The 141,429-nt window shown below is 43.6% G+C and overlaps 1 protein-coding gene across 2 annotated transcripts; it reads right to left on the bottom strand.

The window, feature by feature from the left end:
- Positions 1-63,283: 63,283 nt before the first annotated feature.
- tbc1d30 (TBC1 domain family, member 30) lies at positions 63,284-139,479 on the bottom strand. 2 transcript variants are annotated; one of them, XM_078416643.1, is made up of 14 exons: positions 138,938-139,479; positions 132,858-133,022; positions 113,798-113,859; positions 111,355-111,420; positions 102,978-103,103; positions 96,596-96,781; positions 93,381-93,549; positions 90,877-91,045; positions 87,648-87,753; positions 78,046-78,158; positions 77,295-77,431; positions 74,057-74,266; positions 70,328-70,399; positions 63,284-64,325 (listed from the first exon to the last, which is right to left on the bottom strand). In XM_078416643.1, exons 1-14 carry the CDS (start codon positions 139,446-139,448, stop codon positions 63,562-63,564), a joined length of 2,856 nt encoding a protein of 951 aa, XP_078272769.1. In that variant the 5' UTR covers positions 139,449-139,479; the 3' UTR covers positions 63,284-63,561. The 2 variants fall into 2 exon arrangements, with proteins under 2 accessions (XP_078272769.1, XP_078272768.1); XM_078416642.1 differs by lacking the exons at positions 132,858-133,022; positions 138,938-139,479 and adding an exon at positions 116,091-116,524.
- Positions 139,480-141,429: the final 1,950 nt, after the last annotated feature.

The raw sequence follows: 141,429 nt of genomic DNA, 5'->3' as shown, positions 1-141,429 counted from the left end.
AGGAAATGCACAGAGTGCATTGAGGAAAACCAGGAGGAAGCCTGGAAATGCTCTCTCCCAACTCGTAAAAGCATCCTAACATTGGGGCACCGCAGGTCCAGGGATAATTGCAGTGATTCTTGCAAACTGGAACTGTAGGACTCGAGACCTGTGTGAAAAATACTTTGCCAACACTTCCCTTTAAATATACCAGAAAATTTAAATGAAGGCTTTCAAAAATATTCAATAGAGAAGCAAATTGTTAATTGAGTTTTTTTTTTTTTTAAACCATCTGTTAATTGACAATTACTAAGAGGAAGATACACTAATCATTTTCAGGATACATTGTGAGGCAGTTATCTCAACTTTTTGAGACAATAATCATCTATTTTTGATACAACTTCTACCATTGGAATTTTCATTACATTGCCATCTAGCGTTTGCTTGGAGATGAATGATATTTTAATACTGCAAATTAAGACATCAAATATAAAATGGCTCTCCAGGAAGCAGGGGTGAGATGCATGATTTTTTTACTTGTATGTAGTGAGTATTACATTTATTTTCTGAAACAATTTGGCCGCATAGGATATATATATTTTTTGTCAGAATAATCCAAAGGGACTGTATTTAAATACTCGGATACTTGGAGTTTCCTTACAAATACCAGCCACTTGAGGCACCGATATTATTTATTCACTGACAACACCAGCATTTATTATTCAACCCTCGTTGTACCTGAAGTGAAGGCGCAGCGAGGAATCGACAAAACTCCTGCTTATACGGTTCTGATGTTAGTCTCAAGTTGACAAACACTGCCGGCATAACCTCTTGAACAGCTCCTGAATATGTGTTTATCCTTCTCTTTGTCAACTGAAACATTTTACGAACTGTGTTCCACGAAAAGGCAAACTGCTAATTTTCAAGCTCAATTGTCCTAAAAAAAAAAACCAAAAAAAACCTCTCAGGATGGAGAAAGGAAGAATTGGCAAATGAACAGCAGAGGGACACTGGTCAGATGGTGATCACACATGGCAGAATAGGGAAAGGGTGGAACAAAATAGAGAGGGAGTGATCTCACAGGAGGCACAGAATCAAGAAACAAATAGAAAAAAAAGTTTGCAGACTGAACACAAATAGAACATACAGTAGGAATCCTGCTCCCTGAATATAGATCCAACTGCAGAAAATTAAGTTGGATGGTGATAACTGATAAGTAACAGTGTCACATTGAAAAGCTAAGATAAACAGAGTGGGAGGAAGATCGAGCCACAGATCACCGGAGCTATGTGCACATTTAAAGAAACGCGGAATAGGGAGGAATTGAGGAGTGTAAAGACAAAGTCATGAATGAGTTAGTCAGGGATGAGCAATGATGTTGGACATATAGAATAATATCTTGCATCAGTGATTATTTTGAGAGCATTGTAACCTATATTATAATCTGTATGAAATAATGTTCATGTTATTTTCACATTGTAAAATTTTTAATTGGCTCATCGAATTTTAATTGGTTCACTTGAACTCCCCCTCCCATTCCCACACTGACATTTCTGTCCTGAGTTGCCTCCATTATCAGAGTGAGGCCCAACGCAAGTTGGAGGAACAACACCTCATATTTTGCTTGGGCAGCTTACACCCTAGCGGTATGAATATTGACTTCTCTAACTTCAAGTAACCTTTGCTTTCTCTCTTGCTCCTTCCTCCCCACATCTAGTTCTCCGACCAGTCTGGCTGTCTTCCTGATTAAATTTTATCTTTGTATGCTTCGTTGCCACCTTCTCCTAGCTAACAATGATCTATTCTATATTATCCTTGACCCCATCCCCTTTGATGTCTCGTTTTCACACCTTCCCCTTCCATTTCTCTGTCTCCTGTCTCCTTCACCCATGACTCAGTCTGAAGAAGGGTCTCAACCTGAAACAACACCCATTCCTTCGAGCCAAAGATGCTGCCCGTCCCGCTGAGTTACTCCAGCATTTTGTGACTGCCTTATCGCCCATGTGGATTTATTAACACTTCCCTCACATTTTGGATTCAAAATGTTTATCAGTAAAAAAAATCTGGAGATTAAAGTTTTAGTTTAATTGATCCTTGTATAAAAGGAGTTCTTTATCAGTGACAATTTGTTTTACTTTCTATAGAACAGCATGGGATAGGGCCCTTCAACCCACAATGTTTGTGCTGAACATGATACCCCGTTAAGTTGTTTTCCTCTGCCTGCACAACACCACATAATCAGTCTGAAGAAGGGTCTCGACCCGAAACGTCACCCATTCCTTCTCTCCCGAGATGCTGCCTGACCCGCTGAGTTACTCCAGCATTTTGTATATACCTTCGATTTAAACCAGCATCTGCAGTTTTCTTTTTCCCTACAGAATCTACGATTGCAATGCAAGAGGCTGCAGTCTGTTTTTTGCTCAAGATCCCAGCAACATAGGTGCCACTTGACCCACTGAGTTTGGGATTGCCTCCAGCAATTTGTTTTTGGTGCCACATAATCTAAATTCTTGGCCACTTTAAGCTATAAAAGATGTAATTTTAAAAAAAAACTATAGATGAACAGAAAGACCCTGATGACTACATAATCATATCTTTTAATGATGTCTGAACATTTTTGATCAGATTATTAAAAACATTAAATGCATTATTCCATCCATTGGTGTATTTGTGGAGCACGTCCACTCGTGGAGCCAAGGGGCTCGGGCCCCGAGTCTCCTGTCACCTGTTATTTAATTCTCTGTCCTGCTCTATTCTGATGCAGAACATGGATCAGTACAGCTCAGGAATGGGCCCTTCGGCCCACAATGTTTGTGCCGAATGTGATGTTTTGTGAAACTGATGTCATCTGCCTGGACATGATCAATATCCCTCCATTTCTTGCACTTCCATGTGCCGACTAAAAGTCTCCCGAATGCATCAATCGTACCTGCCTCCACCACCGCCCCTGGCAATGTGTTCCAGGCCCCCATCACTCTCGGTGTAAAAACAACTTGTCCCGCACATCTCCATTAAACGTTTCCCCTCTCACCTAACAGCTGTGTCCTCCAGTCTTCGGTATTTCCACGCTGGGAGAAAGGCTTTGACTGTCTACCCTATCTGTGCCTCTCATAGTTTTGTATACTTCTATCTGGTCTCCCATCAATCTCCGACATTCCAGATCCAGGTCTATCCACCCTTTCCCTGTAGCTGAAACCCTCTAATCCAGGCAGCTTTCTAGTAAACCTCCTCTGCATCCTCTCCCAAGCCTCCACGTCTTTGCTGTAATGGGGCGATCAGATCTGCACACATTAATCCAAATGTGGACTAACCAAAGTCCTGTAGAGCGACATCATGTTTTCCTGACTCTTATATTCAATGCCCCTAGGCATTCTTGCCTTCTTTACCATCCTATCTATTTGTGCTGCCACCTTCAGTGAGCTTGGAACTTGGGCTCCAAGATCCCTCTGCACATCAATGCTGTTCAACTTCTTGCCATTAACTGTATACTCTCTCCTTCCATTCAACCTCCCAAAGTGCAACATCTCACATTTGCTCAGGTTCAACTCCATCTGCCCAATTATCCCAATTTTTTAATGTAATTTGAAAGGTCATTAATTATTTTGGTCCATTTTTCGAATAGGACGTCTCTATATTCTGCAATGTTTGCATAACTTTCCAGAATCTTGGTGCCATCTACAAAATGCAAGAGGTAATTATAAGATTGTGGTGTATTATGATAAGAATCGACGAGTGAGACGGGTTAGCATACAACATATGGCCGCTTTACTTCAACACCACCAGAGAGGTAATACAGGTATCCCACAATGCTTTATACCCGGAACTACGGCAAGGCTCAGCTGCCAAAACACAAAAACTCAAATGGTAAATACACCACATTACCCCCTTTTTAAAATGAAGGTAATCATAAATAACTGAAATTAGCAAGTGCCTTATTACTGACAATAACCATTCTCAAAGTTACTATTATGCAAAGTTACTTGTTATCACTAGAGACCCTCTTGTAGTTTTAACATGTCTCAGTCCATCTGTGTGTTCATATTAATGAAAACAACTTAAACAACTAAACAGTCCTTCATGCCGAACATTTCCTTTTTTTTAAAATGAAGCTTAAGGGACATAGCGGTCTGGAGGCTTCCTGACCCTTGATGATCGGCGTGGACTCAGCGACGCAGCAGCTGCAGCTGTACTGTCCACAGTCCCTGGCTCGCTGCATGATGACATGTCCTCCGGCTGTGCGGGTTGGCTCGGTGCAGAAGTGTCAGTGGTTGAGTTTTCAGTGTCCTGATCCAGTCCATCTCCCATGACTCTGAATCTCAGCTGATCTCCATGTCTCCTGTAGGTGATGTCGGTGTCTCCTCCTTGTACTTAGTAAGACACCGGTCCTGTTTGATCCACTATGACTCCAGGAATCCATTTGCGTCCTCCCCCAGCCGTATTGTATAAATACACTGGGTCAGCCACTGAGAAACACCTGTCTGCTGCACGGAGGTCATGGTGAAACTTCTGCTTGTACTGTTTTTTTCGAACACCGGACGGATGAAATCCAGACGGGTGCGCACGTGTCTGTTCAGAAACAGGTCAGCGGGTGACTGACCAGTAGTGCAGTTTGGTGTGGTGCGATACTGCATCAAAAAGAGGGAGACCCTGTCCTCCACATCCATTGCGGTGTGTGTCAGCTTTTTCATTCCACCCTTGAATGACTGAACATACCGTTCTGCCAGGCCATTCGAGGCAGGGTGACCAGGAACACTTGTAGAATGAAGGATTCCATTCTGCTGCATGAAGTTTTTAAACTCCTCTGACGTGAACTGCGTTCCATTATCCGTGACAATGTGCTCCGGCAATCTATAAGCTGCGAACAGTCTTCTCAGTCGTGTGATAGTGGCTTGTGATGTGATGCTAGACATTTTAAATACCTCCAACCACTTGGAGTAAGCATCCACCACCAACATGAAAGTGTGTCCCAAAAATGGACCAGCAAGGTCTATGTGTAGTCTTTTCCAGCTCTGGCCAGGAAATTCCCATGGATGCAAAGGCACCTGACGAGGCATCCTCTGCTCCAATTGACATGACTCACATGCTCTGCAAACTTGCTCCACCTCTGCATCAACCATACGTACTTGCGTGTTAGTGCTTTCATTTTCACAATTCCTGGATGGCCAGAATGCAGCTCCTTTAGCACAGTTTTTCTCAATTTTTCAGGACTCACCACTCTAGTGCCCCACAGGACACATCCTCGCTCTACTGAAAGTTCACATCTATGCATGTTGAAAGCTTTCAGAGTCTCATCCACTTCAACAGGCCAGCCGTCCATGACAAATTTCAGCACCTTTGACAACACGTTGTCTGTGCGTGTTGCACGTGCCACTTGGTCTGCGTTCAGTGGAGCCTGCTCAAGATGTTCAGTTAACAGTGTGTATACGCTGTCAGTGACGGCTGTGGTCCCTGCGTCGTTTGTGTCAGGCAGCGGAACTCTTGAGAGGCCATCTGCATTACCATGTTTCTCTGAAGCACAGTACTCAATGTGATAATCATAGGCAGAGAGAATCATTGCCCATCTTTGGATTCGAGCTGCAGCCATGGTGGGCAGGCTTTTGTGTTCTCCAAACAGTGTTAGCAGGAGTTTGTGATCAGTCACAAGTTTGAATTTCCTCCCCCACAGGTACTGGTGAAACTTCTTTACACCAAAAATGACGCCAGTCCCTCTTTCTCAATCTGAGAATATTTCTTCTCAGCAGGGGATAATGTGCGTGATGAGAAGGCGATGGGGCGCTCCTCCCCTGTAGGCATTTTGTGTTGTATGACAGCTCCAATGCCATACGCTGAGGAGTCACAGGCCAGAGTGAGAGGAAGCTTTTGGTCATAGTGCACCAGGATCTTGTCACTTGTGAGCAGCGATTTGCACTTGTCAAAAGCTTTCTGCTCTCGACTTTTCCACTCCCACGACACCTGGTCTTTCAGCAACCTGTACAGGGAAGCAAGCACGGTGCTTTGGTTGGGCATGAACCGTCCATAATAATTCACTAGTCCCAAGAAAACTCTCAGCTCTTTCACACAGGTGGGGGCTGGTGCATCCTTTATTGCTCTGACTTTCTCCGGTGACGGCTGGATGCCCTGGCTGTTTAACACATGACCCAAGTATTCGATTTGTTTCTTTCCAAACTCACACTTTGACTCCCTGACTCTCAGTCCGCTCTCCTGCAGTCTCTGTAGCACTTTATGCAGGTTTTGCAGATGCTCTTGTTCAGTTTTTCCTGTGATGAGGAGATCATCCAGATACACCACTACATCCAGATCTTTCATGAGGTTCTCCATGATTCTTTGGAAGATGGAGGATGCTGCGCTCACACCAAAAGCCAGTCTGTTATAGACAAATAAGCCTCGGTGTGTGTTAATGGTCCACAGTTTTTTTGATTCATCCTCCAGAAGTACCTGCTGGTACGCTGAGGCGAGGTTGATCTTTGAAAACACTGTTCCTCCACTGAGGGTTGCCATCAGCTCCTCGATCCGTGGCAAGGGATAAGTCTCTGTGGTGGCAGCTTAGTTTACAGTGAGTTTGTAATCTCCACACAGACGAATGGTATGGTCCTTTTTTTCAACAGGAACAACGGGTGCTGCCCATTCACTATGTTTGACTGGAGTAATTATGTTGGCCTTTTCCAGTCGGTCCAATTCAGCCTCCACCCGTGCTTTCATGGCAAATGGCAGTGGGCGGCTTTTGCAAAACTTTGGGCGGGCCCCTGGTTCCACCAGAATTGTTGCTTTGACATCACGCAGAGTGCCAAGTTCATCTTTAAACACTTCAGAGTGTAACTCCAGTACATCCTGTATTGATGTCAGGTGAGGCATTTCCTTAATATGCTTTTTGTCTTCCTGATGAGACTTGTCACTGGCATGTTTAATTTCTTTCCAGTTTAAGGTGAGCTTTTTTAACCAGTTCCTTCCACACAAAGCTGGTCCTGCTCCCTTTACCACAATCATTGGTAGCTGCTCACTCTGACTCTCATAGCTGACAGTGGCTTCAAACTGTCCCAACACAGGAATAACCTCCCCTGTGTATGTCTTCAGTGTGACTTCAGCAAGCCCAAGTGGTTGCTTTAAAAAGGTGGTCTGAAACAGCTCCTCTGAGATGATGCTCACGGCAGCTCCGGTGTCAATTTCTAGTTGGACTTCTTTGCCATTAACCACAAAACATGCCCTGTGTGCTTGTTTACAGTTGTTGCCATTTACTAATGAAAACATGGGCAACACTATTTCTTCTGCCTCCACATACTTTGTGTTTTTATCAGTCTGTCGTTTATCTCTGCTCTGTGTCGGTGCCGCCGCCACTTTTCCTCTGCATGCTCTTTTAATATGCCCGGTTTTACCACAGTTGTAACACTTTGCGTCTTTAAAGCGACACACCTGTGGGCTGTGATTTCTGCCGTTACATCTATGGCAGTTCCTCCCCGTTTGCTTAGCCGTGTGCGCATCCACTTTATGCACTTGGTTCGGACGTACCTCATGTCCCCGCAGCTGCTGCGTGTCTCTCTCCGCAGTCTCCATGCTGAGGGCGACTTCAAATGCCCGTGCAAAAGTCAGGTTGGACTCCGACAACAGCCGGCGCTGGCTTGCCTCGTTACAAATCCCACTGACAAAACGGTCCCGAAGCGTCTCGTTCAATGTCGCTCCAAACTCACAGTTAACTGCACACTGTTTCAGCTCCGCAACGTAACTGGTCACAGACTCGTCCGCCCGCTGGTTGCATCGGTTAAAGCGGAATCTCTCCGCAATAAGCAATGGCTTGGGTTCAAAATGAGTCTTTAAAATGTTCACAATGTCGCCGTAGGACTTATCTTTTGGCTTCAGCGGCTGCACCAGGTTCCTTAACAGACCATATGTAGATGCTCCCATCACACTTAACAGAGTAGCCACTTGCTTCTCCTCTGCAATGTCGTTAGCCTCAAAAAACTGCTCTAAACGTTCCACATACGCCGACCAAGACTCCGTCTTCAGGGCGAACTCCCCCATGGAACCTATCATAGGCATTTTCTGCTTGTTTTATCCTCGTCGCCAACTTTAACTGTGGTGTATTATGATAAGAATCGACGAGTGAGACGGGTTAGCATACAACATATGGCCGCTTTACTTCAACACCACCAGAGAGCTAATACAGGTATCCCACAATGCTTTATAACCGGAACTACGGCAAGGCTCAGCTGCCAAAACACAAAAACTCAAATGGTAAATACACCACAAAGATCATAAGACTTAGGTGCAGAATTAGGCTATTCAGCCAATCTAGTCTGTATTGGTCAGTCTGAAGAAGGGTCTCGACCCGAAATGTCACCCATTCCTTCTCTCCAGAGATGCTGCCTGTCCAACTGAGTTACTCCAGCTTTTTGTGTCTAACTTCTGTTTTGATCATGGCTGATTTATTTTTCCCTCTGAATCTCCATTCTCCTGCCTTCTCCCTGTAACCTTTGACACCCTTGCTCATCAAGAACCTATTAATCTCTGCTTTGAGAAACCCAGTGACTTGGGTAATAGGTATGAAAGCATTAGGGAGCAGGTTCACCTAAACTGTACAGAGTTGTATCTGGCTTATGTGTGCTAGAGTGTAGAGAAGGGTTTGAGGTGATTGAACAGAGGTACTTGTGATTACTTAAGATTAAAGTTAGGTCATTTGCACTGAAATCAGGAAGCAATCTTTCCATTGTAAAAAATGTAATTCACTTCCTCAAAGCTTTTGACTGCTGGCTTAATGGAAATATTTAAGAATAAGATTGATAGATTTGTGTTACTTGAGGATAACAAGGGATAAGGAGCAAAGTTAGGTAACTGGTGTGGAGATACTAATCACCCATTATCTGATGGAAAGGCAGACCAGTTCCAGATGTATATTCATTCCTATGTTCTTGCAAATGCGAATTTGAGTCAAGAGTCTGATTAAAATGTTCAATACATCAAAACAGCCGTAACAACATTCAACAGGATTGATGGAGGTAGGTCAAAGCCATTTGTTTGATAATTCCTTCAACCACCCACCTTAATAGACAATAGACAATAGGTGCAGGAGGAGGCCATTCGGCCCTTCGAGCCAGCACCGCCATTCAATGTGATCATGGCTGATCATTCTCAATCAGTACTCCGTTCCTGCCTTCTCCCCATACCCCCTGACTCCGCTAACCTTAAGAGTACTAACCCTTCCACCACTGCCGTAAAGATGGGCCCTATCTGACCAGCTGTAGTTTGCACTACAACAACCTGTCAAAACTTCTCAATCCCACAAACTCCTCACAGAGCAAGGGCAACGGATGCATGGGAATAATGTGGGACAAGGAAATTGGGATAATGAAAAGGGGTTCAAATTGGCAGGGGATGGCTAGTGGTGTCCCGCTGAGATCTGTATTGTGGGCGGCACAGTGGCAGAGCTGCTATCTCACAGCACCAAAGACCCAGGTTCGATCCTGACCTTGGCTGCTGTCTGTGTGGAGTTTCCACGTTCTTCCTGTGACTGCGTGTATTTCCTATGGGTGCTCCGGTTTCCTCCCACATAGGCCTCTGTAAATTGCTTCCAGTGGGTTTGGAGTGGATGAGAAAATGGGTGACACAGAACTAGTGTTGACGGGTGATTGATGATCGCTGGGCCTAGGTGGGCCAGAGGGCTGTATCCATGCTGTATCTTTCAATTAATCAATTTGATCAACAATTTAGATGGCTGAGTGGAAAGCCATGGACACAAGCTTACATAGATTATGTGGATGAAAACACATAATGAATGGAAAGGCCACAGACTAATGAATATCTGTGTAGAGAAGGAAGCCATATGCTTTGGGTTGAAAAAGAAAATGGGTCAGAGATCTTTGTAAACGGTGAAAAGCCGGAAGCAATGTGTGCTCAAAGACATTAAGGTCAGTAAGTGGCATGGACAAAACATAAAAACATAGAAACATAGAAAATAGGTGCAGGAGTAGGTCATTCGGCCCTTCGAGCCAGCATCACCATTCAACATGATCGTGGCTGAACATCCAAAATCAATACCCTGTTCCAGCTTTTTCCCCATATCCCTTGATTCCCTTAGCCCTAAGAGCTAAATCTGACTCTCTCTTGAAAACATCCAGTGAATCGGCCTCACTGCCTTCTGTGGCAGAGAATTCCACAGATTCACAACTCTCTGGGTGATTTTTTCCCCCTCATCTCAGTCCTAAATGGTCTACCCCTTATTCTTAAACTGTGACCCCTAGTTCTGGACTCCCCCAACATCGGGAACATTTTTCCTGCATCTAGCCTGCCCAATCCTCTAAGAATTTTATATGTTTCTAAGTTTCTAACTTTGATTAACGTTGTACTAATTTTATAGGTACAACGTTGATCAAAGTCTAGCGGAATGCTGGCCATTATGGGACTGGTGGATAGGGAGGTTGAACTCATTTTACCATTAGTCAAAGTTCCATAGGACTTGTTCAATCACTTCTGGGCACTTTTGAAAGGTTTGTATTGACCAACGATAGGAGGTGGCTAACGGAAATTTGAAATAAAATTTGTAAATGCCGGCCATGAAAATCAAAGATACAAACTGGAGATGCTGCAAATTGGAAATGAAAACAGAAAATATTGGAAGCATTCAGTGGGGCAGCCAGCAGCTGAGAAAAGAGAAAGAGTTAATGTTTTAGCTTCAAGACCCTCCCTCAGAACTGGGAAAGAAATAACATCAGTTTTAAAGCAGAGCTGATGGGAGAGGGATGGATAAAAGAAAGGGAATATCTCTGATAAGGTGAGTTGAGGTTGTCATGGGTAATAACTATTGATGATTGTTGGGTTAAGGGGGGGGGGGGTGGGGGGGGACAGAGGACATGAATAAAAGAACTAGTATGCAATGAAATGAATGCCGTTACAGAGATGGAACATCAAAAAATGAATGTAAAACAGAGCTGTAGATAGTGGGGAACAGCTTGGGTCTTGTTAACAGAGCATCCATATTGCAGATGGACCTACTGGAGAACTGGTCGCTTCTGACAGAATTGGAGAAAGAAAGTTGCCTGAAATTATTGAATGTTGCAACCTGTTCTTGCCCTACTTAAATTATTCCTTCCAATCTTGTTCTGCATTCTTTCTCTCCTCTTCAAAAAGGCTGTAATGTGGCCAGACGTATAATGAGGTGCTATTCCTCAAGTTAACATTTAGCCTTGCTATGAAACTCTCATCACAACAGCAGATAGCACAGACTGGGAGAATGGGTCTGTCACATGGATGGTAGCATGGGAGGAAGGTTCGCTGTGGGAGTCCTGCCTTGGGTTTTTAATGGATGCTATCTCCTAAGGTAGATCAGAGAGATCCAGAAAGGGAAGGAAAATGCCAGAGTTGGACCATTTGAAGGTGAGAGAACAGGGTGGAAATTGACAGCAAAGGAATGGAATTTTGGATTACAGAAAGCAACAGCTCCAACACAGTTGTTGATGTACTGGCAAAAGAGTTGGGGGACGTGACTGGTTTAGGACTGAAGTCTTCGTGTTTCTTGTATCCTACAAAAAGATGAGTGAGAGTTCTGATAGTTACAGCATTGATCTGGAGAAAGTCATTGGAGGCGATAGAGAAGTTGTTGAATGAGTTTGTTAGTGGATGGGAAGTGATTGGGGCTCCCTGTTTGAGGAAGAAGTGCAGATCTGTCCTGGTGGGTGATGGAGGTTAAGAGGGATAGTAAAGATGAGCTAGTTGGGACCAGGAAATTGGAAACTGTCAAAGTGACAGAGGCTATCAGAAGTGTCAGAAATCAAAATGGAAAGGGCGTGAACTACGAGAGAAAGCATGGAACCAAGATTGTAAGAAATAAGACACAAAATGCTGGAGTAACTCAGCAGGACATGCAGCATCTCTGGATAGAAGGAATGGGTGACGTTTCGGGTCGAGAGCCTACTTCAGACTTAGTGTCAGGGGAGAGGGAGACACAGAGATAAGGAAGTGTTAGGTGTGAAAATGAGACATCAAAGGGGACAAAGGTCAAGGAAAATGTAGAATAGTTCATTGTTAGCTCGGAGACGGTCACAACGAAGCATACAAAGGTAAAATTAAATCAAGGGGACAGTCTGACTGGTTGGGGAACTAGGAAGGGGGAGGGATGGAGAGAGAGGGAAAGCAAGGATTACTTGAAGTTGGAGAAGTCAATATTCATACCGCTGGGGTGTAAGCGGCCCAAGTGAAATATGAGGTGCTGTTCCTCCAATTTGCGCTGGGCCTCACTCTGACAGTGGAGGAGGTCCAGGACAGAAAGGTCAGTGCGGTAATGGGAAGAGAAGAGAAGGGAAGAGAAGTTAAAGTATTGAGCAACCGGGAGATCAGGTAGGTTGAGGCAGACTGAGCGGAGGTGTTCAGTGGATGCTATCTCCTAAGGTAGATCAGAGAGCCTGCGTTTGGTCTCACCGATATATAGGAGACTGGGAGATCAGGTAGGTTTAGGCAGACTGAGCGGAGGTGTTTGGAAAAGTAGTGTCAGTGGGGCATGAGCAGGTTGAGAAATGAACGTACCCTGTCTGTTTTGCTTGTGAACCGGGGGGGACAAGATAAAAATGGACTTTACAAATTTGAGAGCATAAAAGTCTGGGAGCTCTGGAAAAACATATGTCAAAGAAATGAGCTCCACGACTGAGTTGAGAGCTGATATTTGGTCATTGCAAGATAGGGGTTCTGCTTGCCAGACGATGTGCGTGAGTTTGATGAGGATCGCGGATGAGATTGCTGGGGTTGTCATCTTTGAGGAAGGCTGTCAATGTATTCAGCGGGATACAGATCAGCTACAGAAATGGGCAGAGAAATGGCAGATGGAGTTTAATCCAAGCAAGGGTGAGGTGTTGCACTTTGGGAGGTCGAATGTAAGGGGAAAATATACAATTAATGGCAAGACCCTTGGAAACATTGATATTCAGAGTGATCTTGGTGTCCAAGTCCATTACTCCCTGAAAGTGCCTACACAAGGAGATAAAGTGGTAAAGAAGGCATATGGTATGCTTGCCTTCATAAGCCATGGCAGCTAGCATAAGTCAGGAGTCATGATACAGCTTTTTAGGTCTTTGGTTAGGCAGCAATTGGAATATTACATGCAGTTCTGATCACCTCATTCCAGGAAGGCTGTGGATGCTTTGGAAAGGGTGTGCAAGAGGTTTACCAGAGCGATGTCTGAATTAGAGGTGCAGGAAAATAACTGCAGATGCTGGTTCAAATCGAAGGTAGGCAAAAAATGCTGGAGTAACTCAACGGGTCAGGCAGCATCTCAGGAGAGAAGGAATGGGTGATGTTTCGGGTCGAGACCCTTCTTCAGACTGATGTCAGGGGAGTGAGCGGTACAAAGATAGGATGTTGTAGGAGACAGGAAGAGAGTGGGAGAACTGGGAAGGGGAGGGGAAAGAGAGGGACAGAGGATTTATCTGAAGTTAGAGGAGTCAATGTTCATACCGCTGGCGTGTAAACTGCCCGAGCGAAATATGAGGTGATGTTCCTCCAATTTGAGTTGGGCCTCACTATGACAATAGAGGAGGCCCATGACAGAAAGGTCAGACTGGGAGTGGGAGGGGGAGTTGAAGTGCTGAGCCACCGGGAGATCAGGTTGGTTAAGGCGGACTGAGCGAAGGTGTTGAGCGAAACGATCGCCGAGCCTGCGCTTGGTCTCGCCGATGTAGAGAAGTTGACATCTGGAACAGCGGATACAACAGATGAGGTTGGAGGAGGTGCAGGTGAACCTTATTAGCTACAGCGACAGTTTGGACAGACTTGGAATGATGAAGATTGCGGGGAGGCCTGACTGAAGTCTATACAATGATGAGAGGCAGTGATAGGATAGACAGTCAGAACCTTTATCGCAGGGTGGGGGTGGTAGTTGAGGCAGATACAATAGTGGTTTTTAAGAGACTTTTGGATTGGCACATGGATATGCAGGGAATGGAGGTAAATGGATTGTGTGCAGGTAGATAAGAGTTGGTCTTGGCATTGTGTTCGTCAGGGACATTGTGACCCGAAGGGGCTATTCTTGTGCTGTACAATTCTGTCTTTGATATCAGGGTTGGCACTAAGTGAATGGAGTGCCGTGGGTCCAAAAAGGGGGGTAGGTGAGAGGGAATAAGGGGAGTGGACAAATCAAGAAGGTCAATGTCATGTCAGCATTTAGCGATGAATAGATCTAGTGAAGGTAAGAGGCCGGGGGAGAGGAGGTGAAATGAAAGCAGAGGTGGCAGGAGAAGAGTTCAACGCCAGGTCAGGCTTGGAAATCATTGAGATGTGGATACAAGGAGCAAGTGAAAGCTCGGGCCACTCTCTGAGGAATGATTGTTTGGGATCAGAGCATGCTAGATCAGACGTGATACTGAAAATACAGCAGGGGTTGGAACTGTGGAGAGAAATCCCGAGCAGTATTGGAATTCAAAGGCCTGTTGAAGTTTGTGATCTTTGACATCAAAGAGGACGGGCATTAATCATCCGTTGCAGCACCAAATGCAGCAAAGGGGGGGAAAAAAATGAAACTATGGATCATGGGGCTTTGATATCTGAAATACTCAGCTGGCTGGGCAACATCTGGGGAGAGAGATTCAAAGTCCTTTCATTAGAAATGGGAAATGTTGAAAATAAATAGGCTTATTGTGGAGAGGAGGAGCGAATGAAAGGAAGGACCGATAATAGGATGCAAGGTTAAGGAGATTCAATGACAAAAATCGTTGAGAGTGCAAGGCAAAAGAGGGGGTTAATAGGAAAATATAATGAAGCGTAAGATGAGTCTGGGGGAGATATACTGTAACTGGAAGGAGGATTGTTACCTGTATACACTGAAGGAAAGTAAAGGGCCCGTTCCACTTAGACAATTTTTTAGGCGACTGCCGGCGACCGTTATAGTCGTAGCAGGTCATCAAAAAACCGGCGACTGGACCTCCCCCCTATGACAATGTCTACGACAAGCTACAACAACCTACCACTTAGTCTACGTCAAGCCACGGCAAGCTACCGACAACCGGCGACCCAATCGTCGCGAGTAGGACGTCCACCTACGACCGCACCTACGACCGCACCTATGACCACGCAGGCGAAAACCTACGACAACAGAAATCAACCTACATCCACCTGCGACAAGCTCCGACAAGCTACGACCCCGTCGGCGACAACTGAAAACAATTCACTTCATTTTCGGCTCCGGTTGCCGGTTGACATAGGTTGATGTAGTTAGTCGCCAATGGAATTCACTGAAGTCAGCACCGGCGACAACCTACGTCACCTGGTGACAACCTACGACAGCACCTACGTCAGGAGACGTCAAGCTACGCTCATTGGCGTCAAACCCACTGTCGCTGAAAATTTTCAACATTTTGAAAATCCAGCAGCGACCAGAAAGACGCTACGACTCTTTGGAGACGACTCACGACCGTACAGGTGACATCCCGGCGACCGTGTGGCCACAGCCTAGTCGCCTGTAGTCGCCTAAAAAATCGCCTAAGTGGGACAGGCCCTTAATTTTTTTTTTAGATTTAGAGATACAGCGCGGAAACAGGCCCTTCGGCCCACCGTGTCCGCGCTGCCCAGCGATCCCCGCACATTAACACTATCTTACACACACTAGGGACAATTTTTACATTTGCCCAGTCAATTAACCTACAAACGTGTACGTCTTTGGAGTGTGGGAGGAAACTGAAGATCTCGGAGAAAACCCCCGCAGGTCACGGGGAGAACGTACAAACTCCATAAAGACGGCGCCCGTAGTCAGGATCGAACCTGAGTCTCCGGCGCTGCATTCGCTGTAAGGCAGTAACTCTACCGCTGCGCCACCGTGCCGCCCCTCTGCTGGTCTCAGAGGTTACAATAAGATTTATTGGAATGATTCAGTGGTCTCTTGATGGAGAGGTCAGAATGTGGTGGAGAATTAAAGCAATTTTGTTATTGTTTATGCTTGCTTTGGGTGCGAAAGACCACTGCCAAGAAGTGGTTGTTCAGGGATGAGAGGGGAAGGGCAGAAGAGATAACAAAGATCTTGCAGGTGAGATTGGGAGGAAAGATGAAGGCAGAGTAGGGTGTTTAATGAATATCTGGGGCACAAGTCAATCGATATCTCATCGAATGGCAAGATGAGCTTAAACTCTACTCTTGTTCCCTTTGGGGGAGAAATTTGTTTGTTATTACTAAGTTATGTCTTTTTCACAAAATGGGAGATTGAATTTATAATCCCTAAATTCCTAAAGAGCAGGGAACTGGAAGAAACTTTTTTTAAAGTTGGGCTTTTTTGTTGACTGGATAGCACGCAATGAATAAGCGTTTCACTGTACATTGCGTACATGTGACAAATGGTAAACAGAAACAAAAAAAAGGAAGCACCATTCTTTATTTCATGATACCCTGGAATGAACAACTTATTTGTTCATTGAAACAAAAACTGTAAACATTTACCAAGAGATAGTGAATTGCATCACTCAATTGCATCACATTATTAAATACAGTATTATCGTGCAGCCAACTTCATCTTGATCTAGATACCATTTAGATAGTAGATACCATAACAAACATAAAACTGATTTAGTAACGTTAAACAATTTTAGGCAGAAAGACATCATCGGAAACAAAACAAAAAAGGATCCAATGAAATGATACACCTAAACAGCAGTGATACCAGAAGGTTTGTGCGTATGTGCGTGTGTGTGAGTTTGTATGAGTGTGTTTAAGTGTGTGTATGTCAATGTACGAATGGTCATATGAGTTTGTGTATATATTATGTGTGTGCGTGTGTATGAGTTTGCGTTTATGAGTGTTTATATGTGCGCATGTCTGTGTGCAAGCGCACACACAAGTTTGTGTATTTATGGTTGTGCATGTGTGCGTGTGTGCTTTTGTGTGTGTCTGCATCCATGTCTGTCTGTGTGGACGCACACGTTTGTGTGTGTGTGTGTGTGTGTGTGTGTGTGTGTGTGTGTGTGTGTCTTGTTTGCGTGTGTGTCTTGTTTGCGTCTTGTTTGCTTTTATGGGTTGAGGAGTTTGGATCAGTTTTGCATAGTTCACTTTTATTTTGTAACCAGGCAGCTTCTATGATCCAAATAATTGCACAGCATCAAAAGAAAATATATGAATCTCACCTTGTAACAAACATGGAGATTCTTAAAAAAACATCTGGTCCATTACAAGTTGTTAATGGAGTACAGATGTACAGCACAAAGAGTTAAATCTGAGGCCCATAATTGATCACCTAAACTTTCAATGTGATTTATTTATGTTGCTCGCCCTAAATTTTAATAATTTCTTAAATACTTTTTATCATTTTATTGCCCCATTTATTTCATTCCGTTTTCTTCTTCCCCAGGAAACACATTTCCTGTCGTTTAATGGCCAGGTCGTGTGGCCTGCTCCCAGGCAGGTCCTTTCTCATTCCTCGTTAGGTGCCAGGAAACCTGTGAAAGCAGTCTAGCAAACAGTTCCCTCTTCTCGTTCCAGCCCACCCATTTATAGGGTGCTACCTTGCCACTGCTTGACAAGTCCTTGCATTTATGGCAATGGCTCAGAATTCATCTGAGCAGAAAATGAAGTCTTTGTCCCAGGGATCTGCCACACAGCGACCAAGATCCTTACTGCCATCTACAATAAGCAATGCAGGGTCAACTAATTTAAAATAAGAAAGCAATCTACAAAGACATTTTAATAAAGAGAACGGACCCAGCCAGCTGCCAGAAGCAATTGAAAAGTTAGAAATGTCATAATCTGTTTGCTTTTCTGTTTGGCTGCACACAAGCCAAGAGCGAACAACATCAACATGAAACCCAATGTATTAACCGTACGCATGAAGCTGCTTCTCAGCTTTTTGCAATTTTTAACGGACTTCCCAAAATCTTCAAGTGGTGAGACGGGACAATTCTTGGACTTTGATACTAATTTGTTTGCAGAACATAGATCATCTATCACATTAAATATATCGAGTGCAGAGCGAAGCAACAGCCAAAAAGTTGCTTGGAAAATGTCAGCAGTATCCTGAAGGTCTGTCTCAGGGATTGTCTATTGTTTTGTTGGAAAAGATGAATTGCACCACCATGCACATACAATTCCCGAAGCCACTGTTCTGTCGCTCAGTGACCTTATTTCTAATACGATATTATCATCAACAGATTGGAATATTTTTTCACGATCGTGATCTGGTTTGAATAGAATAACTCGTAATTTATCGTGCATTTATTTGTTGTAGCTGTTGTTTCTAATGAGCCTGTAAAGCCACAGCAAGCCAGACTTTCATTGTTCTGATTTACATCCGGTGCATATGACAACTAAATAAACCCATTTAAATGCTTTAACAATATTAAGGTGACAATGTTAGCATTTTATTCCAACTTTACTGCTGGCACTTGCTGCTGGCCTGTTTTCTCCTCTGGCAGACTTGATCCACAATTCACTTACGTATTTGTGAAATATGATGTAACCATCTTATCTTACTAACTAAAATGCAGCCTAGTCTTAAATAAATGTGTCCATTAACTAGTGGTTTTTACGTGGGATTACTTTAAGTCATTTAAAATTACTTTTTAGTAGTATAGGTTAAATTAAAATGCGATAAAACATGGACCACTTTGCACTAATTGTAAATAATAATACTTTGTATTTACTTGTTGTTCAGCCGTGAAAGTAGTGCAATTTGAAAAAGACGACTCTCTCTCCTTGCTACATGCTGTAGTTAGATTTTTGCTTCTCGACGATGCAAGGAAAATTCTATGATAGATGGAATGGAATAAAATTTTACCATCACTTAAAAATTGTGGGTAATTATTTGATGAAGCAGTTTTATGGTCTATTCCAAAATGTTTTGTGATTATTGTGCTGTTGGAAAATTTAGATTAAAAATTGGGAAGGTTCCAAAACATCGGGTAATCTGGTCAACGAAATTGCTGACCAGAGAACGAAGACAAACCTACGCTCAGGTGAAAGTTTTTAGGTGAAAGTTTACATTGTCGCAGCACAAGAAAACAGCGGAATGATTTCCAATAGTTAGTTCCCAGTCCCAATACTTGTACCAAGGGAGAGTGTTGAGTGAAGGACAAAAGACAGAATGAGAGGACATCTAGTGTTATGCAACATCTCGTGGTTGCTTGAACAATCTACACTGACCATTAATAGATTTGGCAAAAAACTGCCTTGTTTGTGTCTTTGGACAATTTTATGTGGTCAAAAGACATCTAACGAAAAGCAAGCAAATAACTTAAAAGTGGGAATAAAACAAACCGGCAGGCTCTGCAATCTGTCAACAGCCAAAATCTTCTTAAAATAAATACTTTTTCCCAATGGACTCACTTTTCCAGTTCATAAATTTTGAAGACAGCATTAACGCCTTTCAAAGTAAAGCACTTCAAACTATGATTTCAATGCGAATCAGACACTTTGACAGTTATGCCAAAAGAAGATTTTTTTTTCGATAACTGCAAAAGAAATGTCTATTCCGTGTCTATTGTACATTGGACAAATGTGACAACTTCAGCAGGATGAAAAGTCAGGCTTTTGAAAAAGAGATCCAATAACATCAGGCGTCATTACAATGTTTACTTAAACAGTACTGCCTGCGAACTTATTGCTATTGCAAGCTTGACCCGCCTATCTGTTAATAAAAGAATGTGAAGACAAATAATCACAATCTGGATGTGGGTAGCAATCTTGCAATTCAGCCTGAAAAGGCAGGCTGTTTAATTAAACTCCCCCACACAAGTGCTCTCTTTACTTGGTGAAATCATCAGACGTACACTGTTTATTATGATAATATTGGAGATGAAAAGCATATTACTGCCATGTTGTTCAGCTTTACTCAGAGAAGTGATGGAAGTCAATAGTGTGGTTGAGCAAACCCGATGCTAACGCACAATCATGTGCCTGTCAGAGTTGAAGTTTCTACACTCTTCGTTGCACAGTTCAAACCATCTGAAAAAGATTGAGGTGAGGATAGGCAGTGTTTGAAGCATGTTGGCAAGATTACAGAGAACTTGAGAGGGCAAGTGGCTTCCATTATACTTCCCAGCCAGTTTTAGGGAAAAGAAACAAAACTATTTCAAAAAGTTGTGGTCGCTAACTGCTGATTCAGCTCTGTGTAAAAGTTTGGACTTTACAAAACCAATGTTTACTATAGCACATTTGCATTAGATAAATATCATTTAAGTATTATAACCCACATGTACTTGTTAATTTAAAACTTCTCGTATGGATACTTGAGAACGATATCATACTGCGATTATGAAATTAGTCATATCGTAGCGCTGTGTATATTTGCACAAACCAGCACAAACCAGCCACTCTGATGAATGGACCACCTGTGTCCAGGAAAGTCCTGATTTAATCAAAAATGACTTTGAAGGCCCAGAACTAAGCAGCGGATAAAAATCTGGCTTAGTTCCTGCCACCGTTCGCTTGGCAGTGACCTTTGCTAAAAGGTATGCAGGTGAGGACAGAACAAACCTTGCTGTGATGCAGTTAGGAACCAGCTCAAACAGTGGCCATGAGCTAGGGTTTGGTGCTCCACCATAACCCAGCATGACGATGTTGCATTCGGAAGGAATGGACATTCAAAAAGAAAAACCTGAAAGCTTCACAAAACATTAGGGCTTTTATGCTCCTAAATTTCCATATCGCCAACATCAGCTCCCAACCCCCAACCAGTATCAAACCCAATATTAACTTGCTAGCATCGCCATGGACAGTGAACTGACTGAGATACTTTTCTAGCAGTCTGAAGAAGGGTCTTGTCCCGAAACGTCACCCATTCTTTTTCTCCAAAGATGCTGCCGGTCCCGCTGAGTTACTCCAGCATTTTGTGTCTATCTTCGGGATATTTTTCTGGAGTATTTTTCGCTTCTGGCCTTAGCAAATCTCATCAGCTTAAATTGGTTTTGCCAATAACTGTTAAAACATTGTAGTTTTGCAAGTTGTTCGTGAGGCCATACTTGGAGTATTGCATTCAGTTTTGGCCACTCTGCTGTAGGATGGATGCCATTGAACTGAAAGGTGTGCAGAGAAGATTTATGAGAATGTTGCAAGTGCTCTAGGGACTGAGTTACAGCAAGTGGTTGGGCAGGCTTGGATTTTATTCCTTGGAGCTCAGAAGAATTAGGGATGATTTTTCAGAGGTATATAAAATCATGGGGGGGGGGGGCATAGATAAAGTGTATGCACACAGTTACTACCTCAGGGTTGGGGAATTAAGAAATAGAGGGCATAGGTTTAAGTTGAGATGTAAAAGATATAAACAAACCTGAGGGGTATCTTGTTTACTCAGAGGGTGTTGGGTATATGGAACATGCTGGCAAAGGAAGTGGTTGACACAGGTACAATAACAACATTTAAAGACATTTGAATAGGTACATGGATAGGAAAAAAAAGAGAGATATGGTCAAATGAGGGTAAAAAGGACAAGTTTAGATGAGCATTCCTGGTCAGCATGGATGAGTTGGGCCGAAGACTCTTGATTCTATGACTCTATGACATTGAATCACCTATATCAGGAACGCATGTTAAATTGGAGATGAGGACAGATCATATTTCTACTGAAGATAATTTAAGAAAACTAAATCATAATTTGATTTTTATTACATTCATTCTCTAGTTCCTTTATAAATACATAATAATTGTAAGTAACACCTCTTTGGTGTTTCACCATGAAACGTATACTGGTCACCAGCAAGTACTCCAAATGTGAATCCAATAACCTGTTTACCCAGCAAACCTTCTTTGTTGTGATAATTGATTACAACATGATATCTTTATCTGACTCTGAACTATTTCCTTTTAAGTATTAGGGAGTTTGAACTGCCCGAATGTTTGAAGATGCTGGAACCACTTCAAACAATGAGAGATTAAAGAACTTTGCTGAAAGATCTAGCTGTGAGTGACATTTTGGGACTGTGTGGTTAAGATGACAAACAATGTTTAAAATGACAGGTTCTCAATTTACTCAACATTAACGAATATTGTTGAGACGAGTAAAAACTGTGAAATAAATTAGGTGCTTATCATTATATTAATACTAGTTTGCTTTGGCTGTGGTCTGCATTAGGCTAACTTCTTAGTACAAATAGTTTTACTGTTTAGCTAATCAAACAGTTCTTTAAAAAACTAATCTTGCAAGTGATTAATGTTAGTAAGGCTATATTCGGAATACGCACAGCTTCAAAGAAAAGGAGGTGGGATGGCAAATCAAGAAATAACTTAATTAAATATTTTTTGTACTGGATGGACATATTTTATAATAGAAAAGTGGTATTCATAATTCCAAACTCCATTGAGCTTAATGGCACCCAGCAATTCCATATACAGGCATATGTGGGATCCTAGATCAGCCTACGTACACACTCTTTCAATCAGATTACATTTTATAGGAATCAGGATAAGAAAATCCAGTTGATTGTTTATCCTACCCATCTTGAGGGAAGTATAAATTTTTATTCCTGTCTAACTACAAAAAGCATTCTTAATATTGAACAGGGATATTACCTCAGATCTCCCTGGTTAATCTGGCATTACTTCTATTGTATGTGAAGTCATGGATATGTTTTTCTTTAGCAAGGCTGCTCTCACCAGTTTTGTATTATTATATTGTAAAGGTATTTCAACACATGGATCCTGTGCATTAAAAGTGTGCCTTGGCCAGGCCCTTGTTTGAGCGCAGGTCACACACTGTGGCAGGAGCTCTTAAAGTGGTGGTTCCCACTTTAAGGTGGCATGGTGTCATGGTGGCATAATGGTCGAGCTACTGCCTCACGGCGCCAGAGTCCTGGGTTCGATCCTGACTACGGGTGCTTGTCTGGACAGAGTTTGTACGTTCTCCCCGTGACCGTTTCGGTTTTCTCCCAGAATTTCAGATTCCTCCCACACTCCGAAGACGTACAGGTTTGTAGGTTAATTGGCTTCGTATAAGTTGTCCTTAGTGTGTGTAGGATAGTGTTAGTGTGCGGGGGTCGCTGGTCGGCGCGGACTCGGTGGGCCGAAGAGCCTGTTTCCATGCTGTATTTCTAAACTAATCTAAACTAAACTAGTGCATCTGCTGGAGTAGATTAGCACTCGACTGGCAGGGCTAGGGTGGCAGATGAACAGCACAGACCATCTGAATGAACATTCTGGGGCAGGATGGTGGTGGTCAGGAATCAACATGTAAAAAGCTAACAGATATACCTCAAAGATGGACAACCTCAGAACCATTCTAGAGGGACAGACATGTAGTGGCTCTCATGTAAGGACTGGCTCCTTTAAGAAAAACAGGTGCAGACTTCTACCCTTTGGATAAGCTCTGACCCTGCAATCTTGTGATATTTGGGAACCATTTATTCTAGTTATAAAAGAGCAAGAGTGAAGGTAATGTCTTCCAAGAGGTTCTGCATGCTACAATTTACAGAAGCATTTGATGTTCAATTATATTCAGCACTTGTATTTAGTTCTTCCTCTCTGTTATTTCTCCAGTCTAACCTTTCTAGTGGTCTACTCTCAATATTCTGTACAGCCTGCTTCTGGCATTCATCATTGAGGTGATGCAGGACAACCTGATTAGGAGACAACCTATTGTAGGATCCTTCTCAGACATAAAGCACGGTTGCCTCAAGGCCCGTGATTTCCTGGCAGTTGGGTCTCTCATTCTCTTCAGGCTCCAGCTTATTTGCCATTTGCAAGTGGAGCCAGATGCTCATTCCTCATCAGGTCCTCCTTTCCATCGACATTCCATACATTGTAACATACTTTGATAATGTTACTGCTAGGGTATTGACTTTACACTTTGGAGATACAGCATGGAAATAGACACTTCGGACCACTGAGTCCATGCCGACCGGTGATCACCCCACACCAGTACCATTCTACATACTAGGGACAATTTAGACATTTATTTACCAAAGCCAATTAACCTACAAATCTGGACGTATTTGGAATGTGGAAGGAAACTGGAGATCCCGGAGAAAAACCACACCGCCACAGGGAGAACATGCAAACTCCATACAGACAGTATCCATAGTCAGGATCAAACCCGGGTCTCTGGCGCTGAAAGGCAGCAACTCCACTGCTGTGCCACCTTGCTGTCCCAAATACTGGGCCATGTTATGTTGACAGGAACCAGCCATTTCCCTGGGTCTCCCTATGCACTGTACTTACTGGGTCTGTATGCCAGGATCAACCTGTTGGCCTGAAATGTCTTTGACATTTGGACAGCAGACCCCAAACAAGGCTTGGTCACTTAACAATATGTTGGTTGTCAAAGGTGCTGGAGTCTTTAAAACCTTAAAAACTATGAAAACAATATTTAAAAAATAAGAATGATAAAACATAATGATAAAAAAACTAAAAGTGTTTAAACAGTTGTAAATAATTCAAGACATGAAGCAAGATAATCCCGCTCTCTTTGTTTCCTTCTCCTTTGTCCCACAGTCTCTCTGGGAATCATTCACTCTCTGAGTCCAAGATGGACACAAAATGCTGGAGTAACTCAGCGGGTCAGGCAGCATCTCAGGAGAGAAGGGTGACGTTTTGGGTCGAGACCCTTCTTCAGACTCTACGAATCCAGGTTCTGAGCTCCCAATGGAAATGCTCTGGACTCTCACTAGGATTTGTTTGGAAGGGGCAATCAGATCTTTATTCTGTATCCAATTAGAAAAGTAACACTAAAGCACATTAGACAACACCTTTCACAACCATAGGATGTACCAGGGTGCTTCTTCTTACCCAATAAATTACTTTCTCCTGGGCAATTCCTGAGCTATCACGTTGGCTTTTAAATAGAGAGTTCCCAAACAGGAAATGTATTCAACCCCTGCACTGAAGATGCCTTTAATTGAGTCTAGAATGGTCAATGTGGAAAGTATTGGACATAAAATATATGCAGTGGTTGTGAATTTGTCCGGTTAAGCTCTTCCTTGCTGGCCGCCTTGTAAATTGTTCACTTCAGGGATCTGGTGGAGCAGGAGTGAGCTGACGCTGGTCACAGCTCCGGCTCCAGGACTGGGTGAAGGGAGGCAGCAGCTGCCCTGCCCGAGGTCAGAAAGGTACCGTTGCAAAGCGAGCCGTGCCCCTCCTCGCAGGCAAGTGCCCAGCTGGAATCCCAGCCCTCTCTGCCACGGCATTTTTAAAGGCGAAGTAATATCCACTAATTGGCTTCGAAAAGCGACTCCGAAATGAAATGAAATGTGGGAAATTAAGAACAGGTGGCCGTGAGTGGCGATCAGCAAGGCAGCTGTGGGGACATTAAGCCCCACAGCTGTGGGTCGGATATAATTGTACGGTGGGATGCTGGCTAACTTTCTGCTGCAGTTCACCCCACTCCAAAGCGTTCGGCACCACTTCAGGCAGGTGCCCTTCCACATCATCTGCGTGGAGCTTAAGGGCTTTTAGCATTCTGACCGTTTCTGAATGTTATCCGTCTTGATGGGCAAGATGAAAGCAGGCGAGGAGATTTTGAAGGAATGGGCTAAGTTCCACACTAATGTGCATCGATTTCAAACCGCTTGTCCTTATGTCATCGCATGGTCTGTCAAACATCTTTTCTCTGAAAAAGTATGTACGATTTCTTTTGCTCCCGGAGTCAGTATTTTTGTGGAGCCATGTATCAAAACTGTCAGAGGATTAACAAACTGAAATTGGTTTACAAGGTCCAAGAGCCTGGTCGATCAAAAGGAAAATGGGGAAAATATGTCTCAGGGGGTAATCAATTCAGTAACACTTCTCTGGGGCTTTTCCCCAATGATCAGATTATCTCTCTAACCCTGTCTCTGTGTACATTCCCTGTACATAATGTACAGCAGCATTACATTTTGCATCTGCCCTCATATTTCTCATATTTCTTCAGTGCACAGGAGGCTATTAATCTCCTGAACTACAAACGACGTCTCAGAAAACACCCATTAGTTCCATTCCCCCAGATTTCACAGCCGCCTGTTCTCCTTTGCATACCCATCAAGTGGGTATTAAATATTCGGACAGGTGAATGGAGAGGACAGGTTTAGAGGGATATGGGCCAAGCGCAGGCAGGTGGGACTAGTGTAGATGGGACATGTTGGCCGGTGTGGGCAAGTTGGGCCGATGGGCCGGTTTTCACGCTGTATAACTCTGTCCCTAAGTGCTCCCCACCGCCCTCCACACCTAATTCTCCTGCCACCAACCTTCCCTCAGGTAATTCACTGTTGATTAATATGTTTGGGAAGTGGGAGGAAACAAGAGCACTCTTGGGAAACTCCTGCCACATTGGGGAGAATGTGAAAACTCCACGCTGACAGCACAGCCAAGCTCGAGATGGTGTTGAGCCGCGAGACAGATCGCCGGAGCTGTGAGGCACACCTCTGCAAGCACGTTCTCATTCTCCCTTCTATGAGAACACAGCAGAAAAACACATTGCACTCTTCCATTTCTTTGATTCCACTCACATAGATGAGAAGCGCAGGATACAGAGTTCTCTCCAGAATGGAAGAGATGTGGGATATGCTTGCAGATGTGATTGACTGCATTGGTGTTGATTAGTTAACTGTGATCTTCGTAGCAGGCAGCATGATGTTGGATTTTATCCGCATTTATGGAAGTGTAATATTGGACGGCTTCTCTGCTTACTAAAGAGTGATAAAATAAATCAAACACATGGCAATTCATATTGAAGAATAAGACATTGTGATTTCTTTCCACATCTGCAGTTTCTTTTGGTGGAACAGCCAGTTCTATGATTTAAAGTTGTGATTTATCGACCAGAAGATAACAAAGTGGTTCAATGATCAAAAGCCTGCAAATCGGGGAGAAAAGTACTTGGAATGCTTTGTTGTCAGTTGGATCGTTCAGATATTAATAATACATCAGTCCTCCACCAACCTCAAGGGAAGGCTGAAATGTTGATGGTGCTGTAATGAAAGTATGAAGTGAGCGTAAGACCAAAGAGATGAAGGGTTGAAAAACCCATTAACTTTTAACCAAGTAAAAAGAAAAGTGTGGAGGCAACGTCATTTATTCGTCAAAGAAAAGAAAACATTGTCTGCAATTGACGTCACTTTACAGCAATTTCAATTAACGAGAGGCAATATAATTTAGTAATAAGACATGCAAAATAGGTGCAAGTTATACTTCGAAACAGTTTGAAGAAGTATGTCAACCCGAAACATCACTTACCCAGGTTCTCCAGAGATGCTGCCTGTCCTGCTGAGTTACTCCAGCACCTTGTGTCTTTCTATAAAACAAGTTATACTTGTTATTTTCTAGCAGGTTTACCACATTCTAATAAAAGAAAGCTTCCAGTCAAAAGACAGTCTAGTATTTGTAGAAACAAAGAAACTGCAGGTGCTAGTTTACAAAAGAAGACATGGAGTGCTGGAGTAACTCAGCACGTCAGGCAGCATCTCTGGAGAACATGGATAGGTGACTTTTCAGGTTAGGACCCTTCAAAAACTTCTTCAAAGTCTTTGTAAAAAGGGCCCCAACCCGAAATGTCACCTGTCCATGTTCTCCAGAGAAGCTGCCTGCCCCGCTGAGTTACTCCAGCACTTTGTGCCAGTCTAGTTTTTAACTGTTTAGACTCCAGGCCCATCTGCAAAAATACATTATCTGATTTCATACAACTTTTCTAATGAACAGTTTATGTTCTACTATGTGAAGAAATGAAAATGAAAAGAAATAAAATAACTTGATGTTTATGATCATGACAGCGAACAAATTTAATTTCAAATGTAAATCACTGCATATAGAGCCATCAGGAGGAAAGAAATTGGCTACTGTAATCAGATGGGCATGAGGGGGTGAAAGCACAGGCTGGTGATCTAATATGAGCAACTGAGCAAGCTTCACCCATAGCCACCTTAAGCATGGAAATGAGAAAAAGGACGAGTCACATCCTGGCCACTCCCTCTTCTCCCCTCTCCCATCAGGCAAAAAGTACAGAAGCAGGAAAACACACACCACCAGATTCGGGGACAGTTTCTTCCCAGCTGTTATCAGGCAACTGAATTATCCTACCACAACCAGAGAGCAGTGCCGAACTACTATCTACCTCTTTGATGACCCTCGGACTATCCTTGATTGGACCTTGATGGCTTTACTTTGCACTAACCTTATTCCCTTATCATGTATCTATACACTGTAAATGTATAGTGTATGATTGTAGTCATGTATTGTCTTTCTGCTGTCTCGTTTGCACGCAACAAAAAGCTTTTTACTTGCAATTGACGTCACTTTACGGCAATTTCAATTAACGAGAGGCAATATAATTTTGTAATAAGACATGCAAAATAGGCGCAAGTTATACTTAGAAACAGTTTGAGGAAGCATGTCAACCCGAAACATCACCGATCCACCTACACAGCTAAGCACTGTACTTTAGTACTCGTGACCATGAACTAAACTGAAACTGATATATGAGTAAAGTCCTGGAGACAACAGGGGTGACATTTGGCAGACACAAAAAGCTGGAGTATTTCAGCGGGTCAGACAGCATCTCTGGAGAAAAGGAATAGGTGATGTTTCGGATCGAGACCCTTCTTCAGACCAGATGATAACAAAGTGCAGTGGCGAAATTGGCCTTGTTTGTTAGTTAAAAACAAGCAAAACAGCCTGCATGTATATTATTGCCAAGTTCCATCCCCACATTTGGAAGGTTTTGCTTAGACTATGATCTAATAGGAAAAGAGATAAACAGTCTGATATAATGGGTTGAGGGCCCTCCTTCCTCACCATAAATTTCTCTGATCTGTTAATATTATTCAAAAATCCTTGAGTGACTGGTAACGTGCATTATCTCTTGTGGCTAAACCGCATCAAGCAACGTTTAGAATCATTGCCATGGTGTAAATATAACTTATAATTGAGAAATAAATAACATGCAGCCAAGAATGGGCCAGGCACTAATCAAAGTGTTGCAGATGCTTCTGAGCCCTGTCCCACAATTTTAATTAAAGGAATAGTACTCTTAAATTAACAAGGCAAAATAGGAATAACTTTGGAATGCACTTTTTAAAATAAATGGAATTATTCCAATATATATATATAAAAAGTTCGATTGTACCTATCAAAATCATGCATTCTGGACAAAATCAGACATAAGTGATCCAAAAATTGTAGGCTCAAAGCATACGTAATGGATATCAATGCTGATAATAAACTTTATTTCCCAATAAGCCTGAATGTGTTTGGACATCAAAGAGCTAGAGCATACTGCCAGTTGGCCTCTACACCAGAGGTGCGTGCCAGCACGAATGTAATCATAGCAGAATAAACCTGCTGTACGAAGCTGAAGACTTGCATTTATATAACTTCTTTCATGGTCTCAAATGGTTTACATGCAAGTCAGTGTTTTTCCTTTAAAGTCCAGTCATTATAATCATCGAAGAGGAGTGGCGGACAATTAGTGCACCAGTATGGCCATGACCAGCAATGCGATAAGGACGAGATTAAATGGGGATGATGATTGTGTTTGCCACCCAAATAGACCCATCATACCCGCTCAGCCCCGCGCTGAAGTGTGTGCCTGAATGTTAGAGTTCAGACGGTGGAGCAATTTCAAACCTGAGTGCCTTTTGGGAAGATGAACCTTATGTAAGTGTGAGATTTTAACTCTTTGCCTACATTTACATTCTCTTCAAAAATTTCAAGAGAATTGAGAAACGATTGAGAAGCATTCATGTTCTCCAGGTCTCTCAAATGAACCCATTCCCTTTCCTTGAGTATCCTCATGTACTTCCCACAAGCTGTAAAGCTGATTTAGCCTTGATGACTAAACAGTGACTCCCCCCAACAGGCCCCTGTTAATGAAGCCATGGGAAGCCACTTGATGCTATAGCGATCTGATCATCTTTAATGAATGAGGCTCCCATTTGCATCTGTCAAATCAACAGCATAATTATTAGAAATTAGCTGGAAATGTAACGAAACAAGTTCAGCTGTTTGCCTCTTCCCTTCCGGCCCATCAGCAAGAATTAAAACATCCTCCAGTATTTATTGCAAAGAGAAACTGCCAATGAATTGCATTAAGGCTGCAATCCACATCTAAATTCAAATGGACAAAACATCCTTGGTTCCTGAGATCCTCCAAGCCCTGACCTGTACCATGGAGTCGTACAGTGTGGAAACAGGTTAATTGGCCCGTAGAGACTGTGTTCATCATCAAGCATTAATTTGCACTAATCCTGCACTGATCTCATTTTATTCTCCCCACATTACCATCAATTCCCCCCAGATACTACCACTCATCTACACATTAGCGACCATTTACAATGGACAATTAAGCTGCATGTGTTTGGTATCTTGGAAGAATCTAAGGCACCTGGAAAAAATCTACTTGTTCATAGAGAAAATGACTTAACTATGCAGTGGGACCTGGAGACCGAGATTGAACCCATGATGCAGCAACTCTACCAGCTGCCTTGTGGTTACTTCAATGGCCAATGGTTTCTTTAGTGTCATTAACTTTGTTATTAGCATTCTGGTATCCAGCTGATATGGAAATTACCTATCATTTGATGATTCCACCATGAAACAGTTATTTGAAAATCATTTTTAGCCAAGAAACATCAAAGGGATCGTTATATGTAGGAAGGAACTGCAGATGCTGGTTTAAACCGAAGATAGTCAAGCTATCTGGAAAGACTCAGCGGGTCAGGCAGCATCTCTGGAGAGAAAGAACGGGTGACGTTTCGAGTCAAGACCCTGCTTCAGACCCGACCCGAAACATCATCTATCCATGATCTCCAGAGATCTTACCTGACCCGTTGAGTAACTCCAGCACTTTGTGTCCTTGTGTGTACCAGCACCTGCTGTGCCTTGTTACTATTGTACCAAATCTATGTTCTATTTTCTTTAAGTAGTTCCCATATCCCCAGCAATCTAATCCCAAGCAAAGATGCCCCAAAGCTGAGCCCTCTTTATATATCTATGTTATTAATTCATGATTGTGGGACATCCAGCATCCCAGGTTAAGAATACCATTTCTGATATAAAATAAGATTCCCTCTACTCCGTCCAGTCTGGTTCCATGGACACTGCTCTATTTTGCTCACTAATCCTTCTATGTTCTGTCTGGGTGATATCACTAATTGGTGCAATTAGTACATTATATGCTGGGGTACGATTTCAAACTGGGATTTTACAGAGATTGTTTGGATTGAATTTAGAAGGATGGCTGCTGTCAGAAGTGAAAACCTGTACTAATTAAACCCATTTTCAATGCTAAGCTGAAGCAGTTACAACGGAATTAGTACAGTCGATATTTCCAGCAACATTATAACACCCACAGCATAATCAGTTCATAGGTTAGAGATCACTTTCTTGACACTTGGCACATTGTCCTTTAAACTCTGCACAGCAACAAAGCCGCGGAACCTAATTATATCTTCATGTTGTTATTGTAAAGTGATTAAAGATTTCTCTCTGATAGCTGAGTTTGATAAATATGCTGTCTGGGTTGTTTGTGAACATTGACTCAGGGGCATTTGGGGTCCAATTTTGATGTGTAAGAGTTAACTGCTTTCAGCTGGGGTCACAGCAGGGGCCCTGCAATTGACCACAGTTTAGAAGGGGTGGGGGCGGGGGGGCGGGGGGGCAGGGGGCGGGGCGTAAGGGACGAGCCCAAAAATAAATCAACCCGCATTCTCACTCCCTCTGTGTGTGAGGGGTGCTGGACTCAGCTGCAAAAGCACTTATGGCCACAATGGAATAACTCGCTAAACGTGATTGTGGAGACCAGTGGTTGCACGACTTTCACAAGCGTGAGGGATCATTCGTGGTTGCCATCCACGCTGCTGCACTCCAGCATGCCCTCGCTGCTGCACTCCAGCATGCCCTCGCTGCTGCACTCCAGCATGCCCTCGCTGCTGCACTCCAGCATGCCCACGCTGCTGCACTCCAGCATGCCCACGCTGCTGCACTCCAGCATGCCCTCGCTGCTGCACGCCAGCATGCCCACGCTGCTGCACTCCAGCATGCCCACGCTGCTGCACTCCAGCATGCCCTCGCTGCAAGAGAAAGGAAGGAAAATATGAAACCTGATCACAGAAACCGTCGCCTTAAGTATGGCCATCACATGCCCACCTTGTTCAAATACACTTCAAAAATATATTAAAATAAAATGATATTTATATGTTTTGACAAGCCATACCTTTTCAGTATTTAAAACAGAAACTGCCACATTTCTGGTTTTGATTATCAAATTTACTTGTAATTGTTCGAGCATTTCAGAGACACAGATTTTAGATCAAAATAAAAATGTCACTGATGTGTCTTGAATGGGTTCCGCAAGGAATTCTCTTCAAATAACACAGCTGCTCGCTGCTGTTCACCTTCAATATTTGATACAAAAACTGTATACTTCAATCTAAGTGATGCGCAATTAATGCTTTGTTTAATCCATGAATACAAAGCTTATCAAAGCAGCTGAATCTTTAGAATGGAGATTCCCCCCTCATATTGTTCAGGGCTGTTATTCGATGCACCTTTTTCTTTCAGCTTTTCCATCAGTTGCTTTCAGTGTCAAGAAGACAAAACTGTTCATCCATTAAGTTGATTGAAGGATGTGTTTACAAGCACTCTCGGAAGAACTCGAGTGACTTTGGAGAGGTTTCAATCAGCAGGTGAGGGTCATTTCCTGAGGAAACTAAAGAATTTAAACTTGCCTCGGACTAGTCAAAGCAGCAGTTTCAACAAAAAGGGTGATTCCTTTACTTTTGAAAAGCGCAACGCGATGTCAAACATTTCCAGTCAGTGACAAATTTTTGCAATGTCTTTGTTAAGAAATCTGCTAGCAAGAGTTTCCACATAGCAGGTGACTAAAGCCACCTGCCCCTACCTCCGTCTACTGTATAAACAAGTAAGAAGATCTGAGGGGAAAATTTCACAAAGATCAAAGCTCAGGATAATCCATCTGGAATTTCTCAAAGCTTTCTAAAACTCTGCTGGAATTTTAAAAGGAATTTGAGGTCTCTTCTCTTCCAGCTGAGATAGATTCTGGTGGAGGTTTTTTTTACGCACGGTTGGTACGTTTATTGAGTGTGAGCTTATCGCTCAGGAGGAGAACTTCAAACACTAACGCAGGGCTAGGCAATGAAAGGAGGACTCGACAGATTTATTTCCCTTCTGTGTGGCATGCTTCTGCAAAGCAAAGAAACAGAATTCATAACTTTAACTTTAGCACCTTCACCTCTCCACTTCCCTCACTAAAACTACGTAATCTTACCTCTCACATGGTTATGTTTAAAACGATTAAAATATAACCCTGACAACATTTACAGAATTGTTAGACCAAGAGACAGTTTGTTTCTCTGGGTGTTGTGAAGAATATATGCGTCTGACGGTAAATTGCAAGGTTAAAGTGTCATTGCCATTGGTATTAAATGCATCAATTAGGAGCAGACCTTTCAATTCCTTCAACCGTTCTACCTTTTGAAAAGGTCATGGGTGACCTGATTGTAACCTCATCTCCACATTCCCACCTTCCCCCAATAACCTTTCACCCTCTATTATTCAGGTTGCCCTAACAATCCCAAAGTAAGCTCTAGGACAAAAAGCATTGCTACCTGGAAATACGTTACAACGTTTCAATCTCATTGCTTGAAAGGTGGAACCAAAAAGACAGCCATCTTATGTTAGATTTCTGTTCTGTGCATCGAGCTCCCTGAATGAATTACGTCGAACACCTTTCTTGGGTTTAAAGACTCGAGGATAAGGGCCGCTTCCTTCCATGCCAGTCCGCGGGGTCTAAGGTGCCTGACGAGTACCCTGTGGGATGTGTAGGAAGGAACTACAGATGCTGGTTTAAACCGAAGATCGACACAAAGTGCTGGAGCAACTCAGCGGGTCAGGCAGCATCTCTGGAATGAAGGAATGGGTGATGTCACCCATTCCAGAGAAGCTGCCTGTCCCGCTGAGTTACTCCAGCACTTTGTGTCTACCCTGTAGGATCTGGGCTAGGGAGGTGCGTGATGGGCCAGGTGGGTTGGTAGTTTGCCCTGGCGTGTCCTCCTTCCACTGTTTACCCCGAGCCTCGTCATTGCTTCCTGCTGTGGAGAGTTGAGGAGAAAAGTGCTCATTGTAATTCAAAGAGTTTAATGCACAAAAAGAACCCCAATTTGATGCTGCTCCCTTCATTTTTCTTGGATCCGTTGCATGGCGAGGATCATTTCCATTCTTAATAGACAGTGTATTTATTGTGACTGTGGGAGGATCTATGCACATTGGAAGGAGAGGGAGAGGGAGAGGGTTGCAAAATATTCCTTGCATTGACTACCCTGCGGCCAGCAGCAAAGAAACCACTCTGTAAATACTGTAATTGGAGCTGTCTCCTGTGGTGAGGATGGTCACAATTATGCCGTCTCTGGGATCCCCTGGCATGCTCGCCTCTTCCCAGATGAGGGAGAAAAGGTCAAGAGTTTCCATCGGAACTGTTTCTTTGTCACGTTTTAACAATAAAATAAATTGGACACCGTCACTCCGTAACACATTTTATATTATTGTGGTGGTGGGGGGGGGGGGGGGGGGAGGGGATTGGTAATAAGAGAAACAGGAAGCTCCAGGAGAAGAAAGCTATTTAATGAAAGTTATTTTTTCTTAATATGAAACGCCTTCCTCGCAACCCCAGTTCCACGACTTACCACAAGGCTCCCTCACCAAGCTGCAGTTAGATTGTGGGAGCCCTTTGTAACCTGAAATCCAGTGGTTTATTAAGACAAACACATGGCAATTTGAACAAGTAAATACTTCCGCCTCACACACAGCGGGAGGGAAATGATCTCAGTGGGGGAGGCACTGAATGCTGAGCTCCCCATCTGTAACGCGCATTCCCATACTTCCTGAGCTTCTCACCACAACGACCCTTTTAACGCATGCTCTGCGAGGCAGGTCGTCGGGAGAGCGGGAGTAATGAGCACAGCGTGGAAAGTGAGTGGCGGCGGCGTTCAATCCGCTGCCGTCTGGTGATGGGGGGAGAGCCAAAGGCGTGGATTGCATTAAAGCAGAATTCCTCCCGCATGAACTGAGAGCTTCGTGCGTAAGGCAGACCCAGGCCTTGGCAAACGAACAAGAGGCATCAAAGGGGAGAGCGTGCTGAACATCATAGATAGAAGCAGGGGAAGAGAGCAAAAAAAAACACCAAGAGACTTTGTGGGCACCGAGGGGAAGAGAGAAGCGCCATGGAAACATACAACTTCAGAGAGCAGAAATACTTCAGAAGGAGAAAGGGAAGGAGGAATCAGAAACAGAAGGGCATGGCGGGAAACAAAGCTACAGATTAGATAAGCTCAGAAGAAAGACAAACTCTTTGCAATGATAATGCACCCCAATCAATAATTCAAGCATGCTCTACATTAAACCTTGAGCAATAATTATTCGAATATAAGAATGTACCAGAACTCTGAATATTTAGTCTCAAAATTGCCCCGCACTTGGCACTTGTTATTTGGCAAAAACACATAGAAAATTTAAATACTTTCCGCAGATATAAGGGGGAATGTGCTGCTGGAAGAAGGCTGGCTGGTGAATACAAGGCACTGTGAACTGAAAGGAAGTCACGTGCAAGGGAAGGCATTGGGTTAGGGGAATATTATTTACCCCTGACCTCTGGCATTGTTAATTCTGCTTCAGGAGTCACTCTGGTGTATGTCACTCACACTCTCACACTCCTACCCTCCCCTTCCCTTGCCATGTGTTGCAGGAGGGGTCTAATGAGTTGGGAAAATAACATTCCAGATGACGAGTAAGGGAACAGCGATGGCAGAAAATTAAAAAGAAAACTGGTTGATGAAATTACCCCCACCCTCTATGGTTCCACGAAACTACCGTGCAGCACATAAACATGTAAACAGTGAAAAGCATTTGCCTTTCAGAACTCCATTTCTTATCGCTTATTGTTTATTGTTTAGAGATACAGCGCGCAAACAGGCCCTTCGGCCCACCGAGTCCGCACCGACCAGTAATCCCCGCACACTAACACTATACTACACATTCTAGGGATCATTTTTTAATCATTTATACCAAGCCAATTAACCTACTAACCTGTACACCTTTGGAGTGTGGGAGGAAACCGAAGATCTCGGAGAAAACCCACGCAGGTCACGGGGAGAGCGTACAAACTCCGTACAGATGGATCCTGTAGTCAGGATTGAACCTGGGTCTCTGGCCCTGTGAGGCAGTAGCTCGACCGCTACGCCACCATTATTACTCAAGGGTCGTATATTTTACTCAACTTTCTCCCCTTGACAAATGTTCTCTGTTACGGGCCACATACAGTACACAGTGTCAGGTATCAGTTATGAGAGGGGTGGCATAATGGCATCATTCAGCAATAATCTGGGATTCGATTAAGGCACTGTGGCGCAGCGTTAGAACCGCTGCCTCACACCGCCTTGGATGGTTGTCTCAGTATTTAATGATCTGACTCAGGGTCTCACCATTAATATTAGGTCTCTGGCTAGCCTTGGGTTTTCCACCCAAGGCCATAACTGTGAGGCCATACAATGTTTTGCTCCATTTGTCCCAATGTACATCACGAGCCACTGAATCATTGGCCGTGTGCTCGTTGATACATATTGACACATAATTTCTTGCTGACAGTGAGTTGCCTATTCTTGCTATTTGCTCACATGACTCCACTATTTTCCACTGGCAATCCCAAACCTGATCCTTAATACCACAGCCCCCACATGCAGCAATGCCCTAACACAGCATATTGAACAGTCCCTTTAGTGGACTAGCGCATTTGGCCCTGGCTCTGACTCTCTGAGTTACTCCAGCTGTTTGTGTCTACCGTCAGCCCAATGTCTGTGCCGAACATGGTGCCAAGACCATATCTTACCTGTTTGCACCTAATCCATATCCCTCCATTCCCTGCATATCCATATGACTCTCCAAAAGTCTCTTAAATGCCACTATCGTATCTGTCTCAACCATTAGCCACAGCAGCAGATGAAGGCACTCGCCACGCCACCCTCTGTATAAAAATGTTGCCCTGCACATCTCCGTGAAACGTTGCCCCTCTCACCTCCAAGCTTTGCCCTCTGGTGTATGATTTTTCCATCCTGGGAAGAAGGTTGTGTCGATGCTACCCCTGCCTCTCAAAATGTTACATTCTTTCTATCAGGTCTTCCCACAACCTCCGGCATTCCAGAGAGACCAATCCAAGTCTGTCTAACCTCTCCCTGGAGCTAATACCCCCTCATCCAGTCATCATTCTGCTAAACCTCCTCTGCTTGCTTTCCCAAGCCTCCACATCTTTCCAGAACTGCACGCAAGACTCCAAATGCTGCCAAACCAAAGTCCGATAAAGCTGCATCATGACTTCCTGACTCTTACATTCAAAGCCCTGACCTGTGAAGACAAACTATCTCTGTTGCCTTCTTTACCGCTCTATCGACTTGTGTTGCCACTTTCAGACAGTTATGGACTTGGACACCAAGACCCCTCTGTGATCAATGCTGTTAGGGTCATCCCATTAATTGTATATTTTCCCCTTATATTTCACCTCCCAAAGTACAACACTTCACACGTGCTCAGATTAAACTGCATCTGCCAAATCTCCATCTATTTTTGTAGGTGATCTATATCCCACTATATACTTTGACAGCTTTCCTCACAGTCCGCGACCCTAGTAAGCTTGGTGTCTGTTGTTCCGACCGTATAATAACAGAAGCCTTACACCTGGATAATGATCCAAAGACTTTATTAACTACATAGCAAGCACGACCTCACACCTGCACGTTCCACTTACAATAACTCGAATCTCGCAAGCAGTGGTCACTCAAAAGCTAAAGGGGGGTAACTACAAAAGCATGACACATAACATGAGTGACACCATTACACTAATCTACAGTGTCATCTGCAAATTTACTAACCAACCCGTCTATGGTTACGCCCATCATTTATATATGTATATATATATCATAAACAGCAGAGGTCCCACCACAGATCTCTGCAGAACTTCACTGGACACAGACCTCCAGATTGAATATTATCCTTCCTCCAGGGCACTCTTTCTTCTAATCTGTGAGCCAGTTATGAATCCATATGACCAAAATCAGTTAATCCCATCTTAATCTGCCTCTTAATCTGGCTGGGCCCACTGTGAGGGACTCTATCAAATGCCTTCCTAAAATCCATGTAGATAACTTCATTGCTCCACCCTCATTGTTCACCTTTGTCACCTCCTCAAAAGACTCGATCAATTTAGTAAGACACGACTGCCATGTACAAAGCTATGCTGACTGTCTGTAATAAACCCCTTCTCTTTCAAATCGGAGTAAATCCTATCCTGAAGAATCCTCTCCAATAGCTTCCCTATCACGATTGAGAGGATCACCCATCTACAATTGCCTAGATTCTCTCTACTTCCATTAAGGAACAATGTTAGTTAATCTCCAGTCCCCCAAGACCTCGCCTCTGGCTAGAGAAGACACAAAGATCTCCGTCTAGGCTCCTACAGTCTCCTCTGTTGTCTTGCTCAATAACCTGGGATAAATGCCATCAGGTCCTAGGGGATCTATTCACCTTGGTGCTCTTCAACAGCTCAACACCTCCTCCATCTTGATCTCAAACTGCCCTTGCATTATAATATTCTCCACATTGACCTCTTTGTCCTTCTCCTTGGTGAAAACAGGTATAAAGTACTTGTTTTGTAGGAAAATAACTGCAGATGCTGGTACCAATCGAAGGTATCACAAAAGGCTGGAGTAACTCAGCAGGTCAGGCAGCATCTCTGGAGAGAAGGAAGAGAAGGAAATCGGTGATGTTTCGGGTCAAGACCTTCAGACTGGGGGGGGGGGGGCGGGACAAAGAAAGGATGTAGTCGGAGACAGGAAGACAGTGAGAGAACTGGGAAGGGGGAGGGGAAGAGAGGGACAGAGGAGCTATCAAAAGTTAGAGAAGTCAATGTTCATATTGCTGGGCTGCAAGCTGCCCAAGCGAAATATGAGGTGCTGTTCTTCCAATTTGCGGTGGGCCTCACTATGGCACTGGAGGAGGCCCATGACCGAAAAGTCAGACTGGGAGTGGGAGGGGGAGTTGAAGTGCTGAGCCACTGGGACATCCAAGACTCAAGCACAAATTCCTTCTTTTAACCTTGAATGGTCCTACCTTCTCGATACGATATGATACGATACGATACGATACGATACAATACGATAGAACTTTATTTCTCCCAGGAGGGATATTGCTCTCCCCTCTCCTTGGTCACCCTCTTGTTTTTTATGCAGGCATAAAACACTCTGGATTTTCTTCAATCCGACTCGCCAAAGCCATTTTGTGGCCTTGAGTGAGATAATATCATTGTGGTCAGGAGAGGGGCAGGACTGGGCGGCACGGTGGCGCAGCGGTAGAGTTGCTGCCTTACAGCGAATGCAGCGCCTGAGACTCAGGTTTGATCCTGACTACGGGCGCCGTCTGTAAGGAGTTTGTACGCTCTCCCCGTGACCTGCGTGGGTTTTCTCCGAGATCTACGGTTTCCTCCCACACTCCAAAGATGTACAGGTATGTAGGTTAATTGAATGGGTAAAATGTAAAAATTGTCCCTAGTGTGTGTAGGATAGTGTTAATGTGCGGGGATCGCTGGGCGGCGCGGACTTGGTGGGCCAAGGGGCCTGTTTCTCTAAATCTTAATCTAAAGGACAAGTTTCTGGCATTCAGAGACATTCAAAAGATTTTCAAAACAAACAATTAATAAGTATTGAAAAATGCAAATTTTAAAAAAAGAAACCAAACATTTTAAAATGTCTTAGAGCTCTTTTAAACACATAAAAAGATGTAATAAAGCTACCTCAATATGTTAGTTATGCAATGCCCACCTTGATTATCTGCCAGTGTTGCTCACTATTAAATGAATGGAGATGCTGTTCCAGCATCAGATCTACTGGGCACAGATTCAGCAGACTAATTCCCCAGCATAGCAAATGGGAAGTACAACAACTTCTTCATTCCCTGCTGGACTCCATTAAGTGTCCAGCATTGCAATATAGAATGGACAAGGGCAACAGGTGGCCAGACCAATATTGCTATTGAGGGAGTGCAACGTAGGTTCACCAGGTTAATTCCCGGGATGGCGGGACTGACATATGATGAAAGAATGGGCCGACTGGGCTTGTATTCACTGGAATTCAGAAGGATGAGAGGGGATCTGATAGAAACATATAAAATTCTTAAAGGATTGGACAGGCGAGATGCAGGAAAAATGTTCCCGATGTTGGGGGAGTCCTGAACCAGGGGTCACAGTTTAAGAATTAGGGGCAGGCCATTTAAGACTGAGGTGAGGAAAAACTTTTTCACACAGAGAGTTGTGAATCTGTGGTATTCTCTGCCACAGAAGGCAGTGGAGGCCAATTCACTGGATGGTTTCAAGAGAGAGTTAGATTTAGCTCTTCGGGCTAAAGGAATCAAGGGATATGGGGGAAAAGCAGGAATGGGGTACTGACTTTAGATGATCGGCCATGATCATATTGAATGGCGGTTCTGGCTCAAAGGCACCAATTTTTCTATTTTTCTATGCCTGTATTTCGATGACTTGGAACTTCTGTATGTGTACGGGAATCGTGAATGAGACAGTACTTAATCAGGGAGCTGCTGACATGTCCCCACAAAATTAGTTCTATTGTCCCTGGTCTATTGGTGCCGCAAGTCAACAATTTCCAAGTTGTGTTGCTATCTCTTCCAATCCTTTCCCTTCTATAACCATCTTCATGACGTTTACCCTTTACCTATTGTCCACTCCCAGTGCATTATTTAGATAGCTCTGCCTTCAATTGCCTTGGCCCTTAGTTCTGGAATTCTATTCTTAACCTTCTTCAATGTTTTTTCCCCCTCTTTTATTCAAGAGAGATACGATAGAGCACTTAGGGCTAACGGAATCAAGGGATATGAGGAGAAAGCAGAAACGTCACCCATTCCTTCTCTCCCGAGATGCTGCCTGACCTGCTGAGTTACTCCAGCATTTTGTGATAGAAACGCTGGCGTACTGACTTTGGATGATCAGACATGATCATATTGAATGGTGGTGCTGACCTGAAGGGCCGAATGGCCTATTCCTGTACCTATTTTCTGTTTTCTATGTTTTACTTCTTAAAATCCAGCTCCTTTCCAAACGTTCCGACCATTTATTTCCAAGAAACTTTTTTTTGGTTTAGTGCTCATTGATCCCTTATATATTTCCTATCCCAGAATGTTTTTGTATTTTACAGGCAATGGCAAATGGTTGTTGTTATCAATGCAAACTTTCTCGAAAGCTCCTTCTTTGGACAGTCAATCTCCATTTGTTACCAAACTGAGTCCGTCCTCACCTTCTCCATCATGGTCTGGTTTGGCTCAGCCACCAAGCACGACATCTGGAGGCTGCAACGGATCGTTCGCACAGCTGAGAAGGTTGTTGGCCATAACCTCCCCCCCCCCATTGACAAACTCTACACTGCAGGGGCCAGGAAGCGAGCGGGCAAGATCATCTCTGACCCCTCTCATCCTGGCCACAAAATCTTTGAAGCACTTCCCTCTGGAAGGCGACTCCGGACTGTCAAAGCTGCCACAGCCAGACATAAAAACAGCTTTTTTTCCACGAGTGATAGTTCTACTCAATAACCAAAGTCTGCAGTCTCTTTTTTGCTCTGGTTTATTTTCACCCACATGTTTAGACTGTAATGTTGTATCCTTATTGTTTTGATGTGGTTATGCTTTATTCTTAATTGTTAACTGTATGTTTGTGTTGTCATTTGTGAGCAGAGCACCAAGGCACATTCCTTGTATATGCACATACTTGGCCAATAAACGTATTCTTTCATTCATTCATCCTTTCACTTCCCTTTCCCAATCAGTTCACTCAGCATTCGCCAAATTCTGCGTGTTACCAAGCGACACAACCATTGTTTTCTTACAGTGAAATAGTTGAAGCATTGCTGTTCACTTTCTTAAAAGTCTTATTCTGAACTCCTCGATGTCGGATTAGAAGGCTGCACCTTAAGTTCTCTGAGTTGGCTGTCTTCAGCTTTCTGCCGTTGTTTACCTCTAGAGCCTGCATGCAGCAGTAAACAGTAACGATTCTTCTCATTACCGAATGCTTGGCTTTTTCTAATTAAATGGATGGAGTTAAAATTTCAACTCAAAATTGATTTGTGTCCCATTAAAAAAGAACAATTTTTGTCGGACCAGTCTGATGTTCAATCCTATTAAAGAGTATAATTTTTCATATTAGTACAATGAATATCATGAAGCAACATTAAACACTGCCAGAGGAATATGTGCAGGACAAAATTATAGGTTTAAAACTTGTTGATTGATATTTACCTGATTTCCCCCAAACAATTTGCATTACTAAGGGATAGTGCTATGGCAAGTAAGATTCATATTTGTCCATTTTATACTTCTTCATCATCAATTCATCTGACATTTTGTATTCAAAACATGTTGAGAAATAATGTGGAATTATTGTGCATATTGTGAAATGATATGCACTTGGCTATGTGAATCTTTTAAAATGTACCAGGAATTCCATTTTGTGTGTGTGAATTGGGGACATGGGCCCCAGTCACATTTTCTGTTCAAAACCAAACAATTAGTCTGAAAAGAAACAGCATCTGGACATTCTTATCCTTTTTGTTGCTTTGTATCCAGCTGTCCATTGTGTAACAGAGCTGATTCGTAGTCATGCCTTCATCTGCTTGCAGTCAAAATGTTTTTGAAGTGTGCTGGAGGACAGGAGTACCCTGGCAAACCTTCAGTAACACTGCAGAGGAGGTATTTTCCTTACAAGAAACTATATACATGAACCATATTTCTATCGCAGACAGTGAGGAAAAAAAACAGTTAGTGGTGGCAATTAAAGGAAATGGAAAATAATATGGTTAGGATCAGGGTTCTAGATTATCAACACAAATGTACACAAAAACATCAAAGGGTTTAACTTGAAAGTGTAGGAAAGAACTGCAGATGCTGGTTTCAAATAGAAGGAAGAAGAAGATGCAAAATGCTGGAGTAACTCAGCAGGACAGGCAGCATCTCTGCAGAGAAGGAATGGGTGACGTTTCGGGTCGAGACCCTTCTTCGGACTGATGTCAGGGGAGTGGGCGGGACAGAGATAGGATGTAGTCGGAGACAGTGAGACTGGTGGGAGAACTGGGAAGGGGAGGGGATGGAGAGAGGGGGAAAGCAAGGGCTATTTTCAATATCAGGCTATTGAACAACAAACTTCAACTAAACTTTGAACTACAAACTGTCTTTTTGCACTTCGGGCTTTATTTTGTATTGTATTGACATTGGGTTTTTTTATTTAGTAAATTTTTTTTGTTAATTATGTTAGATATTGACTATTGTGTTTATAGACCTGTTAGGATGCTGCATGTAAGAATTTAATTGTTCCGTTTTAGTACATCTGACAATTAAGCATGCTTGACTCTTGGGATTATTCCTGTACTACTGACACCATGGGAATAGCAGCATTGGAAGGCAATTGCCCTGGTTAGAATAACGTAGATCCTGAAATCTTCTGCGTGTTCATTTCTTAATTGTTGAGAAATATTGGAAGTTTTATCAGTTTTTCCTTCCTTTCTTAAATAGGTTGGGTAAGTAATGTGTTCAAATTTATGCCCATCCAAATTAAGCTTCACTCCATCAAGTGAATGTATTCTGTTTGACACAAAATGTTGGAGTAACTCAGCGGGACAGGCAGCACCTCTGGAGAGATTCCTTCTCTCCAGAGATGCTGCCTGCCCCGCTGAGTTACTCCAGCATTTTGTGTCTATCTTCGATTTAAAGCAGCATCTGCAGTTCCTTCCTACACATAATGTCTTTTGTTATTTTAATGCATTTTTTGTTTTAAGGAAAAGTTGATTCAAACTTTGCCAACATAAGAAATTAATTAATGTATTTGATAGATATTGAAGCAGTCGGGCAACTGTGGTGGTATTTACTTTGGTGCATTAATTGAAAGATGCGAATCACAATGTTCTTGCGACACAAGGATATTGTGATTAGACCCTTGAACCCTTGGGATCCTTTGCTTCGTTGGCATCCACGCTTTCTCCTTGTCGAAATGTAACATGTTCAAATGAATATCACCATTCTGTTTGCATGTTCAAATCCATGGCCGTTTTACGAATGGATTCAGTACCAAGTTCGGATGGATGAAACTCGCAAAACTTTACACCAGCTGCCCTTCAACATATTCCAGAGATTATCCAAAATTATTGCTGGTGATTCAGGGGGAAATTGGTCTCAGGGCAGAAGCTGATCACAAGTTGGAAGCACCCTGGAGGATATGCTTGAATGAGAGGTGTTTCCAGAGTCATTGTCACCATCTCAGTGTCCTTGCAATGATTGCTATCCTGTATGGATTTAGCCCAAAGTGTTCTCCAGAGAAATCATGCCATAATCTTGAATCATGCTCAAATGGATGATCTCAGTCAGTTCATGAAATGGAAAAAGAATTTCATCTATTCCCTGGGTAATTGAGAGAAAAACGATCATAAGCTTCTAAACTGTGCTAGATTACCTTGACCATATTCCAAATATATAATCATATCAGATGGGAACAATTTTCATCTCCCCTTGAACAACAGATAGATTGGTGGCATTTTAATGAATCACTTACCAATTTTGCCTTTGGCAGGTAGTTATACTTACCCGAGCGTACAGCAGACCACAGTTCACGGTATCCAATTTAAAATACTGATTGAAAACTCATGGTTGTTCTCCAAAACGTAGCCTATATTCTCTCGGTGGGATGCGCATTTAAACTGGAAGATTAAATCTGCAAGTGCAATGAATCTAGAGTGAATTACCTGTTCATTTTTGCAAAGTGGGACATCTGAATCTCAAAGCTTAGCAGATGAAACAAATCAGATTCTGCACAATCAAATGATTTCCCCGAGACTTTATCTGCACCACGACCGCAGTGGCAGCACAGAGATGTTCAACGTCACAATAAAATGTGGTGGTCTAAGTCCCTAATCTCCGTTTGATCTGACTTTAAACTTTGTATGAAATGATACCAATGAAAGAGCAAAAAGAAGCATAATCCTGAATTCATCAGTTTGCCCATTCCTGAAATCTTACCTTTCATTGACAGCCCCACAATTCTCAAAGTTACATTTGATGGAAACTCTACAGGTAACACCTGAGGACATTCGGAAACCAATGCCTTGAAAGCTAAGAGTTTTTGAAAATTTAGTGTTCATATCTTCCTCTTTCCTCTCAAGAGGAGAAATATTTCCTAGTCCCCCAAGTCAGGAAATTGGACACACTTCCCCCCTGCCCCCTCCCCTCATTACCATGGAGACTAAACCATGGTCTCCAGAGACGCTGCCTGACCCGCTGAGTTGCTCCAGCGTTTTGTGTCTCCCATTGGGCTCCTGATTGGCAGGGGCACTAGGTGCTGGGCCCAGGTCCTTCAGACCTCTGCACTAATCCATCCTTCTTTAGGAGCCAACGTGAAGGCATATGGATGCTCATTCTACACGTGGAGCCGGCCGCCTACAGTATTGGTGAGAGTTCCTGCACCACCTTCCTGGGTTGCATTCATGAAACAGATATTCAACGTTTTGCCCAAGAAAATAATGTCACAACAGTTGTTTGACGTTGCCTTGGCAAAACTGGTTTGCAATTTATCAGAACATATGTGGTTTAGTTTTAGTTTAGAGATACAACCCTTTGGCCCACCAAGTCCGCACCGACCAGCAATCCCTGCACATTAACACTACCCTACACACACTAGGGACAATTTACACTTATACCAAGCCACGATGCCTCAGAAAAGCCACCAGCATCCACAAAGACTCTTCACACCCCTGCAACAGTCTGTTCGAACTCCTTCCATCGGGCAGACGATACAAGGCCTTCTACGCCCGCACCTCCAGACTCAGGAACAGCTTCATCCCCAGGGCCATAGCTGCTATGAACCGGTCCTGCTGAGCCGGACGGTCACATCGCACAGTGATCCGGCACAGATCTACTTGCACTTTATTCTGTCTTAAAACTGTTTCAATTTGTTTCGTTGGGTTGTTGTTGTTTAAATTAATTAAATTATTGCATCGTATGGGAGGCGCATTCCCAATCTCGTTGTACACCTGTACAATGACAATAAAGATATATCGTATCGTATCGTATCGTATCGTATCGTATCGTATCGTATTGTATTTCTGCTCCAAGGAGAAAAGCCTCCGTTTCTCCAGCCTAACCCTCTCGGGAAAGGAACTGCAGACGCTGGTTTACACCGAAGATAGACACAAAGATGCTGGAGTAACTCAGCGGGTCAGACAGCATCTCTGGAGGAAAGGAATAGGTGACGTTTCGGGTTGAGATCCTTTTTACAACTTCAGTCTGAAGACGGGTCTCATCTCAAAACATCACCTATTGCATTTCTCCAGGGGAGGACTGGTGCTCCCCCTGCTGGCCATGTCATGATCGCTGAATTAAATCATGTAGTCAGAGCAAGGCTTTACAGCACTTCAGTTCCCTCAATCATGCAGTTTTGCTGCAAAGTAGAATTAAACACAACTTATGATTGAGTAGTTCTGTTTCGCTGGGTTACATCAGCACAACATGTGTCAGTAATTTTGTCTCGTGGTGGTTGAACCTAACAGAGCAAGGCCATCGTAACGGTAGCGCAGCGGTAGAGTTGCTGCTTTACAGCGAATGCAGCGCCGGAGACTCAGGTTCGATCCTGACTACGGGTGCTGCACTGTAAGGAGTTTGTACGTTCTCCCCGTGACCTGCGTGGGTTTTCTCCGAGATCTTCGGTTTCCTCCCACACTCCAAAGACGTACAGGTATGTAGGTTAATTGGCTGGGTAAATGTAAAAATTGTCCCTAGTGGGTGTAGGATAGTGTTAATGTACGGGGATCGCTGGGCGGCACGGACTTGGAGGGCCGAAAAGGCCTGTTTCCGGCTGTATATATATGATATGATGATGATATGATGATAGTATTGTGACACAGAATGCTGGCGTAACTCAGGCAACATCTCTGGAGAGGAGGAATGGGTGACGTTTCGGGTCGAGACCCTTCTGAAGAAGTTCTGCTGTCCTCCACTAAGGTGCCTTCTTTGTTTTCATTAATTGTCCCAACCTCTATTCTCCTCTCACTACCTATATTAAACACAAGTGCTGGAGTAACTCAGCGAGACAGGCAGCATGTCTGGAGATAAGCAATAGGTGACGTTACGGGTCGAGACCTCAGTCTGAAGAAGGGTCTCGACTTGAAACGTCACCCATCCCTTCTCTCCAGAGATGCTGCCTGTCCTGCTGAGTTACTCCAGCATTTTGTGTCTATCTTCGATTTAAACCAGCATCTGCAGTTCCTTCCTACACAGAATATTGTGAGTTCAGTTAAGTTCAATTCAGCTTTGTTTATTGTCACGTGTACCGAGATACAGTGAAAAGCTTTTGTTGCGTGCTAACCAGTCAGCAGAAAAACAAAACATGATTACAATCGAGCCATTTACAGTGTATAGACGATAGTTAAAGTAAGAAATGTTGCTGCAAGAATAGAGATGAAAGAGTGTGGAGCGATTGTAATATGTGTTTGTAGATCTGCTTCTGTGGCTACGGTCACCTGGTTTGGGCGCCATGCAATAATTGCAGAAAGAGTATGTTAAATGCATTAACTACAGTTAGAGTTGATTACCTACACCTAGAAAACTGTAAGACTACATTATCCACAGTAACTTTACAGTAAGATGCATTAAAATTGATTACATCTTTTAAGCTCATTTATACAGCAGTACAGTGTGCAGGAGGTTACTGGTGTAATGCAAATATATATCTGCAAGCACTTGTGAATTGAAATGTGTGGATTTGACCATGGAACAGACAGTTGGAGAGCTTGAGAAAGCAAGGAAAAAAATATAAAGTAAGCTCAGTGCAACTCGCCTAATGCCTTTGAATGTGCTTTGTATGATCTAGGTTTTTGTGCAAGGTGTTCTCCTCCATTACCCTGTGTGATCGAGAGTCGATGGCACTCTGCCGCTTACAGTGGGGCTGCTTTGGAAAATACAAAATATCACAATCGCTTGGCATTCATCTGAAAGAAAGTCGAGTGGTAAATGTTGAGAAGAAGTCTGTCAGTCAGTAGGTACTGGTGGCCCATCACGCAGTTTGAATGACTAGATTTAATTCCCCATGGACTGACTGAATGAAACAAGACAATTAGGCAGCACGGTGGTGCAAGGGTAGAGTTGTTGCCTCACAGTGCCAGAGACCGGGTTCGTTGCTGACTACGGGTGCTGTCTCAATCGAGTTTGTACGTTCTCCAAGAGACCATGTGGGTTTCCTCCGGGTGCTCCAGGTTCCTCCTGCACTCCAAAGATGTGCAGGTTTGTAGATTTAATTGGCTTCTGTAAATTGCTCCTAGTGTGTAGGGTAGAACAAATGTTTGGATGATTGCTAGTCGGCACGGACTTGGTGGGCTGAAGGGCCTGTTTCCACACTGTATCTCTAAACTAAACTAATAAGAGAGCTCCAGAATTCACCTGCATTGCCCAAGGATCAACTTGTTATTCACTGCACCCACAGTGCTTGAAGTAATTATGATGATCAGTCCACGATCTGTTTGATTGTTGAAAGTTCTTCCTGCCTGTTGGCACAATGTAGGTTGGTCGGTTTTATCATGTGACACTGGCTCATACTATAACAAGTGTCCTATCATGAGCACAGGGCCTTACTTAAATTGACTAATCATGATTTTAAATAGTTCTGACGTGTGGCCTGGATATACAATTCAATATGAGGCTTTGTACTGAAATAGCAAGTATTGCTTGCGGAAACCAAATTAGAAGCCCCAGCACATTCCTTTTCACCTGGGAAATTAATTTTTAACTGGTGATCTTCCAATGATCATTGCTGAGAGATTTTAAATAACAGGAAAATCGTGGGTCCAGAATCCAAAGAAATTTCCTGAAGATAAACTGACACAATCAGTTGTTTTCTGAGGTTTAAATAGGATTCAGATCGGACATGGTGCATTCAGATCGGACATCGTTGGAAGGAAAGGTTAATGTGCACGCCAGATTCTGTGTCCTTGCCTTATCTTGACCTCTGATCGCAGAATATAATTACAAAATTGACCACGAGTGAAACAAAGACTTAAAGGTTTTTATTTCTGCTTTTGATAATACACAGAAAAAAATTCTTGTACATTGATTAGCATTGAGTTGTATGCCTGCCATGGGTTTAGTGTGGTTTTGTTTACAGATACAGCATGGAAACAGGCCCATTGGCCCACCGAATGCACCGTGATCATTGATCACCTGTTCACACTAGTTCCATGCTATCCCACTTTCTCAATCACTCTCTACACATTAGGGGTAATTTTACGGAGACCAATGAACCTCCAAACCCGCAAGTCTTTGGGATACGGGAGGAAACTGGAGCACCTGGAAGAAACCCATGCATCCACAGGGAGAACCGTGTGAACTCCACACACAGCACCCGAGGTCAGGATCAAAGCCGGGTCTCTGGTGGTGTGAGGCAGCCCAGCCATTTTAAAGGCACTAAAAATGTTGGAAATACTCAGCAGTTAAGGCATAACCGACAAGAGAAACAAAATTAATTACTGCCTTTCTACTTCTTTCCTCACTGAGCCGAGAATTTCTAACATTTTGTTATCACAGATTTCCAGCATCACAATATCATCCTTTTAAAGTACAGATACAGATTGTACAGGAGGAGCCAGCGCTACCGTTGCAGCTGCGGCTTGCCTGCAGTCCGTCTGTCTTTTGTGTTTTTTGTTGTTTTTGTCTGAATTGTAGTTTTAATATGGTGTAGGGTTTGTATGTTATGTTTGGGGGGGGGGGGGTGGGAACGGGAACTGTAAAATTCTCTCTCCCGAACGGAGACGCGACCTTTGTTTCTGTGTCATGTCTCCGTTCCCGCTGCGGCCTACCACCGGCCATGCACCTGGGACCACCTGGGGCTCTGGTTCGCAGAGCCCACGGCCCGGACTCACCACCTGCGGCGCTGGCTGCCTGCGGATGCTGCGGGAGCGGCTGCGACTCGTCTCCGGAGGCTCCGGTGCGGGCCGCTTGGACGTCGGAAGCCCGCAGGCCCCTGGGTGGGGGCCAACATCGGGAGCTCCGGCAGCGGCAGCGTGTTCGCCCGCCCCGAATCGCGGGGCTTGGGTCGGCCCGCCGCGGACCTTTCACCGTCCAGCGCGGCCTGGAATAGGCCGCGGGATTTTCACCGCCCAGCGGGAGCTTCAATGTCGGGAGCCCCGACCGCCCCGACGTGGCAACTCCAACAGCCTGACCTCGGGAGAAGACGGCAGGGGAAGAGAGAAAGACATTCTGGCCTTCCATCACAGTGAGGAGGTGACTGGAGGAGACTCACTGTGATGGATGTTTCTTTTTGTTTGGTGTTAGTTTGTGATTGTATGTGTTATTGCATTTTTATTGATTATTCTTATTGGTCTTATTGTTCAACTGCGGGTAATGTTTCATTTCACTACACATTTATGTGTATGTGACAAATAAACGACTATTGACTATTGTCAAATGGCAAATGCCAATGCATCGGAATTATGGTTCAACAGGTAGCGATAGCCTTAAAAAGTTAGAGACGGTTCACCGGATGCAAAGTCACTCATTTGCATGTAGCTTGAGGCTGGCAGGTGTACAGTGCATGAAGTACACCAAGGTAGGTTTCTGTAACATTACCTTCATACTGGCTCACTCCTGCTGAGGGACAGAAGTGTTTTTTTTAAACAGCCTTGGTGATCCAGCAGCAAGAAGTAGCGAAAACAATGGAGAATTCTCCGGTGCCATCCAGCACCACCCAAAACACCAGAGGACACAGATCAATGGCAAGGTGTTGCTCCACCCACAAGAGGAACGTGCTTACGTCAAGGGATTCCCAAGGTATGTGCCACTCCTTGTTATTATGTTTAGTTTTATAATAATGTATTGGACTGCACCCTAATGGGCAGCTGAGCTGAAGCATTGATGAACACTCTGGTTGATGAACACCTTTTCAAGGGCACAAACATTCCTGCAACAAAAAAACAACCTGCTGGAAGAACTCAATGGATCAGGCCTTGCCAAGAACTGTTAATGCAATGCACCTGCTTGGTACAAATCCAGTGACCCAGTGGTTCCAATGTCCTGGGCTCTATCCTGACCTTTGGTGTTGTCTGTATGGAGTTAGCATATCTCTCTGTGACCATGTATTTTCTTCAGTTTCTCCAATTTCCTCCCACATCCCACAGATGTGCCGGTCGGTTAATTAACCGGCCACCCAATGATGGTGGGTGGCAGGAGATTCAGGTAGAATCGTGTGTCAGGGAGACACAAGAGGCTGCAGGTAAAGGAATCTTGAAGCAACTGGCAGGTACTGGAAGCAAACTGCTGGAGGAACTCAGCAGGTCAAGCAGTATCTGAGCAAGGAAATGGAGTCGAGGCTTTGGATTGAGACTGTTCCTCTGGTCACAGGGAAATACATGGAGGAATGGGATTGGTGGGATTGCATGGACTCAATGGGCCAAAAGGCTTCTTTTACCTTCATGGATATATAAAATAACACATTAAACATATTTTTTAATAGTTACACAGACTGAAGAAGGATCCTGGCCTGAAACGTCGTTTGTCCTTTTCCCTTCACAGATGCTGCCTGGCCTGTTGAGTTCATCTAGCAGTTTGTTTTTCATTTAAGATGATGGCATCTGCAATCTCGTCTTCTTTTTGCATTTCTTGTCCTATCTTCTTACTGACATATTCATTCACTCCTTCACCTGCAGGTACGCATGGCAATTTGGATCTCACCACCTCACCGTGTTATTGAACGACTCACAATTAATAACAGAAAGTGCCATGAAACTCAGTTTTCGTTTGTTGGCAAGTTTAGAGATTCCTTTACTGCGATATTCTGTATGACAACTGTATGATCTGTCAGATCTACGTGAATATACAGCTAAAACAGCGCCATCTACAGGCAGAAATAACTGACCCAACCACGCATCCTCACAGCGTTATTTACACAATATTCCACGTCCTCTCACCCCTTTCCTCAGCTTAACCATAAAATGGTATATTTTCTACAACCTCAAAAGATGCCACGGGTTAATGGAAAAATATCAAAGTAAAATTCCATTGTCAAATATTTTACAAAACACCATTTAAAAAAAAAATTATAACACTAAATTGGCTCACACCCCCAGGTTGAGAACAACTATACTCATACAGTAATGGACTCATACAGGCCAGAAACAAGGCATTGGGCCCACCATGCTGATTATCAAGTAAGTATCCATACAAATCCTATTTATCACCATTTTGCCTCTGGTCTTTTGCGCCTTGACGATTCAAGTGCTAATCTAGACGTTTATAAATTGTCAAGGTTTCTGCCAACCTTTTCTGCTCCAAGTATCTAATGCCACCTGCCACACCGCCACTGTGCTTCAGATTCCATCCATCCTCTTCCACAGATCCCTTGTAAAACCATTCCCCCTTACCTGGTACAGATGCTATCTAGTTTTAGATATCTGTGCTATGGGGAAAGCCTTCCTACTATCTACCTTATCTATGCCCCTCATAATTTTGTAAGCCTCTGTCACGTACCCCTGCCCACAAACTCCACTGCTCCGAGGAAAACAAACTCAGCCGACCCAGTTTCTCCTTGTAAGTGAAATTCTCCATCCCAAGCATCCTGATGAATCTCCCCTGTTTTTTCTATAGAACATGCTTTCTACAGAATGGTCACCAGCACTGTGCATGGTACCCCTGCTGTGATCTAACCAATGTTTTATAAAGTTTGTCACATATCCTCCCTGCTCTAATATTCTATGGGCAGCAGTAGAATTGCTGCCTTACAGCGTTTACAGCGCCGGTGACCCTGGTTCGATCCCGACTACGGGTTCTGTCTGTACGGAGTTTGTACATTCTCCCCATGACATGCGTGGGTTTCTTCTGACATCTTCGATTTCCTCCCTCACTCCAAAGACGTACAGGTTTGTAGGTTGTGTAAGAAGGAACTGCAGATGCTGGTTTAAACCAAAGATGGACACAAAAAGCTGGAGTAACTCAGTGGGACAGGCAGCATCTCTGGAGAGAAGGAATGGGTGACGTTTCGGGTTGGTCTGAAGAAGGGTCTCGACCCAAAACGTCACCCATTCCTCTCCAGAGATGCTGCCTGTCCTGCTGAATTACTCCAGCTTTTTGTGTCTATCTCAGGTTTGTAGGTTAATTGGCTTGGTGTAAATCGTCCCCAGTGTGTGTACGATAGTGCTAATGTGCTGGGATCACTGGTTAGTGCGGACTCGGTGGGCCGAAGGGCCTGTTTCCGCACTGACTCTCTAAATCTAAAACTAAATCTAAAACTATTCTGTATAATTAAGGCAAGTGTCCCACATACCTTCTCCACCACTTTATTTACCTGCGCTGCCACCTTCAGGGATCCTTGGACTTGTGCACACAGTTCTCTCTGTTCTTTGATATTCTCTAAGACCCTACCATTTACCTTATTGGTCCTCCCAAAGGCCACATCCTTCTCAATATCCACAAAACTGCAATACTGATTTTTATGTCACATCGTCCTTCCATCGGGCAGACGATACAAGGCCTTCTACGCCCGCACCTCCAGACTCAGGAACAGCTTCATCCCCAGGGCCATAGCTGCTATGAACCGGTCCTGCTGAGCCGGATGGTCACATCGCACAGTGATCCGGCACATATCTACTTGCACTTTATTCTGTCTTAAACTGTTACAATTTGTTTCGTTGGGTTGTTGTTGTTTAAATTAATATTGACTAGCTAATTAAATTATTGCATCGTATGGGAGGCGCATTCCCAATCTCGTTGTACCCCTGTACAATGACAATAAAGATATATTGTATTGTATTGTATTGTATTGTTAATCATACCTCCCACCTTCATATCTAACAAACAGAAAGGGTCCCAGCATACCAATTGATCACAGGCTTTGAATCACAGTGATTCTTGCATTTGTTGTCATCCCTTTAAGATTTCATGGTTGCAACTGAAATGAGTGCAGTGGGAAACTACAAGTGGACTAATGCTCGCCGGCATGGAAAGGAACACCATCTCCTCAGGTTGCAGCTTATCAGATGTGTGAACATTAGATGAAAGCAGCACTGGGCTCCGCTTTTACTTGCTTGCTTGCATCCCCAACAGGCCAGGCACACGGGAAAGGGTATAAAAACACTGGCCACGTGTGTAACTAATTGCTACATTAAGAAGGCGCACAAAAACTGGAAATAAGTGTACAAATGCACCCTTAGAATGAGTCATCATGAAGAGAGGAGAGACAAACAAACTACGGATAGGACTTGGAAGAAAATTCCTTAAAAGCCGGAGATAGACACAAAATGCTGGAGTGACTCAATGGGTCAAGCAGCATCTCTGGAGAGAAGGAATGGGCGACATTTTGGGTCGAGACCCTTCTTCAGACTGAGAGTACATTCATTTTGATGCAGTCGGCATCATCCAACCTGCAGGTGGCGCTGTGCTACAATATTGAGGTTCACATTCAGAAAGAGGACATTGAAAGCATTGTAATCCCTCGCCTAGGCTGGTGGACTGGTTAAGAAAAAGGCCGGCCCAATCCTAACTCGCGGTATAACAATAAAAAGAGAAAATGCTGGAAATGGAAGGTCATTAACCGTATCATCCGTTGTGTTTCCCTCTCTGTGAATCCTGCTCAACTGAGAATTTTCCCAGAACCTTCTTCTTGTACATCTGGGTCAATAATTGAAAACCAACTCACTGGCAAAAGACGGGCTGATCTTTAAAACTGACTGCACTTTTTCTCTTCACCACTCTATATACTAGCAATAATAAATCAATAATTGTCATAAGGCAATTAAGTTACTGATTGTGGATGATCATCCATGATCACAATGAATGGTGGTGCTGGCTCGAAGGGCCAAATGGCCTCCTCCTGCACCTATTTTCTATGTTTCTATGTTTCTAAGAGTCATAGAGTCATATAGTGATACAGTGTGGAAACAGGCCCTTCGACCCAACTCGCCCACATCGACCAACAATGTCCCAGCTACACTAGTCCCACTTGCCTGCGCTTGGTCCATAAGCCTCCGAACCTGTCCTATCCATGTACCTGTCTAACTGTTTCTTAAATGATGGGATAGTCCCAGCCTCAACTACCTCCTCTGGCAGCTCGTTCCATACACCCTTTGAAAAGGTTACCCCTTGGATTCCTATTAAATATTTTCCCCTTCACCTTGAACCTATGTCTTCTGGTCCTCAATTCCCCTACTCTGGGCAAAAGACTGTGCATCTACCCGATCTATTCCTCTCATGATTTTGTACACCTCTATAAGATCTTCCCTCATCCTCCTGCACTCCATGGAATAGAGACCCAGACTACTCAACCTCCCCCTATAGCTCACACCCTCTAGTCCTGGCAACATCCTTGTAAATCTTTTCTGAACCCTTTCAAGCTTGACAATACCTTTCCTATAACACGGTGCCCAGAACTGAACACAATATTCTAAATGCGGTCTCACCAATGTCTTACACAACTGCAACATGACCTCCCAACTTCTATACTCAATACTCTGACTGATGAAGGCCAAAGTACCAAAGGCCTTTTGACCACCTTATCTACCTGCGACTCGACCTTCAAGGAACCATGCACCTGTACTCCTAGATCCCTCTGCTCTACAACACTACCCAGAGGCCTACCATTTACTGTGTAGGTCCTGCCCTTGTTCAACGTCCCAAATTGCAACACCTCACACTTCTCTGCATTAAATTCCATCAACCATTCCTCAGCCCACCTGGCCAATCGATCCAGATTCTGCTGCAATCTTTCACAACCATCTTCATGAAACAATTGTGCTGAATAATCATTAGTAAATCAAAATCAAAAAAGCTGCAAAGGGACATTTGAAACAGAAAATGTTGGAAACAGTCTGCGTTATTACGACATTTATATGTAAAGATGGCCACAAAACTACTATGATTGTTGGAAAGATAATATGATTCACTCATAAATAAGCCCTCAGGAGAGTAAATGAGCTATTGTTACCTGGTCTACCTTATACTTGACTTCACACCTACTGATGTAGATGAATCTTAATGTGTTGCAGGGAACTGCAGATGCTGGTTTACACCGAAGATAGACACAAAATGCTGGAGTAACTCAGCGTCTCTGGATAGAAGGAATGGGCAACATTTCGAGTCGAGACCCTTCTTCAGTCTGAGAGTCAGGGGAGAGGGAGACACAGAGATATGGAAGGCTAAGGTGTGAAAATGAAAGTTCAAAGGGGATGGGGATCAAGAAAAAATATAGAATAGATCATTTTTAGCTAGATGAATCGTAGATGAATCTTACTCTTAATCCGACTTAGTCAATAGGATTAACACTGGACATTTGATTTACAACTCACAACCACAATTCATAACGTCTCTGGCAACAGATCTGCACTTTGACCTTAGTTCCTTGGCACTGCAGAAGCTTTGGGATTATCAGGATGATTTTTTTGGTGATTGGTTTGAAATATTTCTTTATCATATTACAAATACTACATTTCCATTCACTGGTGATTGTGCTGATAAAGATGTACAATTCAACCATCCAAAACATGGCATCTCAGACTGTTGTCTCATAGGTAGACTCACACTGGCACCTGTCTAGGCACTTGCAGTGATCTCATCGTATTATATTACTCATCTACCCGACTGAACAGTGGCTATGCACAGAAATGGGCTGTTTGCTCCTTTCCTAGACTGGAACACTGTCTTGGAAAAGAGAAAACAGCCCGTTTCTGTGTCTAATCACTGTTCAGTCGGGGAGTTGAGTAATACATCCTCAAAAATCCCAATACTGAAATTTTGTCCAGTCACATTCATAGAATCACGACAAAAGCTATTTTAACATAGATCATTTTGTCTCCACTGTCAGGATGTAGATCTTAAGCTCTCTACTAGTCGAAAACTGTGCCCAGTCTTGCTTTATTTCCCAGGCTTTGCTATCAGCCCCAATGTCATCCCAAAAAACATGGACATCCAGGTGACATCTCAAGGGGATTTTATTATAAATCCCCTGGTAACAGCACCATTCGGGCAGATTTCAGACAGAGTGAATCTCTTAATCGAGAAACATTCAGACCACTGACATCACAAATATGCAATCAAGTCTTTCTGTCAGTCCCAGGTTCATAGTGAGCTTAATAAGACAATGAATCTTCTTTGACTCAAATGTATCAGGTAGAGATAGAATTTCCACAGAGCTGTTCCCAGCTGTAATTATGCTGGAAGATTGGCAGGAATGCAAGAGAAACAGCACAAAACTGCAGGATGCACAAAACTCCTGTCAGAAGAAAATTATTTTCATTTAACTTGTCCATTTAATCTAGAAAGAATCCTGCTCATTGATGGAACCTAATCACCAACAACTAATGACTCAAAACCTTATACTGTAAAATCAGCATGATTTGTTCTCGTTTTATTCAGAAGTAATTAGAGAGAATACGGCAATCCACCAAATAACAATGTTGTTGATATGTCCTGACTCATTGTTAGTCTATGGTTTGAGTGTAAGCCTGAAACAGTGGCTTGTTGATCTCTTTCAAACACTTACTGTGAATGTCCACCATACCCTTTCTTTATAGCAGTACCGTTGTTATTTTCAATTAACGTAGCTGCCAGGCTTAGAGTTACAGGATTTTAAAAAATTTGTTAAACATCTTAACATAAGTTAAATCCTAAAACATTGCAAATAAATTCCTTTTATTTCATGTGATTAATAAACTTTTTATTGACAGTTTATTTGCTGAAGGATTCTTGCTTGCAATTTATTCTCAAGCAAGTAAAGTTGGAAGACTACACAAATTTGGAAATTTAAAACTAGTTGTAAACTGATCTCAAACATTCTCCACATCTGTCGAAGGAGATTGAAAATCTGTGCACTCACCACAGAAATAGCACCTAAATAGAATTGAAACCCTGTTAAGTATGCTATTGCCATATCTGTTTGCCTGCTTCTCTACCTTGTTTTGGCATTTAGGTAAACCATGACGGCTCGTCATTATTAATTTCTTATTAAAGAATGACTGGAGTGTTGACTCAAAGAACTGCTGATGCTGGAATCTTGAGCAAAACAGAAAGTGCTGGAGTACACAGGCAGTCAGGCGGCATCTGTGGCGGGAATAGTTTGGTGACCATTTGTATCGGGACCTTTGAGCGTTTCCCTTTTGCTTGAATGTCACTGTTTGTACCATTTTCGCAGAATGATTTAATATTTAATGGGGTCATTAATGGATCCTTTTCCAAGTTACTGTTACAAAATGAGAGCTTTCACAGCAGTGGAGAGGTTACATTTATGCTGTCACAATAAGTTAGATTGAAGATCATATGTATTAATAATGAGCATAAAAATAGCTAGCTTATATAACTGTACATAATTGCATCCTCTTTTGAATCAGGGTGAAATGAACCTTCCCCTTCCATAAGTAATGGTTAGGAATGGAAAGAAATAACAGTGAAAATTCTCATGCTTCACTTCACAGCAATAAATTATTAACATGCACTTTAAAAATCAGTACACTGACCTGCACCTTAAATAATTCGATAGGCAATAGACAGTAGGTGCAGGAATAGGCCATTCGGCCCTTTGAGCCAGCACCACCATTCAATGTGATCATGGCTGATCATTCTCAATCAGTACCCCATTCCTGCCTTCTCCCCATACCCCCTGACTCCGGTATCCTTAAGAGCTCTATCTAGCTCTCTCTTGAATGCATTCAGAGAATTGGCCTCCACTGCCATCTGAGGCAGTGAATTCCACAGAATAGTTTTCTAAAATGCAACTAAGAACCACCTTAGATTTATAGATCTGGAATTTTTTCGGCCCTTCGTTTGTACCAAACAGGTGGGCATTAGAGCGCACCCGACCAGGTCATTAGAAGCAGCTTGGAGGTCTTAGATTCAAAGAACAAATTGTAGGCCGCATGAATGAATATGTTTGCTACATGTCTCACTCTTATTGTCCTTATCTTCTTTGGACTGATCTGAGGCAGACTCGTACACAAGCCCCATTGCCAATGAACTCTCATGAAACGTGACCTTCCTGATGCGGACAGATGAAAATAAAGTGAGCAGTCCAGCAATCTATTTCTACATCTATACATTGCCCATGTCCATCCTCACACAGATCTGGCTGTCTCGGGAATTGTGAACAATGCAAATGAGGGGTGGGCCTCACGGAACATGTTTAGCCCCATTTTCCTTTCAATGCAACTCAGAGAAACAAGAATTCCTTGGATACAAAGGGAAAAACATCAAACAATATTTTGGGGGATAAATATTACTCCTACAATGGTAATCGATGTTTATCTCATAAGATAGTGAACACACAAAGCAGTAGTTTTATAGAGTTATTGTGTTCTCTGCATGAATGGGTGCATTGATATCGTGCACATCAAACTGCATTGGAATAGGGTGCTCTATGAAATTGCTCAACAGCAGAATCTTGATAAATCACCCAAAATCGCATACAGCATTATTAGGACAAAAAGATCAAAAGCCTAGTAAATGAGATAGATTTTAAGATGTGTCTTAAAAAAATAGAGGAACTGAGAAATTTTGGAAAAGAATCCCAGAATTGTGCGAAGTACAAGATGTGAAGAAGAGTCTCGACCCGAAACGTCACCAATTCCTTTTCTCCAGAGATGCTGCTTGACTCGCTGTGTTACTCCAGCTTTTGGGGTCTATAAACAGGAAGCTATAACTTGATTACCAAGGTAGGTGTGAGCAAGGCAATGAGGACATTTGAAGAAAAGATAAGTACAATAACAACAAAATACCTGGGCTGGATCTTGGTCGTAAGATCATAAATGATAGGAGCAGAATTAGGCCATTCAAGTCTACTCCACCATTCATTCATGGCTGATCTATCTCTCCCTCCTAACTCCATTCCCTTGCCTTCTCCCCATAACCTCTGACACTTGTACTAATCAAGAATCAATCTATCTCCGCCTTAAATATATCCACTGACTTGGCCTCCACAGCCTTCAGTGGCAGAGAATTCCACAGATTCACCACCCTCTGACTAAAGAAAGTCCTCCTCATCTCCTTCCTAAAAGAACGTCCTTAAATTCTGAGGCCATGACCTCTAGTCCTAGACTCTCCCAGTAGTGGAAACATCCTCTCCATATCCAAGCCTAGTGAATGAAGCTGGTGGGTTCTAAGGGAATTGCTGTGCTGTAGGCTCTAAGTGGCAACATGTCTGAGAGTTGCATGCATGCTGTCAAACATGGAGACACCAGGCGTACTTGGGAGAATGCCAAATCTTTCTGTTTGCCCTGCTTGGACTTCCATCAATATCCAGGATATTTAACAACCTTAATTATCTTTGTAGCTTTAAAGCTGACAAAGCCAGCCAAAGTCCTTATTGGTTTGGTTTAGTTTAGTTTAGTTTAGAGATACAGCACGGAAACAGGCCCTTCGGCCCACTGAGCCTACACCAACCAGTGATCCTCGCACACTAACACTATCCTACACAATTTACAATTATACCAAGCCAATTAACCTACAAACCTGTACGTCTTTGGAGTGTGGGAGGAACCGGAGATCCCAGGGAAAACCACACAGGTCATGGGGAGAACGTACAAACTCCATACAGCCAAGCACCAGTAGTCAGGGTCAAACCCGAGTCCCTGGCGCTGTAAGGCAGCAACTCCACTGCTGCACCACCATCCCTATTGGTGACCAGATCCTGCAGATATCTGCACAAACACAATAAGCCATTTGCAATTGGAGGTACTCAGCAGGTAGTCAGCACCTGTCTGGCCTGCTGAGTTCATCCAGCACTTTGTTGTTTTGTTCAAGATGCTGCAGGCTCATTTGGATCAGGCAAGTCCCATAATGGGATGACCATAGGCTGGAATACTACATGGGAATAAGAAAATAAGTGCAGATGCTGGTACAAATCGATTTCTTCACAAAATGCTGGAGTAACTCAGCAGGTCAGGCAGCATCTCGGGAGAGAAGGAATGGGTGACGTTTCGGGTCGAGACCCTTCTTCAGTCTGAGTTACTCCAGCATTTTGTGAAGAAATCGAATACTACATGGGAAGACTGGGATAGTAAGATCCAGCTCATTCTGTTATTCAGATTCATCTAGTTCATTGCAGTTGGCTAAACATGCAGAATTATTGCTTCATGGCCATCTGATATGGTTGACTCGGTGTTACTGGCTGGAGTACTTACATGGAAGCACTATGTGTGCTGGCTTAACACTTTCAACCAATGTATAGAATGTCATTATTAAGTTGTTATATCAGGAAATATGCACACAGCAGTCTAACACTTTCTCTTTCACCTACGCAGTGTGAAACCTAAAATGTCCCGAAAATCAAAACTGTTGCCGGGCAGAAAATGTTGCATGTTCTTGAAATAAAATGTATTCAAATAGTAATAAAAGAGTCAGCTTTCTTTTGCCAAAATCTGTAAATGTTGCAGTGCGTTGCAATAAAATAAATTTAGGAGTGATTACATAGGATTCGCTGCCTTTAGAGTCTCTTAGTCCTCCTTTATCACCAATGATGTACCAATTCAGCAGTGAACCTACCACTGAGTCACTCAATTCTGGAAAGAAAAGATTTAACCTGGAACTTTCTTGCTCTATAAAGCTCAGTTGTCAATAAATTATTCTTGTCCATAATCACTAAACATGCTGCAAAGTTGCTGCTACATTGAAGTCAATGGAATCGAATTTGAGAGTTGGAATACAATGCACAATCACTGCTACGTTACACCATTAGCACTTGTGCAAGTGGACACATTTCTCTTTAAATACCTCGATAAATTACCCAGTAAACGTTCACACAACAGTCTGATTCCTGCATGTTAAGTGAATATATCCAACAATTTGTACTTGAATTAGATCATTAGGAGTAGTGGTTCACAGGAGATATAGCAAACACATTTTGACACGGACTTGAATGTATTAAAAAAATTATGACCATATTTTTGGCATAAGAGGAAGGATTGAAGGAACTTTTAAAGAACAGAAGATGGTGAGGAAGAGAAGCGAGGTTTAGGGAAAGAATTCCAAAACAATAGGCCTTGGCATCTTAACATGGCACAGGCAAATTCAGGAATGTTCACAAGGCCAAGTGAATGACTCAAGAGGCTGGAGAAAACAGAGATAATGTGGACTGAGACAATGAAGTGATTTTTAAACATGAATGAGAACAATAAAAAGAAACACCTATTTAACTGGGAGGCTAGACACAAAATGCTGGAGTAACTCAACGGGACTGGCAGCATCTCTGGATAGAAGGAACGGGTGACGTTTCGGGTCGAGACCATTGTTCAGACTCTCCGGTGTAAACCAGCCTCTGCAGTTCCTTCCTACGCAACTGGGTGGCTATCTACGTGTATGTTGAGAAACGCAGGTGTGCAAGGACTTTGCAATTCGACGCAAAATCAGCAGAGTTATGGACAAGAGGATTTTGGAGGTTAAAAAGAAATGAAGCATTTGATATGATGTAGAGAATGTAGCAGGTAATTTGCATAATCCCATCAGCAGCAATATGATAAAAAGCAGATCATTTTTAAAAATGTGACATTTATCAAAACACAAGTATTTCAGGATCACAGAGTTAACTCCCTAAAGGATTGCTACAGGGCTGGTTGCATTTGCATTCATCCAGTGGTGTTGCAGGCTGAAATTTGTTTTAACAGTTCAACCTTCAAAAAAAACTCCAGCACTTCCAACATTGGAGATTTTATACAGTCGGGCATTGAAGTTTCAGCCCAAATTTTGGTCTTCACCCGAGGTAGAATATAAACTCCCAAATCTGACTCAGAACAGGTAGAAAGGGGATGTAACACTGGCCAGGAATCGCTGACAAGAACTGTCAACTCCACAAGTAACAAGACATGGAAGACCGACACAAAACGCTGAAGTAACTCAGCGGGTCAGACAGCATCTCTGGAGAAAAGGAATAGGTGACATTTCGGGTCGAGATCCTTCTTCAGACCTACATGACCTATATGAACGAAACATGGATGCGGGTTTCACTAGAAAATGGACTGGGGCAGGGGTGGAATCAAATTGTGCCAGAAGTGACGTAGAAATGTGGTCTGAAAATGACAGAGTCATTTTGATTCCGAGTTGCAAAGGTCAGGGAGAGAGATGGAACCTGGCCATAAACAACATATAGTCAACTTAATGCCTCTGGAGATCGCATAAATGTCAAAATGTGTACGGGCTGTACTGGGTTCTTAAAATAGTTCCATATTTTCTCTAGGATTCATAATTTCCCATGCAACTGCAATTGAGTAAGTTTGGTAACAGGTATGAAACCATAATTATTGCGAGATTTTAATCTTTCCCTTAAGTGAATAGTGAAAAAGAATCTGCTGTTAAAATTGTAAACAGTACTGTTTATTGTCACTTCATACAATAGCTATAGATAGGACAATAACAGTGACAAGTTTAAGAATTACCACCATTAATTTTTGGTTCGCCATAAATTATCCATTCATATTAGACGACAGCGCTTCTAATATTGGTCCGTAATTTCAAAAAATGGTTTTAATCCAACAATACTTCAAAATTTGACCACGATTAATTTTTAACGTGTTGTTTACATACTGCAGGTTTTGTAACATTGCACATGATATAAAGTGTTTTTAAACATCTTAATTTAAGAATAAATTATATCAAAGTGGTGATCACCAAACGTCTCTGGCGGTCTCACTCCTTCCTGGTCATGCTTACTTTGCTGCTTCCAGAACTCTGCGCACCTTTCCTCATGTGGGGAAAGTGAACGCTCGGAGTGTTCTCCGTTGGGCCGTATAAACCCAAGTTTCTCGCGGCTGCTGATTTTCTGGGAGGTTTAACGCTGGGAAATGGGCTAAATGTCTGAGACTTCACAGCGCTAATCCTGTGGGCGAGATCTGGAATTCCTTTATCAGAATCCGAAGAATCGGAGGAATGCCATAGGCTTGGCGACGGGCTGGGAGGCTCCGCTGTAGTTGTGTCGGTTTGGGTTAAATCCAGCCGTTTTAGCTGGTGCTGGATCTCAGTCACGTTGTCGTTAGCGTCCTTGTAAACCAGCGTGGTGGACACCCCGTCTCCTTGTGCGAGCACGCGGTCCTCAACACTTTCAGTGTCGGCTTCTGCACACTCGCCAGAGCTAAGGGAAGACTCTTCCACTGCTTTTGCCTTCCTTTCTTTCGTGACTTGCCCTTGTTCCTCCATCAGCCCGATGGTGTCACTGTAGCTCAGCTGGTTCCTGCTCCTCGCCAGGTTCTTGCGGTGAACACGGATGTGCGTGCGCCAGGGCGAGTTCAGCTTCGACTTTGTGTCGTCGTGCGGGCCCCTTGATCCGGCCACGTGGAGGACAGCATTTCTGGTGATCCGGTTGGTGACGTGCAGTTTCTTGCCCAGGAGCAGGTGATTCATCATTGGAGTGTCATTGGTTTGTGAAGGCAGAATGGTGGTGGCCGTTCCTTCACCTGAAGAACACACAATTTAATTTTTTTTTTTTTAAACTGGTTAATAAACAACAGGGAAAAATCCACATCCTCTTTCAAAGTGTTCAGAATAAATCAGTGCTGGGACGCAACGTTCATGCTGAAAACTCCAATTAAGAAACTGGCAACAAATGACCTATTTTGTACGATTTTGCTGAACTTTGACTGCCTGTTGTCTCAAAGGCTGAGCACTTTTAACTTTAGATCCTGGTGGGCACTTGTCCACTGTACATTGTTGGCTGCAGTCCAGAACAACTTGGCAGCCACACTCCAGAGCTCACAAGTACAGTAGAGAACAGTCACATTTTATGATGCTGTTTTGAGTTTGAGGCAGAGGTGAACGAGCTACAATGCAAGTCTAGCCTATGGAACATATATGGAGTGTGTGCTTAATACTAACATCAGACTAGAAAATTAAAAATATAAGATGCATTTTGTCACAGAATATCAAACAGAAAATAGCTTCACTTGAAAATTAAAAAAAGTGCAGATGCTGGAACTCAAAAACAAAAATAGAAAATGCTGGAAATACTCAGCAGGTCAGGCGGCATCTATAAGGAATGGTTTCTGAAATGAAACATAACTGTGTTCCCCTCCGCGGATGCTGCATGACCTGCTGAGTATTTTCAGCATTTTCTATTTTTGTTTATCATTTTATTTGAGTTATAAACCAACATATAAACAAACTAGCAATTAAATATTGCCATCCAATTAAAATCCTGTCTCTGTGTGCTGCTCATGAACAGATCGATCATGATTTAATTAAAAATAAGAAGTTACAAGTGAAATATCGTGAAGTAAACCACTGTGAAACAACATTATACTACTCCAATCTGTTAGGGTATTTAACCCCAAAATATATTGTGCTATGAAGAAAAAATATAATAAACTTAGTCTGATTAAATACTTGTCTCTTTCATAAGCATGACTTGATTTGAGCATTGCAGATCCAGGAACTACATTCCTGTAATCAGGATTGGAGTTAATGTACTCTGCTTTTCAATAATTGCCCCTTTTCAGCCTTTTGACCATTTCATAAGAGCTAATTAAAAGAAACGCCATCCTTAATCCTGTCAGGTATTAAAACAAAATGGATTGGCGGTAATTTTTAAAAAAAGGTCAGAAGCAGTCTGGATTTGTAGAACTGCCATTTAAATTCTTCTTTGTGGAAATGGAATAATGTCGTTGTTAAGCAATCAAGAGGCTATGAGGAATTATTTTGTATTGCACAGACGCAGAATGTTCTTTTCTGTTGAGGTTTACATAAATTAAAATCCCAATATAGGTGACATAGTTTTGATCAATATGACAGCACAGTGGCACAGCAATAGAGTTGCTGCCTTACAGCTCCAGAGACACAGGTTTGAACCTGACTACGGGTGCTGTCTGTACGGAGTTTGTACATTCTCCCTGTGACCACGTGGGTTTTCTCCATGTGTTCTAGTTTCCACCCACGCTCCAAAGACATACAGATTTGTAGGTTAATTGGATTTGGTAACATTGTAAAATTGTCTCTAGTGTGTTTGATAGTGTTAGTGTATGGGTTGATTGCTGGTCGGCATGGACTTGGTGGGCCGAAGGGCTGTTTCCATGCTGTATCTTTAACGTCCAAAGTCCCATCTCTTCCGACCAGCCCTGGATTGGTGAGGGGTCTAAAGATCTAATATCCCATGGGAACAGGAAGATTGCAAATAAATACTTGCAAGCTAATATTCTTCTGTACTAGAAGATGTAGTTAAATGATGAATGCACACGATAAGCAACTGAATTATAAGAGTGGCTATTTATTACACAAAATACATTAAGTATGCGAGTGTGAAGCGGGGGGCAAAGAGCACCATCTTTTTCATGAATATTCAAAGAAATATAATAAGTTTAGAGGTAATTGTTAATAGGTGATATAATTTGCTAGTTTATGGAATAGTCTGTGAGTTCTATCACCTGGGATGGAACATAGAACTGTACAGCATAGGAACAGTCCCTTTGGCCCACAACATCTGTGCCCAAAAAATTAAACTAATCTCATGTGCCTGCACATTATCCGTGTCCCTCTGTTTGCTGCAGAACCATGTGTCTATCTAAAAGTCTTTTAAACACCACTATCATATTTGCCTCCATCGCCTGTCAGTACATTCTAGCACTCACCACCTTCTGCATAAAAGATTTGCCCGTACACTTCCTTTAAACTTTGCTCCTCTCACCTTAAATCTGTGCTCTAGTCTTTGACATTTACACCCTGGGAAAAACGGTTCTGATGGTCTATCCTATCTATATGTCTCATGAGTTTATATACATCTATCAGTTCTCCCATCAATCTCTGGGGTTCCACGGAAAGCAACCCAAGGCTGTCCAATCTCTCCTGGTAGGTGATACCATCTAACCCCGGCAGTATTTTCATAAACCCCCTCTGCCCCCTTTCCAAAGCCTCTACATCCTTCCTGGGCTACCGGGCTACCTCCACCTTCACTACAGCACCCATCCACTTGTGTCCTACGTGTGGGCGTGCCTTCCGGGCCCGGATTGTCCTCACCAGTCACTTCCGGACCCACAGTCACCAATCCTCCAACTGAAAATAAAGTCATGGTCATCTTCGAAACCGAAGGACGAACAACAACAACAACATCCTTCCTATAATGTGTTGACCAGAACAGGGTGCAAAACTCCCAATGTGTAACCAAAATCTTATCAAGCTGCATCATGACCTCTTGACTCCTCCACTCAAGTACCAAACAATGAAGGTGGACATATCATGAACCTTTTTTACCATTGTGTTGCCACTTTCAGGGAGCTATGGATCTGGGCACCAAGATCCCTCTGTACATTAAGTGTGTTATGGGTTTTGCCTTATATTTACCTGTATACTTTCCCCTTATATTTGACCTCACAAAATGCAACAACTCACACTTGCTCGTATTACTCCTGGCATTTCTACACCCATTTATATGCTGCTGCATTCTTTGATAGCCTTTGACACACTGTTACACCAGCAATCTTGATGTCACCTGCAAATATACCAACCAACCCTTTTACAGATGTCCAAATCATTTATAAGAATCGCAAACGACAGAGGTCCCAGCACAGATCTCTGCGGAACTCCACTAGTCACAAACATCCAAACTCTGCCCCCACAACCCTCTATCTTCTATCGGTTAGCCAGTTCGGAATCCACACGACCAAGTCACCACTAATCCCATGCATCTCGATCTTCTGGATCAGCCTACCATGGGGGACTTTATCAAAAGCCTTCCTAAACTCCATGTAGACAGAAACCCACTGCCCTTCTCTCATCAATCGTCTTTGTCACCTTCTCAAAACACTTGACTAAGTTAGTAAGACATGAGCTGCTAGGCACAAAGCCATGCTGACTGGCCTGAATTAACCCATTCCCTTCCAAATGGGAGCAAATCGCAGCTAGAAGAATCCTCTCCCACAGTTTCTGTGCTACTGATGTGAGGATCACCGGCCTATAATTCACTGGATTATATCTATTTCCTTTTTTAAACAAAAGAGAGACGTTGGCTACTCTACAGTCTACATTGGCCGCACTACAGTCCTCTGGGACCTTGCCTGCGGCCAAACATGTTGCAAAGATCTTTATCAAGGCCTGTGAAATCTCCTCTCTCTTCTAATAACCTGGGATAGATGCCATCAGGCCCTGGGATTTATCCATCTTAATTTCTCTTCATGTACCCCAACACAACCTCCTTCTTGATCTCAAACTGCCCTTGCAGGTTAGTAAAGTCAACACTGATTTCATTGTCGTCCGTGTCCTTCACCTTGATGAACACAGATGCAAAGCATTTGTTTAGTACATCGCCTACATCCTTTGACTCCAAGCACAAATTCCCTCTTTATTCCTGAGTGATCCTATTTATCCCTTGTTACCCTCTTGTTTTTAATGTATACATAATAAACCTTGGGATTTTCTTTAATCCGATTCACCAAAGACATTCCATAGCTTCTTTTGGATCTTCCAATTGTCCAGAAGTTCTTTCTTGCCTATTTTATATTCTTCACAGGCCCTGTCTGATTTAATCTTAAATCTTACATACACTTCATTATTCTTTGCGACCAAGTTTACCATCTCTTTGGTCATCCAAAGTTAGCTTCCTTCGCTATCCACCACCTTACTGCATCACGCCGATCCTGAACTTTGATCAACTGGCATGTAAATGACTCCCACGTCTGATGTGGACTCATGCAACAACTGCTCCCAATTTACTCTCCCGAGCTTCTGACTATTAACATTGCAATGTGTTTTACTCCTATTTAGTACCTCCTCCCAAGGTCCAGACTTATCCACATACAAAATAATCTTAAAACTTACGACATTGTGATCACTATCCCCAAAATGTTCTTCCACTGAAACATCAGTTACCTGACCAGGTGAGACAGAGGTTCACCTGCACCTCCTCCAACCTCATCTATTGCATCCGCTGCTCTAGATGTCAACTCATCTATATCGGCGAAACCAAGCGCAGGCTCGGCGATCGCTTCGCTGAACACCTGCGCTCGGTCCGCATTAACGCCACTGATCTCCCGGTGGCCCAGCACTTCAACTCCCCCTCCCATTCCCAGTCTGACCTCTCTGTCATGGGCCTCCTCCAGTGCCATAGTGAGGCCCGCCGGAAATTGGAGGAGCAGCACCTCATATTTCGCCTGGGCAGTTTGCGGCCCGGTGGTATGAACGTTGACTTCTCCAACTTCAGATAGCTCCTCTGTCCCTCCCTTCCCCTCCTCCTTCCCAGATCTCCCTCTATCTTCCTGTCTCCACCTATATCCTTCCTTTGTCCCACCCCCGACATCAGTCTGAAGAAGGGTCTCGACCCGAAACGTCACCCATTCCTTCTCTCCCGAGATGCTGCCTGACCTGCTGAGTTACTCCAGCATTTTGTGAATAAATCGATTTGTACCAGCATCTGCAGTTATTTTCTTATAGTTACCTGACCAGGCTCATTTCACAATACCAAGCCTAGTATGGTCCCTCCTCAAGCTGGGCTGGCCACATGTTGTTTTAGGAAACCCTAACAAAATTACCTCATCTAAACCTTTTGCATTATTATCAATAGACAATAGGTGCAGGAGTAGGCCATTCGGCTCTTTGAGCCAGCACCGCCATTCAATGTGATCATGGCTGATCATTCTCAATCAGTACCCGTTCATGCCCTCTCCCCATATCCCCTGACTCCGCTATCTTTAAGAGCTCTATCTAACTCTCTCTTGAAAGCATTCAGAGAATTGGCCTCCACTGCCTTCTGAGACAGGGAATTCCACAGATTTACAACTCTCTGAGTGAAAAAGTTTTTCCTCATCTCCGTTCTAAATGGCCTACCCCTTATTCTTAAACTGTGGCCCCTGGTTCTGGACTCCCCCAACATTGGGAACATGTTTCCTGCCTCTAACGTGTCCAATCCCTTAATAATCTTATATGTTTCAATAAGATCCCCTCTCATCCTTCTAAATTCCAGCATATACAAGCCTTGTATTGATATTAGATCACTTGTACTATGTGTGTAACATCAGAGTTAACAATAACAATTAAGGGAACCTTGTTTTCATTTTTTATTTATCTCCTCTTGAGTAAAGGTCCGTGTGTCAATAGCCAAGATGGCCACCATCTTGAAAATGGTGAAGAGATATTAACAAAAACTAAAGGTAGACACAAAATGCTGGAGTAGCTCAGCCTGTTAACAGGCAGCATCTCTGGAGAGAAGGAATGGGTGATGTTTCGGGTCGGGACCCACCTCAACAAAAACTAATACTGTGATTGAAGTAGTTTTCAAGATTCAATATACTGCTGCGATTTATTCTATAAAAAAGGTACCACATAGCTAAAAAAAAAAAGGAGGAAGAAGACAGTAGATCAATGCTTTAAAATGAGAGAGCAGCAATATTTTATGCAAAGGTGTTAGTATATTTTGAGCCTCAGTACATTAGTGTTAATGGAGAACAATGAATGAAAAATAAAACCAAAATACACTAACTTCTTTCAATAGCATTATTCATCTGGTCCCTATGATCTGAGATGACCCCAGGATTCATTTCATTTTCTGTTCCTAATAAAAGAAACACAAAATTTAAAAACTGGACAAAATGAAATAATCGGCACAGAATTTACATTGCTGGTATGTTGATCGGAAATCAGTAATATATTAGAATTGATTCATTTTATAGTTCTGAAATACTTTGTTCCACATGCCTCTCCCTCTGTTTACTGATAATTTATGTGTTAAACAATCAGGTTTTTTTATTTGCTATTTGTCATTCTTCCTCATCCATGGAAATTACCCACCTTTAGTGAAACATATACCACACTGTATCTGACCAGAACAAATATAAATGGCTGGTCTTCATGAATGAGCCCAGACAGCAAGCTGTTTGATAATGAGAGGAATTATATTCAACCTCAATTTTGCTTCATCCGCAATTCTGCATTTTCCATCATCTTCGACAATCAATATCCATCAAAAGAGGGAAGTCTGATTGACCTTATTTTACTCCTATTTCAATTGGCACTATGGCCAATATACCATTACAAGAATATTGGTGGCAATCATGTAGCCCATTACAAACCAAAGGTTAAACTGAGGGCCCGGTCTACCAGCTTGAAACCAGGACCAATACTCCTTCTATGATTAGGTAATTGGTGAAGATACTCTCCACCATTGCTTCAGTCAGTAAAGTTACTAACACAAGTACATTTCAATCATCGTGTGTAAAACCAGTGAAAAACGGCAAGTGTAATTAAACCTTTGTTCATGTGGTCTTCATAATCAATGTGCTGTTAATCAGATCACTAGGAAGTGCAATTAGACTACATTTTTTTTGATGAATACATCTCTCGATGCTCCTCACACATCATCAGTGATGTAACCTGGGGTCATTGGGTGTGCCGTGTCTTTCAACATCAGACACCCTCGCCCGGGCCACCCAGCCACGGTTGATCAGACCACTTCTTGTGTTCAGGTGGCATTCGCTCCTCCCCATGGACCTCCTCTCCTGATCCAGAGCCATCTCCAGGCTTTCTCCGCTGCCTCTGTGGTGTTCTTGATGGCTCTTCTCTCCATTCCCGTGATGCCCAGTGCACTCAAGGCCTTGTAGAGCGATTGCCCTGCAAAACCTCTGCAGGCAACCTCGATGGGCGTACACCTCGCCTTACAGCCCTGCTTACGGCAGTCTGTGACATAACTCTTCTCTTGCCAACAGTGGCATGATGGCAATGAAATTGAATGGCTTTTGTCAGTAATGTAAACTTTATGAACCTTGACAGTATGTGAATTCAACATGTGATTTTTTTTAAGACTTTGAAATGCTACCACAAATTCAGTTGTGTTTTACAGATAATTGTAATTCCTATCAGTTCGTGACACTGTCAAGTTGGACCTGGAAATCTGGTGACAGGCAGACTAACAGCCTCCAAAAGCAGGCACATCAAATGTCCTTACTGCTAAAGCAAGTAATTAGATGTGATTTTAAAATGTGAGCATTTCCATGATCTGAAAGGGAAATCACACATTTTGGACTTTGACATTACAAATGAGGCATCCTGGTTCATTTTCAAACTCTTAATATTTAAAAATTAATTCACTTTTTAAACTTAAATACATTAAAAAGTCACATACACATCCCTAAATATAAATTTTCAGTGATATATCCCAGCTCATATCCATGCATCCCATTTTACTCCCTTCCTCCCCCATCACCGCCACACAAAAAATAATTCTCTTCCAGTTCCCTGGTTCCCATCCAATCCTCCACACCTTCAATGCAATCCAGTCTCCGGAACATTGTTCCACCTTCGTTGGCATATAATTTCCCACTGCATTCCATTCTCTCCTTGCTGTGAGAAATCCACCCATAACACGCAGAGGCTGAAATTGTAGCTACTTGGCATAACCAGTGGCATTCAGACTAAACAGGGTATAATTCAGTGCACTCAGGAAAAAGGCCTTTTGGAGGGAGAAGGTTTTTACAATTAGCAAAAGTCGGCTGGCTATGTGTCAGAATTCTTTCTGCAGTCTTTCCTCTCAGTCACCTTCAGGGTTTAAAGCCATTATAAGTTTGCATTATGTTGCGACTAAAATGAGCTAATCGCTTAGCCATCTTATGCAAATGTCAACTTTGGTTCAGTCATAACATTCGTGCCACATATATCAATGTTAGTTAGCTTTGCAAAATGGCAGATATTTAGAATTGGACATGTGCAAAAGAAGCCTGCCGTGTCCAACAATGCCAGAATGTGATTATTAATTGATTCAAATACTTTCATAAACAGAGTGGATCTTCAAACATATCTGAAAATTGGTCTCCATCTCACAGTGAAGAATGGGCCACAGTGTAGACTGACGTCACCAAGTGCGTTTTTTGTCACCAGGCTTTTCTAATGTTTTAAATGAAAGTCCCAAAACAACTCTTGTTTCCAACATGAAATCTTGTAATAGTTCTTGAATAATTGCTTTGTAAACAATGAAAAACTTGCAATCGAATAATTTACTGATGTTACATATTACAAATAACATTAGAAAGTGACTGTCTGTCAAAGAATAAATGGGTGGAAGATCAGGGCCTTAGATTTATTCTACTGGGAAGCGATGATCCTAGCCTCCTGTGCACGTCAGAGGCATAGACCACCTACAGCAGGCCCCTCAAACCATTGGAAAGGCATCGTTAATGCTGTTTCTGCAAAGTCCCCCAAATCCTTTGGCACCAGAAATGAACTGATGTCACAGTCCTCTCCCAGACCAACCCAAGATATGGACCAAGCGCAGGCAGATAGGACAAGTGCAGCTGGGACATGATGACCGGTGTGGGCACGTTGGGCTGAAGGGCCTGTTTCCACACTGTCTCTCTCTGTGACCAACATTCCAGCATCGTGGCTCAGACAGTTCTGCTGGGGAGGCTATGTTGTCGAAGGAGGAACTGCAGATGCTGGTTTAAACCAGAGATAGGCACAAAAAGCTGGAGTAACTCTGCGGGACAGGCAGCATCGCTGGAGAGAAGGAATGGGTGACGTTCTGGGTCCAGTCTGAAGAAGAGTCTCGACCCGAAACGTCACCCATTCCTTCTCTCCAGAGATGCTGCCCGTCCTGCTGAGTTACTCCGGCTTTTTGTGTCTATCTTAGGCTATATTGTTTGCCTGCGTGACACCAAACTCTCATTAACGACACTCCACAACAAGCTCCTGCTGGGCAAGGGACTGTCGGACAATTTGATGGTTTCTCACAGCCTGATTTAAAAATTGTGGCTTCCGCTCCAACTCATGGGAATCCCTAGCCCACAATCATTCAAAATGCAGCACAGTTAATTGTTGGGAAGAGCACATCACCTCCGAATCCACCCGCTAGGCCGACCCACAGAGCGACTCCTGCCCCATCCGTGGCAATCTGCAATCCCACTTTAGCCTCAACAGCAGTCTCAGAACACACATGCAGCTGGAATGGAAGCACATCTTCCTCAACCCCCAGGGAAGTAAAAGAAGGATTTTCCAGACGATGACTCTGGAAATGCAGCTACAGTCATGAATGATGTTTTCAAGAGAGAGTTAGATTTATTTCTTGGGGCTAAAGGAATCAAGGGATATGGGGGGAAAAAAACAGGAACGGGGTACTGATTTTGGATGATCAGCCATGATCATGTTGAATGGCGGTGCTGGCTCGAGGGGCAGAATGGCCTACTCCTGCACCTATTTTCTATGTTTCTATGTGATATTATACCTGCTTTGATTAAGATGAAGTGGGCCTGTTGCTGCAGTTGCTTCTTCTTTATCCTAATGTACTGTTGCTTCAGTGCATTGATGTCAGTGGTCATGCGCTCCATCATCATGCTGTTAAAAACAGAGTGGTGCTCACTGCGGCTTGCATCGATCGCCCCAGGGCTGAGCTCAGCAATGTTGCTCGATTTCAGGATCTGCTCGTCCTGTTGCTCTACAGAAATCACAATCAGAACATTGAAGGGTTAAATTAGTGTCATTGTTAAATATTCTCTATCACACTTCATATGCCTGCAGGCTAAATGGAAGAAGAAACCCATCAACAATATGATACGTGGCTTCAGGCAATGCTCCATTGAGATGAAGGCTTCAGTTTTGGTTTTTAAAATACAACGTGGAAACTGGCCCTTTGGCCCACCGAGTATAGGCCGACCAGCGGTCAGCTGTACACTTGTTCCCTCCTGCACACTAGGGACTATTTACAAAAGCTAATATACCTACAAACCTGCAAGTCTTTGGAATGTGGGAGGAAACCAGATCACCTGGAGAAAACCCATTCGGTCACGGGGAGAACGGACAAATTCCGTACAGACAGCGGTACAGAGGGGGAGGGTCGGGAGGGAGGAGGGGGTCTCCCTGTCGGTCTGCTCCTGGGCCTGGCCAAGATGGCCATTCGCGGGTCCAGGCAGCGGGTAGTCGATGGCCTCACAGAGGTCGGCTGCCTACTCTTGTTCCGGGCTTACGTCCGTGCCCGCGCGTCCCTGGAGAGGGAATACGCGGTGTCCACAGGGGCTCTGGAGGCCTTCCATGAACGCTGGTCACCACAGGGGGGGGCGAATGTATTGTTGACAGAGATGGCGGGATTTTAATGTGATAATTGTTTATTTTGTAAACTGCCGATACAGGCGGCTTTTGTTTGATCACATTTTGCTTAGTATGTTTGTATGTTTTTCTTTGGAATAAAACTTTTATATTAAAAATTAAAAAAATTTAAAAAGTTAGGATCGACCCCAGGTCTCTGGCGCTGTAAGGCAGCAACTCTACCGCTGTGCCACAAATGCCCCTCTTGGGTTACTGTGACTACTTGTACCACATTACTGCAGATAAATAAATGCACCATATCTAATGTTGTGCAAATTGCACGTGTACACAGGCGGTACTTGTAAGAAAGCTGAATTAGCAAGATTGAAAGCAAATCTCATACATAAAATATCAAGTTGTTTTAGTAATGCATGCTTAAGCACTTTATTTTGTTAGAAATCATCAGGCTATTTGGAAATTTCACTCTTAATACAGTATACTGATGCTGAAAAAAATCAGCCTCAGCATTAACAGATTTCTGCTAGCGCACGGGATTATAATCAGTAGTTCAACTGAGTAGAATAACATGGAACGCACTACCAAGTAACTCTATAGGAGCGCAATCAACAGAGAGACTGCAGAAGCTCAAGACGTTGATGTATCAGCACTTTCTTGAGAGAAATTAGGGATGGCCAATAACTTGTAGACCTGGTGGTGCCTGCATCCTGAAAACAAGAACGAAAAAGCCCATCTACTGGCAACCACCTTTGGTTCCTTTACCTGTTCCAGTGTGGTAAATTGGCCAGGATTTGTCAGAAAGCTTTCACATTCGTCTTGGCAAATTTACGTGGTGATAACTGTTGGAAATGACCTTTACTATGTTTATTCACAAAATGCTGGAGTAACTCAGCAGGTCAGGCAACATCTCAGGAGAGAAGGAATCTCAGGACTGAAGAAGGGTCTCGACCCGAAACGTCACCCATTCCTTCTCTCCTGAGATGCTGCCTGACCTGCTGAGTTACTCCAGCATTTTGTGAATAAACACCTTCGATTTGTACCAGCATCTGCAGTTATTTTCTTTTACTATGTTTAGATCAGTGGAGACTTGGGCCTGGAGCCTTCTCAGAGCTGATTCTGTCGATCTGCTGTAGATGTCGTGGAAATCCTGCCTGACTGTGTTGAACTGGTCATGTTGGACCAAGCACATTATCACGGCTCTGCCTGACTTCCAGTAAAGTCACGACTGTAGAGTGTGATCTGTTCTGAGGACATTTCTGGCCTTTAATGCAATCTTCCATTACACCCTGTGATACTTGCTGTGATCATGTTGAATTGAGCTGAAACGTGTAGTGATGCTGAACCTGTTTGTTTTAAACTTTATTTACTGTGAGTTCAAGTGTACGGAGACCAGTCCTCCATGTTTAACCCAGGTCAGTGCAGGGGTGGATAGGTTGTGGGCTTAGTCCAACATGACCAACATATAAGATTATCATGGGATTGGACACGCTAGAGGCAGGAAACATGTTCCCGATGTTGGGGGAGTCCAGAACCGGGGGCCACAGTTTAAGAATAAGGGGTAGGCCATTTTGAACGGAGATGAGGAAGAACTTTTTTACCCAGAGAGTTGTGAATCTGTGGAATTCTCTGCCTCAGAAGGCAGTGGAGGCCAATTCTCTGGATGCTTTCAAGAGAGAGTTAGATAGATTTATTCACAAAATGCTGGAGTAACTCAGCAGGTCAGGCAGCATCTCGGGAGAGGAGGAATGGGTGACGTTTCGGGTCGAGACCCTTCTTCAGACTGAAGAGTTAGATAGAGCTCTTAAAGAAAGCAGAGTCAAGGGATATGGGGAGAAGGCAGGAACGGGGTACTGATTGTGGATGATCAGCCATGATCACAGTGAATGGCGGTGCTGGCGCAAAGGGCCGAATGGCCTACTCCTGCGCCTATTGTCTATCGACCAGTTCGAGTCAGTTAACTGAACAATACTTCCCACAGCAATAGATCTTGTTGCAGTTATGCCTGGCAAGCCTATCAGAATATGGTGAATATATATGGTTTTCTAGCTGTCAGTTTAGCCAAAAGAAATAATATATTTGCCATGAGCCACCAGATGGTGCATAATTAAAGCTGATACCAGCAACAGTAAAAATAGCAGCAAACACTTACAAGTTTAGGGTTATGAGATACTAGAGGCACATGTACCAATAACTGAATCTAGCATAAGAAGGAACTGCAGATGCTGGTTCAAACCGAGGATAGACACAAAAAGCTAGAGTAACTCAGAAGGTCAAACAGCATCTCTGGAGAAAAGGAATAGGTGACGTTTTGGGTCGAGACCCTTCTTCAGACCCTTTCCCTTTCCTGAACAATGCCACTTTGAGATATTCTAACAAAATATCATCATTGTTAAAAGAAAGAGCAATGCTACATCAAAGATTACCTTTGACTTGTTTCTGATACTTCTGTAACTCTGGTACAAGAAGACTGAATGGTCCCAGGCAACCAACAGCAGAAGCAATGGCATCTTCATCGTCCAAATCAATCTCTTCATCGCTGTCTTTTGTTTTACTGAGACTTCTGTCGTGAGAATTATAGGTGTGATGTAATGTTTAATTCTACAGAAACAAGCGTTATTCACAAATACCTCACTCTCAAATAGCCCATAAATAAAGAGATAGATTAGACAGCTTTAGGTCTAGGTTTATTATTGTCACCCGTGTTGTGGCACGATGACAAGCTTTGTTTTGCATGCTATCCAAACGGATCAGATACACCACACATAAATACAATCAAGTTAAACTTAAGTACGATAGGGAAAGATACAGTGTGCAGAATATAGTCTGCAGCATTGTAGTGCATCAGTTCCATGCACAAAGTGTGTGTTGCTTTACTTCAGAACAGCTCTCGTTTTTAATCAGTTTTAAATTGTAAGACTTAACTGATTGTTCAAAGTTACAGTGGAGAAGCAAAACTATGCAACTTTTTAAGTGATGGCACAATGGTGGCAGGAACATTTTCTGTAAACAGCAAGAATATTTTCTTACACTTCAAACTATTTCCAATATTCAGTCATTCACTTAGTGAATCACCAAATGTTAATCATTACATCTATATGCAGAACCATCTCATTATCCATTGCAGTGCATGCAAATGTTTTTATGATTATTTGGATAATAAAAAATATCCCTTACCGTTGTGATTCTGACAACTTCACAGGGATTGGGAATGGGTTGATGTTATAAGTGTATTTTTCCCTCAGTTCGGCCATTTGTGGGAAGGGGAACGGTGCCATTGAATATAGAGTCTGCAACAGAAGGAATGGAACACAATGCACCAGGGTGACCTTAAATCCACATTATATACAATTTAGCACACGGATATATCAGATCAGAAATTATTTGACTGTTTTAGAAGCGCTGCAAACATCAACAGCCCCCACTCCCATCCACAACCTGGGTGAGAGACATGTTCCTCAAATACGAAAGACAATAACCGGATGATTTAGATGAGAAATATTTGTTGCAGCCCATTTCATGCTATTAGTGCCTCGAATTTATATCTCCCCTCCACTGTACCAAAGAAAACTACCAGTCCTTGCAATAAGTTTATTCAGCCCTGGCTACAGCCTGTTCAATGTCCCCTGTATCCTCATCAGTATCTTCACACTCTTCCTGTAACGTGGTGACATGCAATGTACTTAGAACTCCAGTCATGACCTAACTCAAGCATGGAGCTTGCTGTCAATAACCACAAGGATAACTATGCAAACATTGTGGAAAGAATTGCAGCAATAGACTAACATGTTTGAAGGAAAACATGGAATTCTGAAGGTGAAAGCTGATGAGCTCAGAAATAGTGACTGAAAACAGATTTGTCACAGTAATAGAATGTTGCAATCTCACAGTTTATTAAAACACAGAGCAGATATGCTGTGTAAATAAGATGCTCACTCAATAATTAGATCACTCAATAATTAGATGCTGCACATTGAATTCATTTTATTTGCAAGATCGCAATACCGGTTAATCGGTTCTACTATCTAATCCACATCTTGTGCCCTTCTGGCTATATTAAGGGGATGAACATACAAGAAAATAATTTAGCACGTGTTAAGTCATCATCGAGTTGTATCTATCTTCCAAAGTCATGGGTCTTTCAAGTGACATATACAATGCATAGCTCATATTTTGATCAAGATCCCAAACCATTCACTGTCTGTCCTTGAGTTGGGAGTGGAAGGAATGGTGTTGCATAGACTGCCTGTCACCACAGTCACCAGCCTCAGATATAGCAGCATGGGCCCACATCACGACGATGGCCCTTAGAACATAGAACCTGTAGTACAGCACAGGAACAGGCCCTTTGGTCCACAATGTCAATGCTGAACATGATGTCAAGTTAAACTAATCTCCTCTACCTGCATGAAATCCATATCCCTCAATGCCATACACATGCCTGTGCCTATCTTAAAGCCTCTTAAGTGCCACTATCATATTTATATCTGCCTCTAACACCACTCCTGACAGCACTTAGCAGGCACTCACAACCCTCTGTGTAAAAAACATTCCCCATCACATAATCTTTAAATTGTGCCCTCTAGCCTTTGACATTTACAGCCTGGGAAAAAGGTTGTGACTGTCTACCCTCTCATGGGTTTATATACTTCCAGCAGGGCTCCATTCAGCCTCCGAAGCTCCAGAGAAAACAATCCAAGTTTGTCCAACCTCTCCTTACAGCTAATAGCCTCTACTCCTGCCAGCACTCTGGTAAACCTCTTCTACAACCTCCCCAATGCATGCACATCCTTTCCATAATGGGGTGACAAGAACTGCACACAATAACCACAATAAGTTGTATAAAACTGTAACGTGACTTCATGATTTCTATCTGCTATGCCCTGACCCATGAAGGCAAGCATACCAGACACATTCTTTATCTCTCTTTCTACTCGTGTTGCTACTTTCAGGGAGCTAAGGCCTTGGAGCCTATGATCCCTCTGTATCAATGTTGCTAAGCATCTTGCTATCACTTGTATACTTTCCCTTTACATTCAACCTTCCAAGGTGCAGCATCTCACACTTGCTCGGATTAAACTCTGCCCATTTCCATCGTTGATCTGTATTCTGATGTAGTCTTTGACATCCTTCCTTACCATCCCCGATTCCAACAATGTTGCTGTCATCTGCAAGCACACTAACCAATCCAACGACATTGTCATCCACGTCATTTCTACATATCACAAACAGCAGTGGTTGTGGAACTCCATTGGTCACAGATCTCCAGCCACAGGTGGCTTGAGCAGTGGTGGAGTTGGGCACAGAGGCTCTTCAGTGCTCTTCTTCTTTAACTTTGCAAACAAATTAATTTGTAGATACATGAGATGAAGCGGCAATAATAGGGACAGTACAAGAAAGTTAAGATGAGGGTCAATATCAGATCCATCACAAGATTACCACTTGACAAGGCAGGGTCAAGTAGTATGTGGCCCACTCCTGCTCCTGCTCCCTATATTTCCACCATTGCTTTGGAATGAAAACTTTGGGTAAGCTGCTGATTTGTAAGTTAAATGAAAAATACATTTTTTTTCCTGAAATGAAGGATTCAAAATCCTTTACAGAACTATTAATTGGAACTCAGTACAGGAAACATAGAAACATAGAAAATAGGTGCAGGAGTAGGCCATTCGGCCCTTCGAGCCTGCACCGCCATTCAATATGATCATGGCTGATCATCCAGCTCAGTAGCCTGTACCTGCCTTCTCTCCATACCCCCTGATCCCTTTAGCCACAAGGGCCACATCTAACTCCCTCTTAAATATAGCCAATGAACTGGCCTCAACTACCTTCTGTGGCAGAGAATTCCACAGACTCACCACTCTCTGTGTGAAGAAATGTTTTCTCATCTCGGTCCTAAAAGACTTCCCCCTTATCCTTAAGCTGTGACCCCTGGTTCTGGACTTCCCCAACATCGGGAACAATCTTCCCGCATCTAGCCTCTCCAACCCCTTAAGAATTTTATATGTTTCTATAAGATCCCCCCTCAGTCTTCTAAATTCCAGTGAGTATAAGCCTAGTCTATCCAGTCTTTCTTCATATGAAAGTCCTGCCATCCCAGGAAGTTCACAGCAGCACAATCTAAACTCCCAGCAGAAATTAAAAACACAATGGTGAAGCTCAGCTATGGCGTAGCAGTAGAATGGTGTTCCAGGCGTAATTATAGAGCAAATGAGAACAGTACATCCCAGTACATTAGCTCAGAAACATCTCAGGAAATGCTTGTAACATGGCAAAAGTTTACATTGGAAAGAGCAGCAGGGCTGGTCATGGTACAAGCAGCTAAACCTACAAGTGAAAGAGTCACAACTATTAAGGCACTAACATTATGACAAGACTCATGACAAGATTTTGCTCTCAATTACAGCAACATCCAAGCTATCCATTGGAAAACACTTTTTGTGTAAGTTCCAAAAAATAAGAGTGGGTTCATTGTGGTAGGTCAGTGATAAATGGTATTAAGTGTAAACTTGACAAACGTGCATTCATAGATGATCCTACCTCAGTAAATATTTTGTTGCTAGACAAAAAATGCTGGAGTAACTCAGCGGGTCAGGCAGCATCTCAGGAGAGAAGGAATGGATGACGTTTTGGGCCTAGACCCGAAATGTCAACCCATTCCTTCTCTCCTGAGATGCTGCCTGATCCGCTGAGTTACTCCAGCATTTTGTGTCTACCTTCGATTTAAACCAGCATCTGCAGTTTTTTTCCCCAAATATTTTGTTGCCATGTGTTCAGCCATAAGCAAGGCCATACTTAATCATGAATGGAGCAGGACTGTCTAAATTATTCCTTGATGAAGAACACAAGGAAGGTGAAGAGTTAAAGTTTTCTCTCTGTTTTGACCAATAAATTGAACAGGAACTCTCCTGTAATAATTGTAGATCACACCTTGGGCATGTAAATTTTTCTGACAGAGATATCAGAGAAAGGAGACACTTGAGAGGCCACCTGATCCATCAGACCATGTGCTTTTAGGAACCTAATTCACCAAAGTTGTATCCAAATGTATTCTTAACGTTCAAATGTTAATGTTCAATCTCATTCATCATCTCTCAAATTAAGTTCTTTCAGAGCTAATAATTTTTGACTTTATACTGATTTTTCCCACTGTGAGAAGCCAAGTGTAGATAAAATATCATGCTGACTGCCTCATAGAAGTGTTTCCTCGAACATACACTCAGCTTTGTGTGTCAGAACCCAGATTACACGTAATAAAGATTGGCAAGAAATGTGGTAAAAATTAAAAGTTAATATAGTTCCTTTGGGCCCATTAAAATGGCAGTAGTGAAAAGGTTGTTTCGTAAGCAACATCTGAATTGTGTTCAGTATGCTGTAAACAGATGAGAACAAATGTAAATTTTTATTCTAAAAGATTGCAACATTTTGGCTCATTTTTTTTAAGATCAAACTCCATGACTCCCAAAGGTGGGAATAATGGGGAAAGGAGCAGGAGTGGGCCACATACTACTTGACCCTGCCTTGTCAAGTGGTAATCTTGTGATGGATCTGATATTGACCCTCATCTTAACTTTCTTGTGCTTTCCTATGACAATCAAAGTAGTGCTCATGCCTGCCATACACTGAAGGAATTCTTTCCACGTGAATCGAAGCATTCAGTTTGTAGAGAAGAATCACATTTAACTTTAGCGCTTCAATTCATGTGAATCATGAAACTAAATTCTATCCATTTGTTCTACCTAATACCAATGTAACTAATCTTGACAGGAGTAGCCTCAAACCCATCACATTAACATAGAAACTAATTGCTATTCCCGGCTAGACACAAGAGACTGCAAATGCTGAAATCTGGAGCAAGAAAACACATTTCTGCAGAAACTCACTGGGTCAGGCGGCATTTGCGGATGCAAAGGTATGGATGACGTTTAGGGTCAAGACCCTGCATCGGAACTAAGCGTGCAGTGGGAATACAGCCATTATAAAGAGGTGAGAGGGAGGGGTGAGGCAGGGACTGGTAGGTGATAGGGGGGGCACTCATTCCAGGCATTGAGTATGGTCTTGTCACTTGGTGTCCATTGAATAAACACCAACAAATATGATAATGGAGGTCGTCATCTACTAATGGAGATTAACACACATATTTAGAATTAACAGCATACATAACTGACCCAGCAAATTATCACACATACATTTTTCAGTACTTACACTTTTTGAAATGGATCCACTTCCCACTATCTTTTGTGCACTTTCCCACACCCTTGAGTTACTATCATTGTTTATCCAGATGCAGAAAGTTAGTATAAACAACCAATCCCTCAGTTGAAAAGTTAAACTTGATCTTTTTTATGGCTTCAGCTACACACTGGCACATGATTTAGCTTTTCGCTTTTTTACACAACAATCTGAAGCTGATAAATAGTTAGCTGCTCCAAAAATGCTCAACAGGGGGACATCTGGTTTCTCAGGAAGCATTGCTTCCTTTCAGGCAGTGAATGGTTAGCCTTAGACTGGTAATGTCTAACGCTAACCATTTAGCTTTGCTAAATGTCATTGCTGACAAACTGCAGAGACACAAATCACCTGAAAGTCATTATTTAGAAGGAAAATAACATTTGTTTCATTTTTGCACGTTTATGATCGTAGCCAATGCTTATACTGTGAAACATTCGGATTTCATCAACAGATTTTGTTTCTTCATTACTTTTTTCAGCCTTTGTGAAGGTCATTATTTGTACAAGGATGTGCTACCTGGGTAACAGGAGCTCACTAGTGTTTATAATGTGCATCTGTGTACCTGAACACTTGAGTGTTGATAGGTTAGTCAAATACTGTAACAGTGGACATCCAAATCACGCATGATCATTCCTCATGGGACATTCACTAATTTGACTTTCCGTCAAATGTCACCATACATTGTAAACGTGTATTTTCTTTCCGTTGACTGGTTAGCAACAAAAGCTGTTCACTGGACCTCGGTATACATGACAATAAACTAAACTCAACTTAAACTCAAACATTTATCAGTGCAATTTGGTTTTTTCCTTGCACTGCAGGATGCCAAACTACTAAATAAGCCATCTTAGTAGAAATCAGAGGCGGTTTCGCTGTACACAACAGAATGTGTTTGGCTTCTGAAGCCAGAGAAACATTTTTTCAAGCCAAGTTTTGTTAAAACTGTTAATATTTGGTTTATATTTGATGCTTTTTAGCTCAAGAACAGGACATTTTCTCATTGCAGGCATCCTATGATGATGTGAGTGAGCTCATGAGCAGCCAGTAGCAGACTACAGCTAAACTGTGTTTAACTCCACCTCTGCATTTTAAGTCCTGGCTCTTTGTTATAGCTGCATGTACAAAGATGGGATAAATTGACTGCTCCTGTGTCATAGATGTCGATGACTCCAAGTCCAACCTCAGCATCCTGCTCACTATCATGATATTTTCACATTCTTACAACTGTCACACTATGGTAATATTGTGAAAACAGTCATGAGTCATGAGACAAGTACAACAATAAAAAAATTATTATAAGAAAATAACTGCAGATGCTGGTACAAAAAAAATAGCTCTGCTTAGGTACATTTCTAGGCAGTTAAATTTAGAGGTTGTTTTCTGATGTGGGGCTTGAATTATTAAAAACTAGACTGAAAACTCCAAAACGTATCTTACATATGCATATGGTTTAGACAGCACTGAAATAAACATTTTATCCAATTAATCACGGTTGTCTTCAACACAGACCCAAATAGAACAGGTTTGGCCGATTTTATCTACTCTCCTGGTATATATTTTTTAATAAAGCAAAGACATAGGTTTCTCATCCTGGTCCTGTGAGAGCAGATTGATCTGTGGCCCAGAGGAGAGCTGGGCAACTTGCTCCCTTGGTCATCAGTGCTGTAATGTCAATAACCCTTCTTGTGAACCAGGGGCATTCAAAGGGAGAAAACATTCTTTAATTGAGGCTCTGATTAAGGAAGTTTGGGAGGATCAATTTCAGGCTCAAAATTCAATTGCTCTTTAATGCAGATTGGGAATTATTTCTTGCTATGATATCGAAAGGAAGAAACTGGGTAAGTAAGTGTCTGTCGTGTTTTGTTCAAATAAAAAGAAAGAACGGAGACAGCACTTTGTGTTGTGGTTCACATTTAGTAACTTCCAGCTTAACGGTTTCTGCACTTAATAAATTCTAATCTGCATCTGGACTGCAGACTGCTCCTGGTCATATGAGGTCAGTACATCCTGCACTCAACCAGCATGTCACAGCAACATTGTTTTAAATGATGACGATACCACAGTGTCCAATACAAGCAGCCGCGCCGAAGCAAGCCACAGCAGCTGTCAATGAAACCGGGCCTATTACTCTGCACAAACTTGGGTTGATAAGTAACAAGTAACACGTATACTGCCTGTAGGGTTGCCAACTGTCCCGTATTAGCCAGGACATCCCGTATTTTGGGCTAAATTGGGTTGTCCCTTACGGGACCGCCCTTGTCCCGTATTGGGTCCGGGGTGTGCTGTAGGCCCCGACACTGTAGGCCCCGACACTGTAGGCCCCGGACACCGCAGGCCCCGACACCGTAGGCCCCGACACTTCAGGCCCCGACACTTCAGGCCCCGACACTTCAGGCCCCGACAGTTTAGGCCCCGACACTCTAGGTTTCAAACATTTTAGCTCCAGACAGTCTAGGTTCGGAGGCCTGGGCGCCGCCTAATGGAGTTTGCGTAGCAATCCGCCTCCCAGCCCGGGCGGCCGCCATTGGTGGAGCGGGAGCACGTGGCTGCTGGCTGGGTGAGGTCACGTGGGGCGCAGGGTGGTGACGTCACCTCGCCCCATATTTGGGAGTGAGATAGTTGGCACCCCTATCCACCTGTCCAGGCAATTAGCGACGAGCCATCTCAGTCACGAGAAGACCTGTCACGTTCCCTCAGCCTTCTGCGGCTTCACCATCATCAGGTTCTGCCTCACTCTGCTGGGATCATCATTGACTGAAAGCTGAACTGAATCATCCATGTCAGCTTGTGATTACAAGAGGCTGTGTCCTCTGCTTAGTCTCAAACCTCTGGAATATCTCTTTATTTCCCACTAGGCTCAGAGAAGTGCTGGAATTCTCAGCATTCACCTTTGTTGTTGCAGTAAAACAACACACAACATACCGGTCTGAAGAAGGGTCCCAACCCGAAACATCACCTAGCCATGTGCTCCAGAGATGCTGCTAGACAGTCTGAGTTACTCCAGCACTTTGTGTTTAAAAAAAATATATTAACCAGGATCTGCAGTTCCTTTTGTCTCCACAACACCATTCAGAATAGAATAATCTGCTCAACTAGTGCCTCCTCACACAGCAGCTTCCAATACCACCAACAGACCACAGCCACAATATTTACAATCTACAGCGCACAGTCCCAGAAACTCACCATGGTTATTCTGAATGCACCATGATCCTTAGCCCAAGATCTCTATCAAAATGTATTCAAGAGCAACAATAACTCGATAACATCAACCAAATCAAATGTCATCCTGACTTGTTCATGAATCAGTATTTCTTCATCAATACTCAATGACCTCATCATAGCAGTATAAATGTTTAGCATCTCTCAACAAATGCGACACACAGATTCCACAAAATTAAGACAGCTTGTAATGTTATTCAATAGCTAAAGCTGAAGGCACATTAATGACCCAAAGATAGACACAAAATGCTGGAGTAATTCAGCGGGACAGGCAGTATCTCTGGATAGAAGGAATGGGTGACGTTTCGGGTTGAGACCCTTCTTCAGACTGATGGTCAGGGGAAAGGGAAACGAGAGATATGGAAGGGTAAGGTGTGAAAAACGAGAGATCAATTCTCTCCCTATGCAGAGATGCTGCCTGCCCCGCTGAGTTACTCCGGCATATTGTGTCTATCTTCGGTGTAAACCAGCATCTGCAGTCCCTTCCTACACTTAACAACCTAAAGAATGGCTAGTGCATTTTGATATTAATTCAATGTTGTACATATTGCCAGCTTTAATATCCCACAATAGTTAGTGGCCTAGAAAGACATTATCAATAATAGGGGCATCTTAAACCTGTGCTCCTTGGTACTTTTGTTTCTGTACGAGGCCCCGGCATTGCTTATGAAATTAAAACTTGTATTGCATGCTACGTGGTATCACTGAGTATTGACTGCTATCTCCATGCATACATGCAGCAAAATAAATATTGTGATCTGTGTGGTTGTGCACATAATTACCATTCACGATTGGATTTTAGATTTGTTTTTGAAATTGCACGAGCAAAAGAATTTCCGCGCAAACAAATTTATGACCAGGCAGAAATGTCTGGGAGTGGGCTCAAATGGGGAGATCTCGAAAGAACCGCCAACAACCGAGTGAGGTGGGGGACATTTGTCAATGGCCTCTGCTCCCTAGAGGAGCAAAGGGCTTAAGAAGAAGGAGAGATTTATGACAATGATTCCAGCAGATCCTCTTCAGAAAATCTCGAATGTGCGCTAGTTCAATGAAAACTATTTATCTCTGCCATTAAGAAGGACACCCAAAAATTAATACACTATTAAAAAAAAAATCTAGATTACACCTGTAGTTAAAATGTTCTAGTTATTCAGTGTATGCAAATATGTTCATTGTGATTTTTCCAGCTTGCTACTTCCACTGAAATGGGCAACATACTCCTACTGTAAAAATAGCAAAAAAGATAAAACCTTCATGAAAAGGATAATGTTATTGCAAATGTTCCTGGAGAAATTCCCACACACACACAAAGTACTGAAGCCCCTGACCTGCATCAGCTCGTTACAGTCAATCAGACTATCCTCCAGCATCTCTTGAGTTAGTCGTCCCATGGTGCTGTAAAATTCATCTGCAGTTTGGCAGCCTTTGATCCTTCTGTTAAAACAATGAACATGACAAACGACATTACATTCACTCAGGGACAAAATGTTCGCTGATTGCACTGCACAGCACATATGCAATTTGGCTTCACATGAATTATGTATCGCCAGCCCTGGCTGCCTTGCTATAAATAGCATCAAATGGAAGCTTACTGCCTCAGCGATGGAGACTAGTGAAAAAGCAAGGTAGAGAACAGTATTTACAGAAACCTGATCGGAGTCACCCACTTATATACAGAGTCAAAGAGCAAGCTTGTGGCATACGAAAAGGTAAATAATGAGTAATGGTTTATTCATCGACATACAACAATGAAACAAGCCCTTTGCCTTTTCAACCCCCCCCCCCATGTCCATACCAACCATTAAGTGCCCATCTATAATTATCCTATTTTCCGGCACTTGGTCTTTCTTTCCGGATATCCTGCTGACTCAAGTGATTGACCAGTTACTTGGGAACAATTTTTAAACCATATTCTTCCTCTAGTTGTGGACATCTCCGTTATAGATTAAAAAATATGTCTCAGGTAGAGAGGGGCAGGTTTTAGAGAGAGTCTTAAAGAATAAATTAAACCGGGGGTTGTGGAGGGAATGCCAGAAAGTTAGGTCTTGGGAGATGAAAATCTCACTGACAATGGTGCATCAATTACATTTGAGGATAAGCGGGAATCCAAAATTGGAGGATTACATAATTCTCAAGGGGTAATAGGACTTATGACCGGGTTCCACCCCGACTTCAGTGCTGTCTGTGTGGAGTTTGCATATTCTCTCTGTGACTGCAGTGGTTTCATCCTGGTGCTCTGTTTTTCTCCCACATCCCAAAAATGTACGGATTGATAGATTGTCCACAGTAAATTGCCACCCGATATGCAGATGAATTGTCAAAACTAGAGGTAACTGATGGGAACGTGGGGGAAATAAAATAGTTTACGGTATGGTGAGCTTGATGTTCGCTGTGGACTATTTGTGTTCAACAGTGTTTCTGAGCTGTATCTCTTTACAATATCTAATTAATTGCTTATTCAAAGGGAATGGAATTCTTCAAATTTCCAGGTTTTATTATAATTTTTAATCCCCAACTTCTTAAAAATTTATATTTTAATCTCTCACTGTGTTCTCACCACAGTAGTACGTTAGGAATGGAAATTATGAACAGGTTCAAGTGTTTAAATTTTTCTTTTGCAAGTTTCAGGTAGTCGGCCAATTCACTGGATGAATTTAAAAGAGAGTTAAGATAAAGCTTTAGGGGCTAGTGGAATCAAGGGATATGGGGAGAAGGTAGGCACGGGTTACTGATTGTGGATGATCAGCCATGATCACAATGAATAGCGGTGCTGGCTCGAAGGGCCAAATGGCCTCCTCCTGCACCTATTTCCTATGTTAACTGTAAGAGCTCAATAAATAAACATAAAATTGGTGTGGAAATCCACCTATTCATGGAGATTGCAAACAGTGGCCATGAAGTTCAATATAAAAGATGTTCTTTTATGTTCTGCAAGCTCCATGTAGCCAGAATCTAGCTCACTGTATGAAAGAGTTACTGCAATATGTAATCACGCTTCTGTACAATATGTCTCTCTGATCAGGGTCAAAATTCTAGTTAACTGTCTAAAATTACAGATCAATTGTCCACAATTTTTCACTGGGAAACCAGTTCAGAATTTGCTTAGGTATATCAATATTTGCTACATTTGTAGGAAGCCTTTGAGCGAAATATTTCTTAGGGTACCAGAATTGTTTGAGGAATGTTTTATGTTGATTTATGTTAAACAAACACAATTGATTTATACTAACAGCAGAGAATGAACAGAGCTGCTCTTTTCTATTATTTCACACTGGCTTCTCAGGCAGATATTTGAAGGAGGGTGAGGAAGGGTAAGGAGGGTGTGGCGCAGCGGTAGAGTTGCTGTCTTACAGTGCTTGCAGCGCCGGAGACCCAGGATCGATCTCGACTACGGGTGCTGTCTGTACCGAGTTCTCCCCGTGACCTGCGTGGGTTTTCTCTGAGATCTTCGGTTTCCTCCCACACTCCAAAGACGTACAGGTTTGTAGCTAAATTGGCCCTTGTGTATGTAGGGCAGTGTTAATAATAAACAGGTCGAAGGGCCTGTTTCCGCGTTGTGCCTCTAAACTAAAATAAAAACTAAAAGACTGAGGAACGTAAATGTTTCCGGGAAGCATACAAGGGGTGGGCAATGACAGGGAAGTTTGGAGGAGGGAAGATCAACATGGTTCCCTCTATGTGGGGGAGATGGGTCTGTCCATGCACCATTACTGGACTGAGAAGACAGAGGAACAAATGGGCCTTTTCACAGAGGGGAGACGGGCCACACAATTGGACAGCACAGTGGCACAGCTGAAAGTGCTGCCATCTCACAGCCTCAGTAATCCTGTCTCATTCCAGATTCTAGTGTAGTTTGCGTATTCAATGGTCAAGAGTGCTTTATTTGAAATAGAAATAGAATTATCCCTGCAACTGTGTGGGGTTCTCCCGGGTGCTCCCATTTCTTCCCACATCCCAAAACTATGTATGTTTGTGGGTTACCGAACCACTGTACATTGCCTCAGGTATATAGATGAGTGGTAGAATCTGAGGGGGGAATAAAACTGGTTGCAGTAGGATTAGCATATAAATGTGCGCTTGATGGCCAGCACAAACGGAGTGGACTGAAGGGCCTCCACCTTCCTCCACTCTGGTCATTTAACCATTTCCAGATTTCACCACATTGCATGACGTCTTTTCTAGCCAACAATGGGCCTACAAGGGCATCTCCCTGCCTGAGGTCATTTGTGGCTGGCCTGACAGGTCCTGCTCTTTTCTCACCTCCGGCTCTAACCATCCCCCCCCCCCCACCCCCTACTTTCAGTCTGAAGAAAGGTCCCGACCCAAAACGTCACCTATCCTTTTCCTCCAGAGATGCTGCCTGACCCGCTGAGTTACTCCAGCACATTGTGTCTATCTTTGGACTGAAGGGCCTGTTTACTTGCTGTATGACTCGTTGTGACACCAAAGAAATGGATCTTTCCACAAATATTTTCAATATTTCTTCCATTCAAATCACGTGATTAATATTGGCCAATACAAAATATATCGGAGAAATAATTATAATGCACAACTTACTCTCCAAGTTTAGCCCAGATGGCCAAGGCAACTCGTAGGATCACCTCAGACCCTTCAAAGAACACGGAATCCCAGATTCGGAGGACAGTGTGATTAGGAAGGCACGTGGCAAATAAAGTCAGGAACCACTGCATGGTGAAGACATTGGTCAGGGGAGGCTCGTAACTACCTGTCAAATAATAAAATAACATTGAGCTTGATCAGAATATATGTAATCAGACTGAAGGCAAAGATTTATATTCTGCTCCCCACCCCCTCCCATCCCCCTCGCTCTCGTTCATCTTTCCGTCTTGTTACTGCAACATCATTCAGCTTTTAATCAAATGTCAGTGTGGGTGCATGGAGAAACAATGACCAAATGACAGCCTATCTGCTAATAGATGCTGCCAATTAACGTTTGAAAAGCAAAGCACTTTGGCGGTGTGATTTTGCCTCGAAGTATCTCCTCAACATCAATCCATATGATTTACTGCAACGTGCTTGTTTATTCCCATGTGTGTGCTTACAGTCAGCGTTTATGGAAACTGGCTTTGAGTCGAAAAGTGGACTATCAAGTAGATAAACTCTCATTAATCAGAATCCGTTGCAGCTTCCTCACATTGTTGAGTTCGTTTCCGCTTCAGGGCGGGCCTTCTGATAACATCAACAGTCATTTCAACACAGCCAGTAAAACGGCAAAGATAAACTTTAAAAAGCAACGTTGAACTTAACAATTGTACGTGGCACATAATACCGAAATGTGTTCATTAAGAATGTTTAACTATGGAATAACCTGGGTTTATATTTAAAAAACATAGTGTAGTATTCTGGGTCAATCGAGCATGCCAAAAACATGGCATTTGCTGGTTTAGGTATTGTTGAAGATGTTTGATCATATAGTATTGTCATCTGAGAATGTAATAGATCACAGAAGTGAAAAGACCATTACACCAGAGGGAATATATTCTGCCATTCACTAATTGTGGCGCAAAGAATGGAATTCACTCCTGCCTATGTCTACACTAAAATCTGTGCACAGAGAAAAAAAAAATACTGCCCCAGATCTTGCCAGTAACTGGTTATGAATTGTTCGTATGAACAGTAAATTCTCCACAGTTTCCACATACAGCATGTCATCCATCATGTCCACCACTTTCAATAAGATACTTCTTCCCCTCGGTTCCGCTTTCAGCATACCACTATTTCTTCCATGTCTCCCTGATTCACTGTCCACCCACCACTCCACTTCTCTCAGCACTTCCTTTACAACTGCAGGCCTTGCAACATCTGCCCTCTCACCACTTGCCTTCTCACCATTCTGGGACATAAGCATGTATTTAAGTGAAGCAATAATCAGTCTGTGCTTCTTCCAGTTTCCTCGCTGGTTCTCATGCAGTGGTCACCGCTGCATGGGAGAAACCAAAGCAGATTAGGTGATTGTTTTGTAGAACATCACTGTTCTGTTCACTTCCATTTTCCATCCCACTCTGTCTTTGGCCTCCCTACGTGTTACACTCCCACAAAATGCACAGTTCAAGAAACTGCACTTCATCTTCTGCCAATTTACATTGCAGCTTTTGGGGCTCAATGCAATAATTTCAAGTGATTTATCTTTCCATGGCACCACGGTGGCACAATGGTAGAGTTGCTGCCCTACAGCACCAGAGACCTGGGTTCCATCCTGACTACGGGTGCTGTCTATATGGAGCTTGGACGATCTCCCTGTTTTCTCCGGGTGCTCTGGTTTCCTCCCACATTCCAAAGATGTAAAGATTTGTAGGTTAATTGCCTTCAGTAAAATTGTAAATTGTCCCTAGTGCGTAGGATTGTGGTAGTGTACGAGGTGAGCGCTGGTCGGTGTGGACCCGGTGGGCCGAAGGGCCTGTTTCTGCACTGTATCTCTAAAGTCCAAAGTCTAGTCTTCTGCCAAAGCACATTGCCGCTCTCAGGATTTAATATTTAAGGCACTAATTTCAGGCGATTTGCCTTTCTTCTTGTAACAGTTCTGATGCAAGGTCATACACGTGTAACATTAACTCGCTCCTCAGATACGGCCTGATCTGCTGAGCATTTTCATTTGAATGAGGAGAGGATGTTTCCTCAAATGGGGCTGACTAAATCTTGGAGCCATATATAAAAGCTAGCCACCAATAAATCTGTGGGAACAATCAGGAGAAATACTTTTCCAGATGATTATTAAATTGTCATATTCACTACCATAAGATCAACCAATGATAGATGGTTTTCTGGCAAAGGTGGATAACAACGAACGGAATGGACAGAGATGCTGCAAACCACTGAAGTAAGGTGAGAATAGACTCGGGTCAGCATGGACTAGATGGGCTGAATGCTCTCATGATCTTGTACATGCCATGTCAGATCTGTTACTAATATAAAAAAAACATCCCTTTCTCAGCATAAAATCCTCCTCTGAAATCTTGGAAACTGTAAACAATAAAAGTCTTCAGCTGTCGAGGAAAATCTGCCCAAAAAGAGGAATTTCTTATAATAAACAAAGAATTTACCTGCACTTTCCTTGTTGGCAACCTTCTGGAGATCATCAAGATACTGAGAAAGCTCGGGTAGTTTTATCCGGAGAAGGTCACGAAAAACAGCCATATCCACCGATAATGCACGTAGATTATTGGCAAAGTAGCTCTCAGGAAGCACTTTGTCAATCAAATAAATCATTATCTGCATATTAAAAAAGATAAAAGGTACAGAACCATGTGAAAGCCATATCACAATTTTGGATGATCAGCCATGATCATATTGAATGGTGGTGCTGGCTCAAAGGGCCGAATGGCCTACTCCTGCACCTATATTCGATGTTTCTATGTTTAACACATTTAAACGTTCCTCCTCATGTAACGTTCCATTGCACAGCTTACAATACATATTTAGAGAAAGTTTGAACTGGAATTTAATTGAATCAGCTTGTCATTGTGTTTCTGTAAATACGATGGTGAAATTTAATATATTAACATTCTGTAATTATGTCTAATGAGATGGAGGAACTGAGGGAAATCCAGGTTAGTCGGGAAGTGGTGTTAGGTAAATTAAATGGATTAAAGGCAGATAAATCCCCAGGGCCAGATAGGCTGCATCCCAGAGTGCTTAAGGAAGTAGCCTCAGAAATAGTGGATGCATTAGTGATAATTTTTCAAAACTCTTTAGATTCTGGTGTAGTTCCTGAGGACTGGAGGGTAGCTAATGTAACCCCACTTTTTAAAAAGGGAGGGAGAGAGAAAACGGGGAATTATAGACCAGTTAGCCTAACATCGGTAGTGGGGAAAATGCTAGAGTCAGTTATTAAAGATGTGATAGCATCACATTTGGAAAGTGGTGAAATCATCGGACAAAGTCAGCATGGATTTACCAAAGGCAAATCACGTCTGACGAATCTTATAGAATTTTTCGAGGATGTAACTAGTAGAGTGGATAAGGGAGAACCAGTCGATGTGTTATATCTGGACTTTCAGAAGGCCTTCGACAAGGTCCCACATAGGAGATTGGTGTACAAACTTAAAGCACACGGTATTGAGGGTTCAGTGTTGAGGTGGATAGAAAATTGGTTGGCGGACAGGAAGCAAAGAGTAGGAATAAACGGGTCCTTTTCAGAATGGCAGGCAGTGACTAATGGGGTACCGCAAGGCTCAGTGCTGGGACCCCAGTTATTTACAGTGTATATTAATGATTTGGACAAGGGAATTGAATGCAACATCTCTAAGTTTGCGGATGACACGAAGCTGGGTGGCAGTGTTAGCTGCGAGGAGGATGCTAGGAGGCTGCAGAGTGACTTGGATAGATTAGGCGAGTGGGCAAATGCATGGCAGATGCAATATAATGTGGATAAATGTGAGGTTATCCACTTTGGCGGCAAGAACAGGAAAGCAGAGTATTACCTGAATGGTGACCGATTGGGAGAAGGGGAGATGCAACGTGACCTGGGTGTCATGGTGCACCAGTCATTGAAAGCAAGCATGCAGGTGCAGCAGGCAGTGAAGAAAGCGAATGGTATGCTGGCATTCATAGCAAGAGGATTTGAGTTTAGGAGCAGGGAGGTTCTGCTGCAGTTGTACAGGGCCTTGGTGAGACCGCACCTGGAGTATTGTGTGCAGTTTTGGTCTCCTAACCTGAGGAAAGACGTTCTTGCCTTAGAGGGAGTACAGAGAAGGTTCACCAGATTGATCCCTGGGATGGCGGGACTTACATATGAGGAAAGACTGGATAGACTGGGCTTGTACTCGCTGGAATTTAGAAGACTGAGGGGGGATCTTATAGAAACATATAAAATTCTTAAGGGGTTGGAGAGGCTAGATGCGGGAAGATTGTTCCCGATGTTGGGGAAGTCCAGAACCAGGGGTCACAGCTTAAGGATAAGGGGGAAGTCTTTTAGGACCGAGATGAGAAAACATTTCTTCACACAGAGTGGTGAGTCTGTGGAATTCTCTGCCACAGAAGGTAGTTGAGGCCAGTTCATTGGCTATATTTAAGAGGGAGTTAGATGTGGCCCTTTTTGCTAAAGGGATCAGGGGGTATGGAGAGAAGGCAGGTACAGGCTACTGAGCTGGATGATCAGCCATGATCACATTGAATGGCGGTGCAGGCTCGAAGGGCCGAATGGCCTACTCCTGCATCTATTTTCTATGTTTCTATGTTTCTATGTGTTCTGTATTATGTAAAATCCTATGTAAAATCTCAAATTGGAATCTATCAACAATGCAATTACACAATGCAGCAAATTAACACCTGCTATTATTTATGAAAACTAAAATGTCAAGAAGGCAAGTATTTAATTTACAGCGGCACAAGAAACAGCAGATGCTGGAATCTAGAGTAATAACTGCTGGAGGAACACAGCGGGACAAGCAGTGGCTGTGGAGGCAAAGGTAGCAGTTTGGGTCGAGACCCTGCGTCGGGACTCAATACATTATTTACATCAGACTACTGTGATATTGCTAATAAGCTGAATGAAATAGATTAATGAGATAATAGGAAGTGACAAGAGGAAAGGGAAGTGATGGAAGATGGGGATTATTGCTCTAGTCTCACTTTGCGAGTTCAAGTCCCACTCCAATGGCTTAAGCCTAAAATTGCTGGATGGTTCTCCTGACTTTGAGGGAAGTCTTACACTGTTTCATTGAAAGGTGGTGCTTTTCAGGTGATATGTATACTGAAGTATCATCAAATCTCTCAGGTGAGCAAAAGAGATCTCGGCTTTATTTGGAAGATGAGCAAGGGCTACTCCCAGAGCCTGGCCAAATATTTTATCTAAGGATAGACTATCTGATTATTATCACATTGTTGTTCAAGGGAACTCGCTGCAGACACTGGTTCAAACTGGTACGAACTCTGGTTCCTACGTCAGAACAGGAAGGGCTGAAGAGCTTCAGGTAAAAGGGATGTAAAAGGCAACGCATGAATACAAACGATCCTTTCTTCATTCAACTTGTTCTTTTGAGAAAAGGCAAAGTTCAAATCAGAACGCTGTCATAACCCAATGGCAGAATGCCTGTTAGAAGCTCCTAAGAGCAAAGGTAGACACAAAATACTGGAGTAACTCAGCATCTCTGGAGAAAAGGAATGGGTGACGTTTCAGGTCGAGACTCTTCTTCAGACTAAGAGCAAATATTGATCAATGAAAACACAATTCCCATGGATGTAATAAAGCAATGCACAGATGTAAATGTTCATCTTTAACTGGATCAGCAGACTTTTCCTTTGCCGTTACACCTACCTTTAGTGCGTCTCCTTCATTTACTTCCATCACTTCCAATATGAGCGCCGCAAGAACATTGAAGCCTTGGCAGTAGCCAACAAATTTATTCCAACGGGCATAGGCCAGAAGAACTCGCTTCAACACCACCCGATCCTGTTCAGCTTCCTGCCCGCAGTAAGAACTACAACCTGTTCTGTGAAGGTCCTTGAAACAAACAATTACAAAGCTTAAGTAACTCTTTATTCACATTCTAGAACCTCAGTTTTGAACTTTTTAGGGGCAATAATCATGAGCCTCATGGAAACTAAGACACAACAGTATTAACAGTTGAGTGAAGACTTGGATGTAACCTTTGATTGATAAATAAACAGCTGTAATGGCGTTCACAGATTTCCAAATCTGAACATGATATATATTTCCAGAAAATGAAACGGTGCACATATTGTCAACATATAACAATGTCTCAAGTCACAAGGCCAAGCGCAGGCAGGAGGGACGAGTGTAGATGGGATATGTTGGCGGTGTGGGCAAGTTGGGCCAAAGGGCCTGTTTCCACATTGTATCAGTCTACGACTCTATGACAAAATAATCACTCACCTTCCTGCATTAGAACGAGACTATAAGAAGCAGGACCAAATGGAGGCTGATCTTCCACCTCACCTCTAGCTGTACTATCCCCATTTCCTTTAATATCCAGAAATGAATGAGCTTATGTAACATAGAAGACTATTCAGCACAGCAAGTTTCTGCTATCCCATCAGAGGAATCTCACCAGACCCATTCCTCCTATTTTTCTGCACACCTTTTCAACTTATTATAAATCTTGCCTATTTTTATTATTTTGCTACTTGTCTACTCGAAGGACTAATTATTGAACCAACACATCTCCGAGATGTGGGAGGACATTCTACCAGGACCAGAGAGAAAGTCACGCAGAAGGAATGGGCAGCACAGTAGCACAGCATTAGAGTTTCTACCTTACATCACCAGACACAGACGTTTGATCCTGACTACGTGTGCTGTCTATATGGAGTTTGTACGTTCTCCCTGTGACCGCAAGGGTTTACTATGGGCGCTCCAGTTTCCTCCCACGATCCAAAGATATACAGGTTTGTCGGTTAATTGGCTTCTGTAAACAGTCCTTTGTGTGTAGGGACAATTGTACTGATGTACGGGGGCGATCGCTGGTCGGCGGGGCCCCTAATGCTTAGGGGCTGTTTCTGTGCTGTATCTCTGAAAAAAAGAACGTGCAAACTCCCCACAGACAGAACCCGAGATCACAAGATCAAACGCAGGTCTCGGAATCTGTAAGATTGGAGCACTAACTGCCATGCTCTCCTCATGACCTCACCTCCACAACCCTCTGGATCGCCATCGTCTAAATAAAGAATCTGAATTAATATTTCAGTCCCAAATGGCATAGGCATTATTCTGAAGCTGTAAACTTAGCCAGTACAAAACCCCTCCCTGCGTGCACTCCGTCAAGACCCACAGGAATTTTGTAATTTTTAAAAATCTCCCGACTGTAAAGTGCATTGATCCAGTCCATGCAATCTGCCCCTAAACGGCACACCACCTCACGAGAAACAATTTGGTGGATTTTTGTTGCATTTCCTTTCAGACAAGTACATCCTATTATAATGAAAGGAAATGAAGACTGTACACAACATTTCAGGTGTGGTTTCAACAGGGCCTCCTTAATTTCAGCGAGACACATTTACTCCTGCACTCAAATGCTATTGAACCAAAGGTCAACATATTATATAAAGGTCAACATATTATATATATTATATAAATGCTATTGAACTGAAGGTCAACACACTTATTTCTTGCTGCACCTACCTGTGACTTGTGTGCAAGATCGTCTTGGTTACTTTAACACCAACATTCCCCTGTCTGCCCCCGTGTTAAAAATACACTGGTTTCCTGTTTTATTTCGCAAAGTGAATAACCTTACAATTTTCCACATGTTCCCCCCCCTCCCCATCCCCTCCCCCCCCCCCCCCCCCCCACGCGGGTTCTCCTTTTTTCTCCCCTCCCCCCATGGCAGTCCCCCCACACTAGGTCCTCCTTTGTTCTCCCCCCCCCCATGGCGGTTCCCCCACACCGGGTCCTCCTTTGTTCCCCCCCCATCATGGTGGTCCCCCCCTCACTGGGTCCTCCTTTGTTCCCCCCCCCCCATCATGGCGGTCCCCCCACACCAGGTCCTCCTTTGTTCTCCCCTCCCCCCATGGCAGTCCCCCCACACTAGGTCCTCCTTTGTTCTCCCCCCCCCCCCCATGGCAGTCCCCCCACACTGGGTCCTCCTTTGTTCCCCCCCCCCATGGCGGTCCCCCCACACTAGGTCCTCCTTGTGCTTTCCCCCTCCCCCCCATGGTGGTCCGCCCACGCTGGGTCCTCCTTTGTGCCCAGCGGTACATCGTCTGACTCCCACATGGCCCCTTCCTCGACTGTTGCCGCCCTCATCGACCGCCGCACCGACCTCCGTCAACCCACGAGGCTCCATCGCCCCATGAGGCTCTGCCACACGGCTTCTCTGCGGCCTCCTGGGAGGCATTATATACCATCCGCCATGTTTTTTGCCCACTCACTCAGTTTGCCCATATCCTCTTCATCTCCCTTTAGATCCAACTGAAATTCCCACCAAATTTTGCATGAACAAACATGGACATGTGATAGTTAGTTTACTCAGCCAAATCATTGATATGAATTGTCAATACCTGTGGCCCAGTACTGTTTCTGAAGTGCCCCTGGAGTCTGTGGCCTCCTATGTTCCAACAAATGCAAATATCAATTTGCGGAACAACACCTTTTCTTCTGCTGTGGCACGTTGCAGCCCTGGGGCTCAATATTGAATTGAGCAATTTCAGATAACTCACTTTTCCTGTTTGTAGCAGGGCCGGCAAGTTTTACTACAAGGTTGTCTTCTGTGATTTTGAACTGATTTTATTCCCTCTCTGCAAAGACTTCCTGAATTCAAAAAGGTATTGGATGAGTACTTGACAAAGTGTGGTAGTAACAATGAACAAAGTGTGGGATACTGAGACTGAGGACATTCTTTTACCAGGAGTCAGAGAAGACACTGAGCCAAATGGTCCTTGCTGTACCATAACAATACAATGAGTACTCCCCCTTCTGGCGTGGGGTAGACTGAGACTGACTTCCCTCCCCCCCCTCTCCCCAATCTTTGCACATCCTCCAAGCCTTTCCACTTGTCACTTTAATGTCATGTTTCATGTATTTTGGGTTTTTATGACTGTTGGCAGATCAATTTCCCTCCTGGGATAAATAAAGTTATATCGTATTCTATGAATTCACTCTGTCTTGTTGGCATTGCAAACCTGCAATGGGTGGAGATCGTCCTTATCAACTTCCTGCTGATGGATCAAAGTCCAAAATACACTGGCTGACTCAAATGTCTTAAGAGCAAGGAGGGACAAGAAATAAACAGTGCCTTGAAAATGTCAGACACAATGACTGGAACAGTAGATTTATTACCTATGGTTATAGACAGTAGACAATAGACAATAGGTGCAGGAGTAGGCCATTTGGCCCTTCGAGCCAGCACCACCATTCAATGTGATCATTCTCAATCAGTACCCCGTTCCTGCCTTCTTCCCATACCCCCTGACTCCGCTATCCTTAAGAGCTCTATCTAGCTCTCTCTTGAATGCATTCAGAGACTTATGTTTCTAACCTTGAAGCAAACATAAAAGCTAAAATGATGTCTGTTTATATTTATTTATTAACGTCAGTGTGTTCACAAGTACTCTGCATTTAGCCATCATCCAATACAATACCAATTCTAAATGTCAAATCAGCACAGCTCAAGTTTCCCATCAACATCCATACTATTTGTCGATTAGTCATTTGCAAGTCAGAACAGTAGCCAGGGTAATACTTCACATCAGGAGATTGTTGGCTGGACACTTTGACATCCTTTAAATGTTTTTGTTACCAGTGAAGGATCCTGGACAGATTGAGGGCATTAAAAGCTTACCGTGAAGCAAAAAGGAAAAGCTATTACATTTTGCAGTTGAATTAAAAATACAGCAAGACAAGCAGAGAGGTTTAAAGTTGAATACCAGCGATTTGAATTGACCATGAAATGATTTGTTCTCTTAAGAATAAACAGCTGTTGGAAATGTAATGTGCCAATTATATTTTCCTGTACTGGAAACTAACTGCGTGGCAATGTGATTGTGCCTGGAAAGGAGCAAAGGCATGGTGGGGAACGCACTGTACATGCTTGTCCATGTGGCCCCAGAAAGCACATGAAATCCAATGCGGACAACTCAATCAACTGATTTTGCTGCCATTCATTAGCTCTGTGGTTCAAGGCAGCTACAGGATCGTTAACTAAGTGCCGTGTACTTTCACAATTCTCCATTATTTCTGTTAAAAGTTCAGTGTGGTTCTGGGTGCAATGTAAAATAAATGGATTGCAAGGACTGTGACAACTAGATTATAGGACTCTTGGTGCACTGGGCTTATCAAAGCTCAGCAGCTCGATGCTGGTGCTCCTCGCCTGTTTCATGCTGGCTTCTCCTCCCCCTCCCTCTGTTGTACCTACTGTTGCCCACGTTGTGGTACTGGCTGGTCACTCACAATGGCAAGGTTCTGCAGCGAGCACCATATGTCCCAAATACTGGCTCTGGTGTTTATTGTAAAGTTCTTCAAAAAACAACGCAGTAGTTGCTTTCAATCCATCAAATGCCTGATCCATTACATTTCTGGTGGGACCGCTGCTCTCGTAGTCTGGCCAGCTCTTCAGAAGTACCCAGTTACCTAAAGGAATCGTGACGTTTCGGGTCGAGACCCTTCTTCAGACTGATGTCAGGGGGGGGCGGGACAAAGAAAGGATGTAGTTGGAGACAGGAAGACAGTGGGAGAGAGTAGGAGGAATCACAGAGGGGGGGGGGGGGGGGGGGGGTCAGTGAGAGAGCGTGTTGCTAAACTCTCGGAGAGAGGACGTCTGAAGAAGGGTCTCGACCCAAAAACGTCAAAGCCGCTCCACTGCGATTTCTCCTCAAGGTATGTCTACCTTGAAGAAGTTCTCCTCCTCTCTTCGATGAGAGTTTAGCAACATGCTCTCTCACTGCCCCCCTCTGTGATTCCTCCTGCCCTCCTACTCTCTCCCACTGTCTTCCTGTCTCCCACTACATCCTTTCTTTGTCCCGCCCCCCCCCCCCCCCCCCCCCCCGACATCAGTCTGAAGAAGGGTTTCGGGTCGAAACGTCACCCATTCCTTCTCTCCTGAGATGCCGCCTGACCCATTGAGTTACTCCAGCTTTTTGTGATACCTTCGATTTGTACCAGCATCTGCAGTTATTTTCCTATACAACCTAGAGATCGTGATGCTAGTGTAGAGAGAATCTCAGTGTCACTGTAACAATGGGGGTGGAGAGCATTAGTGCAAGGTTTCTGGATCCAAGCAGGACAATGGTTACGGGTCACCATTTGGACCCACACAAACCACCGTGAGGACACTGAATCGGAAACCGTTGATCTGCACAAGTTTTCGTTTCACACAGGAAACAAGCTTGGGGCATTAGTGCAACAATTAATAACAAAATATTTATGACTCCATCATCTAGTTATCTCATGGCCCTATCTAGGACCATCGTTCCAGGGATTATCTCTTCGGTTGCATGCCAGGGTGAAGGTGCCCCACTCCTCCTAATTGGGCAGTTGAGCTGCAGGAGAGGGTGGATGTAATTAAAGTAATGATCACTGAAAAGGCCTGACCTGCTCATTGAACAAACTATTTGGACATAGATCATGTTTCTAGGAAAATAACCGCAGATGCTGGTACAAACCGAAAGTGTCACAAAATGTTGGAGTAACTCAGCGGGTCAGGCAGCCTCTCAGGAGAGAAGGAATGGGTGACGTTTCAGGTCGAAACGTCACCCATTCCTTCTCTCCTGAGATGCTGCCCTGACCCGCTGAGTTACTGAAGCATTTTGTGACACCTTAGATTATGTTTCTGCTTGCTCGACAGTCTCAATACTCTGTTTGATTAATGCCCACTTGTTACTGTCACTTGCGAAGTAAACCACTTATTACTTGTCAGAATTTTGGGTTGTCAGTGAAAATTGTACAAACTGATATCTTACAAAGGCACCTGACAAGACCATGAACACATGCAATAAAGCTACTTAACAATGCGGTCAATGCTAATTTATAAATAATGGCAAGTTGAGGGGGAAGGGGGGAAGGGGGAGGGGAGGGGAGGGGAGGGGAGGGGAAATTATGAGAAAAATAAGCTGGGAAATGAAGTGGATTCATTACACTTGCACTTGTAAAGTAGTTTTGCACAGACAGAGACTGCATGCATTTCTGCTGAAGAGTAGGAAAAGCTAAAGATATTTTGTCTTGTACGAATTATGTTAGGTGTTACCTTCACTATTTGAATACCCATGGAATCATCATCAGGATTGCTCCTTTCATTAAAAGCAAAACGCATGGTCTTCTCCCAATCAATTGAGATACTGTGCAAATAGTGGTCAGCAAGAGTCAGCCAAACCTAAAAGCGAAGACACAGTACAAACAAACTCAGATTACTCCACAATGAAAAGGATATTACAATAAACATCAGATAGTTAACCTTCCTCGGTGTACTTACTAAAAGACACGCAGTCGATCAAAACAGAGGCAGTTTTGGCTGATATTCTGGAAATATCCAGATCAGAGTAGCTGAACATTCTCAAAAACATTTGGATTAGGAGTTTAAAGATAGAGTTTCTACAGAGCTCATGTTTAATGTTTAGTTTCAGTTATTTAAAAAAAAGAACTAACACAGCAAAATTCTAAGTAACATATAACATATAACAACTACAGCATGGAAACAGGCCTGTCCGGCCCTACCAGTCCACGCCGACCATTCTCCCTGACCTAGTCTCATCTACCTGCACTCAGACCATAACCCTCCAATCCCCTCCTATCCATATACCTATCCAATTTACTCTTAAATAATAAAATCGAGCCAGCCTCCACCACTTCCACCGGAAGCCCATTCCATACAGCCACAACCCTCTGAGTAAAGAAGTTCCCCCTCATGTTACCCCTAAACCTTTGTCCCTCAATTCTGAAGCTATGTCCCCTTGTTGGAATCTTCCCCACTCTCAAAGGGAAAAGCCTACCCACGTCAACTCTGTCCGTCCCTCTCAAAATTTTAAAAACCTCTATCAAGTCCCCCCTCAACCTTCTACGCTCCAAAGAATAAAGACCCAACCTGTTCAACCTCTCTCTGTAGCCTAAGTACTGAAACCCAGGCAACATTCTAGTAAATCTCCTCTGTACCCTCTCCATTTTGTCGACATCCTTCCTATAATTTGGCGACCAGAACTGCACACCATACTCCAGATTCGGCCTCACCAATGCCCTGTACAATTTCAACATTACATCCCAACTTCTATACTCGATGCTCTGATTTATAAAGGCAAGCATACCAAACGCCTTCTTCACCACCCTATCCACATGAGATTCCACCTTCAGGGAACAATGCACAGTTATTCCCAGATCCCTCTGTTCCACTGCATTCCTCAATTCCCTACCATTTACCCTGTACGTCCTATTTTGATTTGTCCTACCAAAATGCAGCACCTCACACTTATCAGCATTAATCTCCATCTGCCATCTTTCAGCCCACCCTTCCAAAAGGCCCAAGTCTCTCTGTAGACTTTGAAAATCTACCTCACTATCAACTACTCCACCCATCTTAGTATCATCTGCATATTTACTAATCCAATTTGCCACACCATCATCCAGATCATTAATGTAAATGACAAACAACAGTGGACCCAACACAGATCCTTGGGGCACTCCACTAGACACTGGCCTCCAACCTGACATACAATTGTCAACCGTTACCCTCTGGTATCTCCCATTCAGCCATTGTTGAATCCATCTTGCAACCTCACTATTAATACCCAACGATTTAACCTTCTTAATCAACCTTCCATGTGGAACCTTGTCAAATGCCTTACTGAAGTCCATATAGACAACATCCACAGCCTTGCCCTTATCAATTTCCCTGGTAACCTCTTCAAAAAATTCAAGAAGATTAGTCAAACATGACCTTCCAGGCACAAATCCATGTTGACTGTTTCTAATCAGGCCTTGATTGTCCAAATAATTATATATATTGTCCCCAAGTATCTTTTCCATTAATTTTCCCACCACAGACGTCAAACTAATAGGTCTATAATTGCTAGGTTTACTTTTAGAACCTTTTTTAAACAAAGGCACAACATGCGCAATGCGCCAATCTTCCGGCACCATCCCTGTTTCTAATGACGTTTGAAATATTTCCGTCATAGCCCCTGCTATTTCTGCACTAACTTCCCTCAATGTCCTAGGGAATATCCTATCAGGACCTGGAGACTTATCCACTTTTATATTCTTCAAAAGTGTCCGTACCTCCTCTTATTTAATCCTCCTAATTTCCATCACTACTCTACTTGTTTCGCTTACCTCACATAATTCAATATCCTTCTCCTCGGTAAATACCGAAGAAAAGAAATTGTTTAATATCTCCCCCATTTCTTCCGGTTCAGCACATAGCTGTCCACTCTGACTCTCTAATGGACCAATTTTATCCCTCACTATCCTTTTGCTATTGACATATCTGTAGAACCCCTTGGGGTTTACTTTTACATTACTTGCCAAAGCAGCCTCATATCTTTTTTTCGCTTTTCTAATTTCCTTTTTAAGATTCCTTTTACATTCTTTATATTCCTCAAGAACCTCATTTACTCCCTGCCGCTTATATTTATTGTATATCTCCCTCTTTTTCCGAACCAAGTGTCCAATTTCCCTGCAAAACCACGGCTCTTTCAAATTATTATTCTTTCCTTTCCACTGAACAGGGACATAAAGACTCTGTAAAGACCTTTAAATATCCTCCATTTCTCTATTATATCCTTTTCATAAAACAACAATTTCCATTTCACTCCTTTTAAATCCTTTCTCATCTCCTCAAAATTAGCCTTTCTCCAATCCAAAATCTCAACCCTTGGTCCAGATTTGACCTTCTCCATAATGATATTGAAACTAATGGCATTATGATCACTAGACCCAAAGTGCTCCTCAACACATACCTCCGTCACCTGACCCATCTCATTTCCTAACAGGAGGTCCAACACTGCCCCTTCTCTGGTAGGCACCTCTACGTATTGCTGCAAAAAACTATCCTGCACACATTTTACAAACTCCAAACCATCCAGCCCTTTAATAGAATGTGATTCCCAGTCTATATACGGAAAATTGAAATCACCCACAATCACCACTCTGTGCTTACTACTAATATCTGCTATCTCCTTACATATTTGCTCTTCCAATTCTCGTTCCCTATTTGGCGGTCTATAATACACCCCTATAAGTGTTGCTAAACCTTTCTCATTTCTGAGTTCCACCCAAACAGCCTCCTTAATCGAGCCTTCTAGTCTGTCCTGCCAAAGCACTGCTGTGATATCCTCCCTGACAAGCAATGCAACACCCCCACCTCTTGCCCCTCCGATTCTATCACATCTGAAACAATGAAATCCTGGAATATTTAATTGCCAATCGCAACCCTCCTGCAACCATGTTTCACTGATCGCCACAACATCATACTTCCAGATGTCAATCCAGGCTCTAAGCTCATCCACCTTTCTTACAATGCTCCTAGCATTAAAATATACACATTTAAGGGACCCATCATTTCTTATTCTCAGTTTATTTCTTTTCCCTTCTTTCTCTCCTACATATTGGGTCTGAGTGTTTCCCTTTTCTGCCTCCTGCCTCACACACTGCCTATTAGCTATCTGTGTTTGAGTCCCTCCCCCCAACCGTACTAGTTTAAAGTCTCCGCAGTTATTTTAGCAAATCTCCCCGCCAGGATATTGGTTCCCCTCGGGTTCAGATACAACCCGTCCTTTTTGTACAGGTCATACTTCCCCCAGAAGAGGTCCCAATGATCCAGAAACTTGAAACCCTGCTCCCTGCACCAGTTCCTCAGCCACGTATTTATCCTCCACCTCACTCCATTCCTATTCTCACTATCGCATGGCACAGGCAGTGAGCCTGAGATTATTACTTTGGAAGTCCTTTTTTTTAACTCTCTTCCTAGCCCCCTGAATTCTCCTTTCAGGACCTCTTCCCTTATCCTACCTATATTGTTGGTACCTATATGTACCACGACCTCTGGCTCCTCTCCCTCCCCTTTCAGGATATCCTGGACACACTCAGACACATCCCGGACACCGGCACCAGGGAGGCAAACCACCATCCGGGTCTCCCGACTGCGTCCACAGAAACGCCTATCTGACCCCCTCACTATAGAGTCCCCTATTACTACTGCTCTCCTCTTCCTTTCCCTACCCTTCTGAGCAACAGGGACGGACTCCTTGCCAGAGGCCCGGGCACCGTCGTTGCCCCCAGGTAGGCTGTCCCCCCCAACAGTACTTAAACAGGAGTACTTATTTCCAAGGGGTACAGCCACCGGGGTACTCCCTAGTCCCTGCCTCTGTTCCTTGCCCCCCCTAACAGTGACCCACTTGTCTACCTCCCGTGGTCTAGGAGTGACCACCTCCCTGTAACTCCTATCTATAACCTCCTCACTCTCCCTGATCAGACGGAGGTCATCAATCTGCCGCTCCAGGTTCCTAATACGGTCCCTTAGGTGCCCCATCTCGTCACACCTGGCGCAGATGTGGATGTCTGGAAGACTATCAGACTCCCAGATTCCCCACATCTGACACCCAGAACAAAAAACTGCCCTGGCAGTCATACTCTCCAAACAAAGCTCCGCGCTCGGTTACTAAACCTACCGCCCGGCCGCTACTCCAACCGCTCCAACCGCCCACCCAAAAGAACTGAGTGATCTCCTGGGAGAGGCGAAAAACCGGATAAAAAACCCAGGCCAATTTGGGAAAAAATCCGGGAAATTCCTCTCCGACCCCAAGCTAGGCGATCGAAACTAGTCCGGGAGATCACACAGGTCTTACTCCTTACTATCCCCACACAATCCCCACACACTACTTCCCAAGCAACACAGCTTGGTGCTGCTTGCTGCTGCTTGCTGCTGCTACTGCTGCTTGCTCAAAGTATATTTAACACTTCAAATGGTTTCTCCATAAATCACCATTAATAGAACATAGAATAGTACAGCACAAGAACAAGCCCTTTGGCCCACAATGTCTGTACTGAACACGATACCACGCTTCACTAATGTCATCTGCCTGCACAATATCCATATCCCTCCATTCCTTGCCCATCCAAGTGCCTGTTTAAAAAGCCTCTTAAATGTTACTATTGTACCTGCTGCTACCAGTGCATTTCAGACACCCACCATCATCTGTGTAAAAAGAAAATTCCCCCGCACGTCTCCATTAAACTTTGTCCCTTCACATTAGTTATGCCCTGGTCTATGGCATTTTTACCCTGAAAAAATGGTTCTGACTGTCTATCCTATCCGAGCCTCTTATAATTTTATATACTTCTACCAGGTCTCCCCTCAGCCTCAGATGGTCCAGGGTGGTGAATGTGTGGAATTCATTGGCACAGAAGGCTGTGGAGGCCAAGTCAATGGATATTTTTAAGGCAGAGATAGATAAGATTCTTGATTAGTACGGGTGACAGGGGTTATGGGGGAGAAGGCAGGAGAATGGGGTTAAAAGGGAAAGATAGATCAGCCACGATTGAATGGTGGAGTAGACTTGATGGGCTGAATGGCCTAATTCAGCTCCTGTCACTTATGAAGATGAGAAAATTATCCAAGTTTGTTCAACCTCTTCTTACAACTGAAACCCTTTAAAGCAGGCAGCATTCTGGTCACCACTACTGCTCCCTCTCAAAAGCCCCCATTACAGTTCTGTAATGGACAACCAGAACTGTACGCAATAATAGTGAGACGAGAGTAGAGGTTAGGGCAATTCGTGAAAACAAAGTGTGCAGGAGGCAGATGCCCAAGCTTTGGGCACCACTCCAGGAGTTCAGTAGGCTAGCACTGCTGCATCACAGTACCAGAGACCTGGTTCAACCCTGACCTTAATTGCTATACATGTGTAGTTTGCACATTCTCACAGTGACAGCGTGGGTTTCCTCTGGATGTGCCGGTTTTCTCCCACCTTCCAAACATGTGCGGCTTGAAAGATGAATTGCACAGTATAAATTGCCCCTGGTGTATCGATGAGTGGTAGAATCTGGAGGGGGTTGTTGAGAATATGGGGCAAATAAAAATGGGATAAGTCCAGGATCAGTGTAGATGAGTGGTTGATGCTCAAAGACCTGAAGGGCATGTTTCTGTGCAATATGACTCTAGGACTTTATAACATCTGGGAGGTTAGGCCTGGGACCACACAATGGTGCAGCTGGTAGAGCCACTGCCTCACGGCACCAGACACCCAGATTCGATCCTGAACTCGGGTGCTCTCTGTGTGGAGTTTGCACGTTCTTCCCGCGACCACATGGGCTTCCTCCGGGTTCTCTGGTTTCCTCCCACATCCCAAGGACGTGCAGGCTTGTAGGTTAATTAGCTTTTATAATTTGCCCTTAGTGTATAGCAAAGATACTAGAGGAGCAAGATGAACCACTCCGTTGAAATCGCCTATACTGAAGTGTAGTACGCAAAGGAGCAGAACGTCCACCATTTTAGTAGGCAAACCCGCCGTTCGCTATGCCTCTCGCAGTGTAATCAATGTTTTGGGGAACAGTATGTGTGATGATACCATAAAAATGCAGAATATATCTCATCTATCAATTCACAGATTTTTGTTATTTTTCTTTTAAAATGTTTCTGCAAGTTTCTGCCTACTAAAATGGCGCCGTGACATACTACGATTTTTCCGGTCGAGTGGTCTCTCTTGCTCTGCTCGATTATCTTTGGTGTATACAGAGTGGATGAGAAAGTGGAATAACATTGAACAGGTCTGAACAGGTGATCAATGGTCAGCCGAGACTCAGTGAGGCGGACGGTCCGTTTCCACCCTGCATCTTTCAATCAATCAATTGTAGGAAGGAACTGCCGATGCTGATTTACTCCAAAGATAGACATAAAATGCTGGAGAAGGCTGAAGAGGTGTCCGAAGAAGAGTCTCGACCCGAAACGTCACCCATTTCTTCTCTCCAGAGATGCTGCCTGTCCTGCTGAGTTACTCCAGCATTTTGTGTCTATCTTCAGTTAAGGTATGCCTGCTTCATGTTTCAAGGCTTGCTCTGCCATTCGCAGGCCTCACCTCTGCAAATTATACCACACAAGTAATGTCAAAAAGAACTTTGAATGCCACTTGACGTCACTATTCACGCCCAGGGCTAATTTCAGGGAACATGCCCAGATAGTAATACACACCTTTGGTAAAGTTCTATTGCAATGTTTCTAAAGAAACATTGAGCTGCATGACATAACTTTCAGGCTGGCATCTGTAAAGAGTGGAAGTTCCAGTCCCAACACTTCTAAGCCACAAGAGAATACTCTAAAGACTTTCCATAAACACATTTCTCAACGGAAGTCTTACACCCTCCTTGTGTTATCTTGGTTCTGAATCTTTTCTGTGACTTATACGGGACATGTTTTTGTTCTAGTCTTAACTCAAATTTCCACAAACTCACTGCCCCTTCTCTCCCTATCACCTCCACAACCCTGAACACCACTGCCCCCCAACTTTTAATTTCACTCCATTTATCTTTTTTTTGTATACTCATGAATGTTTATCTCTTCTCACCAAACTCTACAAATTAGCATCTTGTATTCCAATGCCTTCCTCACCTGGTCTATTTTCTCATCCCCTTCCTCAATTTATTTTCTTACAATTCCAAGAATCGGCTATTGACTATTTTCTATTGCTCTACTGATGTCCACGGTTAACTTAACATCATTTCATTCTTTTTTTAAAAAAATTAGAGATACAGCGCAGAATCAGGCTCGTCGGCCCACCGGGTCCGCGCCACCCAGCGATCCCCGCGCATTAACACTATCCTACACCCACTAGGGACAATTTTTACATTTGCCCAGCCAATTAACCTACATACCTGTACGTCTTTGGAGTGTGGGAGGAAACCGAAGATCTCAGAGAAAACCCACGCGGGTCACGGGGAGAACGTACAAACTCCGTACAGACGGCGCCCGTAGTCAGGATCGAACTTGAGTCTCCGTCGCTGCATTCGCATTCGCTGTAAGGCAGCAACTCTACCGCTGCGCCACCGTGCTGCCGTACCTCTTCCTGCGACTGCGGGAGATGCAACAACTGCTCCTTTATTATTTCCTGCCCTCCAACCCAGTGTCCCAAAATCTATTCTCACGTGAAACAACAAATTTACTCTTTCCTTCCAAATCATTGTTAGTGAAATGGTCTCCTCTACAGAAGCCAAATGCAGTTGACATTCTTTTATAATTCAGTTACTCATTCTTACAGACGCTTGTGAAATAATAGTATTCTGCAGATTTGAATTAAATACCATTTCTGCATCATCTCTACAAGCTACAAAAGCACAGAAAACAATTGTCAGCAAACTTGATGAATGCACTGCATCAACAAAAACTGCAATAGCTACACATAACAACCCTTTAAATTCTTTATGCCACATATTGTGTAATATAGCCAGGTAAAAATAATTCTGTAAACATTGTTAATAATAAAGACTTAATATATTGGTTTAGTTTCGTGTCACATGTCGCATGTACCAAGGTACGGTGAAAAGCTTTTGTTGCGAGCTATCCAGTCAGCAGAAAGACAAAACATGATCACAATCGAGCCCATACAATACGTAAAGACCCCATACACTCAGAAACGACTTACCCTTTTCCTCCAATCCTTTGGAATTCCTGTTGGCAATCTAGCAACAGCTTTCAGAGCATCATACCACTGAAAACAAGGTATAACCATGGGTTAATTCAGCAAAAACAGTTTCAGAAAAGATTAACTTAACCTGCTGCAATAATCACTGAAAATGCAATTCAGCTTGAGGTAAAAATATTTTCCGGAGATTCTCTCTCTGTGCTTTAGAAGCTACTGTTTATGCCTGTGAAGATGGCCTTTCATGCTGGGAGCCATGTGAGACTTTGTGCAATTATCAATTTTCCGTGAATGTAGCTATTGTGTACTTAAAAGTGGTTGACATATCAACGCACTTTGGTCAAGCACAATATGTAACTGTGAAATTTTACAGTAGGAAATACATTGACTGTGCTGAGACCCAGTTGATCTCCTTAAATAGACACAAAATGCTGGAGCAACTCAGCGGGACAGGCAGCATCTGCGGATAGAAAGAATGGGTGACGTTTCGGGTCGAGACCATTCTTCAACCACGGACACGCCACTATAATGCCGGGTCTCACATCAGTTGCCACAGCATGATTGTGGTCTTGAAAGTCTTAAGTGGTTAAGAGACTTTGTCTTTAAGTAATTGGTAGTTCAGATCCTTGTTAAAGATTTCATTCTCTGATGGAGTCACTCATTCTTTTATTGCTCCTTCTTTATTGTCTTGCAGCTGTTGGCATTGGCTGTCTTTTTGCTTCTGCTCCTTGTTGAAGGAGTCCTCACGGTGTGCATGGTTTGAAAGACCTAGCATTTTAATCAGGTAACAATGAATGTCTATTGATTCACATCCAAGTCAGATGGTGTATACGTGGAAAAGAACTTGGTGATATTCCCAGGCACCTACTGCCCTTGGCCATGCTTTTAGTAGTCATGGAGATCGCAGGATTGGAAAATGCTGCCAAAGAGGCCATTGTGATGAAAACAAAAGCACAAAGGGCTGGAGTAACTCAGCAGGTCAGGCAGCATCTGGGCACGGATAGGTGGCGTGTCGGTCGGGTCAAGACCCTGCATCAGACTAATTGGGAGCTGGGACAGTCTGCCAATTATTAGATTAACAGGTGGGTGGGGGGAGTGGTTGTAGGCAGATGAGTGGACAAAGCTCAGACGATACAAAAGGGCGTAAGATAATGAGAGAAGAGGAATGAAATGTAAAGCCAGTGGAAGGGGTGTAGGTGGAATGGGGGGTTAAGATGGTTAGCAACTGGGAGATCCAGAAGGCCTGGGCCGACCGAGCGCAGATGCTCAACAAAAGTGTTGTGTGGTCTGCACTTAGTCTCACTGATGAACAGGATCACCTTGGGCATAGATGAGGTTAGAGGAGGTGCACGTGATCCTCTGCCTCAACTGGAAGTACTGATGTGGTTTCTGGATGGATGTGAGGGGGCAATGTATGGACAGATGTTACATCTCCTTCAGATGCAGGGGAAAGTACAGGAAGAGGGCATAGTTTGGGTGGGATGGGATGAGTGAACCAAGGAATTGCGGAGGAAGCAGTCTCTGTGAAAAGCAGAAAGGGGTGGGGGTGGGGAGATGTGGGTGGTGGTGGTGAGATCACGTTGAAGGTGAAGGCAATGTTGGAGAATGATGTGTTTGATTCAGAGGCTGGTGGGGTGAAAGGTAACACCTAGGAGAACTCTATCCTTGTTCTAACTGGGGGGGGGGGGGGGAGGGTAATAGAAACATTTTTTTTTCTTAGGCCCTGGTCCTCAGTCATGGCTGACCATGGGTGATGAACATACCCTTAAGGTATTAGGAGGTCTACTTACTATGGAGTGCATGGCCAAGGACCCACCATGAAAACCCTGCCTGTTATAGGCTGGATTGGTGAATTTCTGTAGAATACCATTAAATGCCAAGGAAGCCTCCCTGTTATATTGCAGGAGTATTTCCCTCAGCTTTTCAGCAACTAGGATACGTCGCCTTTGGCTTGGAATCTCCCTACTTTTGCAAATGGTGATTGTTTGCTGTGAATGGTGTTTAGCAGTCAGTCATAAAAACCCAGTGTTGCAAATGTTTGGAAGCTCGGATTGTTTCATGGTCTGAAGAAGTGTCAAGTGAGCAAACCCCCTCTCAATCATCAATTACCCCATTTCAGATCCTCTGATGAAGGGAACGTTATGGGGGAACACAGGAGGAAGACTATTACCACAAGGACATCCAACAGTAATGTCGGTGGGTTGAAATAATTAGCAGGCACTCTCTAATTCATATCCAGAGTCACCTTTTCTAAAGTCTGAAGAATGGTCTCCACCCAAAAAGTCACCTATTGCTTCTCTCCATACATGCTACATGACCCGCTGAGTTACTCCAGCATTTTGTGTCTATCTGTTTATCTACCACCCTTCCTGTATTCCCAGTTATGACTTTAGTCACTGGGTTAATATTTGGCATCTGTGGAAGAATGTCAAAAGGAGTCCAGTACCTGTTGAAACCCATGCTTGCTCAGGGATGGCTCGATTGTGAATTTCAACTTTGTATCGACGCCTAAATGGGGACAAAGTTAAAAACGTTAGTGCCAAAGAGAAATGTACAATGTCTCAAAATAAATGCGGCGTGCATGCAAGGAGGAGCAGATTCGATGTGCAGGAAGGAACTGCAGATGCTGGTTTACAATAGACAATAGACAATAGACAATAGGTGCAGGAGGAGGCCATTCAGCCCTTCGAGCCAGCACCACCATTCAATGCGATCATGGCTGATCACTCTCAATCAGTACCCCGTTCCTGCCTTCTCCCCATACCCCCTCACTCCGCTATCCTTAAGAGCTCTATCCAGCTCTCTCTTGAAAGCATCCAACGAACTGGCCTCCACTGCCTTCTGAGGCAGAGAATTCCACACCTTCACCACTCTCTGACTGAAAAAGTTCTTCCTCATCTCCGTTCTAAATGGCCTACCCCTTATTCTTAAACTGTGGCCCCTTGTTCTGGACTCCCCCAACATTGGGAACATGTTTCCTGCCTCTAATGTGTCCAATCCCCTAATTATCAATAAGATCCCCCCTCATCCTTCTAAATTCCAGTGTATACAAGCCTAATTGCTCCAGCCTTTCAACATACGACAGTCCCGCCATTCCGGGAATTAACCTAGTGAACCTACGCTGCATGCCCTCAATAGCAAGAATATCCTTCCTCAAATTAACCCAAAGATAGACACAAAATGCAGGAGTAACACAGTGGGACAGGCAGGATCTCTGGAGAGGAGGAGTGGGTAACATTTCGGGTCGAGGCCTTTCTTCAGAGTATAGGAAGGGTGGTTATCGACAAAAGGCGGAGAGGGCTGACCAATTATTTCAACCCTCGGATACTGCTGAAGAGGGGTCACGACCCGAAACGCCACCCATTGCTTCAGGGCAGTAGATTCACTTGGCAGTGAGCTGTCAGAATAAGGGGCCACAGTTTAAAAATAAGGGGTAGGCCATTTAGAACTGAGATGTGGAAAAACCTTTTTCAGTCAGAGTTGTGAATCTGTGGAATTCTCTGCCTCAGAAGGCAGTGGAGGCCAATTCTCTGAATGCATTCAAGAGAGAGCTAGATGGAGCTCTTAAGGATAGTGTAGTCAGGGGGTATGGGGGAGAAGGCAGGAACGGGGTACTGATTGAGAATGATCCGCCATAATCCGAATGATCCGCCTCAGAGGGCAGTGGAGGCCAATTCTCTGAATGCATTCAAGAGAGAGCTGGATAGAGCACTTAAGGATAGCAGAGTCAGGGGGTATGGGGGAGAAGGCAGGAATGGGGTACTGATTGAGAATGATCAGCCATGATCACATTGAATGGCGGTGCTGGCTCGAAGGGCCGAATGGCCAACTCCTGCACCTGTTGTCTATTGACTGTCAGCTCCACTAATGTGACCGTTTGTCCTGTAGTCATTGTCTGTCAAAGCACCAAGTCCAGGTTGTTGTCGCTGCCCCTACACTGCCCTCTCGCCAAGCCTCACACCACCTTCAGTGGCCCCACTGATACCCAGGCTGGCTGGGGTGTGCGGTGACTGGGCGGCCCACCCTGAGCTGTCCAGAGAGCACCAGGTGCTGAACGCCGCGCTGTTGTCAGTCAGTCCCAGTGGATGCGGGCGGTGGATCAACAAAGCTGCTCGTCATTGCGCTGGGCCAAGTGAGGGCGGGTTGCGTTCAAACACCTCTGCTCCCCACAGCTCGCCTGTACGTGGCTGCAAACCCTCCCAGGCCCCGAGCACAGCTGTTTGTAAACACAAACACCTATGGGCACCTTTAACCGTGCAGAATCCGGCCAGCCACTTCTTGCCTCTTTGTGCAGACATGTCCAAGCTCACAGCCAAACCTCCCGGCCCCTGCCAAACATGGATCTACGGCACTCGGCTCCCCTCCACCCCCACACCCCACACCCCCTCCTGAAGATGCCGCCTCCGGGCACTCGCAGATCCTGCTGGTTCACACACACAGGCAATGAGAAAGCATCAACACCCCCATCAACAGCCAGCCGCACAATAACAGTGATGGCAAACACGCCGCCTCCTACTGCGGCCCTTTGCAACCCACCGCCGACAATAGAATAACCACAGGTCGAGGACGATGCTTATATGTGGGGAAGTGGATGTTGCTAAGGGTGCATTAACCCCCTGGCACTGCCCTGCCCGGCCCTGCCCTGCTCGGCTGTGAGCCTCACACAATGCAATGGAGCTTGCACACAAGGTGTCCCTGTAGCTTGTACAAGGAGGGGGAGAGAGAGAGAGAGACTTCACCTGGCTCCAGTGTGCACAGCAGCCGGGGAGCGGTCCGGGCGATGCAGCTCCGCTTTTTCAGGACGTTGCTGATGATGTTGGTCATGCTGGCTGTGCTTTGCCTCTTCAAACACTTCCCAATACGTTTGCCTGAAGACTGGGACTGTTTGCCCTTTTTCATTCCGTATCCTGGTTCCGAGCACAAGCCCCTTATCCCCTGGAAGCAGATCCCGTTTGTGTGGACCGTCCAGGTAGGCGCCCAGTCCCCGGCTTCCTAATTCCCAGCTCCCTTGTGGTTCCTTCTGCTCGATGCCCAGAGCTAGCAGAGGCAGGCCAGCGTTAGCGTCTTTGTCGGGGGATATATCTGCAGTGCACCACTCGTAACACGGTGGAATCACTGCAATCGCTGTGACCGCCCACCTTTACACAGCATCACTACACGACTATGGCTCCTCGCAGACCAACTGCGCCTCCCTCACCCCACGCCCCCGGCAACGGAGCACAGCAATATCCTGGTGTAGTTAAAGTAGACTTCCCCAAAACCAGCCACCAATGTCTCTGCTGCCTACAGGTAACAATACCGTCACCTTCTAGTCAACGTTGCCAATAATGAACGCTGGGAATATTTACGTGTTGTAATCTCATGCATTAACGTGGTTTAATTGGAAGACGTCAAATTCTGAGAGTGTAAGAAAATAACTGCAGATGCTGGTACAAATCGAAGGTATTTATTCACAAAATGCTGGAGTAACTCAGCAGGTCAGGCAGCATCTCAGGAGAAAGGAATGGGCGACGTTTCGGGTCGAGACCCTTCTGCTTCTTCTGAGAGAGGACCTCCAGGAATTAAAATCGCAATTCATTCCCATCTCTCTCGCAGCAGCAGCAGCAAATGCCTAGTGTCTCTCTCACTCCCTTGCATAAATAAACATGGGGCCAAACCTCTGCGATACACATCGAATGTGGTTTCCAAACAAATGGTCCTTGTAATATAACACCTCGTCTGCCCCAAACGACGAACCCCGCCCCCGCACCGCACTCTCACACACACACACACGTCTTCTGTTCATAATAGTCTATTGCAAAGTTGAAGATATTAGCACGACTAAACTAAAAACACTGACGTATTCAGTAACCACCAATAACGTATCACAGTGGAAATATGTCCAGATTACAGATACTGCAGCACTTCATAAAATGCCCCAGTTAAATCAGAATCCAATTACATTTAAGAAATTTCAGGTGCTGGAAAATGCACTTCCAAACGTTGTGAAAAGGCCACAGTTGCACCTCAAATAACCCCCAAGGTTATTTAAAAATCATGTTTTTCTCACACATTTTAATATAAACCTTTGTATCGAGAGATACAGAGCTGCGAATGGTGAAAGGCCTGGATAGAGTGGATGTGGAGAGCATGTTTCCACTAGCGGGAGAGTCCAGGACTCGAGGCCATAGCCTCAGAATGGGGTAGGAGCTGCTTTACATCCTCGCTGTCCACCCTGGGTGGGTCTGCCGAACTGGCAAATTCTGCAGCAAAGCTGCTTTGAAGCACCAATTGCCACTTTTGATTGTTGTAGTTGACATTCAAAGAAAGAAAGCCTCAGAATAAAGGGACTACCTTTTTGAAAAGAGACGAGGAGGCATTTCTTTGGTCGGAGGGTGGTGAATCTGTGGGATTCACTGCCACACAAGGCTGTGGAGGTCATCAATGGATATGTTTGAGGTGGAGATTGATAGGTTCTTGATTAGTAAGGATGTCAAGGATTATGGGGAGAAGGCAGGAGAATGGGGTTAGGAGGGAGAGATAGATCAGCCATGATTGAATGGTAGAGTAGACTTGATGGGCCGAATGGCCTAATTCTGCTCCAACAACTTATGTGCTTATTACATTATATTTCCTAAGTAGAAAATTGTTATTAATTTGATAGACGATGATTCAGGACAATGACATGTAAGCTTGGCACGTATGAGGTGTTGTGCTTTGGGAGGTCGTATACAAAGATACTAGAGGAACAAGATGGACCACTCCATTGAAATCGCTTACACTGAAGCGTAGTACGCAAAGGAGTGCAACGGCCACCATTTTAGTAAGCAAAACCCTCTGCTCGCTATGCCTCTCGCAGTGGAATCAGTGTTTTGGGGGAACAGTATGTGTGATGATACCATTAAAATGCAGAATATATCTCATCTGTCAATTCACAGATTTCTATCTTTATTTTAAAATGTTTCTGCAAGTTTCTGCCTACTAAAATGATGCTTTGACATGCTATGGTTTTTAGGGTCGGGTGGTCTATCTTGCTCTGCTCGATTATCTTTGGTCGTATTTTAGGGGAAAGTATACTGTTATAAATATAAGGGGAAAGACAATTATCACCATTAATGGACAGAGGGATATTAGGGTCCAAGTTCATTGGTCCCTGAAAGTGGCCACACCATAACAGGTATAACAGGTATAACAGAGCTTTATTTGTCGTTCGGTACCGAAGTACCGAACGAAACTACATAGCAGTCATAGAAAAAAAAAAAAAAAGAACACAAGACACATAACCCCAACACAAACGTCCATCACAGTGACTCCAAACACCCCCTCACTGTGATGGAGGCAACAAAACTTCCCCTCTCTTCCCCACGGCCACGGACAGACAGCTCGTCCCCGACCGACCCGCACAGTCCCCGCACCGGGCGCTGAAACGTCTCGCGGCCGAACCGGGCGATGAAAGGCCCGCGACCAAGCCTTGCGCAGCTAAGTCCCGCAGCCGAGCCGCACCAGCGGTGAAAAGTCCCGCAGCCGAGCCGCACCGGGCGGTGTTAAGCCCCGCAGCCGAGCTGCACCGGGCGGTGTTAAGCCCCGCAGCCGAGCTGCACCGGGCGATGTAAAGTAAAGTCCCGCAGCCGAGTTGCACCGGGCGGTGTTAAGCCCCGCAGCCGAGCTGCACCGGGCGATGTAAGTCCAGCGGCCGAGCCGCACCGGGGGATGTTAGGCGCCGCAGCCGAGCCGCACCCCGCGCCGTGAGGAAGAGAAAAGTTCCCCACACCCACCCACCCACACCCACCCCCCACATACCACCACCCCCTCCCACACATACACAACCAAAAAAATATATATAAAAATCATCCCAACACCGACACTCAACAAAAAAAAGACGGACAGACTGCTAGTCAGCCGCTGCCGTTAGAGTAGAAGAGAAGGCATACTGCTTACCTTCATGGGTCAGGGCATTGAGTATAAGAGTCAGAAAGAGTCAGAAAGTCACAACGCAGCTTCATGGGATGTTGGTTAGGTAGCATTTGGAGTATTGTGTATAGTTCTGGCCATCCCATTGCAGGAAAGATGTGGGAGGATGTGGAGGCTTTGAGAGAGTGCAGAAGAGGCTTTACCAGAATACTGCCCAGTTCTCCCTCTATCTTCCTGTCTCCACCTATATCCTTCCTTTGTCTCGCCCCCCCTGACATCAGTCTGAAGAAAGGTCTCGACCCGAAACGTCACCCATTCCTTCTCTCCTGAGATGCTGCCTGACCTGCTGAGTTACTCCAGCATTTTGGGAAATAAATGCCTAGATTAAGGGTATCAGCCAAGAAGGAGAGGTTGGGTTAACTTGGATTGTTTTCTCGGGGGTGTCAGAGGCTGACGGGAGACCTGACAGAAGTTTATAAAATTATGAGAGGCAGAGATAGGATAGACTATCAGGACCATCTCGCAAGGTAGAAATGTCAAAGATGAGAGGGCATAACTGTAAAGGTGAAGGGGGCAAAGTTTAAAGGAGATGTGCAGGGTAAGTTTATTTTGCTTTTACACAGAGGATGGTGGGTGCCTGGAACACACCACTGGGGTGGTGGCGGAGGCAGATGGTGACATTTAAAAGGCTTTTATATGGCCAATATGGATGTGTAGGGATACGGATTATGTGCAGGCAGATGAAACATAGAAACATAGAAAATAGGTGCAGGAGTAGGCCATTCGGCCCTTCGAGCCTGCACCGTCATTCAATATGATCATGGCTGATCATCCAGCTCAGTAGCCTGTACCTGCCTTCTCTCCATACCCCCTGATCCCTTTAGCAAAAAGGGCCACATCTAACTCCCTCTTAAATATAGCCAATGAACTGGCCTCAACTACCTTCTGTGGCAGAGAATTCCACAGACTCACCACTCTCTGTGCGATTAGTTTAGCTTGGCATCATGAGGGCTATGTTCTATGTTCTATGTTCTATGTTCTAAAACAGCAACAACAATTTGCATTTCAAAGGCCTCTTTGACAGAGGAAAAGGTTTATGGAGGAATGGAGGCAAACAAAATGGCTGATAAGCCATAGAAGGCGATGACACAAGGACAGTTGCCTCAAAACCTTGGTGAGAGGCATGCTTTAAATGGAAAGAGAGAGATGCGAGAAGCAGGAGAACATTAGAGAGCCTGTAGACAGGAACCTGGTGCCAAGGCCTTGTTTAAGGGGTGAGAGTACAATCAGTTGGTGCTTCCACAACAAAGAAAGGTACTTTTCTATTGAGCAAAAAAAAAAACTGCTGGAAAAACTCTGTGGCATCAGGTGTGAAGGAAAATGGACAGTCAACATGTCAGGTCGAGACCTTCCCTCTGGACTACTACTCCCCTGAACCTCTTCTTGATGCTAGGGTAGTACTGCAATGTTGCAGTGGTACTGCAATACAGTGAAGAGTTTTCGCATGCACAGGGACAGAAACAGTTACGGTAAAACCAAACCTGCATCTGCAGGCAGGTGTCTGCAGAGCTAACTTATGGGATGGTGTTGTGCAAAGGCAGAGAACAGCTTTCCAACCAAAAACAATTGATCTTCAACTGTCAAGAGATGTAAAGGGCCACAGTGTCTAATCACCAGTCTACAGTGGCGGCGCCTAACGGCAGCGGCTCACTAGCAGTCTGTTCGTCTTTTTTCCTTTTTTTTTGTTGTGTGTCGGTGTTGGGATGGTTTTTATATATTTTTTTGGTTGTGTATGTGTGGGAGGGGGTGGTGGTGTGGGGGGGGGGGGGGGGGACTTTTCTCTTCCTCACGGCGTGGGGTGCGGCTCGGCTGCGGGGCCTAACATCGCCCGATGCGGCTTGGCCGCTGGACTTTACATCGCCCGGTGCGGCTTGGCCGCTGGACTTAACAGTGCCCGGTGCAGCTCGGCCGCTGGACTTAACATCGGCCGGTGCGGCTCGGCTGCGGGACTTAACATCGCCCGGTGCGGCTCGGCTGCGGGACTTAACATCGCCCGGTGCAGCTCGGCTGCGGGTCTTTTCATCGCTGGTGCGGCTCGGCCACGGGACTTAACATCGCTGGTGCGGCTCGACCACGGGACTTTACATCGCCCGGTGCGGCTCGGCCACTGGACTTAGCTGCGCAAGGCTTGGTCGCGGGCCTTTCATCGCCCGGTTCGGCCGCGGGACGTTTCAGCGCCTGGTGCGGGGACTGTGCGGGTCAGTCGGGGACGAGCTGTCTGTCCGTGGACGTGGGGAAGAGAGTGGAAGTTTTGTTGCCTCCATCACAGTGAGGGGGTGTTTGGAGTCACTGTGATGGACGTTTGTGTTGGGGTTATGTGTCTTGTGTTCTTTTTTTCTATGACTGCTATGTAGTTTCGTTCGGTACTTCGGTGCCGAACGACAAATAAAGCTCTGTTATACCTGTTATACCTGTTATACCTGGTATACAGAGTCTTGCCAGCATTCTGTTTTCTTTCCTTTCACCTGAACCTGTTGTACTTTCAATCTTGCAGGTAGACACACAATGCTGGAGTAACTCAGCGGGTCATGCAGCATCTCGGTAGAGAAGGAATGGGTGACGTTTCGGGTCGAGACCCTTCTTCAGTCTGAAGAAGGGTCTCGACCCGAAACGTCACCCATTCCTTCTCTCCCGAGATGCTGCATGACCTGCTGAGTTACTCCAGCATTGTGTGTCTACCTTTGATTTTAACCAGCATCTGCAGTTTTTTTCCAAGTACTTTCAATCTCTGTCCCTTCAGCTTATTTTTTAAGGTTCTTTCAATGTTTCTGAATATTTCTTCCTCCCCTGGTCTCATTGTTGCACACTCGATTACCATTCATATTCCTTTATCTTTGATTTAGATTTAATCTAACAATGGTACAAGCAATCTTGAATTGGCAAACTGCAATCTGGACTTAAGATTCAAACTGCAACGTAAATTATTGCTGAGTTACATTTGAATTTGATTATCAGTGTGGTAGCATGTCAATTTAGGGCGGCATGGTGGCGTAGCAGTAGAGCTACTGCCTTACAGCGTCAGAGACACGGGTTCAATACTGACTATGGGTGCTGTCTGTATGGAGTTTGTACGTTTTCCTCGTGACCTGCTTGGGTTTTCGCCGAGATTTTCAGTTTCTTCCCACACTCCAAAGATGTACAGTTTTGTGGGTTAATTGGCTTGGTGCAAATGTAAAATTGTCCCTCGTGTGTGTAGGGTAGTGTTAATGTGTGGGGATCGCTAGTCAGTGCGGACTCAGTGGGCCAAAGGGCCCGTTTCCGCTCTGTATCTCCAAACTAAAATTTTGGCAGAGTAATTCAATGCAGGACTTGCCATGAATTTTTCCGAAAGGTAAATTTATATATTTAAAATTTAGATCAATAATTCCTTTATTTGGGAAAAAGTATCAACATTCCTCCTTATTGTTTTCTGGGTGGGTTCTTCATTTACTTGCACATTGTATTCATCAATCCAATCTAATCTAAAGCTTCCCTGATGATGAAGCTGCTAAAAGCCTGAGGTAACCAAGCCATAAAGGTTTAAACTGAGGGTTTGCAAGGAGTGCATGGCTGCCCACCTCAGACACAGTGGGCCCAGAAACAATTCTCTGACGGGTTTAAACAGAGAGTTTGTGACTGCAGGCTGCAAACTCTGCAGTCAAAAAAGCAGGAAATATATATTTTTGGGATGTTTACCCCCAACTTCCTGGTCCAAAGATAAGCTATTGGCTTCCTCCACCATAAAAAAGCACAATGGCCAGGAAATTCTTCTGCACGAGCAAAGACATAATAGATTGACAGCACAGTGGCTGAGTGCTTCAGAATTTCATTGCTTAAGAACCAACAGAGTTTGTGCAATAATACAGCCCTGAATGTCTAATGTACACACTGAAATATTCCCTCCTTCCTTAAAGAGTACCCACGCAGCTGGACACATCAGACTGTGATCTGATCAAGTAAGTCCTCTTTAAGTATCAATGAAAGATGTCTCATATTCACTGTGAAGACTTGGTTCAGCATGTGCACTTCCTCCGGCCTTGTCTATTGTTTTCAATTCTCTTGATATCAGCAAGATGAAAGGTAGATTAGGCAATCACTTTGCCAAGCAACCGTGCTTTGTTTGCAAAGGCCATCTGGATCAGTCAGATGCCAGCCATTTTAAATTCATCTTCCCTTTCTCACATCAGTCTGTCTGTCCTCAGCCTCCTCCACTCCCAGGGTGTTCTGCCTGGTAGTCCATAACTCATTGGCATGAACATTGCAACCCTCAATTTCACATAATCTGCAACCCTTCTCTTCCTTTCTCTCTCGTTGTTATCCACAGAGGTCCCTTCACACACACCCTTCCTTCCAACACCCCTCCCCCAACCTCTATCCCCCTTCCATATGGTTCCATCTCCTATCTCCACACACTCAACCCAGTAGGTCACCCTACTGTTCCCATATACCCACCATCCCTTCCCCATCCGGTTTCATTCATTGCCTTCCCGTCTTATTAGATTCCATGATATGTAGCCCTTTATTGTCTGTACTCATCACCTCCCAACCTCTGATGTTATCTCCACCCTTCTCTCTACCACCTGGCTCCTTCTGTCCATCAGTACAAGGGGAGATGGCTTATATAACTGGCATCCTTATCTGGATTCACCCACTGCTTGCCACTTCTTGTCTCATCCATCCCCCTCACCTCTAAATGTAGGCCATCTCCCCTTATACACTCTCAGTTTTTCTGCGGGGTCTCGACATCCCAAAAATGTTGACCATCTCTTTGCATCCGTAGGCGCAGCCTGACCTTCTGAGTTCATCCAGCAGCTCTTTTTATTTTGCTTCTGCGTACATTTCCTGCATTGATTTCTAATAGTTTTTTTTAGAGATACAGCGTGGAAACAGGCCCTTTCGGCCCACCAGGTCCGTGCCGACCAGCGATGCCCACATATTAACACGATCCTATACCCACTAGGGACAATTTTTACATTTACCAAGACAATTAACCTACAAACCTGTACGTCTTTGGAGTGTGGGAGGAAACCAAAGATCTCGGAGAAAACTCACGCAGGTCACGGTGAGAACGTACAAACAGCACCTGTAGTTGGGATCGAACCTGGGTCTCCGGTGCTGCATTCGCTGTGAGGCAGCAACTCTACCACTGCGCTACCGTCACTCTGCAAGGCTGGACACCTCCGTGCATCAATGTATCAGACACAGTGGGCCCAGAAACAATTCTGTGAACAAAGCAGTAAGTAGGCAATGATGTTCAGTCTGAAGAAGGGTCTCGACCCGAAAGGTCACCCATTCCTTCTCTCCAGAGATGCTGCCTGTCCCACTGAGTTACTCCAACATTTTGTGTCTACCTTCGATTTATACCAGCATCTGCAGGTCTTTCCTACAAATAATGTTTAGTGACGGTCTTCTAATTCTATTGCACAGTATAAGCAGAAATTAATCTGCCAGACAATTTCTAGGCTGGTATCTGTTCATCTCTGTTCTCCCACCTTACCTTCACTGCTCAAAATGATGTGATCAATCCCAAGTCAACAAACAGATCAACGTCATGTTTTACTACAGACACATAAACTTCCTCAACATCATGTTCCAATGTTTGTTTTGAACATTGTGCTAAGTTAACATCTCTAAATCTAAAAAAAAATCTAAATCTAGTATTCAACAAATCAATTTAGCACAAACAATCATGGAAGTTGTGTATCAATACTTATATAAAATTTAATTATTTTAAAACAATTCACATTTGCAACAATGCAGACTGTCCATCACAGTGAATCATGGGCTCTACTAATGAAACCAATATTACAGTAAATCCTGAATGTCATTTGAAATATGATCTAAAAAAACAGCATATATTATAGAAATGTTCAAATTTCAGGTCAAAATGTATCAATTTTTCAATTGTAGACATGGCAACCAATTATGTGGCTAAATCATTTGACATTTCTTGGAAACCATCAATAAAAATCAGCAGGCACTCATTTTGTTGGAAAACCTTCACTTTCATAGCTACAACTAGTCATTTAAAATTTCTGAAAATACTAACTAACATCAAGACAATGTAAATTAATTCCTGTTAGTTCAATTTGACATACTGCAAATTGGCATATTGTCTGCTTTGGCATATTGTCTGCTTACATTTATCTTTATATAAAAAGCTTACTCAATTAAAAGCTGTCCATATTAAAGCTTGAAGTGAAAGTCAATAGTTATCAGCTACAAAAAATGTACAAATTGTACACTTCCAATCACAGACTAAAATATATCTATTGCATTCTTCAACATTCTCTCAAAGATTATATCCATATCCTCAAAAACAACAGATTTTAATCCAAATTCCTCACCAGTAATTGGAGAACTTACATTCAAATAATATCATGTAACTCAAACGCTCACCTTATTACTGTTGGCTACAAAATACTGGATTATGGAAAACCATTCTAGTTCACTAAAGTCCTTGAGGGGAGGAACTTTGCTGTCCATTTCCAAGTCTGATCTAGAAATACCCACACCATATCGTCACCTCCTAACTCCCTTCCGAAACCATCCAGCAAGCCACTCTATGATATTAAAGACTAGTACAGGTACAACACCAATTTTCCAGCAACTTATGGTCTGACACCTCCTTTAGTATGGACAAAATTACGAGACTCAGGTTCGATCCTGACTACAGGTGCTGCACTGTAAGGAGTTTGTACGTTCTCCCCGTGACCTGCGTGGGTTTTCTCCGAGATCTTCGGTTTCCTCCCACACTCCAAAGACGTACAGGTATGTAGGTTAATTGGCCGGGTAAATGTAAAAATTGTCCCTAGTGGGTGTAGGATAGTGTTAATGTACGGGGATCGCTGGGCGGCACGGACTTGGTGGGCCGAAAAGGCCTGTTTCCGGCTGTATATATATGATATGATATGATATGATATGATATGTTGTCTGACCCGCTGAGTTACTCCAGCATTTTGTGTCTACCTTCGATTTAAACCAGCATCTGCAGGTTTTTTTCCCTACGCTCTTTTGGGACATGTGCCTCTATCCTGAAAGAGCTAATTGTTTACTTCTTAGTTAATTATTAATTCTTTATTTAATTTTCTAGCAGTCCAGGGTGCTTTAGAGATACTGAATGGGTATATTTAGTGTGTCAGAGGCGCATTGTTGAATTATTATTACCTTAAGCTATTAGACATGTGTAATGTGTTATTCATGGTGGGACCTGCCTGGCTGGCATGAATTACTGGAGTAGGATTTGAAAAAAAACAGAAAATGGAAATTAGTGGTAAAACCAAGTAGGTCAGGCAGCATCTGTGGAAAGAGAAATTCCCACTGCTTTCCTTACAGTCTACCACCTATCATTCTCCTCCTCCATTTATCCATCTGCCCATTAACCACACACTCCTCCCACTGGGTCTCCTATCTCCTCCCCCATCATTCCCATCAATCCACCACCCCTCCCGTATCATTTCCCTCTTCCTTTCTTATCAGTTTCCATAATTTAGTTTAGTTTAGAGATACAGTGCAGAAACAGGCCCTTCAGCCCACCAAGTCCGTGCCGACCAGCGATCACCCCATACACTAGCAATATCCTACACACGAGAGACAATTTACAATCTTTAGCGTGTCAATTAACCAGCAAATCTGTACGTCTTTGGAGTGTGGGAGGAAACCAGAGCGCCCGGAGAAAACCCACACCATCATGTGGAGAACGCACATACTCCGTACATGTCCTTTGTGGTCTCTCCTTATCAACTCCTAGCCTCTGTCACTACCTCCCCTATTTCCTCCCATACGTGTCTCCATCTACCAACTAATCCCTCCTCACCTGTATCCACCTATCTCTCTATGTACTGCCTATCGCCCCTCTATCCTTTCAGTCGAGATGAAAGATCTCAACCTGAAACATGGACTGTCCATTTCCCTGCACAGATGCTGCCTGACTCACCAAGCCCAGCACCTCCGGCAATTTGTTATCCCCTCCTTCTATGCTGTCAGAAAACATGAACTAATCTGAAAGTAGATCTTTATCAGTTTATGACTTTGAAGTTAGCAAATTTAAAGGTTATACCTCGGTCCCGATCGTAGATATATTTTAATGCTAAAATGCACCCGCCATTGAGGCAATGTGATTTTTATTTTTGATCCATTAACTGCACACCGTGCAGCTGCAGATCAAAATGTGCAAATGGTTTTCATGTAGACGATGCCATGGTTACCTTGTCCAATATTTGATCACAGTTTTCCCCGTTTGTTTTATTTCCTGTATAAATAATGTTCCTATACTGATACATCTCTGCTCTATTTTATTCTATCTTTGTCGCACGTCTCTATTGTTGGCTTAGCTATCAGTAAAGCAAACAAAATCTAAGTAGAGAAGATCATCTTGTATTATTGGTCTTTCTGCGGATCAGAACTACTTCTGCTAACTACCTTCTTTCTTATCTGTACAGGGTGCAGTCTTCCTGGACACTTTCAGCCCTCCAGCCCAAAGTAACTGCTTCAAATGACGTTTGATTGTTCCATCAATGCCCTTTATCCCCTACTGCAATCAGATGCAGCAAGTGCCAGTCCTTTTATCATTTTAATCGGAAGAGATTAGCTTCCGTGGAAAATAAACACATCTATTCTATTCATAATAATATCTTATGTTAGCCTAAGAATTTAACACTATATATTTGGCAATCACACTGCAGAAATGTGGCTGGGAATAATAAATATATTTCACCCTTCACAATTGTTCCCATCTGTAAATTTGAATTTTGGTTTACATAGAATTGAAAGTGACAACATTTATGGGAGCAGTATTTGGATTGACACTATTTTCCAAATAGAGAGATTTCAAAGACTAACCTATCACCTACTCAATGCTAGTTCTTTATTGATCCCATCACCTTCCAATAGTAATATTATGAAGAATCTGCTTGCATCTGCAAGTATAACCAGCTACAAACCTCTCACCAAAGAGTACCTGTAACTATTCAAGGAAAATTAATTAAGACTAGACCAAGTGGACCCGTTGGGCCCAAACCTCTCCTGCATTGGTGCAGCACCCTGTCCTCCCCCTCTCTCCTCAACCCCCCCTCCCCTATCCCTTCTCCCCCACTCCCCCCTTCCCACCCACCCTCCCTCCTCCCCTCCCCCTCTCCTCCTTTTAAACTTAAAAATGTGAATAACTTAAAAAATATAACACCGATTTCAATAAAACTACTTGCATTATCACTAAAGTGACAATGGTGAGTAAGGTGGGCCTACAATTGTCGTGCTATCGTGTACCGTTTTGGCTGAAGTTCAGTCACAAACAAGATAACAAACGAGAGTTTTGGTATATAGATAGTGTACTGAGTATGAAGAAAGTCTGCCAATGATCATTGTAAGTCAAGGATCAACAATCATTTGCTAAGTCCTGTATCAGATTAGACTTCATCCAAAATCATGCTTTAAGCACAATGCGTTATTAAAACATGTTTAAAATATTCATGATACCACTTGATGCTCTGAAAATATGAACCTTTAGCTTAATAGTCACACATTATTAATTGGTCACTGAATGACATTTATTGGTGTGCACACATTTTAGAAATTGCACTCCAAAGTCTCCCATGTGCTGCTGCTGCTGTTTGCCTGTTCTTAGTAATTAATTTCTGCCACAATAATTGTAATTGTTTATTTGAACACAATTAACCTACTCGATCAGAGAAAATTATAACAGCAGTTAAAAAATACTTTTGTAGAAAGAAAATGCACAAAGGATTAGTCTTTCATGTCAATGTAACAAGGTTTATGCTCATCAAGAACGAATGGTGACATTGCTGGATCTCATGATGTTGGCTCCATTTATTCCAGTCTGCTGACTGTGGTCAAGTACTTAAATCAAAGGGTTCTGATGCCAGCTGGCTCTCTATTTTTTAGACAATGAAAAACTGAGTGCTTTTTTGCTACAGAAATATACACTGGAATCTGTGAGATAAAAACATATTGCAATACTGTATTTTTAATCCGCTGTTACATCATGCTAGTGTTTGTTGTCATACAACAAATATTTTAAATAAACAACATTGTGTTTCCAAAGCATAAGTTATGCACTGCGCATTATATAGTTTGAACAGGAGGATCCATGTATCGTGTCAAAATGTGCAACAGGCTGTGAATTATCTTAGCACACGTTAACAAAAGTCCTACATTTCCTATCATTATTATAGAAAATCACAGCAATAGAAAATAGTAAATTGCATTTAATGTTTCAGAAGGAAGGTATAAAGGCAATCAAAGAACTCAAATCTCTTATGTAAGACATAATAGGAAGCGGTTTAAAAAGATTAGAGGCGAGTTTCATATAATTTCAGTGGCATTTGGATAATGCAATGTACAAATAATCCACTAAACAATTATTTTTATATTTAGGAGTACCTGAATACTCCTAAATCCACATTACTCAGCATGATAGTGCATAAAATTAATAAACGGTATACTAATGCATGCACAAACAAATTCATTACCAAGACTAAAGTGATCAACTAACAGATGATATTAAACAAATTGAACCAACATGCTTTTCATAGAAATATTATACAAACCTTTTATATTTACCTTATCACAGAGCACAGCCATGCTGCGTGTTAACAAAACAGACAATTGAATGTTAATTTAGGAAATACTGAATATATTTCCCAAACTAAAACATGAGATGTATATTTTGCATTATTTTGAATCATTATTTCTAATAACTATAAATCTTGAAACCAGCATGATGCAGCTGATCCTTTTTGATTATAATGAATATGAAACATGAATATGACACAATTGATATTTATTTAAACCATAAATTCTTCAGCACCATTTTCAAAACCCTATTTGAATTTCTTCCGAATAAGAGTATATCGTTATTAAATCTTCTATTCCCAATTACTGATTGGCAATTTGGTATTATTTCAGCTTGCTCCAATTTCCTAACACAAGACTGCTTCGATGTCATGCACAGTTGCATGTGTTAAGATGCCAGCTTACGGTATACTGAATTTACGGGTATTTCCATGAAGTAACTGAAGTGCAGGAAGATATTTAATTGAACCGATATCCAGAAAATCTAAGACGAAAGAAGAACTACATGTTTGATTGAGATAACAATTCCAAATTTTCCAATGTCCTCAGTATTTATGCGGGAGAATTAATTTGTCAAATTATTCACTGAATAAAAAGGTAGAAGTTTGACTTGTAAAACTAATGAAAGTGAGACGTTTCAAATACTATTGAGGAAAGAATTGTTTGTCTATCATAGCCCAAAGCAGAATGGTTTCCTCCTGCTGCTATTTCATACATTATGTTCCTAATCATTTGTTCAAAGATGTCGGCTCATTAGCTCATGTTTTGGGCAAACAATTAGTGTGGGCAGCAGAGTGCCACAGCTAAGAGCACTGCTGCCTCACGGCTCCAGCGGCCCTGGTTCAAACCTGCCTCTGGTGCTAATGGAGTGAAGTCTGCACATTCTGCCCGCAACCTTCCTCTGGGTGTTCCAGTTTCTCCCACACCCAAAAGATATGTGGGGTGTTATTTTAATTGGCCACTGTAAATTGCCTCATGGTTGTAGGTTAGCAGTAGGATTAGGTTTAGGCGGCAAATTGAAGGGAATGTGCGGAGAATAACATGGGATTAGTACAAGATTAATGTAGGTGGGTGCTTGTTGATCAGCATGAACAGTGGCTAACTTCTATGCTCTTTGATGCTATGACTAATATTTACAAAGCAGACGTGCTGAAACTACTTCCAAGAGTAACCAGACCAGAGGAGTGACCAAGATCTCACTCAGTTAGAGGCCTCCTTTGACTCAGTAGTCCAGTTCCAGCAGAAACAAATCTCAGTTGAAGGGTGGGAGCTACTCACTGAAGAAATGCCAGGAGATTCTAGCTTGTTACGGTAAGGTGTTCTGCACAGCAGTCAGCAAGTCACCTGCTGATCTTCTATTTCATCTAGAAGTTATATTCTAATTGGAAGCAAATGTAAATACCCTTCTAACTGCAAAGAAGCAGATTGGATGTTTTTGCCCAGTAGATAAATACAAAAGTCACCAGAGGACTGTTGACACCAATGAACCATATTGAAGCAACCTGCTTCAGAGAAGTAAATAAATAAAATATAGGAGGGGAGAGAGGGGGAAGAAGGGGCAGAGAGGGGGATGAAGTGGCAGAGGGGGGGAAGAAGGGGCAGAGAGGGGGATGAAGGGGCGGAGAGGGGGAAGAAGGGGCAGAGGGGGGGGGAGAAGGGGCAGAGAGGGGGATGAAGTGGCAGAGGGGGGGGGAAGAAGGGGCAGAGAGGGGGATGAAGGGGCGGAGAGGGGGAAGAAGGGGCAGAGAGGGGGATGAAGGGTGAGTAAAGGGACAGAAGAGGGGAAGAGTGCAAAGAAAGGGGAAAGAGGGGAAGTGAGGTTAGGGTAGGGAGCAAGGAAATACAATATATAGAGGTGAGAGAGGGGACAAGGAAAGTGGGTAGAGGGGAGGGGAGAGGGGAGGAGAGGAGACGAGAGCAACAAAATGTTCCACAAATAAAAGGAAAATGAAACCATAGCATTTATCATGTAGAAATATTCAAATGTGGGATTCCAGTTAATGGGTATTTTCCTGAAGTAACTGAAGTGCAGGAAGATATTTAATCGAAGTGATATCCAGAAAATCTAACATGAAAGAAGAACTGTACGTTTGATTCAGATCACAATTCCAAGTTTTCCAATTTCCAACAAAATGCAACTTACACCCAGATATTTGTGTAGGAGGAAGGGAAGGGTTTTAAAGCTTTTGGGCAATTCTGTGCCTGAAGGACGTCATCAGAGCTGTGTACACATGTTTGACAGTGACCTTTTATCTTTTCTGACTATTTGGTACCATAAATCATCATGCTTTCAAAAGTACATAGGACGTTAATGTAAGGGAGGTTAAGGGACGTTAATGTAACAAGAGAGGATCCAAAATGAAAATGTCTTGAAAGGAGTACATCGCAAGGCCTGTAATTAAAGAGAATTCAGAATGCACATGTATTAAGGCTGTTTGAAGCTAAGGCATAGAATATGGTTCAAAGGTGCACCTAACAAACCACTTTTTCCATTAGTGACACCTCCATTTATCGCAGTTAAAATGCTTGATGGAGCGTAATTCATAATCAATCAGCCGATTTTCCCCTTCAGCCATAAGCAGTAAGTGCTGGTACCAAAGCACCATCACTTCATTTGCTGGCCCATTTGATAAAGGCTCTACCTAAAGTCTAAAGTAAATGTCACTGGATTTCTAAATTATAGAAAGGCATACAAGATCCTTTCCTTACTTTGAATATGTGTTTAAAACATTTTGGCCAATTTATTCCACCAATACCCAGCTTGTTCCAAAAAAACGTAACATATACCACTGATGTAATATCCTTATCTTAAGTGCAATGGTTAAATGAAAAGCAAATATCAAACAATCCATATATTTGCATACCTACCAAACGACAGCACTCCCAGAACATTGTGCCATTTCCAATGTTTAAGATACTGCATTATAAATGCAAATATTATAACAAACAATAGGCAATAAAATGCTCTGTATTTCAACGATACTTACGCCTTTTCTGTGAAACTGCTTGTAGACATGCTGTCACTATATCACTATTTTTCTGTAGTTTATGTGAAAGGTTATCCTTTCTCCTTAGTTGACGAACCAATTTGGCAGACTGCACGGCAATTCTGTACCTCAGCTCCTCTACAATTCGCTTCAGTTCATCCAAATCTGTTAATAGAAATGAACATTGTAATGTGGAACAGCCATGGCACTATATTTGAGTGCAGCTAAGCATGAAAAATGAGGAATGATACAGATTATTCTGAGTCTGAAGAAGGGTCTCGACCGGAAATGTCACCCATTCCTTCCCTCCAGAGATGCTGCCTGACCCGTTGAGTTACTCCAGCATTTTGTGTCTATCTTCGATTTAAACCAGCATCTGCAGTTCTTTCCTACACATGAATAATAAATAATTCTGGTAATAAAAATGTGTACACTTGGAATTTTGGGTTCCACTAATTTTGTTTCAGTTTAGTTTATTGTCTACAGTGAGGTACAGTGAAAAGCTTTTGTTGTGTGCTAACTTACCAGTGGAAAGACAATACATGATTGCAATCAAGCCGTTCACAATGAAATTCAGTCCTTAGCAAAGGGTGACATAGGATCAGAAGATGCAGAGTCCCTGTGGGTAGAGCTGAAAAACTGCAAGGGTAAAAAGACTCTAATGGGAGTTATTTACAGGCCCCCAAACAGTAGCCGGGATATAGGATAAAGTTGCATCAGGAAATAAAATCGACGTGTAGGAAAGGCAATGCTACGGTGGTCATGGGAGATTTCAATATGCAGGTAGACTGGGAGAATCAGACTGGCACTGGACCCCAAGAGAGAGAATTTGTAGAGTGCCTCCGAGATAGTTTCTTAGAGCAGCTTGTAGTGTAGCCTACCAGGGATAAGGCAATTCTAGATTTAGTGTTGTGCAATGAAACAGATTTAAGAAGAGAACTTGAGGTAAAGGAACCACTAGGAGGTAGTGACCACAATATGATAAGATTGAACCTACAATTTGAAAGGGAGAAGGTGAAATCACATGTGTCAGTATTCCAGCTGAGCAAAGGGACTACCGAGGCAAGGGAGAGGAGCTGGCAAAGATTGGCTGGAAATGTAGGAATGACGGGAGACCAGCAATGGCAGGAATTTCTGTGGATAATTCGGAAGGTGCAGGGGCATTTCATTCCAAAGAGGAAGAAAGATTCCAGGGGGAGAATAAGACAACCATGGTTGACAAGGGAGGTCAAGGACAATGTAAAAGCAAAAGAGGAGGCATACAACATTGCAAGGATTAGTGGGAAGCCAGAGGATTGGGATGTTTTTAAAGAACAACAAAAGGTGACTAAAAGGACAATACGGAGAGAAAAGATGAAGTACGAATGTAAACGGGCCAATATAAAAGAGGATAGCAAGAGTTTTTACGGATATATAAAAAGGCAAGAGTGGACGTTGGCCACTGGAGAATGATGCAGGAGAAGTGATAACGGGAAATTAAGAATGACAGAGGAGTTGAATAACCTTTTTGGATCAGGCTTCACAGTGGAAGACACCAGTAGTGTGCCTGCAATCCTAGAGAGTCAGGGGGTGGAAGTTAGTGGTGTGGCGATTACTAGGGAGAAGGTGCTGGAACACTGAAAGGTCTGAGAGTGGATAAGTCACCCGATGGGATGGACTGCACCCCAGGGTTCTGAAGGAGGTGGCCTCGGAGATTGTGGAGGCATTAGTTGTGATATTTCAAGAATCACTAGAGTTAGGAGTGGTTCCTGAGGATTGGAAAATTGCGAATATCACCCCGCTATACAAGAAGGGAGCAAAGGGCGGCTCGGTGGCGCAGCGGTTAGAGTTGCTGCCTTACAGCGAATGCAGCGCCGGAGACTCAGGTTCGATCCTGTCTGTACGGAGTTTGTACGTTCTCCCCGTGACCTGCATGGGTTTTCTCCGAGATCTTCGGTTTCCTCCCACACTCCAAAGACGTACAGGTATGTAGGTTAATTGGCTGGGTAAAATGTAAAAATTGTCCCTAGTGTGTGTAGGATAGTGTTAATGTGCGGGGATCACTGGGCGGCGCGGACTCGGTGGGCCGAAGGGGCCTGTTTCCGCGCTGTATCTCTAAATCTAAAATCTAAAAAAAAAGCAAAAGAGCGGAATCTATAGGCCGGTGTGGTTGGTAAGATTTTAGAGTCAATTATAAAGGATGAGCTTACACAGTACTTGGAAGTTCGCGATAAAATAGGCCCGCCGGTCAGATTGGTTTTGTGAAGGGAAGATCTTGCCTGACAAATGTGCTGGAGTTCTTTGAGGAAGTTAATAGCAGGACAGACAGAGCGGAGACTGTAGATGATAGATTTTCAGAAGGCCTTCGATAAGGTGCCCCACGTCAGGCTGCTAGGGAAGATGAGAACCCATGGTATTGAAGGGAAGATGGGTAGCGAGTTGGCTGGATGGCAGAAGGCAAAGAGTTGCAGTAAAAGGCGCTTTCTCAGGTTGGCTGCCAGTGACTAGTGGAGTTCCGCAAGGGTTGGTGCTGGGGCTGCATCTCTTCACGTTGTATATTAATGATTTGGACAAGGGATTGAAGGCTTTGTGGCCAAATTTGCAGATGATGCTAAGAGCAGTGGAGGGGCAGGCAGTGTAGCTAAAAGCAAGGACTCTACAGAAGGACTTGGACAGGTTAGGAGAATGGGCAGAGAAGTGGCAAATGAAATTCAGTATAGCAAAGTGCGGAGTCATGCGTTTGGGTAATAAAGGCGTGGATTATAAATGGAGAGAGAATTCAGAAATCGGAGGTGCAAAGGGCTCGGCTGGTGCAGGACTCCCAAAAAGTCGATTTGGTAGTAAGGAAGGCAAATTCAATGCTAGTATTTATATCAAGAGGACTGGAATACAAAAACAGAGATGTAATGCTGAGGCTCAATAAGGTGCTGGTCAGGCCACATTTGGAGTACTGTGAGCAAATATGGGCCCCATTTCTAAGGAAGGATGTGCTGGCTCTGGAGAGGGTCCAGAGGAGGTTTACAAGAATGATTCCAGGAATGAGTAGGTTAGCATATGATGAGCGTTTGACACCACTGGGCCTGTACTCACTGGAGTTTAGAAGGTTGAGGGGGGACCTCATTGAAACTTACAGAATAATGAAAGGCATAGATAGAGTGGATGTGGAAAGGATGTTTCCACTGGTGGGAGAGTCCAGGACCAGAGGTCATAGTCTCAGAATTAAAGGGCGCTCATTTAAAAAGGAGGCAAGGAGGTACTTCTTTAGTCAGAGGGTAGTTAATCTGTGGAACTCATTGCCACAGAAGGCTGTGGAGACCATGTGGATATTTTTAAGGCAGAGATAGACAAATTCTTGATTAGAACGGGTGCCAAGGGTTACGGGGAGAAGGCGGGAAAATGGTATTAGGTGGCAGAGATCAGCCGTGATTGAATGGTGGAGTAGACTCGATGGGCCGAATGGCCTAATTCTACTCCTATAACTTGTGAACTTGTGAATGTATGGATACATGACAAGGTAAGGAATATTGCTGTAGGAATAGAGATTTAAAAATCTGGAGCAATTGTAATATGTGATTGTAGATCTGCTTCTGTGGCTGGCACACAAATAATCGCCTGGGTTGGGCTCCATCTTGGAAGTTCATAAATGCTGTGAATGCCTCATTTCAATATTTTTTTTAGAATTGAGAGATACAATGTGGAGGCGGGCCCTTCGGCCCTTCGAATTCGCTCTGACCAACAATCACCCTGTATACTAGCACTACCCTACACACGAGGGACAATTTACAATTTACAGAAGCCAATTAATTTATAAACCTGTACATTTTTGGAATGAGGGAGGAACCTGGGGCACCCAGAGAAAACCAATGTGGTTCACAGGTTGAATGTACAATCTCCATGCAGACAGCACCCATCGTCAGGATCGAACTTGGGTCTCTGGAGCTGTAAGGCAGCGACTCTACTGCTGTGCCTCCGTGTTCTTCACTGTTATATCTAGTAATATCAGAATCCTATTTCAAATCATCATGCTATTCTCTTCATTGTAGTATCCCCTTTCCACCTGATGATGCAATGATGAAAGAAAAAGGGTTGCATTTTCACCTTGTGCATTTCCACTTTCACAAGTTCAATAGCAACTTTCACTGGTAGGATTTTATCTCCGTCACTAGTTCGGTACAGGGATGTGGATCGAGGTTAATTATGAAATAGATTCGTGGGGACTCAGGAGAACACAAAACAGCCAAACATAATCTGTCATGTATAAAATTCGGCGTAGGAAGGAACCTCAGGTGCTGGTTTAAACCGAAGATAGACACAAAATGCTGGAGAAACTCAGTGGGTCAGAAAACATCTCTGGAGTAAAGGAATAGGTGATGTTTCGGGTCGAGACCCTTCTTCAAACGTCACCTATCCCTTTTCTCCAGGGATGCTGTCTGACCCACTGAGTACTCCAGCTTTTTATGAATAAAAGTATATTATTTTAGAAAACAGCAATATACACTGAGAAAGCCTTCTATTTTACAGTTCCAGATATTGGGATTTGATGTTGACCTTGAGTGCTATCTGTGTGGAGATTGCACATTTTCTTCATGATTGAATGAGCTTAAACCACATCTTAATAGATGCTTTGTTACTCCAGGTAAGTAGTACAAGAATCAAATGGGAGTTGTTAGGCACTTGAGAGAGAACCAGTTGCAATGGTACATGGAAATAAGGAGGGGAGTGGGACTATCGCGTGTGCCTTGGCGGGGGCTAGCATAGACTGAATGGCCTCCTTCCTGTCATTATAATTCATGACACTTCTGTGAGCTCTGGAGGGGAGCTCGTGATTTAACGATTCATGCCACAATTTCTCCGGGTGTTAAAAAAATGCATTAATACTGCATCAATCTCTTTCCACAGACACTGCCAGACCTGATGAGTTTTACCAGCATTCTCGATTTGTTTTCAGATTTCAGCATGTGCAGTTTATTTTAGAATTTGAATTATTGGTGATGCTTGAAATGGGATCATAACTTAAAACACAACTTCCAACTGCTGTGATAGATGTTTGGTTGGCTTAAGGCTACATCGGTCCAATGCTATGGTAACTGTTCCTGATATAGACACAAAATGCTGCCGTAACTTTGCGGGACAGGCAGCATCTCTGGATAGAAGGAACCTGTTCCTAATGCCCACCCCACTCACCTCTTCCACACGTCGATTTCTTCCTCTAACTATGGTGGGGTGGGGAGGGGGGGATTATTGTCCAACAACGAGGACAGACTTGATAACAAGATTGAAGGCACAGGACATGATGTTCAATGGAGATTATGAGAAAATCGCATTCAATTCACAGAAGAATTGTATTATTGGCGCATGTGCACAGAACCGTGTAAGAACCAGTAAAGCAAGTCGACCTCAGTGTTGAGCGTGAAGGTGGACACAAAATGCTGGAGTAACTCAGCAGGTCAGGCAGCATCTCAGGATATGATCATGGCGGATCATCCAACTCAGTATCCCGTACCTGCCTCTCTCCATACCCCCTGATCCCTTTAGCCACAAGGGCCACATCTAACTCCCTCTTAAATATAGCCAATGAACTGGCCTCAACAACCTTCTGTGGCAGAGAATTCCACAGATTCACCACTCTCTGTGTGAAAAAAAACGTTCTCAGCTCGGTCCTAAAGGACTTCCCCCTTATCCTTAAACTGTGACCCCTTGTTCTGGACTTCCCCAACATCGGGAACAATCTTCCTGCATCTAGCCTGTCCAACCCCTTAAGAATTTTGTGTTTCTATAAGATCCCCCCTCAATCTTCTAAATTCCAGCGAGTACAAGCCGAGTCTATCCAGTCTTTCTTCATATGAAAGACTTATACATACAAAATGCTGGAGTAACTCAGCGGCTCAGGCAAGCAGCATCTCTGGAGAGAAGGAATGGGTGACTTTTCGTGTCTAGACGCTTCTTCAGACCAAGAGTGTTACTTAATGATAATTGGTCTCAGTCTGAAGAAGGGTCTCGACCCGAAATGCCACCCATTCCTTCTCCCCAGAGATGCTGCCTGTCCCGCTGAGTTACTCCAGCATTTTCGTGTCTCTCTCCGGAGAGATGAAGCGACGTACCTTTTTGCGCCAGGTATTGCACCTGGTGTTTAGTGTTGTACTGTTCCTGAAGTTCCTGCAGGAATGCCGACCCAGAATTACTCCTCCCCAGAAAGACGTCGGAGCTGGAGGCTTCGGTGGAGCTGTCGACGCTGTCGATGCTCCTGCCGCTGTAAGTGTAAGAGTCATAAAGTTCCGTCAGCAGGTTGTCCACGATGGAAGACGTCCGCCTGCAAGCTATCCCGGCTTGTGGCTCAATGAGAGGTCTGTGTGCGACCAGCCCGCTCGCCCAGTGTTGACCCGGGGCGAACGCTGACGACCCGAGGATGTCCACGCTGTCTATGTCTATGTGGTGAGAGGCCCCTCGGATTACTCCCGGGCAACCCAGAGTCCACGCCTGGAAGCCGGGCAGCCCGTCAGAGTTGCTCCCAACCGAGTTGACGAAGGAGTCCCCCTCCCCTTCTAAGCAGTTCCCGTTGAAGATGTCGAGCTCTACGAGTCCCCTCTGTGGGACGCGGTTGGACGCGGCCATTCTCCGGCGCTCCCGGCCCAGCAGCTTGTCCAGGCGGTGGCCAGGAGCCAGGTTTCAGGTGGGACGGCAGCTAATTCCGGGTCCTCTCCAATCCTCTACTGGGGATGCACACTGAGCATTTGGACGTCTATCTCTCCCCACGCCTCTCCCCCGGGCGAAACCCGCGCGTTTGCCAGCTGGGAACGAACACTGTGTTTTAGGGCGACTGTGTTAGACGAACTGCGAGCTGGTGATCCGTGATCGATGAGACAATGCACATCCACATTCCCCCCCTCAACACGACACCCGTGGCACATTCCGCCAGCTATGATATCGCTGCAGGTAAATTTCACGTCGAGAAATTCACCACGAACTCACCTGCACCAGAAAAAGTGCAGGTAGATATCACATCAGCTCCAAAATAATCTCTCTGGACGATTGAGAGAAAAATGTCCGCATTTCCCCCCCCCCCCCCCCCCCCCGAAATATATCACACCCTCTAGTTTTTAATGTAAGAAAATAACTGCAGATGCTGGTACAAATCGAAAGTATTTATTCACAACATCCTGGAGTAACTCAGCAGGTCAGGCAGCATCTCAGGAGAGAAGGAATGGGTGACGTTTCGGGGTCGAGACCCTTCAGGGATAGTAGAGCATCTTCCATGTACCTTCAGGGTCTCGACCCGAAACGTCACCCATTACTCCTCTCCTGAGATGCTGCCTGACCTGCTGAGTTACTCTAGTTTTTTAATAAATAATCACTTGCAAACGATCTTCTGTGCGACACGCACACGAGTATTTGTAAACAAAAAAATCAATGCGTGATTAATACAATTCAAATGATATTAGATCATAAAATGAAATAAATCACATAGCCTCGAGATTGCGCTGCTTGGCATTTGGATTGAAGAATATACAGTGTATATATAAATTTACTGGAAAACCAAATTAAGATTATATTTACGATAAGGGATTTCAACAAAGAGCCGGCTGTTTTTGAAGATTCATTGAAAATTTGTCAGATGTCTTTCAATTTTATTCAAGGGAATCTGTAGTTATTTCAAGTAATTGGTGTTAGCGTAATAAAACCCCCGGTAATTGGTGTGAGCGTAATAAAACAGCCCTCTATATTCCACATAACATTGCGTTGGGGGAATGCAACATGTATCAACTCTGGGCAGTATTTATTTTCTCTCTCTGCTGTAAAGCAACAAATACGCTTTCCTTGCACCAGAGACTTGTAGGAAAATGGACAATGGTGTGCTTCGTTTAAGCACAGAGTCAGATGCTATCGCTTCCTTGTGTTGCAACTCGCAGCGTTGTTTTGACTTTAAACCAGGAAATCGGATCCTATTACGTCTGTAAGTTTGGAGACAATTCCCCAAACTACCACGAGCATGAGCAGTAAACGCTCAAGATATAAACAACCTCCTAAAGTAGGGCTGTTAACACTTCCTTAGAGATTTATCTCTAAATCTAAAAAAATCTAAAAAAATCTTTATTTTCTGCACGGGGTAAGAATGACATGTCCACCCCGGGGTTTAGTCCATGGTATTCATACCCCCACCCACCCCTCTGGTGATTGTCCTTGGCAGTAGGTAGGAGAGGTTGGTACGCCTTGTCTCGGGGCACGAACTGACACTGGCGTTCGGGGTGCGCCAGACCAACACATAGGAATGTAGCGGTGCGTTACCACTGGAGTTCTCCTTGGCTTCGTGGCAGGTGAGTCATGGCAACCCCCAAGCCCACTGGCCCACTGGAGGTACACCGAGCAATGTTACCGGGACCACGACCTGCGCCCGGGTGAAATGAATTCGTCGCCAGACGAATCTGCACCGATTAACAAAATCCAGAAGGCGTCCAATATTGGCGGTGCATATCATTGCTGACCAAGATCCCATCCGTCGTGGCGAGGCAGGTGCGCCTTTGGTAGGAAGATCTGCCTTAGCCTGGGTTCATTCGGAAACACAATCGCCTATGCTCCTAACAAAGACAATAGACAA

This window comes from Rhinoraja longicauda, chromosome 20 (assembly GCF_053455715.1).
Source record: "Rhinoraja longicauda isolate Sanriku21f chromosome 20, sRhiLon1.1, whole genome shotgun sequence".
NCBI lineage: Eukaryota > Metazoa > Chordata > Chondrichthyes > Rajiformes > Arhynchobatidae > Rhinoraja > Rhinoraja longicauda.
Note: the sequence above shows the minus strand (reverse complement) of the source record. Positions and strands in the feature narration are given on the sequence as shown.

Bases quoted from the DNA above. Each gene is read 5' to 3' on its own strand.
- tbc1d30 (XM_078416643.1), bottom strand. From the start codon at position 139,448: ATGGCCGCGTCCAACCGCGTCCCACAGAGGGGACTCGTAGAGCTCGAC. The intron at 96,782-102,977 runs GTAACACCTAAC...GTTTGTTTCAAG, and splicing joins TGGGTATTCAAATAGTGAAG to GACCTTCACAGAACAGGTTG. The intron at 78,159-87,647 runs GTCAGGGGCTTC...CTTCTGTTGCAG, and splicing joins ACTGTAACGAGCTGATGCAG to ACTCTATATTCAATGGCACC.